Here is a 144,179-nt window from a genome sequence, read left to right as displayed (position 1 = left end):
GATGCTGACTTTCCGACGATGAATCTGAACGACATTCTAACTTTAGTTGCTCACCTCAGAGCACTACTAGAAAACAGACATTTAATGACGCGCACTGATTAATGATACGCACAAGGACGTGCCCTTAAAATAGTGTTATCTCTCCAAAAAATTTAAGGATTTACGTCATGCATTATTGCGTGCCCTTAATTTAGTGTCTCAAGAAAAAAAAAACACGGAGGGCACTTTATCTTAAATGCGCGTCGTCTGTACCTGTCGCTTTATAATTTTAATGAAACGCGCATTTAGTAGACGAGGGGGGAAACGAAATCCCCAAAATTTTGAAAACCCGCCTCGTTTTTCCTATCTTCTATCTATCTTTCATCCTTGCAATCCACTCTCCCCTCTCTCATACTCTCTCCTCTAGATCTCCCTTCATTCTCTACCTCCCGTCTCTCTGTAAACCCTAAGCCATCGCCACCTCCCTTCTCTCTAGCATGTGTTAGGGTTTTATTTTCTTTCAAGCTTCCGCTTCTCTCATTTTCTCTCAACCCAATACGTGCGAGGGTTCAGAATAACTGAGCGAATTCAAATAATCAATCTTCCATTTCAACTTCTTTCAACTCTGGATCATCGGGTATTTTTCAGATTCCTTTTCCGGTTTTGTTCACTTTCGAAATTGGAATGGGACCCGTTCTTTTCTACTTCAATACTCTCGATCTCAACCGACTTTTCTTCTTCCACTTTGTCTTCTTCTACTTCTTCTAACAATGGTGGTTCCTGCTCAGGGGTAACCTCGGCAATATGCAATTTAAAAGCCCTAAATAAGTCGAATTTTTAGGTATAGGGTTCTTTATCTGGAAGCACAAGGCCATATGCAATCGATTCAGCTAATCTGAGCTCACAGGTATAGGGTTCTCTATCAATCATCTGTCTTTTTTTCCCTTTACATTAATTACTTGAAATTCCACATTTACTAAATTACACGTCAGTTTTTTTACAGCGAGTGCAACCTTCTTCGTTCCTAATGACGTATTTCGTCTCCTTAAAATTGAAGTTGCAGGTTTGTGTCTTCTACATCCTGTCTTCGCACGATCTATGAATAGTTTGCCATTGTATTTCATCTTCATCTTCTTTATCATTGCATCATGTCTACTCTGCTTGCAATCCTTATTCTCTTTGATTGGCTAGGGTTACGAGCTCTTGAACTATGGAATTTGGGGTTACCTAATTTCAGCGTAATTGTTTGATATTTTGTATTTTTTATGTAAGGTAAATGGTAACATCATGGGTAGCTTCAAAATTTCGATTGAGAAATAAAGAAATTGAAGAGGAGTGATGGTTGCATCTTATTGTAATTCATTTGCAACTAAGGTATTAGTGGAAGATGAATCGATGGATTACTAAAAAGGTTTCTCAACTTGGAAACAAGACAAAATAATAGGAATATGTTACTGCCTTGGGTTTATCTTGGTATCTTAGTAAGTCTGTGGGCTTATGCTTGTGGTGTTGATTTCTGCAAGTATCTTGTTGTAGGGGCGGTAATGGTCAGTTTTTTCTGTTGCTAGTTTTGCCATTTTTAAGCATATTCCTTCCAGATTCTGCTTGGTGGGTGGGGGTTTAGTTCTTTTGTTTTCTTTTTGTTTATCCTTGTATTGTCCCTGTATTGCCTTTCACTCTGAGCTCATGGCTAGGGGTATGTTTTTTAAATGAAATTGTTCCCATGTTGCTCAAAAGAAAGTTGGTTTATGCATCTTACAGTGTTAAAAATTTAGTCTTTGCAAATGAGTTTTAAGCAATGAACATTTTCAAACTCATGTGCATCTCTTTCTCGTGTCATCTACGTGTATATGAGTAGGGTAACTCCATTTTTTCTTTTCAAACTTTTGACAACTTTCTCATCTATTGTTTGTTCCAAATTAATTAGTACCCTCATCTGATCCATGTGCAGCTGGAAAAAATATTTTGATTGAGAATAAGATGAGGTCAATAACAATAACAGGGAACTCGGTGATCTATCTAAATTGAAACAATAAAAAATAATGGATATGGAAAAATCACCTTCATCAACTTTGAACTATAATGGATATGGAAAAATTATCTTCAATCAAACTTCTAGAAGTAAATGCAGGCTATAGAGAATTCATATTTCTTTTAAATACAGGCTGATACACTAGAAGAATTGCATGGTAATATAATTAATGATAGGAGTCTAGTGATATGCAAACTCCAATAAGTCAGGGGAATGCATAGTTGTTCAAGGATTTAACTACTTTTGGTGTTTTTAAAGCTGAATATGCCACATTTTACTTCACAGGTATTTTCTTTCTATAATTTCCTGCTGTAATCCGGGATTAAAATGAGTGCATAAATAGATGCAGAAGCTCTTGATTTCTTGTTTCTGTTCCTTTATGCTTCTGAATATTGGCTACGAGAAGAATGCCAATATGATTTTTAAAATGTGTTGATCAGATGGTGAACATAGAATAAGATGAAAAGTCTAATGCATAATATCGTTTGAGGTCTGAAAGGGATGTTGTTCAAAGAGCACAAGCTGATGCACGTGAGCGGGCAACTATTGATGCAAAGGGAAGGGCAGAACGGGCAACTGGGGCATGTCAACGATATGAGGTCATTCCTTTGTCTCCAAAAAGTGGGTTAATTGAGTGGGTCCCTAATTGTGACAACCTTCACCAACTCATCTGAGAGTACATGGATACCCTCCACCCTCCACTTCAACGATATGAGGTCATTCCTCTGTAACATTCTAACTCATTTCCTACGTTTTTTAATCTTGATTCCATTTTTTTAATATAGGTTATTTACATGTGTTTTATTTTTTAAATGAACGACTGATATGCGGTGGAAAAAGTTACTATGGTGCCGTTCTATGTTGTGCCTGGAGGTAATAAAATTACAAAAGTCATTCTTACATAATCTTTTATCAAGTGAAAAAAAATCTTGATTTAATTTAATTAGTCAGTTCGGATGGGAAATACATTTTGTCTGGTGGAGAAGATGTTCTACATTTCCAGTAGGTAAATCCATAGAATAATGATGTTTAATTAAATTACTCAGGTTTGGCTGCATCTCTCTCCCTTTTGTGAGCATATTGATGACCCCCAAGTGCTTGTGGGCTATAGAACTTCCTCTTAAAGCTGTCAACAATGAACATTTCAATCTGTGTTGTGTTGACTTGAAGAGTGATATGTTAAGAAAACAAACTATTTTTAGGAAGCCTTGAAATGCATTCTGGTTTGACAAAAGTAGTTGTTGGTAAGTTTACACAATTACACCATTTATAATATTTTTCAATTTTGGTTAACTTCTGAATGAAGACTTTGACACAGGTCAACTATAGGACCTGGTGATCCCAGTTACAAACTTTCAAAAAGAAGACAAAGGATTGATGGTGTTGGCATGTGATGTTTTTGATCTTCCCATTCGGAAGGATATTATCCACCGTGTTGTAAGATGGCAGCTTGCAAAAAGACAACAAGTATTTTTTTCATGAATTTAGAAACTTACTTATTCTAGAATTTTATATCTTCCTCATTTGTCTTAACCAAAAATGTTAGAATCTCTCGTTTGTGAAAAAGACACGAATGCCCTCATCCTCACTGAATTGTTTTAGAAATACTCTTCAGTTTTATATAATATTGAGTTTCTGTTTATGGGCATTTTTGTAATTTGCTTTTTTTTATTTGATTTCAGCTCCCAAAAGTATTGGGACATAACATAGCAGAGAGGGTTTTGTTGGATGCTCATTGTAGTGGTATTGGGAAAAGCATAAAAGCTTTATATGGTTTTTAGTTTAATAAGAAGATTTTTTATTCATTTATTTTTAATGATTTTTACAGGTTATATCTAAAGATGAATCTATCAAAACCTCTAAAACTGCTGTTGATGTACAAAACTTCTCACGTCTACAAAAGGTACCCAAACGCTTTCTATCAATTAATTTAATCAGATCACTTATGTATGGTTTTCAGTTTTACACCACTTATGCAATTATTCTTGTAAAATTTTATTAACTATTTTAAGCAACTTATGTTCAAATTTTAAATATGTTGATTTGCAAGAATTATTACTTGCAACAATTGACATAGTGGATGCAAATTCAAAAACAGGGGGTTATTTGACGACTGAATATTTATTTTCAAACATCTTTTATCTCAGTCCTTGTGATATTGCAGAATGAAGATGTTATAGACTATGCATGTAACAACAACAAAATTCAGGTCAAAATTTAAACTTTTATAAAACTGTAATTGAGTATACTAAGTGGTAAATATCGTAACAAGGTTTTCATACATATAAAGAACACAAAAATCCGAGTTATAACGAAGAAGTTAGGACCATTCTAAGATTTCCGACAAAACCGACAACACCGATTAAACGAAACACGTGAATTTTCAATACAATAGTTTTTAGCCTTAAGTATCTAAATGAAAGTTGTAAATAACATTAAACCGTGATCGTACATAAAAAGAACGTACAAATCTGACTTCGTATGAGGAAGTTATGATTTTTCCAAGATCCGAATATAGCAGTAGATAGCTAAAAACTCGAAATAGAGCTCGAGAGACTTTTGACCGAAACAACCTAAATGAGAATCGAAGGTCTCAAAAATAGTAGCACAACGGCTAAAAGTCTGACGAAAACGAACATCGGATGAAGAAGTTATGGAATTTTAACGGACTTTTCGTGTCCCGGCCTGTTAAAAATAAATAATTAAAAATAAAGTCAAAATTTTCCGATGAAGTCTAAACGAGAGTTGTAGATCATATTTTTAGCTACGCGTGCATATAAAGAACGTCGAAAACGGAGCTCGTACGCGAAAGTTATGGATTTTACAAGTTCAAGGCCCGAAATCCGAGGCTGTCAGGCTTGCCACGACGTGGCACAAGCTTGCCGCGACCCAACAAGTGACTGAGGGTGTCCAATCAATGGAAGAGGATAAGTTTGACTCCCCACGACGTGGCCATCACTTGCCACGACGTGGCACACCCCAAAAATGCCCCTATAAATAGATTTCAAGGGCTCCGAGTTCCATTGCTCAGTTCCCTTCTTTCTCGCGCCGAAACTCTGCGTTTATGCCCCCGAGACCCTCTCAAAGCCCCGGTTTTCACCTTCAAGTCCCGAAGGAAGGTTTTTTGTTCCCGAGATTCCCGAGAATCCCGAGATTTTCCCCCATTTTCAACTCTTCCTGTGGAAGTTCTGCTCGATTCTTCTCTCGGCTACTTCAAATCAACCACTTCAATCAAGTGAGTTCATACCCCTATAAACTACACTTTCAAATGTTTTGTAAATGCTTTTATACACTTTTAAGAGGGGGGGGGGGAATACAAGTAAACACACGACTAAAATCGTGTGAAACATCGATCTTTTGCTATACTTTTCATACTGTTGTTTAAACTATCTTATGAAGTTATTATCATGCAAAATACCTCACAACACAACTTTACCCTCTTGGGATACAATATGTTTTACAAATAGAAATATGTTTTATTTATACGTTTGCATACTACATCATATCAAGGGTAACCATTTCAACTATAACATGATGCTTTTACAAGAAAACTCAACACATCATCACGTCTTTGTAACACGGTAGAAAAGGAAATCATTTCATACAAACGATTTTTCATCATATTACTCGTGAAATCGTTGTTAGCAATCATGTGCTGTCATATGGCTTTGTTTGTACGAAACGAAAGTCCCCACCTATAACTAGAGTCTCTTGGAGGGAGAGCGTGACAAGTGTGTATAGATCTATACGGGGCTGATAACTCCGCACCTGACTGTTAGCTACAGTCCGTCATTAGGGGTGACAAATGTCAACATTAGGTACTGTGTCTAGTATGGTTATGAGGAACTCACAACATGCGGAAACAATGACTCATGCACGTAGTAATACTTAACTCAATCATGCTTGGGGGGTAATAACTATATTCTAGGGTATTATCGGCATGATCAAAACTCAGGTTAAAACACTTCCACAACTAGTTTTACTTAACAATAAGACTGCACTTCACTTTTAGGAAAATAAGGGATTTTCCTGGTTCAAATACATTCATTTTGTACAATAACGATTTACAACATCATTCTTTTGAGCATGTCATAGTTTCTTATAGCTTACGGTCTTGGTCATTTGAGACTGCATTTCACTTTTAGGAAAATAAGGGATTTTCCTGGTTCAAATACATTCATTTTGTATAATAACGATTTACAACATCATTCTTTTGAGCATGTAATAGTTTCTTATAGCTTACGGTCTTGGTCATTTGAGACCACATTTCACTTTTAGGAAAATAAGGGATTTTCCTGGTTCAAATACATATAGTACATACAACAATCTTTCAAACTCATTTCATACATCTAATAGAAAATAAGGGATTTTCTGGAAAACATACACGCACTTTCGAATGGCATACATTTTCTCAAAACACCACTTATGAACTCACCAACTTAAATGTTGACACTTTTTCTTTGAAATAACTTGTATTCTCAGGAAACCGCTAGACCAGGTAGCAACTACTTTTGAAGACTAACGCGCTGACGTTAGTAACATATTTTGGATCACCATATTGTATTTGATTTCTTTTGCAAACATGTAACATATACAATCATGTAAACTTTTCAAATATATTTATATTATGGTGGTGTGTACTTTCTTTACTATTCAATTGTTATGATATTTGACATGACGTCTTCCGCCCCTGAACGTTTCCGCCGTTCTGGTTTGGGGGTGTGACAATGCACTGAAGAAGAGGGATGTGAAACTTGTGCCATGTGGACTAGATTTTGGACGCCCAAGGTATCTATTTATTATTTTTTTAAAAAAAAAATTTGATGAATATATTTGTGTCTAAAAGAATTTGTATTATTTTTTTGAAGGTTTGTTCGATTTAGAGAATGTACATTTTACCGCTCTTTGGAAAAGCCAAGACGTTTCTACCCTCATGTCCATAACATGGATGGTTTTTTTGTTGCAAAGGTATCACATTACTTTTATTGATTTTTTTATTATTGCATCATTGAAAGTATGATAAAACCTAATTGGATTATTTGATATTATAGTCGAAGAAAATGAGTAATTCAAAGGGAGTTTCTGCAGCTTTTGAATACTAGGATATTTGTGTCTAGGATTGAACTGCACATGCACTCTTCTGGTAGAATTTACTAGAATTATATGTACAATATATAACAGTCTCCCATTTGGTAATGAATTGTTGCTTCCAAAACAAAAAAAACTATCATAACATGTCAAAATCAATTGCTAAAGCAACCATGTGTAAGTTTTACTTGCAAACACAGTTTATTAGACCACAAGAGTAAGCTTCAAATTGATCATAAAGTTGAGTAATATATAGCAGTCTCCCATTTGACTTTTTTTAGATTCTTTATGATTTGTATTTAGTTTAATCTTCTATCCAAACCAAATTATCCTTGAAAGGAGTTATTAATGATCATCATTTTTGGCGCATCTTGTGAAATTGTTCATAGCTGGGTTGTTAATGTTCCTGTTTGTTTTCATTTATGCAGGTAACAATATTGTTGAAAGAAATTATGAATCAGATGTTAATGGTTACAAGTTTAACACTCGAGTCCATACGATTAGATGTTAATGGTAACAAGTTTAACACATGTGTCTTTGTTATACATACAGATTAAATGCAATGGATTGTATTTTTTGTATATGGTATTTTATTTTATATTATGCAATGGATTGTATTTTTTGTATATGGTATTTTATTTCTATTAGATTAAATGCAAATTTAATTTATAAATTAATAAATATATAAATATAATTTAAAAAAAAAAATTAAAATTACGATACGCAAAAATGTGTGTCGTCTTCATTTATGACATGGCCTTTCTTGACTGGGGCTTCCTTGATACGCATTGCGTGTCATAAACACGCGTGTCGTAAGGTTACGACACGCAAATGTGTGTCGTCTTCCTTTATGACAGGGCCTTCCTTGATACGCATTGGGTGTCATAACCGCGCGTCGTAAATGCATGTCATAAATGCGCGTCGTAAATGCGTGTCGTCTCTCTTTATGACAGGGCCTTCCTTGACGCGCATTTGCGCGTCGTCTGAGCGTTTTACGACGCGCAATGAGCGTCGTAAAAGACCTTTTTTCTAGTAGTGGAGGACTTCAAAATGATGATATCAACATGGGTGCGTATCATGCAGCTCTGAACTTCCTCAAAGACTATGTCGTGGAATGTAGTCGATGTGACTATGAGCTAGCTCATCTATTCGGAACTGAGAACTTTTTGGCCAATATAGAGTACGTGCTTTTGGAAACTGAACTGTTAGCTGAAGGCCCTATTGATGATCCGATTCTAGGGTTTGTGTACAAAACAAAGAAGAAAAACAAAAAGGACTTTTTCCAAGTCCTTGATAAACGCTTGGTTCCTCCAAAAGATCTCAAGAAGTTCATCAGCCGTGCGACCAAGTCTGAAGCTCCGGAGCATGTCAAAGCGAAGTTTGTGAGTCAGTTGTCCTGGTACATTGAAGTCCTAGAATGGTTGTTCAGATCCTACACATTCATCAAGGAAGAAGTTATCTAAGCTGACTTGATTGCTAAGTTCACTTATGGGGAGATTGTGGAACCTGAAAGTGAACCTCTAGCAATTCGAAATCCATTTGTCAATTCTGAAATCAAGCTAGTTCTGAAATGAAGTGTACCCCGGAATTCTTTTGTGTCCAAATCTAAAGTCAAGATGGTGAAGTGAAGATATAGTGAAGGGATTTCGGAATGGATGTTTATGTCCGAAATGTTTGTTGTTCCGAGATCAAGGTTTTGTCTCTTTGCATTAATTGTAATTGTCTTTTACTTGATTTAACTAGTCATAGGACTTTATCTTTAGTCAACTTGGATATTCAGAGTGTCAGATGTACCTCTTTTATCCAGTCCTTTGATTGTAATTGGTTAGTACTATGTTTCATGTACTTCTATTTATAAGAGCATTCAATGTTAAATCAATGACAAATCACTTTCACTCACTTTTAGTTATATTCAAGTTACTTCATCTTTCTGAATATTCTTTCAAACATTCTTCTTGTTCTTCATTTATTAACTTTACTTTGAGCTTTATTCTCATTCTTCATTTATGGATTGATCACTTGTTGAATACTTTAACTCAGACTTGACTGGTCTATCCAGACTTAACTGGAACATTTATTAGCAAGTAGACATTGATCTTAAGCATTCACTCAAGGTTTGGGTTTTCAAACCTTGTCCCTGCGAATTAGATCGTTCTTGTTCTCACAATGTTAACTTTGACTTTGACTTTGACCATTGGCCAGAGTTGACCCTCAAAGGGGTTATGAGTATGAAAGGGTAATCAAAGGAGATGTTTATGTGTAGGAGTTGGAGAGGTGTTGACCCCAGAGCCGAGGACAGTTCAGCTATTACACGGCATTTGAGGTGAGTTACCTTCCAATAGTAGTGGGTCGAATGCACCAATACTAGCCCACTAGTAAGAGTTATAGTAGATATGATTGTCATTGTGATAATTATCTGGTATGTCACTATTTTTTATATTTTATGTGCTTGTATGCTATGGTATTATGTGATAGTGGTAGGAGGGGTAGGATAGGCCCCAATACCGGTCGAAAGGACCGAAGGGGTATGCCAACACCCTGATAAGCTAAGCAGCATATGAATTATGTGTTTATGAGCTCGAATGTTATATGGTAGAAGTAGGGGGTGGAATAGTCCCCGATATCGGTTGAAAGGACTGAAGGGGTAAGCCAGCACCCTAATATGCTAGGCGAGGTACCGGTCGAAAGGACTGAAAGGGTAGGCCAGAAACCTAATATGCTAGGCAAGTTTCTGGTTGCAAGAGACCGAAGGGGTAGGCCAACACCATGATATGCTAGGCAGTTACCGGTTGAAAGCGACCGCAGGGGTAGTTCAGTACCCAAACATGTTAGACAGTATGATTATTGTATGGCATGTGGTATGATGGGGGAACTCACTAAGCTTTGTGCTTATAATCTTCAGTTTTTGTTTCAGGTCCTTCTTCTTCGAAGGGAAAGAGCCGACACGATAATAGCGCATTACACCATGATTTTCCGCACTATGATGTTGTTGGGTTTTGTACTCTGATACTATTATATTATGACATGTTTTGTGACATATGACTTATGGGCTTTTTATGATATGAGATAACTTCATGATGTTTTCAATAATCTGTTTTAAGAATTATTAAATTAAAAATGAAATTTTTGGTCTTAAAATTTGGGATGTTACACAAGAGGAGGAGAGAAAATAGATCAAAAGAACAACCATTTCTACTAGCAAATCTCTCTTTATAGTTTATATACATAACAATATGTTATAAAGTCAAGGCTAGTAAATTCAAGGGTATGATCTTTCTTACAAGCATGTAATGAAGGAAAAACAAACACAACATTCCCCCATCTCCCATAGAAACCGACAACCATTAGGAGGGGATGGGAGGGAAAGTGTGTTTCTCACTTAATCATCTAACTAGTTAGTTACAAGTGCAAAGTGCCCATTTAATTTGCACACAATATATTAGCCATGTTTAAGGCCCATGCTAAGCACGACCCTTGAAGTGTATTTTTGGTAACTCTTGAAAAAACCATAAAATCAAGTGAGAAACAATCCCCAAAACAAATTAAAATGATTTTTTTTTTATAATTTATAAGGTTAAATATAACAAATAGCAATGTAATTTTTCCATATTGTTTCTATCGATTGAAAAAAAATGTAACAACAATGCTATTATTAGTAAACAAATATAAGTGCATTGCAATTATGCGTTAAAAGAATAAAGTACGTCCATAATGGTACAAAGGGTAAAGTACGTTGCTATTTTTTGGAATTTACATATATATGTTACCACAATAAAAATTGCATATAGCAATTTCAATATGTGGATATTTTGGTAGAATTTTCGACGCACAATGTTCGTACATTTAAGCATGAAAGTAGGTTGATATTATTGACATATCAATGAAAGTCAGTTGTATGAGGTTACATCTTCGTTTTAAATAGCAAGGAAGAACGATCACAAACTTGGTAATTTCTTACAAGGTCCAAACCCATTGAAACAAACTTAATTTCCCTGAATCATAGACCAAAACCTTTATCGTAAGATATGCTTGTCAATGGTTGCTGATCGAAGAATAGGGTTCCAATCGCTACCAATTTTTGATCTAGGAGTAGGTAGTGGATTTCTACTCCATGATTTTAGCAAATGAGAAGTCAAAGATATAGAGTGTCATCCCACCACATGGGTTGGGTTTTACTTATAATTAGTTATCTCATAAATATGGTGCTCATCTTCTGGCCTTTGGTGATAAAAGAAAGGGTAAATGGCACAAAAAACACTCTTTTTACACAGAAATTTGATTTTGACACCGTGTTTTTTTGTGTCAATTTTGACACTGTGTTTTCCAATTTGTTACAATTCTGACTACTTGACCGGTTAACCAGGTTACATGCTGACGTGGCATGATGATGTGTCGGTTTTGATGACGTGGCATGCTTATATGATATGCTGCCGTGTCAAAGTTGATTTTTTTTTCTCACAAAAAACACTAGGTTTTCATTTTTTTTTCCGATTTTGACACTAAGTTTAATTTTTTCTTTCAATTTTGACACTATGTTTTTTTGTTCCAAATCGAACATCATTTTTTCCAATTTTGTTCAATGTTGACAATTTTCTATTTGAAACAGTATAAATATTTTTTAAATATATTTAAACCGTATAAATATGTTTTTTTTTCATTTAAAAACAATAGTTTTGTATAAATACTTTTTTTTTACACTCAAACCGTATTTTTATGTATAAATATGTATTAGTTATATAAAAATTGTATTTTATATTAAATATGCAACTTTAAAATGTGTTTGGAGGTTTGGAGGCGTGTAGTCGATCAAAACTCGGATATCAAGTTTGCAACCCATCAAATTTTTACATCTTATTAGAAGCTTATGGTTAGTTTGATTCTCATGATATAACTAATGCTTTGAATGTAAGAAAAAAAACACCTTGTATTTAAATAAAAATGTGGTTTTTAAACGAAAAGAATATGTTTATACGGTTTAAAATGTAATAAAAAAAATATATTTATACGCTTTCAAATGGAAAATAGACAAAATTGAACAAAATTTGATAAATGATGTTCGATTGGAACAAAAAAAACATAATGTCAAAATTGAAATAAAAAATTGAACTTAGTGTCAAAATCGAAAAAAAGTGAAAACTTAGTGTTTTTTGTGGAAAAAAAATTCAATTTTGACACATCAGCATATCATGTCCGCATGCCACGTCATCAAAACTGACACGTCATCATGCCACGTCAGCATGTAACCTGGTTAACCGGTTAGAATTGTAACAAATTGGAAAACACAGTGTCAAAATTGACACAAAAAAAAACACGGTGTCAAAATCGAATTTATGTATAAAAAGAGTGTTTTTTGTGCCATTTACCCTAAAAGAAAATCAATGATTATAACATAGGAAAAGAAATAAATCAAAGAAATATAAATAATTCCTCAGATGTTTGTATGTTTAAAAATATAAACTTAAAAGAAAATGGATATATAAAAAGCATACACAAAAACTCAAACAATAACTAAAGGGAAAATTTCTCACTTGGAAACATGGATATTAAAGAATGTCGATTTGATAATTAAAATATTATTTTCTTCTTCCCATAAATTTTATAACGTTATTTCTTCTAAGTGAGTCGTTATAACCATACTATATAATGACAATTTCGCCTGTCATGGTGTTTATGGACGCAAACGGAATAAGGTAAGGTTTTCATCACCCTAGACTGGTTTAGTCTAGCTGTAGCGAACAACTCATGTGTGGGGTGTGTTATCCCCATATAGATTTATACACAAACCCCCGCTCTCCCTCCAAGAGATTCCGGTTATAACTACAAGCTACGATCTTACACTCAATAGGTGTTAACCGACACGTCTAACTAGATCCTTAATCAAATTTACATGAATAGAAACATATAAGGTACATTCCAGTCCCAATGAACATGTAAGTGAACAACTAAGGCTCACTAAGCATGTAAATCATTTCTAGGCTCATGAGGAATGAGATTATATATCCCAGGCCCAATATGTATGTAAAAAGAACAACTAAGGCCCATTTCACATGTATATTATTTACAGGCCCAGTAAGTATGCAAGGAGTATCGAATGTCTGTCGAGCATGTAAATGGGTCAACAAAGCCCAATAAACATGTAAAGAGAATACACGACCTATCAAGCATATAAATGGCTCACTATGGCCCAATAAACATGAGAATGACATAATTAGCCCGTTTGCTATTATATTGCTTGTTTTAGCTCAATTATATACCAAAACGACATAAAAGGCCCACTTTTTGTAAAAATGACATTCTTGGCCCATTAAGCCGAAAAGTTACAGTTAAGGCACATTTTTGGTAAAAATAACATTTTAGGCCCCCTTTAAGAACAAAACTTGCATTTAAAGCTAGTTTTTGTAAAAATAACATTTTAACTCCTTTTGTCAAAATATCATTTTTGGCTTGATTTTTATGAAAATGTGTATTCTTGGCCCATTTGTAAATAATTTTATCTTTTTGGACCAAGTTCTAACAAATTCATATTTTTAGTTTTTCTTAGCAAAAATTTACATTTTTGTCACAACTATGTTGAAAATGACACTTAAGTCCACGAAATCCCAAAAAGTTACAATTTTGGCCTAAGGCCGTGAGAAGCCCAAATAAAGCCCAATTATGAAATTGTTTTACATTTTTAGTCCTTATAGGGTCACAAATGCCGTAACTAATCATGTTTAGCAAAATTGTGACAACCCAAGTTGTTCCGTTACATTTCCCCGTTACTATTAACGGAATATTCCAGTTATAAAAGTTCCGTTAATTAGAGGTCATCAATTTAATAAACATTTCATTTGTTTTTATTTAATAGGCTGTTAAGTCGTGATAAAAGGGAATAAAAACACATAACACACATTTCCATTTATTTGGAAAGTGTTAAGTTTTATTATTACGACCACTAAATCGGGTGCGACCAAAAGCCCCGTCTGACGGCAGTATCGGGTAGAATTCCACTGAGCTCCAACTCCCACCCATATAAAAGGGGAGTAAACTCCATTTGGAGCTTTTCCACCCTCTCTCTCTATACTCTCTCTCTAGACTCGTTTTTGCCCCGAATCCGCAACCAAACGCTTCCAAATTGTAAGTCCGCTTACCCTAGCCTATTCTCGACATATTGATTCATGTTTATAGCTTAGAAATCGAACCTAGAAGCTGTTGAAAAGGAGTTTACGGCCTAAGCTCCTCCTTAGGCCATAAACACCTTAAAAGAGGCCAAAATAACCCCCAAAAGTCCCTATAGGCTTGGAAATAAAATAAGAGAATTGCCTAGGAGTGTTTAAGCATTTAATCACATGGATTTAGGGGATAAAAGAGAGTTTACGGCCCAGGCATATGCCAAGGCCGTAAACACCTCTTAAACATGTCTAAAAGCCCCAAAAGCACTCCCAAACCACCCTTAGGCTTCATACATAATTTAGGGACTTGGTATTTTGGGTTTAGATCATTTAAACACAAGGAAATATGGGGTAACATGGAGTTTACAGCCCAAGCAAGTGCCTAGGCCGTAAACTCCCCAAAACATGCCCAAATGTTGGTTTTTACCCCCCAAATGGCCTTAGACTATTTTTATAAAATGCTAGGAATGATTTAAGGGCTTAAAACTTCATTAAATCAATGATATGAGACTTTACAGCCGTAAACTCCATTAGGAGTTGTCCCTAGGCCGTAAACTCCTATAAGATGCCCTTAGAAGCCTTAAACCCACTCATGCCTTTTTGGAAATGTACTTAGAAAAATCCAATGAACAAGCTAGAAGCTTTAAACACACTAGAACCCCTCACCATGAGTTTACGGCCGTAAACTCATGGTGAGATGTCCCTGGGCCGTAAACATGGTATTGGGAGTTTACTCTCGGAGAGTAAACTCCATTCCTAAGCCACACACACCTTTAGACGCTACCCGGGACACCCAAACACTTATCCAAAGTGTTTTCCGCTCCTTTGAGCGCGTATATTTGTTTAATTAGTATTAAATATACTAATTATATGTGAACATATGTTAAATAGGTCATTGTGTGTGTTTGAGTCCTTGCGTGACACCGAACGCCCAAACGGCACCTTCGTCGGACCTACTTACACCAGGTGAGTTCATACCCCTGAATGAACCTTTTAAATGTTTTTACATGTTTTATAGGGGGGAATACAAGTCAAACATGCCAGTTATCATATCAATCACATGTGATTGATAACCCGCATGCACAAGATTTTACCACACTTTACACTATTTTACCGAGTAGGATGCTATGATGGTTTTCAAAAAGGTTTTCATTTGTTTCAAAACTCTTACTTACACTGTTTTATCTAAATTCATTTTAAACTGGTTTATGAAAGATTTCCAAAGGTTTTCAAACATATTTTACAAAAGAATACAAATTGTGATTTTCCCCGAGTATAAAGGTTTTTCATCAAAGTTCACTTTCACGGCATATGCTTTTACTTGTTAGTTACTGCTGCTTCGCTTTCATGTATTTTAAACTCCTACTCGATAACGCCTTCACTTCGTGATGCGTTTATACCTATTATTTTCTCTATTTCACTTATACTTGTTAGACGCTTTTACTTCACCAGTTGTCGTTTCCACTTCGTGATACACTTATACTTGGTACACTTATACTTCACGATTCGATTATCTCACTCTGTACGCTTATACTTCACGACTCGGATATTCTACTGTACGCTTATACTTCACGACTCGGATATTCTACTGTACGCTTATACTTCACGACTCGGATATTCTACTGTACGCTTATACTTCACGACTCGGATATTTCACTGTACGCTTATACTTCACAAGTCGGTTATTACACTTATACTTCACGATATGATTCCACTTAATACAAACTCAAGCGTAGTTAGATGTATGTCTGTGCTTGTATAGATGCATATAAATAATGATTGAAGGACTTAGGAAGGCTTGTCCGCCCTATTTCCTTTTCTTCGTTGAGATGTGGTCTGGTGGGATCGGATGTCCATCCGAAGGTCGTTTGATTCATTAGTTATATATTATGTACATAAGCATAGACATATGGGTTTACTTCAATCAGTTCAGTTAAGAGTCTCTACCTCTAGTCTACACTTACATTAGAAACCCACTATTTGGAAGTCTCTACCCACTATTTGGGATGCATCTTCAGGACACGACCTTCTCCGTCGTCTAGTTGGTAACTAGAATCTCCTGTAGGGAGAGCAGACATTGTGTGTATAGATCTATACGGGATTGACAACCCCGCACCCAGACTGCTAGCTACAGTCCCGGCCTACCAAGCCAACGGGTGACAAATGTCATATTTTAGACGCTCGTAGGGCGTCTGGTACTCTAGTCAGTATGGTTACGAGTATCCCGGGTTACCTTATAATTCATTGGCTTTAAGGTAACGGTATTTCGCCGACAATTTACACTGTATGCTGGTAATTCACTTTCAGAGTCACACTGTTTTGACCTTTCAAGATGTATCTTTCATTTGATACTGTTGGGGTCTGTCTTCTCTGTTTTGACCTTACAAGACGTATCTTTCATTTGATACTGTCTGGGGTCTGTTTTCTCTGTTGAGCTTACAAGACGTATCTTTCATTTGATACTATCTGGGGTCTATTATTCATTGTTTTAGACCTTACCAGTTGTACCTTTCATTTGGTACCTTCTGGGGTCTGAGTCTCTATTTGTTAGATTGAACCAGGTGTGTCGTTAGTTCGATACTCTCCTAGAGTCTATGATTCCTTGCCTTAGTCAGCAGTCCTCACTGCTGAGGCATATGTTATTCCCTGATGCCGTTTGCTTTCCTTAATAATCAAATTCAATATTTTGATAATGATATCAATTTAGGGAAAATGACTTTTTACCACATAACACTGACCAGTCTTGGTAGAAGGCTGCTTTATTAAAGAAAATATAGGATTTTCTGGAAAGAACTCTAATACACAGTAAACACTTAAACTACTACTTTATAAAGTTATTTGAATAAATGTCACTAAATGCTTATGAACTCACCAGCATTTGTAAAAATGCTGATACTCGCTTTTCAAATAACTTGTATTCTCAGGTCAGCAATTAGACAGGTACACCCCGGAGCTGTTGATGAAGATGGCTTAGTACCTTGCTGTACTTTATATATATTTGCTTGTATTACTTTGATACTCTGTAATGTAACCATGTAAAATTATTACTATTAATGCAATGTTTTGTTGTACTTTGATTACTATAATGCATGTGTTGTGATACTTAACATGACGTCATCCACCCTAGAATGTTTCCGCCGTTCCGGTTTTGGGGTGTGACAAAAATAATCCTTTTTCAACCCCTAGTAACCGTGAGTTACATAATATACCCATTTTTGGTCATTTTGTCACTTTTGGCCCTCTTATGTAATTTTTCTTAGTTTTATGTAACTTGTATGTATTTTAAAACCATTTCTTGGTAAGATAAGTTGAAAAGAGTGTGAGGTTCTACAAATAGCATTATCTTTTAGTAGATCTTTAAGTTCATGGTGTTTAAAACACATAATCACATATATAACATGAAAAACACACAAAATCATGAATACACACATAGATCCACAAAAAACAACTTGTATTCTCCCCCAAAACATAGTAACAACCAAAAATAGGGGGCATGAACTCACTTTGGGTTGTTGTTTTCGGTCTTGGATGAAGATTGAGAAGAGATCTCGGCCCTAGAAGCTTCTTGAGTGGAGTTTGTCGAACTTAAGATGGATCTAGAGCATAGAACACGAAATGATGTGGGTTAAGAAGGGATTTCTAGAATAACTTGAATAAAAGGTTATAACGTTTCATAATAACTAACCAAGGACGAATGAGTTTTGATGGAGGGTTCTTGATGCCCCTAAAAGATCTCGAAATTTGAAGGATGAAGGAGAGGAGTTCTTGGAGATATGAAGTTACTAGAATTGTGAGTGGAAGTAGTGGTGGGAGTCCTTGACCAAGAGTAGAAGAAGAGGGATGGAAGAGGGAGGTGACAAGATTGTTGCATGAGAATATGAGATTTCCTTGATACATGAGGGATAAAATGCCTAGATAACCTCTAGTCCATAGTGAGGGGTCAAGTTTTGATTTAAATTAATCTTTTTTTTTGTATGGGTCGAGAATGAGGGAAGGGAAAAGAGAAGGATATGTTTGGGCCATTCTTGGAGATGTTCAAAATTATAAGCCCAAAAATGAAGGTTCTCGGCCCATTGGGCCGCTCTTATGGGTTTACGGCCCAAGAATAATAGGAAAATGGGTTTACGGCCCAATGTTCCTCCTTCACGACCTCCTGCTAAGCCTCCCGAATCCGCTCCAATAGCGGAGTCACCATTGTCATCCGCATGCAGATACCCCTGATCGGCGCCGCCTTTCGGCTAAGCGCATCGGCCACCACATTGGCCTTACTCGGGCGATAAAGGATCTCGCAATCGTAACCCTTTACCACATCCATCCACCGACGCTGCCTCATGTTTAGATTCGGCCGATCCATGAGGTACCTCAAACTCTTATGGTCCGTGTAAATGGTACAACGAACCCCATAGAGGTAATAACGCCAAATATTAAGGGCGAACACAACAACCCCCAGCTCCAAGTCATGCGTTGGGTAATTCGCCTCGTGAGGCTTCAGCTGCCTCAACGTGTAGGCGATGACATTCCCTCTCTACATCAACACCGCGCCCAAACCTGAGATGGATGCATCGCAGTACACAACAAAATCCTCCATGCCCTCTGGTAGGGCTAAGATTGGCGCCTCGCACAATCTCTGTCTCAGTGCCTCGAACGCTGCCTGTTGCTCAGGCCCCTAATGAAAGACCACGACCTTCCTTGTTAGCCTGGTCAACGGTACCACTATCTTGGAGAAATCCTGGATGAATCTCCAATAATAGCCTGCTAATCCCAGGAAACTTCGAATCTCAGATGGAGACTTCGGAACCTCCCATCTTATAACGGCCTCCACCTTGGCCGGGTCTACCGAAATCCCATTCTGGTTGACAAGGTGCCCAAGAAACTACACCTCGCGCAACCAAAACTCACATTTAGAGAACTTGGCATACAAGCTTTCCCTCCTCAAAGTCTCCAGCACCTCCCGTAGGTGCTCCTCGTGCTCCTCTTTCGTCTTGGAATAAACCAAGATATTATCGATAAACACTATCACTGATCGGTCTAACATCGGTCTACACACGCGATTCATGAGGTCCATGAACGTGGCAGGAGCATTGGTGAGCCCGAAGGGCATCACCACAAACTCGTAGTGGCCATAGCGCGTCCGAAACGCAGTCTTCTGCACATCCTCCTCCTTGACCCTCATCTGATGATATCCTGAATGCAGATCAATCTTGGAGAACCAAGATGCTCCCTGTAGCTGGTCAAAGAGGTCATCAATCCTCGAGAGTGGGTAATGGTTCTTCACCGTTACCTTATTCAGCTCCCTATAGTCTATACACATACAATGCGACCCGTCCTTCTTCTTCACAAAAAGAATCGGGGCTCCCCAAGGCAAACTACTTGGCCTGATAAATCCCTTGTCTAGCAGCTCCTGCAGCTGCGTAGATAACTCTTGCATCTCGGGAGGAGCCAACCGATAGGGTGCATTGGCTATCGGAGCCGCACCAGGGACTAGGTTGATCCTGAACTCCACCTAGCGCTCCGAAGGTATCCCAGGCAGCTCCTCGGGTATACGTCCGCGAACTCTCGTACTACGGGCACCTTGCCCACTGTCGCTCTACCCGCCTCCCGAGTATCCATAACATACGCGACACAAGCTGCGCAACCCCGCTGGAGGTAACGCCTAGCTCTCGCTGCTGAACATAGGGCTGGTCCTCGCTGTGGCTTCTCGCCCTGAACCACCAGCTCTCCCCCACTTGGGGTCCTGATCCGCACCAACTGCTGCTCACAGTTGATCACTGCCCTATTGAGGCTTAACCAGTCCATACCGATCATAACCTTGTTCCCCTGCAAAGGTATGGGAACCAGATCCACTAGATACCACTCCTCAAATAACCTCATCACACAATCTCGAAACACCGTCGATGCTCGCACCGAACGGTCATCCGCAATCTCTACGTGTAGTGGGAAATCCAACATGCCTGAAGACTCGGAAAATCGCTTGCTGAGCGCAAGAGAAAAAAATTATTGGGTAGCGCCCGAATCAAACAATACCTGAACTAGGATACCGTTCACATGGAACGATCCTAAACAAAGCACATACATAACATATCAAAATCACAGCAGCATATCATAATATCATAAATAAGAAGTCACACCCGTCACCACATCGGGTGCAACACGTGCCTCCTCGGTAGTCAACTGGAATGCCCGGATCCTCACCACTGGAGCCTCTGCCTTGCCCTGCCGGCCACCAGTGATGCGCAGGGTCGCTGGAGCTGGCGCCTTCACCGGAGCTGATGCTGCTGTCAACTGGGGGCAATTGGCCTTCTTGTGGCCCCTCTGGTTGCAGTGGAAACACAACAACTCAGACATATGAATAACCGATGCAGGGGCAGTACAATCCCTGCTGAAATGCCCCGTCTTGCCGCACTTGTAGCAGCCCGACGATCCCAGTCTACACGCTCCCTCATGTGGCCTGCTGCATTTCCTACATCGGCCCGGTCTTGACTGGCCTTTCGGCCTACCATCCGATCCCTTGGGCTTCTTCCCTAAAGCCCCAATCGACTACCCCTCCTATATTTTCCTCTTCCAGACATGCTCCAGATCAATCTCCCTCTCCCTGGCAATCATAGAAGGTAGGGCAAGCTAAAAAACTAACATGCTCCTGAATGTCGGCTTGCAGCATGTCATGATAGCGGGTTCTCCTCATATCCCCGTCTCCCGCATACTGGGGCACCAGCAATGCCCTCTCCCGGAACTTGGCAGTGATCTCTGCCACAGTCTTCGTCGTCTGCCTCATATCTAAAAAATCCCTGGCCAGCTGCTGAAGCTCGACAGTCGACGCAAAATCTGCCCTGCACCTGGTCACAAAGTCCGACCAGGTTATAGCCTCAACAGCTGAGGCTCCTAATGAGTCACTGACGGACTCCCACCAATCTCTAGCTCGGTCTCGTAAACATCCTGCTGCATATCTCACCTTCAACCCCACAGGGCAGAAGCTGGTCAGCTGTGCGGACTCAATGTCCGCAATCCATCGTCTGGCAGCAATGGGGTCCTTAGCCTCATGGAAATCCAACACACCACAGCCCCTGAAGTCCTTAAAGGACAGTGTGCGAAATCCTGACAGGCCAGATGCCATGTCACTCCTGAACGCCCTGAGGCGGTCCTCCATCAGCTCAACTATCCCTTCCTTGATCGACCCGAAAATGATGGGGTCGACTCAAGGATGCCTCTGGTGATCTCTGACACGATGAACTCGTGTAGCCTCTCATCTGCTGGCTCGGAACCTGATCCCGAACCCGATCCCTCTCCAGAACTGCCAACTGTTGGCCTCTGACGTAGTACCACCATTCTGCAATACATATAGACAACTATTAGTGATACTGATACCTCTAAAGGGATCACATCTATCACAAGTTCCCTGGTCTTGCCTCAGCTCTCCTTAGTTCGGGTACGGATCCTATGCTTTTAGTAGTTCGGGCCCATACTACCTTCCACATCTATCCATACCTTCATCAAGGACAGATTTGACTCCACCAGATCCCTTTCACCACTGCTGATCCTCTACTATTCCCATTCTAGGCTTGCCCTACGGAAAATCTTTGACTCCACCCAAACCGGTCCTCAGCTGCTGAAGGTCTCCTTGTAATGCCAATTAGCCATTACCTGAATACCATCACATGTGATGAGGCTCAGATAATCCTTCGAGTAACATACTCGTCCCTACAACGGTTAGACTCAAACAAGAGCTGCGCAATAGGGCCAAATCCAACACTCTGAGATTATTCGACCCTGATCACTTGTAATGCGACGTATGCACCCAATGACTAACTCCCATCACTCAGAGTCCCACCAAGCACAAAGCAAGCAACATTCGGACACAGGAAAACTACTCAAGTAAATCTGTCCTCATAATGAGAAGTTGAACTAGCATATAATGCTAAGCTCATACTACCAGGCATAACCTAAATAGGCTATCCTACTACTGTCTACTCAATACTAGCATGCAATTCTCATAAGCCGAAGCACATAAATCAGGCACATCATTTCTAGATCGTTAGTCCTATTCTAGCATGCTGTTCTACTGAATCTGATAAACATAGAATAACATTGTATGGGTACTTTGGGGAATACTTACTTGAGCTCGGCCGGTCGCGCTCATCACACACTTCGTTCTTTCTCAAAACTATTTACTTAACTTTTAGAAAACATTTCCTTTTTCAAAATCTTTTTAATCCCTCGATTTGAGTTCAGACACCCCCGAGGGTGTGTCCGAATCCCTCAAACCAGGGCTCTGATACCAATTTGTAACAACCCAAAAATACATGCCAAAAATTTCATTTAAATTAAGTGGTTTGTAAAACATTTGTAGTAAAACATCATCCGTTCATATCATTTCATAAAAAATATCTCGTGTCTGAAAACCTAAAACATGAAAATAATAATAATGTCAGAGTACAATCCCAGAACATCTCATAAATACGGAAAACCAATGTGTGTGTATGATGTGCCACTACCGCGCCAACTCCATCCCATTCGCTGAACAGGTACCTGAAACCAAAACTGAAAACTGTAAGCACGAAGCTTAGTGAGTTCCCCCATCGTACCACATACCATACAATCATATCACATACATACTGCCAGGCCATTCTGGGGTGCCGACCTACCCGGTATGGCCATTCTAGGGTGCCGACCTACCCGTACGGCCATTCTGGGGTGCCGACCTACCCATGCGGCCATTCTGGGGTGCCGTCCTTCCTGTGTCAAGCCATTCTGGGGCGCTGACCTACCCATGTCGAGCCATTTTGGGGTGCTGACCACCCTTCGTCCTAACAACCGAACCTCGGGGACTATTTCACCCCCTACTATTACTATCACATATAACACAACATAAACATATTATCAGACATATCTGGGGTGCTTGAACTACCCTTCGGTCCTAACAACCGAACTCGGGGACTCGTCCCCTCTTACTACCTCTATCACATATAACATAACAAGCCAACATGCAAACATATCATCACATACTATCAGCCATATTTGGGGTGTATTGTAGTGACAAAGAAGATGGTTTGGCATGCAGAATTAAAGTTTGCACAATTAAACATGGTGATTTGGGTTTTTAAGAGATATATTGAATGTATATGGTGTTACACAAAAAGGATCTAGATCTAGACTACATAAATAACACACACTTACACACTCACTTTTACATCTCTCAAGCACACCTCTACAAGTGGTATGAACCCACTATTTATAGAGGTGTTTACATGTCTCTTTCTCACTCTAACAAACAAATGGGTCTAAAGGCTAAAGCACCACATGCAAGTGGGTTTTACAAAAGTCAAACATTTACAAAGTCATGAATGAATAACTTTGCACCCCAACATCTGACTACCCTTCGGTCCTAACAACCGAACTCTACTACTATCACATACAACATATCATACTAGCATATAACGTATCAGGTAGTAGCAATCCTAGATGATATCACAAAGACAATCATCTATCATACGAACCCTACTGGTGGGCCGGCATTGTGGCCGTAGACCCACCGCTACTGGAAGGTAACTCACCTCGTAGTAGCTGTTGAACTGTGCGGGAATCCTCTGACTGCTGCCGCTGCTACTCCGGAAATCCTCCGGCTATAATTCCCACAAAACACTTAGTCAGAAATTGGCATCTCCTCTTAGGGTAAAATGACCATTTTACCCCTGACCAAAGTCAAAGTCAAAGTCAACTTCTAGTTGACCTGACTCGCCGAGTTGGCTCACCAACTCGCCGAGTCCCTATCCTTCCATTAGACCTCATACCCGTCTCTACTCTTCGAGTTGGGAAATGACTCGACAAGTTTTCCTTCTAAATGAACATCGACTGAATCCTCATCCAACTCGCCGAGTTGTATGAACAACTCGTCGAGTTCATCATCAACTGATACTCATGTCCTGCCCTTGACTCGCCAAGTTATATGAACTCGTCGAGTTACTATTCATCCGATGAACACGTTCTGTCCTCGACTCACCGAGTTGATGAACAACTCGTCGAGTTCTATGAAGATTTCCTTGGACTTTCCGAGTCCGTTCATGCACTCGCCGAGTACCATGAATTTCCAGAACAATTTGCAAACATGGTTGACCACCAAAAATGGCTTATAAAAGCCCTAAATCACACCAAAGAGGGATCTAGCAAATGAATGAGCAAGGTTCAGACTTTATACCTTCTGTAGACTGCAAATGGTGAACCAAACTCGAATCCTTCAGTCTCCTCTTGATCCTTCTATGCTCTTCCTTCTTCCTTGAGGTCAAAACTCATAAGAATCACTCAAAAGCCTTGGATTTTCTCAAAAACGGCTAGGGTTTGCTATGAGAAGTGTTTGGGAGCATAAAAGGGGAATGGAGGTTGCATAAGGTCGTTTAAATAGGGTGCAAACCCCTGGATTAGGGTTTTTGTCCGACAGCGGCTACTCGCCGAGTCCGCAACTTAAACTCCGCGTCTCATCCCACTTCTACTCGGCGAGTCAGTCCTTCGACTCACCGAGTCCAAGGCTAAAAATGCACAAATAAATGAAGATTTAATAACAGAATACGTACCAAGAACCAGGTGCTACAAAAATACCAGCATGTTAAGTAGTACTTCCTTTTATTTTAATAAAAAGAAGGGGTTGACTTTTGAGGTCAAATGGTTAATATTTCTAATTTGTGTTTCATCTTCATATTGAAATGGTAGAAGTTTCTGTTATAATTCATTGGACTTCATATGAAATTTTATACTGGGATTTTTGGGATTAAGACATATCACAAGATTTATACATATTTTTGAAGCATACAAAGAATGTATTTACCCTCACACTTTTAAGGTTATAGATGTTATTTGTTTGCATAATGATTTGATGTACAGTATGCCTATAAATTTTTAAAAAATCATACCAATTTTATGAACGATACAACTTGTTACAACATTCATACGTATTTTGATCTAAACCATTTATTTTATGTTAAAAGTCAAATTATGACATTTTTAGTATCACTCACTTTTTATATGCATCTCTTTCCGATCAATTAAATATGTTTTCATTTTGACCTAAATAAAGGTAAATATAACAAGAGAAAAAAAATAACCTTGTAATAAGTTTCAACTTTTGTAGCCTATTAACAATTCACTCCTTTACTCAAATGTCATAAAAAATTAGTTATATAACTGACTTATAAGAACAATTAGATCAAACATTAACATACTAGATTGAAAAACTTTTTTGTTTCAGGAGGATAAAACTACCAAAAATGGGTTTAGGTAAGGATGCACATACTCGAGCTTGAATAGATGATTTGTGGGTGAAATCTAAGAGATAGCAATTTACATTCCTTAGTTTGTGTACTATAGCATCCTACTTTAATTCTTTTTTCCTTTATAATATTCTATGACGTTATTACACTTTTGGACAGTGTTTTATTTAGAAAAGCCAAAGGAAATACCAAAATATCCCCTCGTGGACCGTGATAATCACGACACTCAAAAAATACATAGTATATATATAACGTTGTACAAAAGAATAAGGGAACTATCACAATCATACCACAAGCAATTTGGGACAAGTAATGCATTTGAATGAAATGAAAAGAAGCTACTTGTTTGTTTGTTTAAGATATAAATTGGGTGAAAATTTCATTCTACCACGAGGATGAAATGCATTGTTTATAAAATAGAAACTAAAATCAAAATCTTTGCTGAAATCGTCCCTATGGTTTGGTTAAATTTGCGTGTTTGGTCCCTAACTTTTGTTTTGCACTCGGACCGTCCCTATTTTTTTTATTTGGTTGCATTTTTCGTCCCTCATAGACATGAAAAGACTATATTACCCTTGGTCATTTCTTTTTTGATTTCTTTTCGATTTTTTTATTATTAACCTTTTAAATATTATTATTAAAAATAAAAAATATGGGTCCCTCCCCTCATTATCTATTTCCTTTACCTTGTCATCACCCATCTCCCTCATCCGATTCCTGTCTTCTCATTTCTCACTGGAAGCCACAGCCACCAACAAAGCATCACCAGAAAACTACCTAGAAACGTCACTGGAAGACACCAAGAAACCACCGACCTGCATCATCAATCCCTTATCTCCATCTTTCCGCCCCCATCTGCTCCATCCTCGCTCTTCCTTCTTCGCCGTCTACCTGAATAGATGAAGCATCGTGTCCGCTAAAATCCTCCAACCACCACTATCCTTTTCGGAGTGTTGTTCCCATTTAACCCCATTCTTTTGGAAAGCCATATTTGATATCAAGGATTTCATCAGTTTTTTCTTCCATTTTCGTTTTCAGATTAGGTTTTGCTTTTGGGTTTTGATTCCATATCTGGATTTCATTTCAGTTTAGGTTTTAATTTTGGGATATTGGTATTTGACTTTGGGTAGGTTTTTGAATTCATAATTTGATCTTGCTATGGTTTTGATTTCTATGTTTAGGTTTTGATTTCTATATTCAAGTTTGATTTTCAGGATTTGATGTTGGGGTGTGAATTAATAAAATGGATTATGTGGTCTGTATTAGAGCAAAAATAGTTGGATGCTAGTGATGTTGGAATCACTTGGTGGTGGTTACTAGTGGTGGATGGTGGCTTTCAGTGGCCGGTGGTGGTTTTCAGTGGCCTATGGTGGTTTTCGGTGGCTTATGGTGGTTGTGGTGCAAGTGGGAGGGACGATTTCAGTAATTATTTTTCGTTAATCTCTAAATATTATTAAAAGAGAAACCTTCTGACCTCATCTTAAATTATTTGGACCCTTGATTGTATTTCAATCTTATTTTTTCCACCCTTAGATCAAATTGTTGACATCATCTTCTCCATATGGAATGTATTTAATTCCAATAAATGCTTTCCAATCGTCAAACAATAACTTACATTCGTTGAAATGGAATGTATTTAATTCCAATAAAAGCTTTCAATATTTTAAATTTGAATTACAAGTTATCAAGATTTTAATATGGTCAATTTTAAAAGCATATTACTAACAAACCATTTTTAAAAGCATATTACTAACAAACCATTTCAATCAAGGCATTAATATCAACCATTAATATAAATCAATCTATTTTTATTTGGAATTATTAATACCAAAAAATAATATTCAAATTATCACATAAATATACGATTCATCCTTGAATCCACGGCTCACATTTATTTTCAATCGTTTCTTTTCTTGAAACCTTCTCCTACAACATCATTTTTATTGCTTATAACTTCCATCATCACTCTCTACTTCAAACATTCGCTCCTGTGCACTAGAAGGTGAGTACCTTCTTTCGCTTTTTATATTTTTTTTATATTTTTTTGTTCCTATATCAAATATATGTATTCATATATTTCGATTTCTTTGTCACAAATTACATGAAATCAGTTAACTACTTTTCTGGAACTTTTCAAATAAATAGGAAAAGATATTACGTACCTTTAACAAAACAGAAATTAACTATCATGGGAACTGATATTAATTATGAAAATGTTACTTTTATATATTAGAGATAATTATGATTTTTTTTTTAATTTTTATGTCAGAAGAAATCCGGTTAATTTTGACATGATTTTAAAATATCAATTGAAATTATTATGTTTTTGTATATCATACCAACCTACTTTTTTTATCTTTATATAGTAACAATAAAATTTATAATTTTACACAACAAATATACATATTTCGAATTTTGTAATATTATTATACCTTACAAAATACAACTCCCTCCAAAATAATTTTCGCTAGTATTTTCATTCCTAATTTCACCAAATTTAAATTTGTATTTTCTTTATATAAAATATTTTAATGATCCTGATTTTTTTCTCCAAAAGTATATCAAGTATTTACGTATTAAATAATGCTGCCCCATTATAATTATTACTTTCCACAAATATATTCGTTTAATGAGTAATCTGATTTAATGAATGAAGTAAATGTTAATTAAAACAATATATATATTCCATAATTATTACATGGGTTTATTAAAAAAAATTAATATCAAGGTGTAAACATTAAACATTTTTAAAATGAAATTTCATAATACATACAAACGACGATGTTGTACCATGAAATATAAAATTGAATAGGTTGAAAAAAACTATTAAGACAGTCCATCTTGAATAACATAGTGATGAAAAATTATAAAGTAAGATAAAAATTATAAGATATTAGGAGATTTGTCAAAAGTACAATTAGTAAAAACGTTAAGGTTATTAGAAAAAAATAAAACCGTTAATATTAGTAAAAATACAATATATAAACTAAATTATCATAATAGTAATGAAATGTCATTATTTGATATTTCATATAATTGATAGATATATCTCATTACATTGATGATATACTAAAATTATTCAAAGTTGCACCAAAACTAATGCAAAGTTTTTACGAACACCAAATAAATAAGAACAAACATAAAAACTAGTACTACTTATATTCGTAATAAATTTAAAATAAGTCAATCATGATTTAGAAAAAAGAATCTCCATTGATAATATACTAAAATTAAATCCGTATAATATTTAATATTCTATAAATTGTATTATATGACTTTATTTAAATAAATGATATAGTTGTCAACATTTAATACGGTGGAAAAAACGGTATATTGGTTGTCAAGATATGTTTAAATTAGGTAACCTTATTATGGAATGAACTTATAATTAAAATGATTAAAATTATCTAAAAATATTATAACTATATGAGACGAGGAAGGTCATTTAACTAATAAAACAAAAATTGTTGTTCACAAACAGGTCCTTCAATGATTATAGATATTTATGGTTTTCAATGTATTTTCTTCACATTTCAATAATACCACTAACCATATATATATATATATATATATATATATATATATATATATATATATATATATATATATATATATATATAGGGTTAAGTTATATTGTTCTAACTATCTATTGTATTGATTCTGGACCAATCATTTTAGTTATTTTAAAAAAGTAATTAATGAATATTAGAATATATATATATATATATATATATATATATATATATATATAGATATATATATATATATATATATATATATATATATATATATATATATATATATATATATATATATATATAGGGTTAAGTTATATTGTTCTAACTATCTATTGTATTGATTCTGGACCAATCATTTTAGTTATTTTAAAAAAGTAATTAATGAATATTAGATGTTAAAGATATAATGAACATTAATTAGAACTTCAGCATTTAATATGCATTAATTACTTTCTTAAAATAACTAAAATGATTGGTCCAGAATTAATTCTACAAACGAACAATAGATAGGAAAAACATTTGAACCTAACTCTTTCTCTCTCTCTCTCTCTCTCTCTCTATATATATATATATATATATATATATATATATATATATATATATATATATATATATATATATAGACGTATTTTTTTTTTATTTTTTTTAGTTAATTCAAGTTTCAAAAATAATATTTGAAAAAAGAATTTTTGGATTTTTCTATTTATTTTGCATTTTAAAATTATTTTTAGATTTGGTCTCACGGTCTCATAAAATTAGAATGGTCTCAAATGAACCTGAATATATATATATATATATATATATATATATATATATATATATATATATATATATATATATATAATAGAAAGAAAAAGTATATTTTTTATTTATAAACTGAATCGGAGTAGTGACCTCACGATGTATCTCTTGTGCCCACTTAGGTCCGCCCATATATACAGTCCCATCGTCTTCCACCCATTTTCGTGCGACTCAAATTTCATCAAGTAATCTCACTTGGTTATTAACTAATTTTGTCCACAAGTCTATTCATGGCAAACATATCATAATTTTTATTTTATTTTATTTATTTATTTATTTATCTTTTATAGTAATATAGTGAGAACCACGTTTGGTGTGTTGTCTATTTTAATGTGGTTGTGTACCAGAGTGAAAACCATGTTTTGTCTATTTTAATGTCGTATACATGCGGTCTTTTAATGCCCTATGCATATTTTGTTACCACAAAGAAGTGGCTAAGAGGCAATCGAATAAACATCATCATGGAACAAAAATGTTCTACAATTTACATGAAAATTTTCAATTGTTAAAAAAAGTTTAATTTTTCAATTTTCAATTCATCTTAGAACTGAAGCATAAAAACTTATACATGATATTTTCTTTTGAAAGACAGTATTGAAAAACTTACTTCATTTGATGAAAAATACTTCATTTAATTTTCATTGAAGATATTATACAAACGGAAGTTTAAAATCCATAATAAAAAATAATTTCGTTCGCCAAAACATTACTTTGAAGTTCGAATATTTTTTCAAAAATATATATTGTTACACAAATAATTCTTGATGAAAAGGGCTCGTTCTCATTAATGACATATATATACATCATATATACAATTAAGGGCTAATACAATAGCCTACTTACAATGGCCTAAATACAATATATGACAAACATCCCCCACAGTTTGAACGGGTGTAGAAGACAGGATGTTCAAACTGGACCGAAATTCAAGAAACAAAGGCGTAGGCAGACCCTTGGTGAATATATCCGCGTACTGAGAGGACGAGGGAATGTGTAGAACCCGAATCTGACCAGTGGCAACTTGGTCTCTAACAAATTGAATGTCAATCTCAATGTGTTTGATGCGTTGGTGTTGAACCGGATTACTCGTCATATAGACAACACTAACATTATCATAGTAAACAATCGTAGCTTTATCAGGAGGGCAATCTAGCTCACGAAGAAGATTTCGAATCCAAGAAGTCTCGGCAAGCGCATTGGCAACAACACGACATCCGCCACCCCAATCCGCATCAGAGTATGATATTAGGCGCTGATTAGACGAGGCATACAATTGAAGACCATAAGAAACCGTACCACGAAGGTACCGTAAGATGCGTTTTAGAGCATTAAAATGAGACTCACGGGGATCGTGCCTAAACAGACAAACTTGCTGCACCGCATATGTGATGTCAGGTCTAGTAAAGGTGAGGAACTGCAAGGCACCAGAAAGACTGCGATATAAAGTAGGATCAGAAACAGGAGGACTAGTGTCACCAAGTTTAGAAGCAGTGTCTGCCGGGGTCTTAGCAGGCTTACAGTTGAGCATGTGTGCTTTTTCTAAAATATCCATGGAATATTTTTGTTGAGACAAAAAGATGCCAACTTGATCATGTGAGGCTGATATACCAAGAAAGTAGTTTAGATCCCCCAAATCAGTCATAGAGAATTCCCCTGATAAAGTAGAGATGATCATGTGTAAGAGCTCAGTAGATGATGTAGTAAGAACAATATCATCCACATAAAGTAAAAGATAGGTAGTTTGAGATCCTTGTCTGTAATTGAAAAGAGATGAGTCGCAACGACTGTGGACAAAACCGAACTGAAGAATATACTGAACAAATCTATGAAACCATACACGGGGAGCCTGCTTAAGACCATACAGAGACCGCTGAAGTAAACAAACATGATTCGGATAACGCGAGTCCCGAAAACCTGGAGGTTGATGCATGTACACGGTTTCTTGTAAGTGATCGTGTAGAAAGGCGTTTTTCACATCTAACTATCGAATAGGCCAGCTTTGAGAAACTACAAGGGATAGCACAGTGCAAATGGTAGCCGGTTTAACAACCGGACTAAAGGTCTGATCACAATCAATGCCAAGTCTCTGAGTCTTGCCATTTGCAATTAAACGTGCCTTGTACCGGGATAATGAACCAGCTGCATGTAGTTTCTTTTTAAATAGTCGAATACATTTAGTTACATTAGCATCTGGGGGGCGCAGAACTAGTTTCCATGTTCCGTTTAAAATAAGTGCATTAAATTCCTCTGTCATGGTAGTATGCCAGTTAGGGTCAGAAAACGCTTGAGTGTAAGATTTGGGTAGCAGAGAAGTCTAGCTTGCATGAAGATTTAACCGAGTAACCGGTTTGACAATACCATGGTGAGAACGTATGGCCATGGGATGATGAGACGTGGAAGGAGGGAGGTGTTGGCTGTTGGGTTTTGGTATACTACAACATCCTATGGTGCACATACAACCCTAAATACCTTGGATCTATGTTTTCACTAATTATGCATGCAAATGGTTTCCAAGTTATTAATCTTACAACTAGCATGCATTTAACATAAAAATATAATATACTAGTTAGCATGACATACCTTTTGATGGAGCTTGAATTCGTGGTGTATTTGGCCTTAAAGAGCTTAACCCCAATAGTGTGGAAGCCTCAAATGGAATCACAACACACCATGGACAAAGGATGAACTTGAGAGAGAATTCCATTCACACAAAAGACACCATGAACTCTAAAAAGATAAAAGTGGCGATTTTGGGCAATGAAGTATCTATTTATATGTGGGATTTCTAGGGTCATGGATATAACCCAAATCCATACCCATGGGTTTTATGATCCATGGTTCATGTGGCCCAACTCTTTATGTATCCATACATAAAGTTGGTCCAACATGGATCATAAGCCCAACACATATAAATATAACTAATTATCATAATTAGTCCCCATAGATTTAATTAGTCTCTTTCGACCACTAAATTAATTCCAAATTAATTGTTGATCAATACTAATTAAAACATATGATTTAATAGTAATATATTATTACTTATAATATATTAATAAACCATAAATAACCTTCTCTCAAAAGTCCATCCTAACAAATTATCCTGATGATATGCAACCCAAATGGACCAGGCTACTCTCGGGTCGAATACATACCAATAATAGTTATGGGCTTAGACACCTAATCAAACAGTCTCCCACTTGGATATGTCTAAAACTATTATTCAAGTATGACTCCAAGATCCCGACTAGCAATCGTAGCTCTTAAAGCCGCTGTCAAACTCTGAACAAATCAAATGACATGTCCATTAGATAAGGGATCATATATTCCTCCATTCTAGATATCATATGGACTGAGACATGGATTATAATCATTCTTTCTATCCATTTATTGTTTCCCGATTTCCGATTTATGACGACTGATTAATTGAACAAATCAAATCAGTCTAGGCCCGACTGAGCACTTACGTTTTTCACCACCAAATCATCGAGGGGCCCACATATATCGTTTTTATCCTAAAGGTAAAAGGAATGGACAAACTTCGACTCATATGGCTTGTTCTACTACTTGTTGAATCATACACAAAGGCACATTTTATAACATCGAGTTACCAATGCGTTTTCGTGCAATCAATGTATAACCAACTCATAGTAACAACTCATATCTCTAGGTTTCATGAATATAAGATATTATCGTCTCATGATCACTCGTGATAAAATCCATGAAGTGATTCCAATGAGCGCGGGTTGAATCCAATACTCAGAACTTATGAGCACTCATGAGTGTTGTAGCCCTTTGTGCAACATCTTAGACCTCTACAAGCCAACCCGTGACAATCTTAATTCATATCTACTTCCAACATATGACCGACTGTGGATGGTTTGAATAACTTAGTCATCTAGAACAATGACCTAGTTTATTCTGGAAGTCAAAACATGCAAAATGAAACACAAGAATAATTGAATCGAATATGGTATCAAAACCTATGAACATAAATAAAACACCTTTTATTTATCACCATATGATTACACATTATTCATTGTATACTGTTTCAGCTATCAACTTTATTCTTGAATTTAAAACAATAGTTGACCCATGCTTCAAGCATGTACACTATGTTTTCTAAACACTAGTCATGCCATAGACCAAGTATGCATACTATGTTTGTCTCTGATCTTTACTTTGTGAAATAGATCAATTGAACATAACTCCAATGATCCTTTTTTCATAGTCCCAAATCCTTATTGCAAATGCAAGAATTCCAAATTCATGCCATTTACTGAAATTTGTTAGATTCTAAACTTATATGCATTGATCATCTTGTAATGATTATGCATAAAGTCAGAAAGACTTGACAACAAACATTACAGAGCATTCCAAAGGAGATCAACTCCTTTGAAACATCCTTCTTGCATTAAGTTTCCTAATCTTACACAGATTGAATAATTTCTAACTTTGAAATATTTCCATATTCCATTTTGACTATCACTTCTGAACAAGAGTTGCCTCCTTACAAATTATGTCAATATGGTCCTTCCAGAATTATCACTATACTTCCAATTGTCCTTGAGCAACCAATCTTTGGTAAACCTTAGATTGTCCATGACAATTGTTTCACATTCTTCCAGAATTATCACTATATTTCCATTTCTATTTGCCAAGTTCTCATAATTCAGATTATGAAAAGGGATGCCGTAATAATAATCGAATTTTAGAATGCAAATAATGGACCCATATATTAGAATTTTCTTATGTTGAGCCATTCCAACATAACATTCATATATATACTTGACTAAATACGATTAAAACCTCAATCTAAGCTTTTAAATTTGAGATGAAGTATAATTTCATCTCCCTTAATTATAGCAAAACAACTTTTTCCCAATTGAAACCTTTTGTTTTCTATAATTAACATTGCTAACTTGCAACCTTTATCATAATTATCATGCTCCCATTAACATGATGATTATTAGCATAACACTTATACTCCCACTAGCTTTAACATGTACTCAGAAATCAACTGAACTTCTAGAAAAAACAATACTTTATTGACTTTCTTACCAAAGTTTAGATTTCTGATACTAGATTGCTTTGATAAAAATTTATCAATATCATACACCTTATCTTAGATAGCTCACAGGTGTGTCTAAACAATTTCAGAAATATGAAAAGGGATGCTGTAATCATAGTCTCAATTGTTTAGACCTTTGCCACTTCTCACAAGTCCATGTTAGTGTGCCAGTTAACCACACAGCTCCACTAATGACTTTGAGAATGCAAATATCACAATTGCTATCTACTTCAAATCTACTTGGTGGAAGTGTTTCCTCACCATCATTTTCATGAATCGGAGAGAAACCTTATGACCCTTAGATTTAATGGTGTATGTGTTCTTATCCATGTGAATTGTTAAAACCATAGTCATAAGACAAGGATAATGACAAATCCAAACTCATATGGACTGAACTCAATCTTAATTTCTTGCCACCTGGCAGCTCAAGGGCCTGCCATTGCTTCCAAGTTGTTGTGCAACCAACTGAGAACTCTAAGAGCTCATATGTAAATCCAACTTTAACTGGAATGGGCACAAAATATGTCAACATGATAGGTTATAAACCTCAAGTCGTGTGCTAGTGAAGAACTTCAGGTTTTATTCTTGATTAGTTCTTGAGACTTTCAAGACCTTTAAGACTCCCACTGTCCTCTTGACATATAAGACTTTCTTGTCAGATATTCAAGAGATAGTGTGGATTCTAATCAAGACAAACACTTCACACAACTGGCCTTAGTTGGTCTTTGTTTTATCCAAAACATCACAACTTACCAATTTTAAATGTACAAGAGTAGATAACTTTTACTCTTACATTTGATAAGTGTTTTAAACCTTCTTTAAGACATGTCACTCAAGTTACAATCTTAGAGTATAACTCTAAGAACTGTTTTTGGAACGAAGTATGAATCATCTTCTTGATTTAACCACTTCAACAATTCATAACTCCTCTTCTTAACTATCAGAATGCACTTAGAGGATGAATTGTGATAAGGTCTCAAAATCATTAAGATGGTCTTAAAACATGATACTAAAGTACTCTCCCATCTTTTCAGATTTGAGAAACTTTTATCTTTCTGCCTAAATTGATTCTTCTTATTCGCTCTGCCATACATTGGAGCCTTTTCCAATGTCTCAGAATTACACTTAAGCTTGTAAGTATAACCATATTTATTGAGCTATAGTAAATTATGACGAATAGTCTTATCGATCTTTTGTGGTGGACTCTAACCAGTGCACAAGAATGTGTACCCGACCCCTTAGTCCTTCACGTGACTCACACATCCATGTGAACAAGTAGTTAGTCTTAATTTTTCCAATGCTCGAAAGTTCTCATTCATCATGCTATACAACTTGCATGATTCCAAGTTTCTATCCAACTGAAACTTGGGTGATGAGAATCTTTCCTTATTTGGTAAATTTAGACACTACCACAAATGAAAGAATCAAATTCATATTTCCACTCTTACTCTTAACGGAATCTTATAAGCAACACATATTTTCACAAATGCCATTGTAAGGATATTTTAAAATAAATAAAATCAAAATATTTACCTTTTATTTAAAACTTTGCAGAAAAACTTATCCTTACAATCCATATGAAAAATTGTTATCTATTCCTAAGCAAAATATCATAACTCCTAAGAAGTAGCTCAAGAATCCGATCTTCAAACTATGCGATAGAAATCCATCTACGCGATCAGATTCAGCATATTCTTTCTTTAAGTTTCTTCACTTTTCTTTGATTCTTAAAACATCAACATGTGACCCAGTCACATCATGTATCAAGAATCTCAGAATAGAAACTTAGCAGAGTTAGATAGTGGAATTTACCTGAAGTAGAGTCAAACTTATTGACTTTAACATCCTTAGGTAAATTTGGTAGCTTCGCAACCAATGACCCTTTCTTGCGCAATATAACTTCGGTTCAAGTGTTATAAGATCATAGAGTTGCATCTAAGAGTTGTCTGGCTTTGCTTTAGAGTTTACGGCCCAAGGACCAACTCTCCATGAGTTTACGGCCGTAAAACCATAGTGACTTGTACCAATTCGATGTTTAAGGTCCTTAGCTCAAAGGGAAGGTGTTCTTGGCCAAGTTCCAAGCATTAGAAAGGAGTTTAGGGCATCTTTGCACCCACTATTAGAGTTTACGGCCAAGGGAGATTGCCTTGGCCGTAAAGTCCCTTGATTGTTTGATTCTTGATGTTTTCAAGCCCCTAACTCATTATACTAACTTATAAACATGTAATGAGGGTAAGGACTTACAGTTTGAAGGCTAAGGAGGGGATTTTTCAGCCCAAAACATGCAAGTGTTCTCGAGGATCTTGAAGATCTAGAACAAAGATGGAATTTGTGGGTGGATTCAAAGGTGAACCAAGTAGAAAGGATGTGATCAACACAAAGATGGAAGAGTTTGCTTACATATATGAAGATTGGAAGAGAAACTTGAAGATCCTTGGGAAAGAATTTCGAATTCTCTAGCTTAAAATGTGAAGAATGAATGGAAAATGATCAAAAGTCATATATATACAAGGGGTTCACGGCCACTTGTAGTTTACGGCCGTAAAATCAAGTGCCTGGCCGTGAACTCCTCTTTTGATGGTCTAATGCTTGTTTGACAGGTTACCAGTTCAACTGACACACTCATTCATTGAATCCTTTGATTTATTAAAGCTTAGATTGCTCAAACGGGCACCAAAAGTGCTAAAAGTTAGTAGAAGCAAGTTTGACTAGATTGAAATGTAGGGTTTGTATAGGATAGAAATTTCGGGTTGTCACATCATCCCCCCGCCCCCCCCCCCCCCCGTTAGAGGGAATTTCGTCCTGAAATTAGAGTTTAAGCAATAAAGTAGTTACAATTAACTAAGCGAAAAGATGCTGATATTTCAATTCCATTTGATCCTCACGCTCCCAAGTGAATTCAGGTCCTCACTTGGCGTTCCAGCGAACCTTCATGATTAGGATACGGCTTTGCTTCATTTTCGTGACCTCACGGTCCATGATCTCTACAGGTTCTTCCACGAAGTTGAGGCTCTAGTTGATCTCGATCTCGTTGAGTGGAATTACAAGAGTCTCGTAGGATAGACACTTTTTCAAGTTCGAGACGTGGAAAGTGGAATGTACGTTACTAAGTTCGCGGGGTAGGTTGAGTTTGTAAGCTACATGGCCGATTCTAGCAAGAATCTCGAAAGGCCCTATGTATCTTGGATTTACCTTTCCACGCTTTCCGAAGTGTATCAAGCCCTTCCAAGGTAGACTTTCAAAAGAATGCAGTCTCCCACTGGAATTCCAAAGGTTTCCTTCATTTGTCTGTGTAGCTTTTCTGTCGGTTTATAGAGGCTTTCAATCGTTCCCAAATCTGAACGATATTCTCTATCATTTCCCGAATGATCTCCGGACCTGTGAGAGCGCTGTCAGGAACTCATCCTTTAGCTAGTTGTGTGTCACCCACCTAAGCCCAGCACAGAGGGGATCTGCACTTCCGGCCATAGAGGGCTTCAAATGGAGCAACCTTTATGCTCGTGTGGTAGCTATTGTTATAGGAGAACTCGACAAGGGGCAAATGAGTATCCCATGCCTTCCCAAATTCGATCACACAGACTCGCAACATATCCTCCAAGGTTTGGATAGTTCTCTCACTTTGTCCGTCGGTTTGTGGATGGTAGGTTGTGCTCATGTCCAGCCTCGTTCCAAGTGAACTTTGAAGCGACTGCCAGAACCTTGAAATGAATCTACTATCTCTATTGGAGATAATGGATATAGGAACACCATGCAGTCGTACGATTTCCCTAATGTAAGTTCTTGTAAGCTTCTCCATCTTGTCAGTTTCTTTGATGGGCAGGAAGTGTGCAAATTTGGTCAATGTATCGACGATGACCCAAATGGTATAAAGTCTACCCGATGTCTTGGGCAACTTGGTTATGAAGTCCATTGTGATCTGCTCCCATTTCCACTCCAATATCTTTGGTTGTCATAATAACCCTGAGGGCTTTTGGTATTCGAACTTGTACTTGGCGCAAGTAAGGTATTTACTTACGAAGGTAGCAATATCTGCTTTCATGTTTGGCCACCAATATAACTTTTTAAGATCCAAATACATTTTATCTGAACCCGGGTGGACGGAATATCGAGTGTTGTGCGCTTTCGTCATGACCAAGTCTCTGAAGCCACCGTGTTTTGGTGTACTGATCCGGTCCATGAGATACAATGCTACACCACCCTTTACTTCCAAGTTCTTATCCATTCCTCGTAGGGATTCGCCCGCCACATTTTTAGGTTTCAGGGCTTCAAGCTGAGCCTCCTTGTGTGGACAGATGCGAATGGATAGTCATAGTCAATGACTTGACTTTTCGGCAAAAATATTCTTTCTGACTTAGGGTGTCTGCTACTACGTTGGCTTTAACCGGATGATAACGAATGTCACATTCGTAGTCATTGAGTAGCTCGACCCACCGTCGTTGTCTCATATTGAGCTCCTTCTGGTTGAATATGTGTTGTAGGCTTTTGTGGTCTATAGAGATAGTGATTTTTGTACCATACATGTAGTGTCTCTAGATCTTCAGAGCAAACACGACTGCTCCTAACTCAAGATGGTGTGTGGTGTAGTTGACCACGTGTGTCTTCAGCTGTCTTGAGGCATAGGCGATGACCTTACCTCGTTGCATCAAAACACAACCGAGCGCTTGATTGGATGCATCGCAATAAACCACAAAGTCTTCTATTCCTTCTGGGAAGGATAGTATCGGAGCGGTGCATAAGGCTCGTTTTAGCGTTTGGAACTCCTTATCTTGTTTCTCTCCCTAGTCAAAGGCCACGCCTTTCTGGGTCAATGTCGTAAGAGGTTTCGCAATTATAGAGAAGTTCTGAATGAACCTGCGGTAGTAACCAGCGAGGCCTAGAAATTGACGAATTTGGGTAGGCATCTTCGGTGCTGACCAGTTCTCAATGGATTTAATTATGGAAGGGTCCACATGGATTCGATCTTCACTAACCACATGTCCTAAGAATTCGACCCTTCGGATCCAAAATTCGCATTAAGAGAACTTTGTGTAGAGTTTCTCTGTTCGTAGGGTTCTAGGACTTGTCGCAGATGATCACTATGTTCCTCCTTACTTCGAGAGTAGATAAGTATGTCATTGATGAAGACGATGACGAAATGATCCAAGTAAGGACGGCATACCCGATTCATTAAGTCCATAAACCCTGCGGGCGTGTTGGTCAATCCGAATGGCATCACTATGAACTTGTAGTGTCCATAACGAGTTTGGAAGGCTGTCTTCGGAACATCCTCCTCTAACACTCGCAAATGGTGATACTCGGACCTCAAATCAGTTTTTGAAAAGTAATTTGCCCCTTGCAGTTGGTCAAACAAATCGTCTATGCGAGGTAGAGGGTAACGATTTTTAACCGTTAGCTTATTGAGCTCCCTGTAGTCGATGCACATACGAAACGATCCGTCTTTCTTCTTGACTAACAAGACCAGGGCTCTACAGGGTGAGAAGCTTGGACAAATAAAGCCCTTGCTGAGCAGTTCGTTAAGTTGGCCGGAGAGTTTCGACATCTGAGCTGGTGCTAGGCGATAGGGGGATTTGGCTACTGGGGTAGATCCTTGAACTAAGTCGATTCTGAACTTGACTTGTTGTGGCAGAGGTAATCCCGGTAGTTCTTCTGGAAAGATGTCGGGAAATTCGCATACTACTGGAATGTTCTTCAGGTCTTTGGTTTCTTGGCTCGTATCAACAACGTGTGGAAGGAATGCACGATATTCCTTACGCACGTATTTCTGAGCTTGAATACTCGAGATGATACAAAGATTCATGCTGGGTTTATCGCCATAGAGTACTAGGATTTCGCCAGACGGCATATTAAGGCGAATAGCCTTTTCATAACACATGATGTCGACACGATGCAGACTCAACCAATCTATGCCGATAATGACGTCGAAACTTTTTATTAAGACCGACATGAGGTCGATTGTAAATGAATGGTTATCTAAAGTTAGAGTGCATCCTATGTATATACTACTAGTACTCTCAGTCTTTCCGTTAGCCATTTCTACAGTGAACGGTTCTTTAAGTGTTCATGATTTTTGCATAATTAATTGAGCAAATTTTTTGTTCACAAAACTCCTCTCCGCTCCACTATCAAATAGAATGCATGCATAAGAGTTATTGAGGAGAAACGTACCAGTGACCACTGTGGGGTCGGAAACTACTTCTTTGTGGCCTATGGCCAAAACTCTGCCTACTCCATCAGCATTCCCTGCCTTCGGGCAATTCCTCTTGTAGTGGCCCACCTCGCCACAACCATAGCAAGCCAGGCCCACACCAGCGTCAGGGACTTGGTTGATTGGCTTTGCTGGGGATCTGCAAAAGTGAATAATGTGTCCCTTTTTGTTGCAGTTGGAGCACTGCAAATCCCGGCAGGGTCCATTGTGGTCGAAGTTTCATTTGTTGCACTTTGGCAAGCTTCCAGAGTACTACTTTAACGGAGCAATAGCGACAGGTGCTATCGCGGCATGAACCGCCACAACCTGCTTCTTTTTGGCAACTTTTTGTTTCTTCTTGTCATCCCATAACCTCCGCTTTTTGTCAGCGGCTTTGGAAGGTTCAGAGATGGCTTGGGTTGTTGTTGATGACGGGGTACGTACCCCATGGTGAATTTGTCACACCCCAAAACCGGAACGACGGAAACGTTCGGGGGTGGAGGACGTCATGTCAAGTATCACGAGATATGTATATGGTAAGCAAGTAATGAACAACCATTTCATTTGGAAAGAAAGTGTTTACAATGTATGTGTTCACAAAACATAGAAGTCATAAACAAATAACAAAACAAGACTTGAAGCTATAATGCTCCACCTTCTGAAGTCCCAGCACGAGCACCTGTCTAATAGTCTCCTGAGAATACAAGTTATTTGAAAGAGTTGATCAGCAATTAAGCTGGTGAGTTCATAAGATTTTCGTGATGTGAGTAAGCTGTAAAAATGTGGTTTAAAATGTATATGTAAAGTACTGTAAGCTGTAAGGTGTTGTTTTGTAAAGTTTGCCTGTTCCTCTAGAAAATCATATATTTCCTACTTAAAATGGGAGTTGAGTAAAATGACACTACAAGCCTTTCTATGCGTAATAAGTGGGTACAAGTTATATATACTTGGAGTAAACAAACAATCGATTATGCGCATCTGCCCTCAACCTACAACCCGACGGGGTACAGTAAGTAAGGCGGATAACACATATTCCATTGGTTATTAGATCGTTGTCATATATAACCTTGGGGTATTCACTTGTTACTCATGGAGTTATTTGTAATGGTTCCTTTATGTCTAATGGAGAGTTCTTTTTAAGAAAATCTATATTTCTTATAATAAAATATTGACTATGGTGATTACTTTTATAATAGCTTTGTTTATACTGCTATATATAATTTGGTATTGGGTAGATAATAGATTGGGTGACCTCGGTGTAAACCCACATCCAACAGGAACAGGACATACAGCGAAGAACAAACATCCTATTAGCTGTCGGATATTAGTCTTATATATAAACATGGTGTATAAACTAAGGTATTATAGAGTTAACTCACTTAAAGTCTTTAAAACTGTACTGGCTTAATAAAATTGATTAAGCCCTTAACTGGGAAATCAATAGTTTTGTATATCCAAAAGTACTGACTTTGAAACGAAAGTTTTGTACTAGAAAAACTGTGCGTTGACTCTGTGTCCTATGACCTGATCCATACCTGTTACCCTTATGATGACTTAATGTATACTAAGCATAAATATATATAGATTCAGGTAGATAATAGATTGGGTGACCTCGGTGTAAGCCTACATCCAACGGGAACAAGACGTGCAACGATGAACACACATCCTATTAGCTGTCGGCATCTACTTAACATATATGTATCCTATAGTGTATACATTACGAAATCATATGGTTAGCATCATGGTCCTAACTTTTAAAAGTAGCCTTATACGAAGACTCGATTGTTTTGAAAGCAGTCTTCTACCAAGACCCTACTGTTTTGAAAGCAGTCTTCTACCAAGACTCTACTGTTCCTTTGTCAACTGTAAAGTACATTCTCCCTAGTTTATAACCTATCTCGATTAGAGAATAGATCAACCTTCAAGTGTTACCGACACTTTATGAAAGTAATGGGAGAAATCAGTACCCTGATGTCGTTTATAATGACATACGGAGGTACTATCAACCTAAAAACATATGTGTGTTTTATTACGGTCATAATGTGAAAGCTAGAACCCCTACTAACCCGCTCTCATGTATGGAGATTGAGGGAACCAAACGCGACCCGAGCATATCCATGCAAGCCGTGTAATTCACCTTATAGTTAGATGCTGTCTGCGTGTTGTCATGCTATAGCAAATTTACTTGTTTGTTATGTTCTGTTCTGGTATTGTTTGATTCTCTTTACTGTTTGTTCTGTTCTGTTCTGTTCTGGGTGTGCTTCATTGTACTAGAAGTAATGAATAGCATTCTCCTAAACTATACCTATAATAGTTTACTAATTTTCTAATTGGACTGATACTGAAAAGACTCATTTATCTACAAAGTTATGCTTATACTTTAAAAGTGGAGTTTTGTATAACTATAAAGTAACATAACCTTTAGAAGAGTTTTGAAGTGTTTTAACAACTTATAAATAACATAAGTAACATTTTGAAAGAATGTTTAACAACAAATAATTACACAATTATCATTGTGTTCAACTTGTATTCCCCCCTTAAAACAATTAAAATAGTTAAAAGATTCATTACGGGGTATGAACTCACCTGATGTGGGTGATTCAAACGGGTATACGCGTACGGATGAGAAGTTCCACGAATGAAGTTCCGAGACACAATAAGTCCTAAATGACATTTAAGGACACATATTGACATAAATATAGTGGTTACAACAACTATATGAAAGGAAACACCTTCCGGGACTAGGAAACACCTTACGGGACTAGGAAACACCTTCCGGGACTAGGAAACACCTTAACCAAGTGTTGGAATCACATGTGATTCAACCTAGGAGGGCATAAAGGCACTTAAATGAGTTTACTACCATGAGTTCACGGCCCAAGGGAGTTTACGGACGTAAACTCATGGTTACTCATGGGTTATTGCAAGTTTGAAGTCTAGGGGTGATTTAGGGACATTAGCTTTAACCTAGGATGAGAAAGACCACATCTTTTGGCACTTTTGGGGTGTTTACGACCCAAATGAGTTTACAACCATAAACTCATGGCCAAATATTCTTATGAGGGTCCTAAAGGTCATAAAGAAGCATTCTAAATTCATGCCTAAGCCCTTGGAAGTGTTTGTGGCATCAAAACACCTCTATTTTGAGTTTACAGCCCATGGACCATTTGGTCATGTGTTTGCGGCCGTAAACACTTATGGAAGATGATATTTTGGTTCTTTTGGGTCCTAAACACATCTAGGTAAAGTTCTTTGCTTTTCTCTTGGGTTATGGAAGGCATTTAGGGCATTTTGGCACCCTAAAATGGAGTTCACGGCCCAAGAACTTCCTTGGCCGTGAACTCACTTTTGGTCCTTGATTTTAATTGATTTTGATGCCTAAACATGTCAAGGTTTGTCCCATGTTTGGTTTCCAAGGTCTAGGGGTCATTGGGCAAACTTTGGCCCTTGAAATGGAGTTTACTCCCCAAGGTGTTCTTGGGCGGTAAACTCACAGATCTTGGTGTTTTCCTATGATTTCTAGTGTATTAAGCATATATAAAGCTTTAAAACAACACTAGATAGAAGTACTCACGTTCCGGAACAAAAGTCCGAAGATCCTTGAGAGAGAATTTGGCTTTTCTCTAGTTGGAATTGTAACTAATGAATAATTTGGTTCAGAATCCTATATATAGTCCTGGGATTTTTTTGGCAGAAAATATTTTATTCCCGGAAAGAACTCTAATATCATAGAGTTTTGGAATAACAGAGTTGCACAAGACCCAAGTGCAACCTCTCTCCTGATATCTCCTTAAGTGTAAATCCTGAGTTGCTCAAACTTATCCCAAAAGTTTGAAAGTTAGCAGAAATAGATTTGGCTTCTATTGAATTGGAAATTTTTAGGTTGTCACAAAATTAGTCGTTGTGCCAATCGCTTGGCAACATCAGAAGTAGAGGGGTTTGAGGATAAGACATTTCCATAAAATGGAGGAACCAGCCCCCAGATGTACCTCTTGATTTTATTTCCCTCCGTAGGAACCATGTTGGGACAGAGGGCCACCAGCTCACTGAATCTAGCGGTATAGGAAACTATGTCGGAGCCCTTCATGGTTAGGCTCCATAGTTCTTGTTCTAACTTTTGGATATCGCCCCTCGGGCAGTATTCCTCAATCATGAGGTCTTTCAGAGTTTCCCAGCCCATATCATTTTCCACTATTAGGGTTAGTGACTTGAAATGGCTATTCCACCATGTCAGGGCTTTTTCTTCGAAGGTGCAAGCAGCAAACTTGATCTTGCTCCATGATGAGCAGGAGCAGATTTCGAAGATCGACTTCGTCTTTTCGAACCATTGCGAGAGGGCAATGACTCCGCCAGTCCCTTTAAAGGACTTTGGCTTGCAGTTGGTGAAGTCCTTGTAAGAGCACTCTCTCGAGCTCACGAGGATTTCATCTTGTGTAAAATTTACAGGCGTTCCACCTCCGATGGCACCAGTAGAATGATATTGAGCCATGGCCGTTGCCATAGCCACAGCTACTGCAACATTTAGAGCTGCCAAGTCGATTTGTGGAGGAGGTGGTGGTATTGGAGTTGGAATAATCGGAGGATTACGCCTAGTCGACTTTCGAGGAGGCATCTTTCAACTATAAGTTTAAAAAGATGAACATCATAGTAAGAATCAATTGTAAGCATAGTGAGAGTGATCCATGGGCTAAATTACCATAGTCCAACAGTTGAATGAGTGTATGTTTTGAAATAGAGACACAATAGAAGTGTAGAGAGACACAAGAGTACAACTTTTCCAACAGGTTAGATATCTTCCAATATTACTGGTATTATTGATGTAACAAGTTCGGGAAAAATGACCTAGAGGTAGGTCTTACATCAAACCAAGGCGGGAAAATTTTGACAGAGTACGGCATAATCAAGACTTACTAGATCCAAAGTCTTTACAAAATAGGAAATTAAACTAGAATTTCCACATAACTAAGTTATATCCAGAAAAGAGAGTTAATTAGGCTCTATCTACGATGGGAACCACTAGAATGAGTCCTTGACTCTGACATACGGTGCTCCATGTCTCTCATGTGCCTTTCAGACACTTCCTAACGAGCTCGAAGTTCTCTGACTTCAACTTGGGATGCAGCTAGCTGTTGTTGTAGAGCTTCATTGGTTCTCCTTAACCTTTCCATAGCTGTTTCGAGATGGCGAATACGGACCATGTTAACACCAGAGTTGGCGTCAATTTCCATGACTTGGTCGATAGCTGCCCGACCTTTCTCGTCATTCCGAGCAATCCTACGGACTATGATGGGCAGGACTCAGTTAGCTAAGCCACCCTTGCTTAGGTTGTAAAAGCTTCTGTCTCCATTGAAGGGTAAAGGCTGACCCTGCTCATCACTCCAGCGATTCAAGTTTGTCGCCCACAAGGGCGTGGGACCTTGAAATGCTGGTCGGGGGTTGAGATTTGGGGATTGACCCACTTGGGGTAGGTTGTTGACTTATGGATTGGAGTTGGAACTATAAGAAAAGCCTTTTGCGAGGTGATCATCCAAAGGGATTGGATGGTCATCTTCCGGCTCATAATCAAGCCATCCAACATTGCCTTGATTTGGGAAGTACGGGTCGCCAGGAGGATGGAATCTAACCATGATATCTACGCGAGAAAAGGGATATAAGAATCTTATATAAATAGACGTACTACTTAAGATAATTATAATATGATCTTTATCAGTTACTTCAATACTTGCATAGCGCATACCAGTTATATGTATTCAATAAAAGATAGACCTTCGAATAAGTGACTGTAACTCTAAACCCACAACCAAACAAGGAACAGGGAGTAAAGCAAAGATCACAGATTCTAAGTCTATGACATCCTAGTTACATATAGCCTTGGCGTATCCACTTACCAACTATTGACCTACCAATAAAGACCTTTTTATTCCTCAGATAAGAATTATTGTAACACAAAATACTCCTATAGTATTTTAGAGTTATGTTTTGTTCTAATGTTATCATTGTAGTAGTGTTGGTAAGTTTTTAGACTTGTTGCCATATCACATCCATTCTTGGGCATTTGCTAATCACTTCTCGGACCAACATAGTTGATCAGGCTATGCTACTCCCAGAACTGACCATACATCCTCGAGCCTACTTGTGATATTCAACAATCGTAATACATTCGTTCCGTCCTAGTGACACTGATTTTAGTATGAATGCAGGTATGTATACTTAGTTAAATATTTTATTATTTAAAAGTATAAACTCTTGGTCAGAGTATTTTAATCCCATTGTGTTTATAGTTATATATCTTTTATGGGTTGATATACTCAATTCACTATAAACAATGCTTTGATACCAATCTGTCACAGCCCAAACCCGGAACGGCGGAAACGTTTTGGGGCGGAGGACGTCATGTACAGTATCACAACACAGAAATATAGTAAACAAGAAAACAACATCATCTATTGCATTAATAATGTATTTTAATACAAGTGTGTTCTGTACATTTTATAAAACATCAAAATATAAATCAAAATAAAAGACGAGTCTTGAAAGTGCTCCATCTTCTCAAAAGCTGGCCTCGGTACCTGTCTATTGATGACCTCAGAATACAGGTTATTTTGAAAGAGTTTGTCAAAATTAAAGTTGGTGAGTTCATAAGAATTTTAGTGTCATTGTTTGTATGAAAAATGTCGTAAGTGTTTGAATGTATGAATTTGTAGATGTTTGTATCTTCTAGAAAATCCTATATTTTCTACTAGAAGTAGCCTTCTACCAAGGCATCAAGTGTACTGTGTGTTTGTTCATTGTAAGAGTGAGTATTCCTCCCAAAGGTGACTATCATTAATAAAATATATTTTGTACATTATTATTTATGTGAAGACCACAAGGTAAATGTAATGGAGAAAATAGTGAAGTACTATAGTATTATATTATAGTAACTACTACTGTACTAACTACCTTAAACCAATTGTTAATTAAGGTATAATGTGATATAATTGTAACCATACTTGATCGAGCTAGTAAAACATGATGCACGAAGACGTCGAAATGGTAAGACATTCATCACCCGAAGACCTGCAGGTCCCACTATAGTTAGCAGCAAGGTGTAGGACGGTCAGTCCAGTGTAGATCTATACATGAATTCACGCTCTCCCTTCAGAAGACTCTGGTTACAAGACGAGCCATAACAGATGCCATGCCCCGAAGTAGTGCCTCACACTTATGTTATAGTGTGTATGTATTGTATGTACTAGTGTAGTGTATGTCCACCCTGATTCTCATCATAGTATGTTTTGTTGTATATTATATAGTGTGTATGAATAGTATGTACTCTCTGTATAGTGTATAGTATGTATCGACTCATGTATGAACTGGCTATTTGTATGTTTCATTGTACTAGAAATTAGTAAGTAGTATATCCCTAAACTATACCTATTATAGTTTACTAGAACTGTTGTTTGAATGACTTAGAAAGCTTATATACCTTTGCTACCCAAAGGTGTTGGAACTGAAGTAAAAGATTTACATCCACACATATATACATAATATATAACTAAGGATCAAACGACATCCGGACAAACAACCGAGTACTCTAAGTCCATAACCAAACAAGGAACAAGAATTAAAGTGAGTTATCAGTCCTAAGTCCTTCAAACCTTACTTATATAACTATATATGTACTAGACATGGTTTTGACAGTATATAAGTTTAAATAATTGAAAATGAAGTTTTGGTAATTAAGAACAAGTTTTATAAAGGGTTTAACATGAAAAAAGGGTTTCATAATCATTTTGAAGTAGTTCTGTTGACAAAACAGTTAAAAGTATAGTAAATCCACATGTTTGATAGTTATAAATCACACGTGATTGATATTATAACTAAAGTGATTCAACTTGTATTCCCCCCATAAAAGCATTTAAAAACATTTAAAAGGTTAGTTAAGGGGTATGAACTCACCTGTAGTGAGTGGTTTGGATGAAAGTGTTGGACAAGGTGCTAGGTGTCAAGTGAAGACTTGAACACACACACTGATCCTATTTAACATATAAGACACATATATGTATCTAATTAGTGATTATAACACTAATTAAGCAAGTAAAGACACCCTAAAACATGGAAAACACTTTGGTTCAAGTGTTCTAAGATCATAGGGTTGCATCTAAGGGTTGTATGGCGTTGCTTTAGAGTTTACGGCCCAAGGATCAACTCTCCATGAGTTTACGACTTAGGGTTTGCGACCCTTATGGGTTTACGGCCGTAAACCCATGGTGACTTGTACCAATTCAATTTTTAAGGTCCTTAGCTCAAAGGGAAGGTGTTCTAGTCCATGTTCCAAGCATTAGAAAGGAGTTTAGGGCGTCTTTGCACCTACTATTAGAGTTTACGGCCAAGGGAGATTGCCTAGGCTGTAAACTCCCTTGGTTGTTTGATTCTTGATGTTTTCAAGCCCCAACTTATTATACTAACTTATAAACATGTAATGAGGTTAAGGATTTACAGTTTGAAGGCTAAGAAGGGGAGTTTTTGGCCCAAAACACACAAGTGTTCTTGAGGATCTTGATGATCTAGAACAAAGATGGAATTTGTGGGTGGATTCAAAGGTGAACCAAGTAGAAAGGATGTAATCCACACAAAGATGGAAGAGTTTGCTTACATATTTGAAGATTGGAAGAGAAACCTGAAAATCCTTGGGAGAGAATTTCGAATTCTCTAGCTTAAAATGTGAAGAATGATTGGAAAATGACCAAAAGTCATATATATACAAGTGGTTCATGGCCACTTGGAGTTTATGGCTGTAAACCCATGTGCCGGGTTGTGAACTCCTCTTTTGATGGTCTAATGCTTGTTTGACAGGTTACAAGTTCAACTGACACACTCATTCACTTAATCCTTTGACGTATTAAAGCTCAGAATGCTCAAACGGACACCAAAAGTACTAAAAGTTAGCAGAAGCAAGTTTGACTAGATTGAAATGTAGGGTTTGTATAATATAGAAATTTCAGGTTGTCACAATTTACTCCTGTGCCTTCACTTTTTGGAATGATCCTTGTGATTTGTCTCATCCTTCCAATATGATCTCCTTGTCTTCGTTTCAACTCTTCACTCACTATCACCATTCCTTTTCCTTTGCCTGATATATATTGAATAACTTGCTTCTATGGTTGTTGGCCTCCAATAACAATTCCTTTTGTGGCTTGAAGTTTATTCCTATTGAAATAAAAAATGTTCAAAACAGTAATTGTTCTAGTGAAAATAGAAGATAAGACTTTTTCCCACAACTATTGATTGAATTTGTTTCTCCTAAATTCTCAAACCACATCCAGATCCTAATCTTGATCCTCACCCTGACCTACTACCCTTTTTTCTCCCTAGAAAAAGAAGATCCAAGTTGGAAAGAGGGGCAAGCTAAACCCACGATACATCATGTCATTCGAGATTCTTGCCCGGATTGGTCCGATAACATATAAGTTGCAGCTCCCGCAGAGCTCAACAACGTACACCCGTGTTCCACGTGTTGAATCTAAAAAAGTGTCTATCAGATAAAACCCTCATCATTTCCTTGGATGAGATTGAGATAAACGAGAATCTCCAGTTCGTCGAACAACCGGTGGAGATAATCGACAGGGAAGTGAAGCATACAAAACAAAGTCGCATTCCGACTATGAAGGTTCGATGGGATGCCAAGCGCACACATGAATTCACATCGGAACGAGGAGACCAAATGATGCAAAAATACCCTCTCCTTTTCTAGCTCTTAGGATCGACTTTCAAAAGAATTTTGGGACGAAATTCCCTCTAACGGGGGATGATATCACAACTAGCATTTTTGGCTAGGAAATTTTGTCTTCGTGTAATCAACTCTTGTATAACTTGTAATCTAAGTTGATGTTACGTACAATGTTCATTCGAAAAACAATCATTTGAATCAAAACTCACTCGTGAAGTCCAAAACCTAATTCAATTCAGTTCACACACTTAATTGTCGGTTCGTAACCCTAATATCCTGATTCAAACTCAGAACAGATTTAGATCCTCTTATTGGGCCTAATGGGCCGAAAACCCATTATGCTCACTCTTTTTGAGTCGTAAACCCATAGGAGGGTCCAATGGGTTGAAAACTTCCATATTAGGGCCTTATAATTTCGAGAATATCCAATACTACCCAAACACCTCAATTTTATATGGTGGTTGTCCATGGTAATTGCATCACATATATGCAAGTCAAGATCTCTAATCCTCCATACAAAGACCACTCACTCATTCCTCCTTCTCTCTTCTTAATTTCGGCCTAAGGCCATTTCTTCTCAAAACTTCATTCCACACTAAACTTCCTTTCAAAAACTTCAAGAAATCTACCCATTTCCTTTTGCAAATTTCGTGGCTTGGTGGGAAACTTCAAGAGTTATATATATATATATATATATATATATATATATATATATATATGTAAAAAAAGGAAAAGATAATAAGGGTTAGTGTTGACACCTCAATATTATATGGTGGTTATCCATGGTAATTGCATCACATATATCCATGTCAAGATCTCTAATCCTCCATACAAAGACCACTCACTCTTTCCTCCTTCTATCTTCTAAATTTCGGCCTAAGGCCATTTCTTCTCAAAACTTTATTTCACACTAAACTTCCTCTCAAAAACTTCAAGAAATCTACTCATTTTCTCTTGCAAATTTCGTGGCTTGGTGGGAAAATTCAAGAGTTATGAACCAAGCATTATCATTTTGGTAAGTGTTTATCTAAAATCAAGTTAATCCAACCCATCTTAAGCTAAATCATTCCTCATACACACATGTTTTCGTGATTATTCTCTTAGAACACCAAAACTACACAAATCTCATCAAGAACTCAAGCTATATTCAAAGGTTCTTCTTCTTCATATATATCTCAAAAACCTCAAGGTGAGCTTCATACATCCATATCTTTTGTATTTTTCATGTTTTCGGGGGGAGGAAACAAGTCAAATCTCATTTAACCGTTGGATATTTTCATGTACCATTATGTTATGTGTTTAACTTTTGGATCTTTACTTGAACATGAAGTTTATCACTTAGATCTTTGTAAAAACCATGAGAAAAGTATGTGTTGTCATATATATAACATATAACTTGCAGATCTGGGATTATACACTCAAAATAGCAAAAATAAGTGTTGTGTTCAAACATGTATAACCTAAACTCAAAAATCAGCTTTTAACGGAAACACTTTGGTCTAACTACAGACTGTTTTGACTACCTTAATGATAATATTTTTTCAAAAATGTTTCACATGCAAAAGGTTTAGGATTATACCTTTAAAATGACTACTCTCACGCATTCATATGGTTTTCCGACAATTTTTGGCGATTTTTACAAAACTTCCTATCATTTTCGGAATGATTTCAGAATAGTCTGTGATGATGAACATTTTCACACTGGTTTGAGGCCATTAAAAATTATAATAAAAATTATGAAGCAAATAGAGTCATTTTTCAAACTCTCAGAGTTTACGGATCGAAATTTTGACTTACGATGATTTTTCTATAATTTTTCTAAAAACAGGGCAAAAACAAGAAATTATTTTTATCATGCTAAAAGCTCTTATACATGTGTTAGATGCAAGTTTTTATAACTTATATATACGTTTAAAACATCTGTACATGTTAACTTATATGTACTTAATATATATATATATATATATATATATATATATATGTTTGCATCCTTATTTGTCCTGGAAATAATATACATGTTTAGTGGGATTTAGTGTTCTTTTACATGCTTTGTGGGCCTTAGTGTCCTTTTTTATGTTTAGTGGGCCTTAGTGTCCTTTTATATGTTTAGTGGGCCTTAGTGTCCTTTTACATGCTTAGTGGGCCTCAGTGTCCTATTGCATGTTTAGTGAGTCTTAGTGTTCTTTTACATGTTTAGTGGGCCTTAATTGTCCTTTTACATGTATATTAGGCCCAGGATATACATTCTCATTCCATTTGAGCTTGGAAATAATATACACGTGTAGTGGGCCTTAGTTTCCACTTACATGTTTGTTGGGCCTGTAATATACCTTATATGTTTTTCTTTCATTTTCCGCGTAAATTCGATTAAGGATCTAGTGAGATGTGTTGGTTGACACCTATTGAGTGTACAATCGTAGCCTGTAGTTATGACAAGAGTCTATTGGAGAGAGAGCGGGGTTTTGTGTATAGATCTATACGTGGATGAAATTCCATACCTGAGTTGTTTGCTACAGTTAGACTAGGCCAGTCTAGGGTGACGAAAACCTTACCTTATTCCATCGTTGTCCGGAAAACACCATGACAGGCGAAATTGTCATTATCTAGTATGGTTATAACGGCTCACTTAGAGGAATTAACGTTATAAAATTTATGGGAAACCATTCTCTTTTCTTTTTGGATTAAATGGTAACCTATACGTGTTGGTACTCAACCTTAGGGGTTGAGATACCAACATTCTCTTACACAGACAACATCAGGTTGTCTGGGATCATTCTCTTTCTATTTTCACAAATATTAATATACATGCATTAATATAAGACCAGAGATAAATATTTCAAACCAGTTTTTTGTAGAAAATATCCGATTTTCTGGGAATATTCGCTTCACTTTTACAAGCAAAAGATAACCTTGGACAGACATGCAAATATTAATAGTTTTAGAACGAAACTTACCAATTATATAATATAGAAATATGAGATTTCTGAAAGCACTATGAGAACTAATTTAAACAAGTACAAAAAACCTATTTTATACAAAAATGCTTATGAACTCACCAACTTTTTAGTTGACGCTTTTCAAAACGACTTGTATTCTCACGGATCCAGTAACAGGTAATAGGCTCGGCTACGAGATCAAGTGGTGCGACTTCAAGAAATTTTACTTTCTTACTTTTGTGTAACTGATGAACAAGGTCAATATGTAAACTATGTAAGTGTGTATTTCCAATGTATGATGTTTGGTTCCTAATGTTTCATTCATATTCAATTATTATGATACTGTACATGAAGTTATCCGCCCCGGACGCTTCCGTCGTCCCGGTTCGGGGGTGTGACAAAGGAGAATTGGAAGACTGAGTGGAATATAGGGCATATTCCTTTGTTTGTTAGAGATAGTAGGGGGTTGGTGACATAGTGTGGTAGGGTTTGGGTTCCGGCATTAGGTAGGGCGTGGCTGGCAATTATAGAGGAGGCACATAGATCAAAATTATCTATCCACCCGGGGGCTATAAAGATGTACCAAAATTTGAGGTTGACTTGCTGATGGCCCTCTATGAAAATCAAAGTTACATGGTTTGTTGAGAGGTGTTTGACTTGTAGAAAGGTCAAAGCCGAATATCAGAGACCTCACAGCAAGGTCCAGCCATTAGCCATCCCCATGTGGAAGTGAGAGGAGATCACTATGGATTTTATCATCAAATTGTCCACGAAGGCGCGGGGTCTTGACTCTATTTCGGTCATTGTGGACAGGTTGAACATGAGTACACATTTTATCGCGATAGCCGATTGTATATCCCCTGAAAAGTTAGCAGATATCTATGTTCGGGAGATGGTAGTCAGGTACGGCGTGCCGATATGTAACAGCCCGAAGTTCGTACATCAATTGTAACCCTTTTCGTAACCCTTTTGTGTTAATCCATTCGTCGTTTTCTTTTCGTTTCCGTTTACGTCATTTAATTAAGTCATTTATTTGAAATTATTATTATGACTTAATGGGTGTCCCAATGCATTTAGAACTTATTTTAACACTCCATATTAGCAATCGGAAATTTTTTAGAATCAACCATATCGGGTTACGGCAACTTGATCGGGGGCGACCAAAAGCCACGTCTAACGTCGGTATCGGGTAAAATTCCACCGTGTCCAAATCTTAATCACTATTTAAAGTGATCTAAGCTTTTGCTCTCTCTCACTACTCTCTCTCTAACCTCTCTCCTCAATCCAAATTCAAGGTCCAAAACATTGAATTAAGGCTCCAAATCTTTGAGGTAACTTCCCTAACTTATTGTTCAACCTCTTAGGCCTTCAAATTTGTGTTTAAACATTGAAAAAGGACCATCATCATGAGTTTACGGCCCTGGAGCATGCTTGGGCCGTAAACTCAAGTAAAATGGGTTTTTATGCCTTAAAACCCCTTCAAACCAATTTTGGGACTTAGATACGACTATATGGCTTACCATTCTGGACATAGAACACCCTAAGCATGATTTTTGAGGAGTAAACATGAGTTTACTGCCCATGAACATGCTTGGGCCGTAAACTCATCATTCATGGAGAGTAAACTCCAAATCAAGTGTTTAAAAGCCATATTAACACACCTTTAGCCTTGGAATAAATCCTAGAACCCACCAAAATTAGTTTGGGGACCTTAAACATGATAATTACCTTCCATTTGAGTGTTTACGGCCATGACTCCCCAAGAATAAGTTCCAGGGCCGTAAACTCCTTTACCTAGGTCAAATGGTGCCCAAAATTCATCCCAAGGCTTGGAAAAATAGTTTGAATCACATATGATTGTCCTAGCATCACCAAATAAATTAAGGATTGAGTATGGGGGAGTTTACGGCCATAAACTCCATGTTTACTTCTGTAAACTCCAATAAATGGTCCTTAAGTGAATTCAATCCATTCCAAGGCCCTAGATTTAATCCTAGCTAATTTTCCCAAGTGTTATCATGCCATTTAGCACCATAAAACCTTCAACCATGAGTTCACGGCCGTGAACTCATGTGTGTGTAGTGTATAGGGCCGTAAACTCCATAAGGAGTTTACTCTTGAAGAGTAAACTCATTTCTTAAGTCCCACGCGTCCGTAGATGTCACCCGGGTCACTCCAAACACTTGATTTGAAGTGTTTTCGCTCATTGGAGTGTATTATCATATCTAATTAGTGGCTTAAAATATAATTAGATACATTTGGATATTATTTCATATTACATAGGAACCTCATGTGTTATCAAGCCCCGAACCAACACTTAGCATTTAAATCGTCGCATTTTCTCCTCTGGTGAGTTCATACCCCTACCCTTTTTCACTGTTTTTCACTGTTTTTAGGGGGGAATACAAACAAAGTACAAGGGATACTTGTACTCAAAACTTGTTTTACATGCGTTGTGTTTCATATTTCATGTGCTTTTAACACTGATAATCGCAACAGATAACCGTTTGAACATGCAGAACACGTAAACATATTATTTGCGAAATGGGTTATAAACTGATATGTTTTATAATTTCACAAATGTTTTTCCACATTATATAAGTTAAAAGCATGACATCTGAACTTTGAATATAAAATTTAGTACACTGTTTTTTTCCTCGGTAACACTCCACAGAGATACGTGAGTGGAGGATTATCATATTATTACTAGTAAATTTGTTAATCCTATATAATTGGAGACACGTCCTTGGTGAACACTCCACAAAGATATGCGAGTGGAGGACCGCACCCGTAACCAGAATCTCTTAGATAGGGAGCGTGAATTGAGTGTATAGATCTATGCGGGGCTGACTATCCCACACCTGGCTGCTAGCTACAACAGAACCGAAAAGGTTCAATGGTGACGAAAGTCATAAGGTGATGTGGACTACTTATTGCCATATCTAGTCTATCGTATGGTTATGGAACTCGCAATTTGGATAACAGAGATTTATTAAATAGTAATAATAAATAAAGTAATTAAATTACTTTGTACAAATTAGTTTTATATACGTGTTAAAACTAATACATTTCACAAGGACAACCGGGTTTTCAGTATCCATCTTTCACATTTGACAACCAACATTCAGGAAAAGATGGGATTTTCCTAGGGAAAACATTTGTACATAACTAGAAACGTTATTCATTATTACTATTAAGTAAATATCTGTTATCCTAATTGCGAGTTCCATAACCATACGGTGGACTAGATATGGCAATAAGTAGTCCACATCACCTTATGACTTTCGTCAACCATGAACCATTTCGGTTCGGCTGTAGCTAGCAACCAGGTGTGGGGTAGTCAGCCCCGTATAGATCTATACACTCAAGTCACGCTCCATATATAAGAGATTCTGGTTACAGATGCGGTCCTCCACTCGCGTATCTCTGTGGAGTGTTCACTGAGGACGTGTTTCCAATTATATAGGATTAACAAATTTACTAGTAATAATACAATAATCCTCCACTTGCGTATCTCTGTGAAGTGTTACCGAGGACAAAAACAATGTACTAAATTTTATATTCAAAGTTCAGATGTCATGCTTTTAACTGATATAATGTCGAAAAACATTTGTGAAACTATAAAACATAACAGTTTATAACCCATTTCACAAATAATATGTTTACGTGTTCTGGATGTTCAAACGGTTATTTGTTATAACAATCAGTGTTAAAAGCATATGATATATGAAACACACACATGTAAAACAAGTTTTGAGTACAAGTATCCCTTGTACTTTTCTTGTATCCCCCCCCTGAAATCAATGAAAACAGTGAAAAGGGTAGGGGTATGAACTCACCAGACGAGAAAATGTGACGTTTTGGATGCTAAGTGTTGGTTCGGGGCTTGATAACGCGCGAGGTTCTTATGTAATATGAAATAATATCCAAATGTATCTAATTAGATTTTAACCCACTAATTAGATAGGATAATACACTCCAATGAGCAAAAACACTTCAAAACAAGTGTTTGGAGTGCCCCGAGTGACGTCTATGGACGTGTGGGACTTGGGAAATGAGTTTACTCTTCAAGAGTAAACTCCTTATGGAGTTTTCGGCCCTAAGACCATAACCACATGAGTTCACGGCCGTGAACTCATGGTTGGTAGGTTTTATGTTGCTAAATGGCAAGATAACACTTGGGAAAATTAGCTAGGATTAAATCTAGGGCCTTGGAATGGATTAAACTCACTTAAGGACCATTTGTTGGAGTTTACGGCAGTAAACATGGAGTTGATGGTCGTAAACTCCCCCATACTCAATCCTTAATTTATTTGGAGCTGCTAGGACAATCACATGTGATTCAAACAATTTTTACAAGCCTTAAAATGAGTTTAGGGCACCATTTGACCTATGATAATGAGTTTACGTCACTGGAACCATTTCTTGGGGGGTTATGGCCGTAAACACTCAAATGAAGGGATTTAATCATGTTTAACGCCCCTAAATTGATTGTGGTTGGTTCTAGGATTTATTCCAAGGCTAATGGTGTGTTTAAATGGATTTTAAACACTTGATTTTGAGTTTACTCTCCATGAATGATGAGTTTACGGCCCAAGCATGTTCTTGGGCAGTAAACTCATGTTTACTCCTCAAAAATTATGGTTAGGGTGTTCTAAGTCCAGAACGGTAATCCATATAGTCGTATCTAAGTCCCAAAAGGTTTGAAGGGGTTTTAACACATAAAAACCCATTTTACTTGAGTTTACGGCCCAAGCATGCTCCAGGGCTCTACACTTAGAACACCCTAACCATGATTTTTGAGGAGTAAACATGAGTTTACTTCCCAAGAACATGCTTGGGCCGTAAACTCATCATTCATGGAGAGTAAACTCCAAATCAAGTGTTTAAAAGCCATATTAACACACCTTTAGCCTTGGAATAAATCCTAGAACCCACCAAAATTAGTTTGGGGACCTTAAACATGATAAATACCTTCCATTTGAGTGTTTACAGCCATGACTCCCCAAGAATAAGTTCTAGGGCCGTAAACTCCTTTACCTAGGTCAAATGGTGCCCAAAATTCATCCCAAGGCTTGGAAAAATAGTTTGAATCACATGTGATTGTCCTAGCATCACCAAATAAATTAAGGACTGATTATGGGGGACTTTACGGCCGTAAACTCCATGTTTACTGCCGTAAACTCCAATAAATGGTCCTTAAGTGAATTCAATCCATTCCAAGGCCCTAGATTTAATCCTAGCTAATTTTTCTAAGTGTTATCATGCCATTTAGCACTCTAAAACCTTCAACCATGAGTTCACGGCCGTGAAATCATGTGTGTTTAGTGTATAGGGCCGTAAACTCCATAAGGAGTTTACTCTTGAAGATTAAACTCATTTCCTAAGTCCCACACGTCCGTAGATGTCACCCGGGTCACTCCAAACACTTGATTTGAAGTGTTTTTGCTCATTGGAGTGTATTATCATATCTAATTAGTGGCTTAAAATCTAATTAGATACATTTGGATATTATTTCATATTAGATAGGAACCTCGCGTGTTATCAAGCGCCGAACCAACACTTAGCATTCAGATCGTCGCGTTTTCTCGTCTGGTGAGTTCATACCCCTACCCTTTTGCACTGTTTTCACTGTTTTCAGTGGGGGAATACAAGAAAAGTACAAGGTATACTTGTACTCAAAACTTGTTTTACATGTGTGTGTGTCATATCTCATATGCTTTTAACACTGATAGTCATGACAGATAACCGTTTGAATATGCAGAACACGTGAACATATTATTTGTGAAATATGTTATAAAATGTTGTATTTTATATTTTCACAAATGGTTTTTCACATTATATCAGTTAAAAGCATGACATTTGAACCTTTAACATAAATTTTAGTACACTGTTTTGTCCTCGGTAATACTCCACAGAGATACGCGAGTGGAGGATTATTGTATTATTACTAGTAAATTTGTTAATCCTATATAATTGGAGACACGTCCTCGGTGAACACTCCACAGAGATACGTGAGTGGAGGACCGCATCTGTAACCAGAATCTCTTAGATAGGAGCGTGACTTGAGTGTATAGATCTATACGGGGCTGACTACCCCGCACCTGGCTACTAGCTACAGCCGGACCGAAATGGTTCAATGGTGACGAAAGTCAAAAGGTGATGTGGACTACTTATTGCCATATCTAGTCTATTGTATGGTTGTAGAACTCGCAATTAGGATAACAGAGATTTACATAATAGTAATAATGGATAAAGTAATTAATTTACTTTGTATATATTAGTTTTATATATGTGTTAAAACTAATACATTTCACAAGGATGACCAGGTTTTCAGTATACATCTTTCACATTTGGTAACCAACATTTAGGAAAATATGAGATTTTCCTAGGGAACATGTGTACATAATCAGTAACGTGTAACAAACCAGATAACTAAACGTTACATTTCACAAGGGTAAACATGTTTTCAGTGTACATCTTTTACATTACATTTCGGGGATTCAATAACCAACTTTTAAGAAAATATGGGATTTTCTTGGTGTGTAACATTTTCAGAAACAGAAAGGAAACCGTACATTTTCAGAAAACAAAACCGCTTATGAACACACCAACGTTATGCTGATTTTCAAACTGCTTGTATTCTCAGGTCCGCATTAGACAGGTACCCGATGATTCCTTTTGGCGAGGACGGAGTGCGCAGAAGGCTCGTCTCACTTTTGTTTATATATATATATATATATATATATATATATATATATATATATACTATGTATCACACTTGTACAACTTTACTTTATAAACAAATGTAAACTTTTATATATGTAATGTAATGGTTGTTTGCTTTACTTACTATGTGTATTGGATTTGATACTCAACGTGGGGTCAACCCCGGAAATGTTTCCGCCTTCGGTTTTTGGGGTGTGACAGATTGGTATCAGAGCCCTTGTTTATAGTGAATGAAGTATACCAAACCTTACATGGTATAAAACTATAAACACTAAAGGGCCTAAGTGCTCTGAACTAAAAGTATGCTTCAAAATATAAGTATTTTCAAAAGTATACAAGTATACCGAACCGTCGAGATCCGTAACTACAAGTAGAACAAAACATAAGTAAATGGGTGTTGTGTACTGTGGTTAAACCTGGGCAGTTATGTAGTCGTGTCTAGGATCAATATAGCCTAGCCAACTATATTCATTCGAGACACGACCAACATGTGCTTGGGAGTGACTGTGGTATGCGGCATGCCTAAAACTTACCCTAATACCACAAACATCGAGCCAGTGTCATAGCGAATCATGAAATACTATGGGAGTATTTCTCGAGCCAATACTTTGTTGAAATCCTCGTTCACGCATAGATCCTTGATCATTCCGTTAGCGATAGTTTACCTGCATTGATAACTCTTTCCAGCTTTATCGCTTATTCGGAATATATATCTGTCATATCTCTCGATTCGATTCAGAGGACTTATGATCCTCTCTTTCTTGATCTTATTAGATCAAGATGCATCCAAGAAAGAGACCTAACTCAAAGACCAACAACCCTCCGCCACCACTTCCTCCTGAAATTGACCCCGTGGTACTTCAGGCAGCTGTTACCGCTGCGGTGGCAGCTGCTATGTCTCAATTGAACACCGGTGGTTCGGGAGGTGGTACTCAAACTCAGAACAAAGAAAGCAGTCAGGGACACCGAAAAGAGGGTTCCTATAAAGACTTCATGAACGCAAAACCTACAACCTTTGATGGCACTGGAGGTGTCATTTCCCTTTCCCGATGGTTCGAGAAAATCGAATCCATCTTTGAAATCTGTGCTTGTTCGGAATCCGATAAAATAAAGTTCGCAACCTGTACCTTCATTGATAAAGCTCTGACTTGGTGGAACGGCCGAGTCAAATCCCTGACCCTACCCGTAGCCAATGCCATGGGTTGGGAAGCCATGAAAGAACTCCTCATAGCTGAGTACTGCCCTCGGGGTGAAATGCAGAAATTAGAGCACGAGCTCTGGAACATAAAGATGAAAGGTTCCGATGTTGCTTCATACACTTCTAGATTCGATGATCTTGCACTCCTCTGCCCGGGATTGGTTAGTCCTGAAAGTAAGAAGACAGAGAGGTTCATTTGGGGGCAGACCCAGCCAACCAAGGGAAATGTCTTAGCTGCACGGCCGGATACGTATGACAGCGCCAAGAGTTTAGCCCAAACCCTAGTTTACCACAATGATGATATTGAAGAGGCAACTACCACTCCTGAACCGACTAAGAGGAGTGGTGAGAAAAGGAAGTTCTGGAAGAAGAAGAAGGGTCAATCTTCCCAAGGATCCTCAAAGAAATAGCAGAATGTAACAGTCCATGCTGCTACTACCCCCGTTGTTGCTGCTTCTGTTGTGGGATCTACAACTCAAACTCCTACTAGCAGGTATGCTGGTAATCTTCCCCTGTGTGACAAGTGCAAATACCACCATAACCCTGGCCCCTGTCATGAGCTGTCAGGTACCAACTGTAGTAAGAAGGGGCACACGGTCCGATTCTGCAAGGCACCTGCCCAATCTGCAAATCAATCTTCTGGAGCAGGCATTGGTCAACCCTGCTATAATTATGGAGAGGTCGGGCACTTCAAGAGGAACTACCCCAAGAAGACTACAGCCGATAACACTGGAAGAGTCCTAGCCATGGGATGGGAGGAGGCAGTCGCCGATCCCACCGTTGTTTCGGGTACGTTCGTTCTAGACAACTCATATGCTAGTATTCTTTTCGATTCGGGTGCTGAAAGAATCTTTGTTAGTCATGCATTCAAACATAATCTTAAATCTAATCCCCAACCATTAACTGAAACGTTTACCATCGAGATGGCTAACGGTGAGAAAGGGAGCGCCAGCGATGTGTTCATAGGTTGTACCCTTACCCTGAACGATCATTCGTTTCCCATCGATCTTATGCCGGTTTCCATAAATAGCTTTGATGTCATCATTGGCATTGATTGGTTGAGTCCCAATCATGCTGATATCCTCTATTTCGAAAAATCCATTCGTGTCAACCTTCCTTCGGATCAGACTCTCATTATCTATGGCGAAAAACTCAGCTCCAACCTTCGCATCATTTCCTGCATCAAAGCTCAGAAACTCTTGCGAAAGGAATGCCAAGCATTCCTAGCCCATGTAATCAATGAGAAACAGGAAGTTAAAGACCTCGCGAGCATCCCCGAAGTTTGTAACTTTCCTGATGTGTTTCCCGAAGAGCTTCCAGGAATTCCTCCCGAACGTCAGGTCGAATTCTGCATTGACCTAATTCCTGGAGCTACCCCCGTAGCGAAATCTCCGTATCACTTAGCTCCAGCAGAAATGCAGGAGTTATCCAGCCAACTCAATGAGTTGCTCAGTAAAGGATTCATTAGATCAGGTTCCTCACCCTGGGGAGCTCCGGTATTGTTCGTTAAGAAGAAAGATGGATCCTTCCGGATGTGTATCGACTACCGTGAGCTGAACAAGTTGACCGTCAAAAACCGATATCCCCTTCCGCGAATAGATGACCTCTTCGATCAACTCCAGGGAGCCAGTTACTTCTCCAAGATAGAAGTTCGGTCAGGGTACCATCAGCTACGAGTTCATGAGAGTGATGTTTCCAAAACAGCTTTCAGGACTCGGTATGGACACTACGAGATCGTAGTGATGCCCTTTGGTCTAACCAACGCACCGGCAGTATTCATGGACCTAATGAACCGGGTGTGTTGCCCTTTTCTGGACAAGTTTGTCATCGTTTTCATTGACGACATCCTTGTCTACTCCAAAAGCGAAGAAGACCACAAACAACACTTGAGGTCGGTGGTTGAAACCCTCAGATCCGAGAAGCTGTACGCGAAATTTTCCAAGTGTGAATTCTGGATTCGGAAGGTAACCTTCCTCGGTCATGTGGTAAGCGAGGAGGGTATTCACATGGATTCGTCCAAGATTAAAGCGATAGAGAATTGGTTGGCACCGAAGACACCCACAAAAATTCGTCAATTCTTGGGTCTCGCCGGCTACTATCGGAGATTCATCCAGAATTTTTCCAGGATCGCCAAACCTTTAACCACTCTGACACAGAAAGGTGTACCCTTTTGTTGGAGTGAGAAACAAGAAACCGCGTTCCAAACGTTAAAGCAAGCCTTGTGCAGTGCGCCTGTTCTTTCCCTACCCGAAGGGACAGAGGACTTCGTTGTCTATTGCGATGCGTCTAATCAAGGCTTAGGCTGTGTGCTTATGCAAAGAGGAAAAGTAATTGGTTATGCCTCAAGACAACTGAAAGCACACAAGGTTAACTATACCACACATGACTTAGAGTTAGGAGCCGTAGTCTTTGCATTGAAGATTTGGAGACATTACCTCTACGGAACCAAGTGTACGATCTTCACAGACCATAAGAGCCTGCAACACATTCTTGATCAGAAAGACTTGAACAAGAGGCAACGGCGATGGGTAGAACTACTCAGTGATTATGAGTGTGAAATCCTTTACCATCCCGGCAAGGCCAATGTGGTAGCAGATGCCCTTAGCCGAAAGGTGAGTTCAATCCGAAAAGTGAAGACCCTGACAATGACCGTCCATTCCCACTTATCCATGCAAATCCGAGAAACCCAATTGGAAGCCCTAAAACCTGAGAACGTGTCAAGCGAATCCTTGAGGGGAATGGATGAGAAACTTGAGATCAGAGGTGACGGAGTATACTATTTCATGGACCGAATCTGGATTCCAAAGTTCGGAGGATTCAGGAAGATTGTCATGGAGGAAGCACACAAGACTAGATACTATGTTCACCCAGGTTCGGATAAGATGTACCTGGATCTCAAGAAACAATATTAGTGGCCCAACATGAAAGCCGAGATCGCTACATTCGTGGGCAAGTGCTTAACTTGCGCCAAAGTGAAAGTTGAGTACCAGAAACCCTCGGGTCTGCTCCAGCAACCCGAGATACCCGAATGGAAATGGGAGATGATTACCATGGATTTCATCACCAAGTTACCCAAGTGTCCGAGTGGGTACGACACCATTTGGGTAATTGTCGATCGTTTGACAAATTCCGCCCATTTCTTTCCTATCAAAGAATCATTCAGGATGGAAAGACTCGCGCAAACTTACATCCAAGAGGTAGTCCGACTGCACGGTGTACCTGCGTCCATTATCTCTTATCGAGATAGCAGGTTTACCTCCAGATTTTGGCAGACTCTCCAGAAGGCTCTTGGAACCAAACTAGAGATGAGTACGGCGTATCATCCTCAGACCGATGGACAGAGTGAGAGAACTATCCAAACCCTAGAAGACATGCTTAGAGCATGTGTAATCGATTTCGGAAATTCGTGGGACATGCATCTACCCTTGATCGAGTTCTCGTACAACAATAGTTACCACACCAGTATCAAGGCTGCTCCGTTTGAAGCCCTTTACGGTCGCAAGTGCAGATCCCCTCTGTGCTGGGCCGAGGTAGGGGACACGTAGCTAGCCAAGAGTTGAGTCCCCGACAGTGCTCTCACTGGTCCTAAAATCATCCGCGAAACCACCGAGAAAATTATCCAAATCCGGGAACGATTCAAAGCTTCACGAGATCGCCAAAAGACCGTGTCCTGTTGAAGGTCTCACCCTGGAAAGGCATGGTACGCTCCGAAAAGCATGGGAAACTTAATCCGAGGTACATTGGACCCTTCGAGATCCTCGCCAGGGTCGGTCCGGTAGCCTATAAACTTCGATTACCTCACGAAGTCATTAACATCCATCCCGTCTTCCATCTTTCAAATCTCAAGAAGTTCTTATCCGATAAAACCCTAGTGATTCCTTTAGACGAGATCGAGATCAATGAAAACCTCAACTTCGTGGAAGAACCGATCGAAATCATGGATGGAGAGGTCAAACGTACAAAGCAAAGCCGCATCCCGATAGTGAAGGTTCGCTGGAATGCCAAGCGGGGGCCGGAGTTCACTCGGGAGCGTGAAGACTCGATGAAACAGGAGTACGCACATCTCTTTCTAGATCCATGATTTGTATCTTAATTCTGAATTTCGGGACGAAATTCCCTTTAACAGGGGGATAATGTAACAACCCGAAGTTCGTACATCAATTGTAACCCTTTTCGTAACCCTTTTGTGTTAATCCATTCGCCGTTTTCTTTTCGTTTCCGTTTACGTCATTTAAGTAAGTACTTAATTTGAAATTATTATTATGACTTAATGGGCGTCCCAATGCATTTAGAAATTATTTTAACACCCAATATTAGTTATCGGAAAATTTTTAGAATCAACCATATCGGGTTACGACAACTTGATCGGGGGCGACCAAAAGCCACGTCTAACGTTGGTATCGGGTAAAATTCCACCGTCTCCAAATCTTAATCACTATTTAAATTGATCTAAGCTTCCATTAGAAGCTTTTTCTCTCTCTCACCACTCTCTCTCTAACCTCTCTCCTCAATCCAAATTCAAGGTCCAAAACATTGAATTAAGGCTCCAAATCTTTGAGGTAACTTCCCTAACTTGTTGTTCAACCTCTTAGGCCTTCAAATTCATGTTTAAACATTGAAAAAGGACCATCATTATTAGTTTACGGCCCTGGAGCATGCTTGGGCCGTAAACTCAAGTAAAATGGGTTTTTATGCCTTAAAACCCCTTCAAACCAATTTTGAGACTTAGATACGACTATATGGCTTACCATTCTGGACATAGAACACCCTAACCATGATTTTTGAGGAGTAAACATGAGTTTAATGCCCATGAACATGCTTGGGTCGTAAACTCATCATTCATGGAGAGTAAACTCCAAATCAAGTGTTTAAAAGCCATATTAACACACCTTTAGCCTTGGAATAAATCCTAGAACCCACCAAAATTAGTTTGGGGACCTTAAACATGATAAATACCTTCCATTTGAGTGTTTACGGCCATGACTCCCAAAGAATAAGTTCTAGGGCTGTAAACTCCTTTACCTAGGTCAAATGGTGCCCAAAATTCATCCCAAGGCTTGGAAAAATAGTTTGAATCACATATGATTGTCCTAGCATCACCAAATAAATTAAGGATTGAGTATGGGGGAGTTTACGGCCGTAAACTCCATGTTTACTTCCGTAAACTCCAATAAATGGTCCTTAAGTGAATTCAATCCATTCCATGGCCCTAGATTTAATCCTAGCTAATTTTCCCAAGTGTTATCATGCGATTTAGCACCATAAAACCTTCAACCATGAGTTTATGGCCATGAACTCATGTGTGTATAGTGTATAGCTCTGTAAACTCCATAAGGAGTTTACTCTTGAAGAGTAAACTCATTTCCTAAGTCCCACACGTCCGTAGATGTCACCCGGGTCACTCCAAACACTTGATTTGAAGTGTTTTCGCTCATTGGCGTGTATTATCATATCTAATTAGTGGCTTAAAATCTAATTAGATACATTTGGATATTATTTCATATTACATAGGAACCTCGCGTGTTATCAAGCCCCGAACCATCACTTAGCATTCACATCGTCGTGTTTTCTTGTCTGGTGAATTCATAACCCTACCTTTTTCTATTGTTTTCACTGTTTTCAGGGGGGGGGGGATACAAGCAAAGTACAAGGGATACTTGTACTCAAAACTTGTTTGACATGTGTGTGTGTGTCATATCTCATATGCTTTTAACACTGATAGTCATGACAGATAACCGTTTGAACATACAGAACACGTAAACATATTATTTGTGAAATATGTTATAAAATGTTGTATTTTATATTTTCACAAATGGTTTTTCACATTATATCAGTTAAAAGCATGACATTTGAACCTTTAACATAAAGTTTAGTACACTGTTTTGTCCTCGGTATCACTCCACAGAGATACGCGAGTGGAGGATTATTGTATTATTACTAGTAAATTTGTTAATCCTATATAATTGGAGACACGTCCTCGGTGAACACTCCATAGAGATACGCGAGTGGCGGACCGCATCTATAACCAGAATCTCTTAGATAGGGAGCGTGGCTTGAGTGTATAGATCTATACGGGGCTGACTACCCCGCACCTGGCTGCTAGCTACAGCCGAACCAAAATGGTTCAAGGGTGAAGAAAGTCATAAGGTGATGTGGACTACTTATTGGCATATCTAGTCTATTGTATGGTTATAGAACTCGCAATTAGGATAACAGAGATTTACTTAATAGTAATAATGGATAAAGTAATTAATTTACTTTGTATATATTAGTTTTATATATGTGTTAAAACTAATACATTTCACAAGGATGACCAGGTTTTCAGTATACATCTTTCACATTTGGTAACCAACATTTAGGAAAATATGGGATTTTCCAGGGGAACATGTGTACATAATCAGTAACGTGTAACAAACCAGATAACTAAATGTTACATTTCACAAGGGTAAACATGTTTTCAGTGTACATCTTTTACATTACATTTCGGGGATTCAATAACCAACTTTTAAGAAAATATGGGATTTTCTTGGTGTGTAACATTTTCAGAAATAGAAAGGAAACCGTACATTTTCATAAAAAAACCGCTTATGAACACACCAGCGTTATGCTGATTTTCAAACTGCTTGTATTCTTAAGTCCGCATTAGACAGGTACCCCGATGATTCCTTTTGGCGAAGTCGGAGTGCGCAGAAGGCTCGTCTCACTTTTGTTTATATATATACTATGTATCACACTTGTACAACTTTACTTTATAAACAAATGTAAACTTTTATATATGTAATGTAATGGTTGTTTGCTTTACTTACTATGTGCATTGGATTTGATACTCAACGTGGGGTCAACCCCGGAAATGTTTCCGCCTTCGGTTTTCGAGGTGTGACACGATATATGTGGTCTCAGACCGCAATGTTTATTTCACATCCAGGTTTTGGAGGAAGTTGCATGAGGAGTTGGGTACTTAATTGCATTATAGTACAACATACCACCCCAGACTGACGGTCAGAGCGAGTGGACCATCCAGACACTCGAGGATTTGCTTCGTGCTTGTTTGCTAGATTTTGGATGTAGTTGGGATATTTATCTTCCACTGGCAGAGTTCTCCTACAACAAAAGTTACCATGCTTCTATTGATTGATCACCATTCGAGATATCGTATGGAAGGAGGAGTAGGACCCTGGTTTGTTGGGGAGAGGTCAGACATCGGGTAATGGGGGCACCGAGGTGGTGCTTAAGACCACTGAGTTGATTCAGCAGGTTCGCGACAGACTGCTGGTCATGTAGAGTCATCAGAAGAGTTATGCTGGCTGACACCATTCAGATATCGAGTTTCAGGTGGGAGACTTTGTGTTGCTAAAGGTGTCACGTTGGGAAGGTGTCATCCAATTTCGGAAGAGAGGCTAACTGGGTGTCCGATTTATTGGTCCATTCAAGATTTCTACTCGTGTTGGCAGGGTTGCATACAGGTTGAATCTTCCTGATGTGCTCAGTCAGATCCATAACACTTTCCTTGTATTTAAGTTGCAGAAATGTGTAGCCGATGATTCTGTAGTGATCTCGTTAGATGATATTCAGGTGGATGAGCGCCTGAATTATGTGGAAAAGCACATTACTGTACGTAATAAGGTGGCTAATATGGTGAAGGTGCAATTGCAGCACTGAAAGGCTCTGAATGGACGTGGAAGCCGGAGGGCGAGATGAGCGAGCACTACCCAGATTTTTTTTGCGGCAGTAGAATTTAAAGACAAAGTCTAACTCAAGCGGGGGAGATTTGTAACAATCGGATTCAGGTATTTTACCTTTTAGCCCTTGGGATAATAATGTTGGGCTTAATTGTATCGATTCAAATGTATGTGTTGGTATAGGTTTATTATACCAAGTTGGGCCTGTCCGTTCTCGTATTTTTGTTTTAATAGTCTAGCCTGTACATAGAATGCATGCATTCATTATTAGGGTTAATGCTTGTAAAACCGTAGTTGTCTTTGTAAGCTTTCACATAGAAGTTCAAGTTGAACTCATCTAAATTTACTAATCTAAGCATCCGACACACGTTTGATTTTTATTATTCTTGTCATTAATTCACATATTCATTATAGAATTTGTCGATCTATTTATTGTTCCCACAATTGGTATCTGGGCAGGAGATATTGTAGTTAATTTGTTATTCTTCCATCAAATTTCGCTTGGGTTTTACGTTCAACATAGATTTGTTCTTGTTGTCTCAATCGTCTCGATCGATTGCTTATTCCTGATGTAGATCGCAAGTTCTACCCTTGAACTCGATTCACATGTTACACATATGGTTCTATTTTTTGTTAGTTTCTCTGAGTTCTCGATAAGATGGACAACGAAGATCTACACAATCTTTCGTTTAATCTCTCAAGCAATATTGGATCCACGAAAAGGATTCCATTCCTCTTTCCTCAATACTATGAAGTCTGGGTGTTGCACTTTGAAGACTTTGTTCTAGGGATCTAATAACAAGGATCCATGGTATGAGATTCGATAACGGAGGAAACATTCTCATATTTTGGTACAAGTCAGAAGACCAAAACATTGGATGAATAAAATAAAATCCTTCTTCAACATATGGACGTTGCACAAGATGAAAAGGATAGGTTTATGGCTAATATAAAGGCTATGAGGATTATTCGATTCGCTCTTCCTCCAGATACATTTCTTCTCGTGAGCACATGTGATTCTGCAAAAGAAATATGGAATAGGCTAGTGGAACTCTATTCGAATGATGTTGATCTTGAACACTCTATGCAAACATTGCTGCTATTGGAATTTGGAGCTTTTGTACAAAAATCCAATGACAACCTAGATCAGACATTTAATTGGTTTAATCATCTATTAAGCCATATGATGAAAAATAATCTCAAGCATCAAATCATTGAATAAAAGGTCATGTTAATGAATGGTCTCTGATCTAAATGGAACGCTGTTATTTCTTCAGTCAAGGCACGTGAACAGTTCAAAAGCTACACCTTAGCCAAACTAGTGGGAATTCTAAGATCTCTCGAAGATGAAATGATAAAGGATGTGAAGATTTTTTCAAGTATGGGATCCCTAGCATTGGTTTTGAAGGGAAAGAAGGTTGCTGAAGAAGATTCCGAATCAGATATTTTGGAAAGCGAAATTTCAAAAGATGAGTATGCTCTTATGGTGTCTAATCCGAAAAAGTTCTTTAAGAAGAACTATTCTAGATTCAGAAACACAAAAAAGCATGGTAGCTATAGTTCAGAGAAGACCAGAGATGAAACTTTCAAGAACTCGAGTAATGAAGACGAGAATAAGGAAAATAAACAGTTGGGCAATTCAGGGTATGATTGCAACTACTGTCATGTCAAGAATTGTTTTGCTAAAGAGTGTATGTTGAGGGAAAGAAATGAGAAGGAAGAATTTGAGAAAGATAAAGCCTGCTATCTTCAGAAGATAGAAGGGCTAAGGAAAAAGAAAGTGTCGAATTCAAAGCCGATGTTGATTGTACAAGAAGGCGGTGACGATGAGGGAATAGTTGAGGTATGGTCTATAGACTCTGAGGATGAAGAAGTCAGGAAACCCACATATGGAGGGTGCTTTGTCGCTAAGTCATAGTTGTTGAGTTATGAATGTAGATGTGTGATGGTTCATAACGGAGCCTCAGAAAATAGGGGATATGCTATTGATGGTGGTTGACCTTCTGAAAGCTGTTTTGCTGCAAAACCATTGTGGAGCAGGTTAAAGAACGTGAACATGTGGTCGATAAGGTACATTCTATACTCGAATCTCTTAATATTCCTATCTCTCGGTATGATTCAGAACTAGACAATTTAATATTTACTGTTTCTAATTACAATGATAGTTTAAACAAACTCGTCTAAGTAATAAGAATATGACTGATCAACTGAACAAGGAAAAATTTATAAGTGAAGATACGAGATAAAAAATAGAGGCTTTGGAGTTAGATCTTATTAGATCAAATGATTATGTTATTTACCTTAAGAGAGATACTCCTACACTTATGAAACAAAGAAATATATTCTGTTTAATTGCTAAGCATTTATATTTCAATATAACCCAATTGCATTTGGATTGTGAAATAGGGAAAGGATTGCACAAAATGATTTTAACCTTTATTGAGTTGAAGAGGATGAAATCAATGCTGAGTGTTAGAAGTGTGAATGTATTGTTTCTTCCAATGAGGTGTCTCATTCCTATCGTGTTGAACTAGAGAAAATAGAAGAATAAATTAAGTCCAAAGAATACAAAATGATGTTGAAAATTATTTTGACTGAAAGGGATAAGGAAGAAATAAAATCAAATTCCATACAGAAGTATGACTTATTATGCAAGAAGTTGAATTCGGAAAATATTCTTGAACTTGAGAAAATTTCTGATATGGATGAAAGCGAAATGAGTAAGATTTCTATAGAGGATGAAGTTGACTGTACAACTTTTGTACAAAATTTTGAAGAAACCAAAAGAAAATTAATTTCTTAAAACTCAGTTGAATCTGTAAGAATTTCTGAAAATAAAAGTTCAAAGGTTATAAATGAAAAATCAATGGTTTTTCCAAAGGTTCAAACAGTACCAAGTGAGGTGTTCGTAACGAAAGGACTGGATGAAACTGTTACTTCAGAATTACCATCCCTAGTTAGTGATGATAATGCTCATGGATGTAATGAATACTTATGGTCCGACCCAATAGACAATGCAAATGTGACAAAGGATCTTTTTGAAATGACATTGTAAAACCAAAGGGAAATACGTTTCGCAATCACTGAATCGTATTGACTCTCACTACGATCAGGCTGGACCCAGTGGTACGAAAGATGTTCCCAGTGAAATGTCTTCAGAAGAGCAGGAAACCCTTATCAGGAAAGAGAAAGCAAAAGCTGACATTCACAAATCAGCTGAAGAATTGATCGCTAAGAAAAGAATATTGAATGCTAGATATAGGAAAAACCTGAAAGAAAGAAAGCGTTTTTTTGAAAAATAAAAATTCAAATAAAAGTTCTATTAATTCAGAAAGAGTTTCAAATTAAAATACGAATTCTTCTCCAATTCCGAAACCACAAGGAAAACCTTTTTCAAAACCTCATATTTCAGAATCAAAGGCTTCAAAACCAATTGAACAACCAAAAACAAGTTTTTCTCCTAAAACTCAATCTTCAAAATCTCTCAATACATCAAAAGATGTTAAGGGCAAAGGTAAAATTGTTTCGGAACCAAAGATAACTCTCGAGGAACACGAAGCAAATTTAAAAAAGGAGGAAATAACATTTACGAAAAAGATTGCTAAGACACACAAATAATTTATTCAACGAAAAATAACTCCAATTGAAATTAATCTTTGTGATAATAAAGTAGAAGTTTTCAAATCATAAAAGGGAAGAATTGTGTTTTGACAAAAAGATCCTTTTGTTTTTGATAGAAATAAAACCTTTCCTGTACAAAGGAAATCCTCACAAGGACCCAAGATGGTTTGGGTTCCTAAATCTCTCTAATTCTTGTAGGTTATGTGTGACGAGGAGTACGATTCTGAATGGTATATCGACAACGTCTGTTCACGTAAGATGACAGAAAGAAGGGAAAAGTAGAGATAGTATATCTCACTATCTGATGGTGGTATAGTAAAGTATGGAAATAATGTTACTAGGGAAATCCAAGGTTATGGAATGATTACAAATGGCGAATTCTCCATTTAAAAGGTAGCCTACGTTGAAGGACTACAACGCAATTTGATAAGTGTCTCGCAATTAGTTGTAGGTACTAGTCTGAAAGTAACATTCGATGATGAAGGTTTGGAGATTATTAAAAAGAAAACAAAGGCGGTGCTTCTGAAGTCTAAAAGAAAAGGAGACATGTATCCACTTGACTTCAATTCGATTAAAGGAAAACCGACCATTTTCTTGCTTATGAAAGCAACTTCTGATGATTGTTGGTTATGGCATAGAAAGCTTTCCCATCTGAACATTAAGGATATTAATAAGCTAGTGATTGCTGATTTGGTTCATGGTCTACCTCTTCTGAAGTTTGAGAAAGAACATCTGTGCACTGCTTGTGAACTCGGAAAGCAAAGCAGAAAAAGTCACTCTTCAATAATTAACAAAAATATTATTGAAACACTTGAATTGATGCATATTGATTTATGTGGACCATCTGTTATTGAAAGAATTGGTGGTAACAAGTACATTCTAGTAATTCTAGATGATTTTTCTAGATTTACGTGGGTTTTTTTCTTAAGCATAAATCCGAAGCAATGCAGAATATAATAGGCTTCATCAAGCATGTCGAGCTTTAACTATGAAAGCCTGTTCGGTAAATACGTAGTGACAACTGTTCGGAATTCAAAAAACCAAGTGTTTTAAGAATTCGTGACTGGAAAAGGAATTGCTGACAATTTGTCATCACCCTACGCTCCACAGCAGAATGGTGTCATTGAAAGGAAAAACCGCTCTCTCTACGAAGTGCAAGGATGATGTTATCATTTGTGAATTTTCCACTCTACTTCTGGGCTGACGCTATTGTAACTGCTTGTTTCACACATAACCGATCTTTTATAAACAAAAGATTCTTAATCACAAAAGATGAGATTCTGAATAATATAAAACCTAATGTTAATTTCTTTCATGAATTTGGTTCCAGGTATTTCATATTCAATTCCAAAGAGCATAGGAACAAATTCGATGTGAAAGCAAAAGAAGGAATAATTTTAGGGTATGCTCTTACTTCGAAGGCATATAGAGTTCCAAAAAAGAATTCCTAAAAGATCAAGGAAACCTATTATGTCACCTTTAATGATAATTATCTAAAGAAGTATCAGAAAGCTTATTGTCTGTCTAAGGAAATCTTTTCGTCAACACCGTCTTAGACGATTCCTCTTATGAATTAGTATTTGGAATTCATGAATTTGTTTGATTAGCCCGAACAAGTCATTTCTACAGAATCAAAAGATCTTGGAACAGCCACAGATCATTGATGATGTTGCCAAAGATCATGGAACAAAGCCACCAATTTTGAAGGATTCTGAAATTCTGTCACAACCACAACATGATGCTCCATTCCACAAGGGAGGGTTCCACTTCAACCTCCTCAATCGGTACACATGTTCAGGGTAAGAATTATGATCTAGGATTCAACAATGATAATCCACTTAGGGAATGATTCCACTCCGAATATAGAGTCCCATGCAGATTTCCAGGGGAGGATTCGATTCTGAATGATGATTCTGATGTATAATCGGAATTTAAGGATGTTGTTCTAGAAATCAGTCTAGCATATGATCTGTGACAACCCGAAATTTTCCATCCTGTTTAGTCTAACACTTCATTGAAAGTCACACTTATTACTACTATCATTTAGCACAAATTGGAGTTTATTTGAGCGTTCTGAGCCTTGTACACTTCAGGGATAAGTTTCGGGGTTTATCTGCTGAAGTTATAGCTCAAAGAACAAGTCTAAAACCTCTTTATAAGGAGTTCACGACCACCGCATGGGAGTTTACGGCCGTAAACTCCATGTTGGCTGTAAACTCCTCCTATATGAGGAGGTCTTGGCCATTAGTTCATTCATATCTTTCCCTTGGCTGAAATACTCTCAAGTATCATCCTGATCTTCGTCCCCGATCTTCAAAACTCGTAAGTTTCTTTCCCTAACTAGTTGATATATTACATGAACTAGTGATCTTACATGATTTCATCCGTGAAATCATTCCATTTGTGTAGATCTTCAAGTTTCACCAAGAACACCAAGAACACACACTAGTGTTCTTGGCCAAAACCGACCATTCAAGCTCCTAGATCATAAGTACTCTTGTTCTAAGTTGTTGTACACTAGGTTTAACATGTTGAGAGCTTAGAAATCACAAAGAAACATTAGATCAAATGAGTTTATGGCCAAGACATGTTCTTGGGCCGTAAACCCCTATAAGTGTGGCAAATTGCACCCTAGTCCCTTACCAAGCCTTGGAACTTATTCTAGAACCATACCCCATTAAACTAGGGACTTCAAGCAACGAAATGGTACTTCCCACCATGAGTTTACGACCGTAAAACTCATGGGGAAGTGGTACCCAAGTCGTAAACACAAGTTAAGGTCATTCTTGGACCTTAAACTCACCTAGCCTCTTATTTAAGCCTTGGAGCACTTAACCACTTAAGACAACATACCTTTAGGCCTCAAATGTAGACCCATTAGAGAGTTTACGGCTAGGAGTAAACTCCATTGGGAGGTAAACTCCATTAAGTATGGTCCATTGACCATAAACTCACTTACAATGCCTTGCAATCCTTTGTTGCAACCCAATGGCCTCCTAACACTTTGACCAAAGTGTTTTCCTCACATTAGGGTGTTTATACTTGTCTAATTAGTCTTATAATCACTAGTTTTATAAATACATATGTCTTTATAAATGTTTATAAATGATTTTATGGGGGGGGGGGATACAAGTTGAATCATGCTAGTTAGTACATCAATCACTTGTGATTAATAACTAGCATGCAAATGGATTTACTACACTTTTAGCTGTTTTACCAAACAAATTACTTCAAATGGCTTTCTTAAACATTTTTACATGTTAAAACTCTTTATCAAAATGTCTTACATACTGTATGTTTCCTTTCAACTGTGTTACAATTGTGTTTCAAACAATGGTTTTTCTTATACTTAAAACTGTCTTATCAAACAAACTGCTTTCAAATCGTTTTACAAACTTACATCAAGTTATCATTTCTTAGTTATTAAACTTTTCAAAGGTTTTACAAAACTTCTTTTATACTTTTATATTGTCAAATGCATGACTATATATGTATAGTTATATAAGTAATGTTTAAAGGACTTAGGACGGCTAGCTCGCTTTATTTCCTTTTCCTCATTGGGATGTGGCCTTAGGGCATCGGTTATTCGTCTGAATGACGTCTAAATATTAGTTATATATATATATATATATATATATATATATATATCATGTATACATATATAGACATAAAAGTTCCAACAGTTAGTTTAGTACCTTTGGGTAGCAAAGGCATACTTCGGTTATACACGTACATTACTAGTAACTATAATAGGTATAGTTAGGAGATACTACTTACTATTCCAAGTACAAGGAATCGCACAAGGGTCAGTTCATTCATGAGTCTATACTAATATATTACATATTATATGAAGAGATACTATTACATACTATTACATAGATACTATTTCATAGATACAATACACGATAACATAAGAGAACACACAATAAAGAGAAACAGGGAGGAGGATACAATACACGATAACAGAACAAACATAATAAGGTGCTATAGCATGGAACAATTACAAGATCTAACTATACCAATGAATCACTAACGCATTGTTCTAAACAAAAGGTGATAGTTATATTGGGTATACATGATCATATAATCTTAATGTGGATGTTCACGGATTGCAATCATTGCATAGGTTGTGTTTGGTTCCTAGAATCTCTTGACATGGGAGCGTTTAGTATGGGATCTAGCCATCACATTATACCTTAATACTCAATTAAGGCAATTAGTACAATAGTAGTCACTTTATACAATACTACAGTACTACATTAATTTACACTTTACATTTATTTGGTGATTGCTTCAATTAAACATTAATGTACAAACTATATTTTGATAATGATAGTTACACTTGGGAAAATTACACGTTTTTACAAGAAACAAGTATACAAAGCAGTCGGGTCTTGGTAGGTGGCTACTTTCAAAAACAGTTGGGTCTTGGTAGAAGACTAATTTCAAAATACTTGGGTCTTGGTAGAAGACTACTTTCAAAATAGTTGGGTCTTGGTAGAAGGCTACTTTCAAAACAGTTGGGTCTTAGTAGAAAACTAGTTTCAAAATAGTGGAGTCTTGGTAGAAGACTACCTTTTTATACTAGTAGGAAATATGGGATTTTCTAGGGCGTTCAGACTTATACAAACTTTTCTTCAAAAATTTTACAAGTCTTTTCTTTACAGCTTACAAATCAAAGACACATAAACACTTATGAATTCACCAGCTTTATTGTTGATACTCGCATTCAAAATAACCTGTATTCTCAAGTCACAAATAGACAGGTACGACGGCCAGGTTTTGTGAAGACAGAGCCATCAAGACTCGTCTCTTATTTTGATAATTCATTATGTTGTTTATTACTATGAAAGAACACACTTGTAATTAAAATTATACTATTAATGCAATGGATGATGTTGTTGCTTGTTTACTACTTTGCATTATTGTGATACTTTACATGACAACCTCCGACCCAGAACGTTTCCGCCGTTCTCGGTTTTGAGGTGTGACATGATCCAAACTATACACCTATATCAAATTGAACTAAAGATAATCACAAAATTGAAGTTTTTGGAGATTCATCTTTAGGCGTTCTTACCAGAGCTCAACAAAAAGACAAACAAACTGCATTATTCTCCAAAATGGAATTTTGCATGTTTAACTCCTTTATTTCCAAGATAGAGCCTAAAACTATGAAGATTGATCTTGATCATTCAGATTGGGTGCAAGCTATGCAAGAAAAACTCAATGAATTTGAGTGTAGTAAAGTTTTTTGATTTATTCCGACTCCGAAGGATGCATCTATGGTAGGATTAATATGGGTATTTCAGAATAAGCTTAACAAGGAAGGCAATGTGATTCGAAACAAGGCTCAATTGGTTGTGAAAGGATATTGCCAAGAGAAGGGAATACAATATGAAGAAACATTTACACCGGTTGCATGGCTTGAATATGTTCAGATTTTCCTTTCTTATTCAGCTTAAAAAAATTTCGTAGTCTATCAAATGGATGTGAAATGTGCATTTTGAAAGGTGAACTAGAGGAAACAGTCTATGTTGAACTGCTATAGGTTTGGTGAATGAAAAATATCCAAATCATTGTTATATTTTGGATAAGGTTGTGTATAGTCTAAAATAAGCACCTCGTGCATGGTATGAAACCCTAACTCGATTTCTGAAACAATCCAAATTTAAACAACATTCGGTCGACCTAACCTTCTTTCGCAAGAAAGATGGTGATCATCTAATGATCGTCAAAATTTACGTTGATAATATCATTTTCGGATCTACAAATCCTGGATTAACAGCTGAATTCTAAAAACTGTTGGAAACTAAATTTGAGATGAGCTCAATAGGTCCTATTAACTTTTTCCTTGGTTTAAATATTAGACAGAGTTCAGAGGGCATTTTCATCAACCAAGAAGTCTACACTACGACTTTGCTTGTGAATTTTGGAATGGTGGGTGACTCAAAGGTCCAGGTTCCAATGGCATTCAAAACGAAGCTCACTCCATCCATATATTATGTTTGTTGTTTGCTATTATGCCAGGTTTTAGGCGAATCCATGTGAACCTCATATGACTGCTGTGAAGAATATTCTTCGATACCTTAAAAGAACGGCATCTGTAACACCCGTGTTTCTAGGCTACTCATTAATGATGATGTAACAGTCTAGGTTAACCTTGTTAACTCGTTTTGAAATAATAAAAATATATTATTTGAGAATTATGTGTTTTATGCTTAATTGTGTGACTTTAATGAATTAATGATAAAAATAAGCATTAAAATAAAATATTAGATAAACCCAATATCTATGAAGGAAATTATGGTAATCGTTACAAAGATTCTGGATATATAAAGAATATTGAAATCCAAAACGAAGAAGTTATGACCTGTCGAAGTTTCCTAACAGAACCGGTATGACACTGCGTGATGTAAATAGTGAATTTACGATAGAACGATTTTTAGCCTTAGTGATCTAAGCGAAAGTCATAGACTTCGTTAAAACGAGAGCGTGCATAAAAAGAACGCCCAAATCCGACTTCATATGAGGAAGTTATGATTTTTCTAAGTTTCGACTTAGCAGTATACAACCCAAAACTCGAAATTTAGATCAAGTGATTTTTAGCCAAAACAATCTAAATAAGAATTGAATATCTTGTTGATATTAGTGCAACGATAGAATGACAGACGGAAACAGATGTCAGATGAAGAAGTTATGAATTTTTAATGGACTTTTTTTTGTCCCGACCTATTAAAAATATAACTTTAAAAATAAATCAAAATTAGCCAACTGAGTCTAAACAAAAGTTGTAGAGCATAGTCTCACCTACGTGTGGATATGAAGAACGTCAAAAACGGAGCTCGTATGCAAAAGATATGAATTTTTGAAGTTTTAAAATAAAATAATAAAAAATTTGAAGCTTATCCGAAGGGAATGCCCCGCGTAGAAGGAACGCCATGTGTTTGTATGCTCGGTCAGGAGAAGTCGACGTCGCCTCAGCCAACTTCGGACACGCCCCCACACACCCCCACTCCTACGCGTCACGTACGAGGTAACGCACTCCGTTGCTCCGAGGAGCGCCCTGCGTAGCCGAGGCCAACCGATGTTGTTTGATAAAATTTTAATTTCTCCTCCCTTTTCTTTGTTTCTACTTGCAAGAAATACCCCCAAAGTTCCGGTATCATCCTGACACCCGAAGCATGTCCCGAAGCCCCGAAGATCCCGAGAAAAAGAGATTTTGAGCCGAAACTCTGCCTGCGAGAAGCCTAGTTTTTAGAGAAAACATCCGAGTTTCATCGAAGAATATTACTTTAAGTGCCGTAGTGCTGTCCGATCGTTATTTTATCATGTGAGTGTGTAGTCATTTTCTTCTAACACATAGATATGAATTATTCTCTATAGAAACGTGCTATGCGTTTATATATTATCTGTTACTTGGAATTACTATTGAATGAATACTTTATACAGGTTTTAAGTTGTATATGAATGTGTGTGTATATATATATATATATATATATATATATATATATATAATCTACAAATATGTTGGGTAGAATGTGGGTAGATAGTTGATGTGTGATGAAATAAAATGATGAGAGGCCTCAATGTTGGTGTTGATCTAGTCATCTAGCGGAGTATGGATGACGACTACGGACTCCTTCTAGACAGTCTAGTGGAACGCTGGCAGGTTCAAAACCTGTAGGTGGTTGTGAACGCTTTGTTTATCGGTGTACTCTATCCCCCTCATAGTTGCCTTTAGGACGTTTATTGTTGAGGAACCCCCTTTGCAGTAGTGTCCATCCAAATGGTGATCCTTAGGCTAGGTCCCTTTTGATAGTTGTTTTAGGGACGTAAAGTGAGGATAACGGGAACGGGTAATCGGGTTATTGTTGATTGATGAAATTAATGTAATTATTTATAATGGGTTGATTTCCCTATATGCTCACCAGGCTCCCAAGCTTGACCCACTCAGTTTTCTTTGTATTACTGGTAGTGGCACCAAAGCATAAGTTGGATGTTTTTTCAAGATATTTTGGATTATAGGCCAGTAGTTGTAAATAACTCTTGTAAGGTCTATTTTGAACTATTTATGCTTTTTGTCTGTATTGGAACATGACATCCCGAGATTTTGTTATCTACAGAAAATACATTTCTTTAAGAAATGCTTGATAACATTTTATCATATTTTGTTTTGGGAACAAATTCCGTAACTCTTTTAATCAATGGATTACTTTGATTTATTTTAAAAAGAATAAATTAAACCAGTCTTTTCTAGCCGTGAAATTGGGGATGTCACAGTTGGTATCAGAGCATTAGTTTAAGTGAACTAGGAATTTGTAGGATTTCTAAACTTAAACTTAGAATGCTAAGTGAAGATTTTGAGATAAGTGTCTGTTATATTTTAGACATGAGCACTAGTTTATTTTAGAAAAGATGAATAAAATGCTTTTATGTGCTAAATGTTATATGTTTTCCATATATGATATATTTGTTTAGATCTGCGGTTTGTTGCCAACCGGATCTGGAGACCATATGTGTTTAGGTTTCTAAGTGTATGATGACAATATTAGAACTAACATATAAACGTTTCAGAGTTATATGGATGATTTAAATATCTATCGTGAATGAGGATCTAAATTCACCTTAATCAGTGTATAGATCAAAAATGGTAAGGACCAGAAGTGGCGTTGGAAACGCAAATAAAAATAGGAATCAACCACCTATAATTGAGCAAGCACCTGTTGTAGCAGCAACACCTGAGCCAATGCCAAAGGCTGGTGTACAGGCGATGATTCAAACAATGTTGGATCGTCAAACGGAGGAAACTAGACATCTACCTCAGCAGAATCGTGAAGAACTTTCAATGCCGATTGAACAACCCGAATTGAATGAAGGGTAGTCGGAAGGAGGAAACTTCAGTGGGGTTGTTGGTCAAGCCAACCCAATGATTATTTGGCAAATCAACAAGGATGGAGGAAATGATGGACATGGGTGCAAGTACAAGGATTTCATGGCATCCAAACCACCATATCTATCCGGAAGCCCGACGTCGGTGGAAGTTATAAACTGGATCTCCGAATTGGAGACAATGTTCGAGAGTTGCAAATGCAGCAACTGACAAAAGACTGCTCCTGCAATCCCTTTGTTAAAATCTGGAATATTGACTTGGTGGAAGCTATTAGCCGATTCGATGCCCAGGGGAGAAGCTAGCAAGATGTCTTTGGAAGACTTTGTGGTGCAAATGAAATTGCAATACTGCTCTGAGCAGGACCTTTTGGAAATCAATAATGAGTTTCAGAATATGAAGAAGGGAAGAATGAGTGTTACTGAATACGTTGCTAGTTTTATGGAAAAGATGAAGCTTATTCCATATTTAGTCAACAAGTTCGCCCACGGATTACCAGTGGACTTTGGTCCAATGGTTAAGCAAGCAACAACTTTTAAAGCCATCATCTGGACTGCTAAGAATGTTGAGACCCAGATAGGGGAGAAGGGTCTGGGGAGGACAGATGTTGGTGAGAAAAGGAAGTTCGACGAACCTTCGAGGTCCAACAACAAAAAGGGTAAATTCTCGAAGTCTAGTTCGAGAGGAGGAGGAGACGAAGCAAAATAGTCCGGCTAATGCAAGAAGAAGCATCATGGCAAATGTGACGGGGAAGTCACATGTTTTAAATGTGGAACGCCAGGGCACTATGCAAATGAGTGCACCATCACCAAGAAAGTCTGCTATGGGTGTGGTGAGGAGCGACACATCTCAAGAGCTGTCTGAAAAAGAAAGATGCAACAAAACCCAACATTCCACCAAAACCGAAGGCGAGAGCCTTTCAAATGACACTTGAAGATGCGAAAGATGAAGCTGATGTCACTTTAGGTACCTTTCTCGTAAACAAATTGCCTTCCCAAATTTTATTTGATTATGGAGCCAACTACTCCTTTATTTCCCATGAATTTGGTAGAAAACTAGCTTTGCCGGTCGATAGACTTGAGAATTCTTTATTAGTTGAAGTTGCTAGTGGCAAGTTTGTACCTATTTGCCATCGTATGAAAAAAATCTTAATTGATTTGAATGGGAATATGTTCCACCAGGAATTATTGCCTATAGAGCTAAATGGGTTCGACATCGTGCTAGGAATAGATTGGCTTAGCGTTAATGATGCCGAAATATTGTGTAGGAAGAAGATAGTAAAAGTAAACCCGCCAGAGAAAGAGTCATTTATGGTGTATGGGGACAAATGTAGAGTAAAATTTGGGATTATTTCTCTAATGAAAGCCAAAAAAAATTTCGCTAAAGGATGTACATGATATTTAGCATTCGTGATTAATGCAAATAAGGAGAAAAATGAGATGCTGAGCATTCCTGTGGTGTGTGATTATCCGGAAGTATTTCTCAAAGATCTTCCTGGATTACCGCCTGATCAACAAGTAGAATTTTGTATCGACTTGTTACCAGTAACGACACCAATAGCAAAAGCACCTTACCGAATAACGCTAATGGAGATGAAGGAGCTGATGATGCAACTTCAGGAGTTATTGGACCAATGTTTCATTAGACCTAGTTCATCACCCTGGGGAGCTCCGATGTTATTCGTAAAGAAAAAGGACGGGAGTATGAGGATGTGCATTGATTACAGAGAGCTGAATAAGGCAACGATAAAGAATAGATATTCGTTGCCAATGATTGATGACCAGTTCGATCAACTACAAGGTTCAAGCTATTTTTCAAAGATCGAACTAAGGTAAGGATATCATCAGCTGAAGGTGAGAGAGAAGGATATCGAGAAGATTGCATTCAGAACACGATATGGACACTATGAGTTTTTGGTTATGTTATTTGGACTAACCAATGCTCCAGCAACATTCATGGATTTAATGAACAGGGTTTTTAAACCGTTTCATGATAAATCTGTGATAGTGTTCATAGATGACATTATGATTTACTTGAAAAGCCAAGAGGAGCATGACAAACACTTGCAAGAAGTGTTGGAAGTCTTGAAGAAGGAGAAGCTATATGTAAAGTTCTCCAAATGTGATTTTTGGATTCGAGAAGTCCAATTCATGGGCCACGTAGTCAACCAAAAAGGGATAATGGTTGACCCAACAAATATTGAAACCGTGATGAAGTGGGAACAACCGAAAAGCCCCTCGGAGATCTGAAGCTTTTTGGGATTAGTCGGATATTACAGAAGGTTTATTCAAGGCTTTTCTTCGATCGCTACTCCATTAACCGCTTTGACCCACAAAGAAGCTACTTATACTTGGAGTGATAAGCACAAAGAAGCATTCGAGTTCCTAAAGAAGAAGCTATGTGAAGAATTTATTTACCCGACAGAGTTAAGGACTTCGCTGTCGATAGCGATACGTCTGGGGTTGAGTTGGGTTGTGTTTTGACCCAGAGAGAAAAGGTGATAGCATATGCGTCTCGACAGCTGAAAGAGCTTGAAAATAATTACCCCACTCATGACTTAGAGTTGGCAGCTGTAGTATTTGTTCTAAAGATATGGAGGCATTACCTTTATGGCACGAAATGCAAACTTTTCACTGATCATAAGAGTCTAAAATATCTCTTTAATAAAAAAGAATTGAATATGAGGCAAAGACGTTGGCTAGAGTTACTTAAGGACTACGACCATAAGATACTTTACCACCCCAGTAAAGCCAATATTGTTGCTGATGCTCTCAGTCGGAAAGTCAATCTTGAAAGAAAAATGCCAAGATTATTGAGAATATAAGTTGTCTCGACAATTGTGGAGAGTATAAAGAAAGCTCAAGAAGAAGCTTCTGAGAAGAATGACCGAAAAGGGAGAACGTTTCGGTAAAACGTTAGTGTTCGGTATAAACAGTCACGAACATAAGGTATTCTATGATCAAATTTGGGTGCCTAGGTTAGGAGGAATAAGAGATCTTCTGATGGAAGAAGCTCACAAAACCATATACTCAATTCATCCTTGCAGCACTGTGACCGACGATGAAGCTTGATATTGCAAAGTATGTGGTCGAGTGTGTGACCAGTGCAAGAGTTAAGGCACAACATTAGAAACCATATGGGAGTTTAGAACCTTTGCATGTACCTATGGGTAAATGGGAAAACATTGCTATGGATTTTGTCACTAAAATGCCCAGAACAAAGAACGATCACGACGTGATTTGGGTGGTCGTTGATCGCTTCACTAAGAGTGCACACTTCATAGCAGCCAATGAGAAATGGTCTATGCATAAGCTTGCAAATTCTTACGTGAAGGAAACTGTGAGCCTTCACGGTGTTCCATTAGCAATTGTATCAGATCGTAACAGCCGTTTCACCTCAAGGTATTGGAGAAGTCTACAAGAGGAATTGAGTACCATGTTGTGTTTGAGTACATCTTACTATCCACAGACTGATGGTCAGAGCGAACGAACGATACAAACACTTGAAGATATGCTGAGAGCATGTACCCTGGAATTCCAAGGTAACTGGGATGAACATTTACCTTTGGTAGAATTTTCCTACAATAATAGTTCCCACCCGAGCATTAAGATGGCACCTTATCAAGGTCTGTACGGACAGAAGTGTCGTACGTTGTCTTATTGGCTTGAGTATGGGGAAAAACAATTTATGGGACCCGAGATAGACCATTAGACTACTGCAAAGCTAAAAATAATTATGGACAAAATGTTAGCGGCTCAGGATCGTCAAAAGAGCTATGCTAATAAAAATCGAAGACCGATGACATTTGAAGTTAGCGATTCGGTTTTGCTTAAAGTCTCGCCATGGAAGGGACTTATAAGATTTGGTAAAAGGGGAAATTTAAGTTCAAGATTTATTGGACCGTTTAAAGTTCTTCAGAGGATTGGGAACCAAGCTTACAAGCTAGAACTACTAGAAGAACTGGATGCTATTCATAACACTTTCCATGTGTATTATTTGAGGAAGTTCACGGGAGAAGTTCTCGACATAATTCCAATTTCTGAGTAAAGGATTGATGAAAAAAAAGGTTAATTAAAGAACTAAAAGCAATCGTTCACCGTAAGACTAAGAAGTTACGATGCAAGATGGTCGAATTAGTTTTTGTCCATTGGAAACATACGAATGGGCCAAATCTCACTTGGGAAACGGAGAGTAACATGATGAGTCGCTATTCGCATTTGTTTGTTGATATGTGATTCCGGGGAAGGAATCATCCTAAGAGGGAGAGAATTGTGACAACCGTATTTCTAGGCTAGGCATTATTGATGATGTAACCGTCTAGGTTAACCTTTGTAACTCGTTTTGAAATAATAAAAGTGTATTATTTGAGTATTATGTGTTTGATGTTTAATTGTGTGACTTAAATAAATTAAGGATAAAAATAAGCGTTAAAATAAAATATTAGATAAACCCAATATCTATGAAAGAAGTTGTAGTGGTCCTGACAAGGATTCCGGATGTATATAGAATACCGAAATCCGAGCTATAATGAAGAAGTTATGACCTGCCGAAGTTTCGCGACAGAACCGGTATGACACTGTGTGACGTAAAATTTATGATACAATGATTTTTAGCCTTAGTGATCTAAATGAAAGTCATAGATTTCGTTAAACTGAGAGCGTGCATCAAAAGAACGCCCAAATCTGACTTCATATGAGGAAGTTATGATTTTTCTAAGTTTCGACTTAGCAGTATGCAGCCCAAAACTTGAAATTTAGATCGAGTGATTTTTAGTCGAAACAATCTAAACAAGAATTGAAGATCTCGTTGAAAATATTACATTAAAAATAAATAAAATTTAGCCGACGGAGTCTAAACGAAAGTTGTAGAGCATCCTACGTGTATAAAGAATGTCAAAAACGGGGCTCATATGAAAAAAGATATGAATTTTTGAAGTTTTTAAGTAAAAATAAATAAAAAATTTGAAGCTTATCCGAAGGGAACGCCCCGCGTAGAACGAGCGCCCTGCGTTCGTATGCTTGGTCAGGAGAAGGCCACGTCGCCTCAGCCAACTTTGGCCACGCACCCCCTGCTCCTACGCACCGCATATGAGGGAACACACTGTGCACCCGGAACGCGCTACGTCCCTCCGAGGAACGCCCTGCGTAGCCGAGGCCAGTCTCACCCTATAAATAGGATGTGAGGCCAACCGATGTTATTTTCTAAAGTTTTCATTTCTCGTCCCTTTTCTTTCTTTCTTTCTACTTGCAAGATGTACCCCTGAAGTCCCGGTATCACCCCGACACCCTCATCAAGTCCCGAAGCCCCGAAGATCCCGAGAAAAAGAGTTTTCGAGGTACAACTCTACCCGCACGAAGCCCGACTTTCAGAGAAAACATCTCGGTTTCATTGAAGAATATTACTTTAAGAGTCATAGTGTTGTCTGATCATCGTCTTATCACATGAGTGTGTAGTCATTTTCTTCTAACACATAGATATGAATTATTCTCTATAAAATATGTGTTATGTGTTTATATATTATCTGTTATTTGGAATGAGTATTGAATGAATATTTTATACAAGTTTTAAGCTTTATGTGAATATATATATATATATATATATATATATATATATATATATATATATATATATATATATGTACACGCAAATATTTTGGGTAGAGCGTGGGTAGATAGTTGATGTGTGATGAAATAAAATGATGAGAGACCTTGATGTTATTGTTGATCTAGTCATCTAGTGGAGTATGGATGATGAACGCGGACTCCTTCTAGACAGTCTAGTGGAATGCTTGCAGGTTCGTAACTTGTAGGTGTTTGTGAACGATGTGTTCACCGAGGTACTCTATCCCCCTCATGGTTGCCTTTAGGACATTTATTGTTGAGGAACCCCCTTTGCAGTAGTGTCTATCCCGGTGATGATCCTTACACTAGGTCCCTTGTGATAGTTGTTTTAGGGGCGTAAACTGAGGATAACGGGAACATATAGTCGGTTATTGTTGATTGATGAAATTAATATAAGAGTAAATTACTGAAATCGTCCCTATCATTTGGTCAAAATTGCACGTTTGGTCCCTAACTTTTCTTTGCACTCGGATCGTCCCTGTGGTTTGATTTTGTTGCGTTTTTTTCCCTTACATACATAAAGTTGGGGACCAAATGTGCAATTTTGACCAAACCATAGGAACGAAAAACGCAACAAAATCAAGCCACAGGGACGATCCAAGTGCAAAAAAAAAGTTAGGGACCAAACGTGCAATTTTAACCAAACCATAAGGATTATTTTAGTAATTTACTCTTAATATAATTATTTATTATGGGTTGAAATCCCTATATGTTCACCAGGCTCCCAAGCCCGACCCACTCACTTTTCTTTGTATTACAGGTAGTGGCACCAGAGCATAAGTTGGATGTCTTATCAAGATATTTTGGATTATAGGCCAGTAGTTGTAACTAACTGTTGTAAGGTCTATTTTGAACTGTTTATGATTTTGGTCTGTATCAGAATATGACACCCCGAGATTTTGTTATATAATGAAAATACATTTCTATAAGAACCGATTGGTAAATTTTTATCATATTTTGTTTTGGGAAAAAAATTCCGCAACTCTTTTAATGAATGGAATACTCTAATTTTATTTTAAAAAGCATAAATTAAACCGGTCTTTTATGGCTGTGAAATTGGGGATGTCACAACATCTCTCAGAATCTGGTATCCTTCTAACTCTGGATTTTTTGTGCAACCATATTCCGATGTTGATCTTGGTGGATGCGGTCTTGATCGTAAAAGTACAACCGGAGGATGTTAGTTTTTGGATGGCAAACTGGTCAGTTGGCAATCTAAGTAGCAAACATGTGTCTCCTTACCAACTACTAAAGCTGAGTATATCGCAGTTGCATTGTGCACTTCTCAAGTACTATGGATTTGAAGTCAGCTTAGAGATTACAAGATAAATTTGAAGACGATTCCTTTATACTGTGATTCAGAAAGCGACAATTCGGATATGCCATAATATAGTGCAACACTCTAAGACGAAACATATTGTACTGAGATGTCACTTCAATAAGGATTACGTTAAAGATAAAAACATCGAAATATACTTTGTTCGCTCGTCTGATCAACTAGCTGATAACTTTACGAAAGCCTTACCTGAACCAACCTTTAAATAGACTCTACAAGGCTTAGGAATGATCAAAGTGGACTCAATTCTGAAACCCCTTTCGTAATCAGAAATTACTATTTCATGTTCCAAAATGTTCCGAGCTTCAGAATGATTCGAAATGTACTATTCATCAAGAGTTTTGGAATGAGTTGTATCCTTTGTTCACTAAATGTCCTCCGATTGATTCGAAGCTTCAGAATGGTTCGGAAGATACTGTTCATTTATGTTTCTGAATTTTAATTTTTGTTTTTATTTCTTTTTCATAAAATCCAAAAAATTTAAAAAAATATATTTTCTTTATATTTGTTTTTATAGCTTTTTCATAAAATTCAAAATCTCTAAAATATTTTTACTATTTCTATTATATTTCTTTAGAAAACCAAAAATCACAAAAATATTTTCTTACATTCTGTTTTTCATTTGTTTTCAGAAAATCCAAAAATTACAAAAATATATTCTTATTTCTATTTTATCGGTTTCATAAAATCATAAACTTCAAAAATATTTTTCTTTCTCTATTTAGTTTTAATTTATTATTTTCAGATTTCGTTCATGTCTCAGGTACATATTCTTGTTACCTCAATTCAGAACGATGGGTCAGGTAAAAAATTTCGAATCTATGTACTAGCTAAGTGTCCCTAGAGGCATTCTGCTGCATGTTGACCCAAGCCTCATAGACTCTATGTTTGCAGCGTTAATAAAGGTTTCATTTCGATTGTTTCTTCCTAATTAGGCAATCTTTTCACATAAGTCATCGAGCTACCTTACTCTTCTCATACTGAGTTAAGAGTTGACTTCTTAGTCATTCGTTTATAGTAGAGGTACACCTTCTTTGGAACCCACCTATATTTTCTCCATCTTCTTTCATTTTCGTAATCATAAACCTTGAGACTCTTAGAAATTACCACTGAGGTTTATGATTACACCAAATCTGTGTTTATGATATTTAAATCGTTATCACCATGATTTAAGTGAAACCCAAAATCCGAAATCTATCTCTGAATTGACGATGTACAATTAATATGTTCTAGATATTTTCACCAATGCATTGACGATTACAACCTTTTTGGTTTGTACCACTACGAGTATGAAATCTCATGTCAATTTTCTTTTGACATCACATAATCCCTCAAATTTAATTTGTTTTATTTTTTTTCTTCGGCACACCCTTGCACAAAAATCTTTATGATTTTTCAACGTCTGGTTCTATTCCTTGTTGATTATTGTTATTCAAAATTCAAGTTATGGATGATTGGCTGGTTATTCCATATGAATCAAAACTGAAAAGGCGGTTTATTGGAGATAAGGATTCAAAATTAGGTGCGTTGTTTTCAAATTACTGACATCACGGTTACATGTCGTCTGACACATATATCAGTCACGCTTTTCTAGGCTACTTTTCTGGGATATGGGAACGTCAAGCACCGATTTTCTCTCACCATTCATGACGTATATAAGGCTTTTCGTGATAGGTTTTGAGCATTCTAACACTTCCTAAGTGTACATGCAACCTTAATAACCTTGGATCTATGTTTGTCTAATTATCATGCAAAGTTGAATTCCAAGGTTATATTCCTATCTAGCATACATGGGGAACAATTTTAACTTGAATCATAGATAGAATAACTTACCTTGTTGTTGCTTGTGTTCCTTGAAACCTTGTGAGCCTAGCACCCCAAGTGTGATGCCTCAAATGCTTCACACAACACCAAATGCTCTTGGAAAGACTCTTGAGATAACACACACTTCTCAAAATCGGCCAAGCCCTCTAGTTTCTTAGTGTAGCCGATTTTGGTGGAGAATATGCTTCTTATATAGTGTTGACACATCTAGGGTTACACCATGTAAACCCTAATGTGTCATGACTCTTCATTTCCATGACCCATGGGTTTGTAACTCCCATGGAGCATCCATGGGTAGAACCCAACTTGATAATCCATGGAGCCTCTTAGCCCACTATACAAGATATGGATGATTTACATAATCAACCCATATATTTAATTAGTTATCCTTTGATCACTTAATTAATTCCAAATTAATTCTTTGATCAACTAATCAAATAATATTATTAATATATTAGAACTTATAATATATTAATAATCTCCAAGTGTTATTTCTCTCATTTAGTCTATCCAATTACATGGTGCCATGCAACCCAAATGGACCATGCCGGGTCGGGTCAAGTACACACCTGAAATAGTTATGGACTTAGACACCTTATCCAACAGTCTCCCACTTGGATAAGTCTAATGACTATTTCTCTAGTACCTCAGGAACCGACCGGCAATCGTAGCTCTTTCAAGGTCTCTCGGAACTGAGAAGATGATGGTACGCCATTTAAGATAAGTGATCATATAATCCTCCATTCTAGATATCAGCCGGACAAATACATGGAACATTGTCTTGCTTATTGTCCAACATTTGTTTCCCGATTTCCGATTTGTTTGACATAGAACTTAATTGAACACATCAACTTAGTTCTGACCGGGCCTGGTACATGGGTCAAAACAAAATCATCGAGGGGCCCAAATATCAGCTTCTAATCCAAGAAGGAACAGATAAACTTCGACTCATATGTTTGTTCTACCACTCATTGAATTACACACAAAAGTACGTTTTATAACATCGAGTTACCAATGCGGTTTCGTATAGTCAATGCATAACCAACTTGTAAGTAACAAATCATATCTCTAGGTTTGAAGACTTATATGATATTACCGTCTCACGATCACTCGAGATAGAATTCCATGAAGTGATTCCAGTGAGCGTGGGTTGAGTCCAATGCTCAGAACTTATGAGCACTCATGATTTTTGTAGCCTTGTCCAAGACCTCTACAACCAAACATGACAGTCTTGATTCATATCTACTTCCAACATATGACCGACTGTGGAGGTTTGAATAATATGTTATACCAAACAAAATTATTCTGGAAGTCAAAACATGCAAAAGAAATATAGTAAACGATCGACAAGAGATAGCAACACTTTACTCATAAATAAAACACTTTTATTCATCATCAAATGTCAATTACACTTTACAAATTTCGAGATTATCTAACTACTAAATCTAATATCATCCTTTAGCCCTATGCTCCGAGTATGCTGAAGATGCTTAACCCGAGTCAGTCCCTTTGTGAGGGGATCTGCCGGATTCTCATCTGATGATACCCTCTTTGCCACGAGGTGTCCTTCTTCGATCCGATGTCTAATGAAATGGTATTTTCTGTCGATGTGTCTGGATCTCCCATGATCCCTTGGTTCCTTGGCTAAGGCAAAAGCACTTTCACTATCACAGAAAATTTCCATTGGCTCTTTAATAGCTGGTACAACTCCAAGGTCTCCAATGAAGTTCTTCAGCCATATCGCCTCCTTTGCTGCCTCGCTAGCTGCAATATACTCTGATTCACAAGTAGAATCTGCCACTGTCTCTTGCTTGGAACTCTTCCAAGAAATTGCTCCTCCGTTTAGGGTAAAGACCTAGCCCGACTGAGAGCGGAAATTATCCCTATCAGTCTGGAAGCTAGCATCACTATACCCTACAACTCTCAAGTCATCACTCCCACCGAGGGTAAGAACCAAGTCCTTAGTCTTCCGTAGGTACTTGAGGATATTCTTTACCGCAGTCCAGTGTGCCTTGCCAGGGTTCGCCTGATACCTGCTAACCATGCTCAAGGCAAAAGCTACATCGGGTCGAGTACACGTCATAGCATACATGATCGATCCTACAGCCGAAGCGTAAGGTGTTCGACTCGTTTCTGCTATCTCAGCCTCAGTGCTAGGGCATTGTGTCTTACTCAATCTGGTGTTACTCTGGATGGGTAACTCTCCTTTCTTGGAATCCTGCATGCTGAATCTCTTCAGCACCTTATCCAAGTAGGTACTCTGACTAAGTCCAATTAGTCTTTTACTCCGATCTCTCAAGATCCTTATCCCTAAAATATAGGTAGCTTGACCAAGGTCCTTCATAGCGAAACACTTCCCAAGCCAGGACTTTACTTCCTGCAGGGTTGGAATGTCGTTTCCTATGAGTAGTATGTCATCCACATACAATACCAAAAAGCTAACTATACTCCCACTAGCCTTGACATACACACAAGATTCATCTTCACTCCTAGAAAAGCCAAATTCCTTGACCTTTTCATCAAAGCAAAGATTCCATCTGCGAGGTGCTTGCTTCAATCCATAAATGGATTTCTCAAGCTTACACACTCTATTAGGGTACTCGTTGCTGACAAAACCCTCTGGCTGACTCATGTAAACATCTTCAGCCAACTTTCCATTAAGGAAAGCGGTTTTGACATCCATCTGCCATATTTCATAATCATGAAATGCAGCTATGGCTAACAGAACCCGAATAGACTTAATCTTGGCTACTGGAGAAAAGGTCTCATCATAATCCACTCCAGGAATTTGAGAGAAGCCCTTTGCAACCAGTCTAGCCTTATAAGTGTGTACTTTACCATCCATGTCGGTCTTCTTCTTGAAGACCCATTTGCACCCTACTGTCTTACGACCTGGTACATTTTCAACCAAGTTCCAAACTTGATTGTCATACATGGATTGTATTTCGCTATCCATAGCCTCTTTCCATTTAGCAGACTCGGGGCCTGCCATGGCTTCCTCGTAGCTGTTAGGGTCATCTTGACTTACTAGTGTCGCATCACTAATAAGTGTCTCACCTTCTGCAGTAATATGGAATCCATAGTAATGCTCAGGTGCACTCCTAACTCTCGTGGAACGTCTCAGAGGTACAGATTTGTCAATTGGCTCAACAGGAGTTTCCTCCTCAAGTTGAGGGCTAGAGTTTGAAGTTCCTTCACCGCTTGATTCTTGAATTTCTTCAAGATCAATTTGCCTCCCACTGTCTCCTTGGCTTATAAACTCTCTTTCTCGAAAGACTCCTCTTCTTGCTACAAAGACCACATTGTCACTAGGTCTGTAGAAGAGGTAACCAAAGGATCGCTGTGGGTAACCGATGAAAATACACCTCTCGCTTCGAGGTTCAAGCTTATCATGAGTCTCGCGTCTCACGAAAGCCTCGCAACCCCAAATCTTGATGTGGTCTAGTTTAGGTACTTTACCAGTCCACATCTCGTGAGGAGTTTTGGCAACTTTCTTTGTAGGGACTAGATTAAGAATATGGGCGGCAGTCTCTAAGGCATACCCCCAGAATGAGATTGGTAGCGTAGCTCGACTCATCATGGAACGAACCATATCTAACAAGGTTTGATTACGCCTCTCAGCCACACCATTCAACTGTGGTGTCCTGGGAGGTGTCAATTGTGAGACTATCCCACATTCCCTTAGATAGTCGAGGAACTCTGAACTAAGATACTCACCACCACGATTGGATCGAAGCATCTTAATGTTCCTGCCCAATTGATTCTCGACTTCCTGTTTAAATTCCTTAAACCTCTCGAAAGTCTCTGACTTATGCTTGATCAAGTAGACATATCCATATCTACTATAATCATCAGTAAAAGTCAAATAATAACGATTAGCATCCCTTGTGGCATGTTTGAATGGTCCACACACATCCGTGTGTATAAGGTCCAACAAACCTTCACCCCTCTCACACGAACCTGTGAAGGGTGACTTTGTCATTTTTCCAAGTAAGCTGATTCGCAACTATCATCTGACTTTAGGTCAAACGACTCCAAGACTCCATCCTTTTGGAGTTGGCCTATGCGTTTCTTGCTTATATGTCCAAGACGACAATGCCATAAAGATGCTTTATCCAAGTTATTATTAGTAGAATCAATACACAAAACATTATTTCCAAGTTATCTACAACAGATACAGCTTCATACACACCATCACAAGGTAATGCTTTAAAATAAAGAACATTATTAAAGAAAGCATCAATAGAATCGACTTCATTATTAAATGAAAAGGTAAACCCTTGTTTGTACAAAGCATGAAAGGAAATAATATTTCTTGCCATTCCTGGCGAGTAACAACATTTATTCAAATCTAAACTAAACCCACTACTTAGCGATAAAGTATAAACTCCAATCTTGGTAACAGGTATAGCTTTCCTATTCCCCATGATCAAGTTTATCCTTCCTTGCTCCACATCCTCACTTCTTATTAGTCCCTACAAGTCACTACAAATATGAATACCACACCCGGTATCAAGGACCCAAGAATTAGAATGGCGTGAGTTATTAGAAATGATAGTGTAAATACCTGCATGGTTGGGTTTAACTTTCCCATCCTTCACATCTTGCTGGTATTTTGGGCAGTTCCGCTTCCAATGAGATTTTTCATGGCAATAGAAGCATTCAACCTCTTTTGGGTCAGAAGAAGGAGTAATGAAACCTTTCTTGGTTCCACTTGAAGAAGAGCCATCAAGGGTCCGAACCTTGGTACCCTTAGAAGAGCTCTTTCTCTTCCTTCCTCGACTTTTCCCGATTGCCAAAACCGGAGTAGAGTTTTGAGTAGGGGTGATAGCAACCGACTTCCCCTTAAGACCTGATTCTGCGGTCTTGAGAAGTCCCTGAAGTTTGCTGAGGGTGACTTCTTCCTTGTTCATGTGATATGTCAAGCGGAATTGATCATAGCACGATGGTAAGGAATGCAAAATAATATCTATTGCAAGATCCTCCGGGAAGTTCACATTAAGCTTCAGCAAACGATCCACATACCTTTGCATTTTCTGCATGTGGCTCGTGACGGATTCCCCGTCCTTCATCATGGTTGTTATCATGGAGCAGATGATTTCATACCTCTCTTGTCGTGCACTTTGATGGTATCTTTCCATCAAATCTTGGTGCATTTCATAAGGGTAGAAATCCTCATAAGACTTTTGGAGTTCCGCTGTCATCGTGGCCATCATGATGCAAGCCACTTTCGTAGCATCCCTTTCATGTGCCCGAAATTCAGCGATCTCCTGAGGAGTTGCAGTGGACTCATCAATCTCCTTAAGCTCCTTGTCAAGGACATATTCTTTGTCCTCGTAGCGGGTAATCATCCTGATGTTTCTGATCCACTCATTGAAGTTGGATCCATCAAAGGTGACTTTCCCACACAAGTTCATAAGGGTAAAGGAGCCATTAGGATTAGAGCCAGAAGCATTGTTGAAAGACATCTGAAGAAAAGAGAACAAGATTAGTTTAGATATAAGAGAGTCCTTAATAAAACACCCAAATGTAATATTAAGGCTAGGATCCAATCACAATATAATATAACTTAGAAGAGGTATGCCGTAATCTAAGCTATATCATATTTGAAAGGTAGGTGAATGACGATTCACCAATTTCCACCACGAAAACCGCAATATTTTAGTATTAGGTTTTTGAATGGTTCTTAGAAATTCCTAGATTCTTTGAGATTCAATGAACTTTTCAAAGGCATGTTTCAATCTCGAGTGTGCCCTCCAAGTTTTGTGACTGGGATACCGAGGATCACAAAACGAGGTGTGAAGTAACCATGCAAATCACTTGGTACCCTTAAAGTTTATCACTCAATCGATGTGCCGGTTAACCACACACACTCCATCGATACTATAATAAACCCTAAGTCACCCTTTACCTACCTTGTTAAGTCCAAGTTAGTGTGCCGGTTAACCACACACGCTCCACCAACGACTTAATCAAAGTGTAAAGTGTAATTTCATGGAATAGCACCTTATTCACATTTTTCCTAAAGTAACTAAGATTGGGAATTTAATAAAACATTTAGTTACTTTATAATATTCATCATACTTTGAATGAGAATTAATAAGTCCTTGTCTTACCCGTTCGGCTAACGACCCTCCACCGATCAAGCAAGCGGTGGGTGAGAGTGGACACCCATTAAGTCACCATTTTATAGGCAACAACCTTATACCCACCTTATAGACCGGCTTCGTGAATGAGGCGTACTAGCGGTAAGACGACTTTGTTCTTATACATATATATATATATATATATATATATATATATATATATATATATATATATAATTATTAAATCATAATAATATAAGTATAAGGGTTGAATTATAACTTTTAAAATTCTAGGGGTTGGAACTAAAGTTTGAACTTAACTTTACTTGTTCCAAAACTTGAGGGCAAGTTTTGTAAACTTTCAAAACTTTTCATTTCTTGTAACTTATGAGTTTAATAGAGTAATAAAATGAGGACTTTTCATTTTTCCTAACTCTTGTGTTCTTTTAATGGTTTTTAATCCAAGAGACTTTTGGTTTTCTATAACTTGAGGACAAGTTATGGACTCCATTAAAACACATTATGATCATGAATTAATCTACCACATAGGTTACAAATAATTCCTATGATCATCTAAACATCATAAGAACAAGAATATGAATATTAACACTTTCAAGAATCAAAATCACATTTAATCTTTGTAATTTTGATAACTAGTTGTTGTAAATGAGTTAGAAAAGACATTACACCTTCTAAAACAAGTTTTCAAGTACCAAAACATTTTAGGGTAATGATTCTAATCCATTTCCAGCAACTCAAGTCGAAATTCTGCACTCTGTCGACCCTACTCGTCGAGTGCATAAACCTACTCGCCGAGTAGGTTGAAGATACACATGAACTCGACGAGTCCTCCCCATGGACTCGCCGAGTCCATCACACAAATAACAAACAAACAAGCCTATGCTCTGATACCACTGATAGGTTTTGAGCATTCTAACACTTCCTAAGTGTACATGCAACCTTAATAACGTTGGATCTATGTTTGTCTAATTATCATGCAAAGTTGAATTCCAAGGTTATATTCCTATCTAGCATACATGGGGAACAATTTTAACTTGAATCATAGATAGAATAAATTACCTTGTTGTTGCTTGTGTTCCTTGAAACCTTGTGAGCCTAGCACCCCAAGTGTGATGCCTCAAATGCTTCACACAACACCAAATGCTCTTGGAAAGACTCTTGAGATAACACACACTTCTCAAAATCGGCCAAGCCCTCTAGTTTCTTAGTGTAGCCGATTTTGGTGGAGAATATGCTTCTTATATAGTGTTGACACATCTAGGGTTACACCATGTAAACCCTAATGTGTCATGACTCTTCATTTCCATGACCCATGGGTTTGTAACTCCCATGGAGCATCCATGGGTAGAACCCAACTTGATAATCCATGGAGCCTCTTAGCCCACTATACAAGATATGGATGATTTACATAATCAACCCATATATTTAATTAGTTATCCTTTGATCACTTAATTAATTCCAAATTAATTCTTTGATCAACTAATCAAATAATATTATTAATATATTAGAACTTATAATATATTAATAATCTCCAAGTGTTATTTCTCTCATTTAGTCTATCCAATTACATGGTGCCATGCAACCCAAATGGACCATGCCGGGTCGGGTCAAGTACACACCTGAAATAGTTATGGACTTAGACACCTTATCCAACATTTTGATGGTTGATTTTCTCTCACCGCTAACTCTATTCTCAAAACCCTCCAAGGCAAAAACCCTTTTCTCTCTCTACTATTTATCGTCTTCCTCACTGAGACAATGGATGGATCAACTGAAACCACTTCCTTAGCCGATAAATCCACATCTATGATTATGCTGAATATGAAGCCAAGTTAGAATCTCATTATCGATCTTGAATCATCTCGTTACAATGAAGCCCTATGCCCATGCTTGAGTGCCTAAAGTACTCACCATTGTCTAAAGCCCTAACCATGGCAGACAACGTTCTTTTGGTCCATCTCTCTAAAGCCTATTATTCTACTAACTATAGTCCACATGATGGGGTCATTCACTTTGATGTAGCTTCTCACAAAACCTCGATTTATAAATCCCGTTTCTAAAGAATTTTAGGGCTTGCTACCACTGAAGGGCTCATGGATCCAGAATCAATTACTACTTCTGCACTCATCAAGATGTTTTTCCGGATGGGTTACAATGGGGATTTGTCATTATTGTCAAAATTTCGGATGAATTTTCTACCACCTATGTGGAACACGTTATTTACTCTTTTGTTCAGGGGTTTCTCTGAAAGAGTTGCTGGTTCTGACATGCCAAGTCACTTGTGCTACACAATTATCTATGGCCTCTACCATGGACTACATCTTGATTTTGGTTCTATTATGTGGACACATTTGATTCATAGCACGATTTCATCTATCCATCATACAGAGATGTCACGTGCTCGTTTTTGCTCAGTTATTGTCAAGCGTGTTCTTGATCACTACTAGGTCCCATTGTTGGAAGATTAGGTTATTGATGCTATTCCGATTCTACAAACTTCTTTGTTTATGATGTCTGATCCAACGAAATTCAGCTTTGTTGGTTCTATTCCTGTCATGATGTTGGAAAGGGTTCCTCAAAACAATACGATTGTGAATGAATAACGCAAACTGCCCTCATCTGGCGTTCGCCCCATCACAGAGGAATTCTGAAAGATTCTTGAAGAAGTTAACAAAACAAAGAGGGGTGGAAAACAAATAGTGAATGTTGTCATTTCGAAGTAGTCAAAACTTCGAAGAAGAAGACCAAGAAGGTCGCTCGCAAACTGAGGTCATCTTCTCCAGTCGGTCAGGAAGATTCAGAATCTAGAACCCATACTGATATTCAAGAGGATCTAGTTCAGAAGGAAGTATAAGACACTGCTGCTACTTCAGAACCACCAACATCCATAGGGATTCCTAAGGTATCCACTCTACTCACTTCTACTCTAATTTCTGATTTCTTTGAAATGAATTCTCCTCAATCAATTCTAATAACAACACAATTTTGATCACCATCGCTCCTTTACCACCATAGATTTTTGTTGGAGTTTCCTTTCTGCACACCCCTGTTCTATTCTCCACCAACATCCACACCAATTCCTAAGGTATCCACTCCACCCACTTCTTCTACTCCAATTTCTGATTTCTTTGAAATGAATTCTCCTCAATACACTCTAATAACAACACGATTTCGATCACCATCACTCCTTTACCACCATAGTTTTTCTGTTGGAGTTTCCTTTCTACAGATCCCTGTTCTATTCTCCACTCCACTCTTTACAGACTTAACCGCAACAATAACAGTCACTAGTGCACCTAAAGTTTCGGTCACCAAATCCGTTTCAGAGGAGGTACTTACTTCTGGCATTCACGTCAATGTATCTGATACGGGAGTTGATGTCGATATGGGTGTCACTCAGGATCAAGGCACTTCTACCACTTCACTTTTCCGTGATGACAATCAATATATTATTTTTGGGGATGATCAGAAGACTTTTCTAGATTTCAATTTCATCGCTTTCACCATCCATCAAAATAATGATGATGATGAAGCACCAATGACTCGTGGTCACTTCAAACAGTTAAACGCAAAGTTGGATTCGATTTTGAAGTCTTCCCAATCCTCATCCAATTATGATTTTATGATGAAGTTACACCGAGCCACGGTTAAGATGCTTATGAAGGAGAATGTGAAAGTTCCTGCTGAATAAACAAGGGTTATTCAAGCATTGGATAAAACCATTACTAAAACGACTAAAAAAGTCGAAAAACTACATGATGAAGTAACAAGGGTCATGGCTGACTTCCAAAGGTCTTCCGATGAAAATACTGAATCAGTCAATAAGGTTATTGCAGGTCTTTGCTCTACTCTGCAAGCTGAAAAGGAAGCTCTTTCTTGTGTCTGTTCTGAAATCCTAGTTGATAATTCTAGGCTCAATTCCTATGTTCTGATCAAGATTGAACAACTTCAAAAAGATCTTGCTATGGAGAACACTATCATGGATAAACTAGCTCAGAAAATTGAAAAAGCTAAGGTCGTTTCGGTTAAGTTGAACTACACCAAGAAGCGTTTGGACGATTTTGAATCCGAGAAGACTGTCATCAAGAGTTGTGTGTGACATCCATCAAAACTCAAGTCAGTACTCATCTAGAACCTCGTCATTTCCTTGTGTGCACTTAACTTGGCTCTAGAGTAACAAGTTGAACTAGGTCGCAACTTAATCGATCCCTTGGAACAAATAGGGTACCTTAGCTTGTGTTGAATGATTTATTTGATATGTTATTATACCAACTTGGTTGTAAAGTGTCAAAGTTTAGTCTTAACACGAAACACAAAACTATGTTTGGTATATCACAACTCAAGGGTAAGGTAATTACCGTAAATTCCTTTATTGGTCCATTTCATTGCTTAACAAGGTTTAGCATTCTAAGAAAATATGAATAAAGTTAAGTCATAATATGAACCAATTACAAGGTTGATACCAAGTCCAAGCGATTCATAATTTGAATTATGAAACAAAAATATATTCCAAGGATTTTCTAATCCTACATTCAAATCTTATGAACCCTTGTTGCATTTATTTGAGATATATAATTTAATTTCTATAAAAATTAAACCATAGGTTATCATTTATTTATTTATTTAATTCAAATATTATATAATTTATGAACTTATTTTTAAAAACAGATGCCTCATTAAAAACCAAGAATTAAACTCTTGGAAGTTTATGATAATACTTGAGTTTTTATACAAACTTAAAGCCTAGTTTTTAAAAATTAAAGAAAGGCTTTTATTGATTTATCCAATACTAAGAAAAATCTTATTCTCTCACCTGCCTACCATTCACAATTTGCCCATATGCCCTTCCCTCTTCCCTATGCCTTAAAACCTATGATTACAACTCATATGGACCATTTTCACACTCTAACTCTCTCTCACTCTTCAAGAAACCTTTCCTATTCCTAAACCCTCTCATACACCTTCGAAAATCCTCCATCCTCTGCCATAATTTCACATTCTTGAAGGTTATGAAGTGTTCTTGCTTCACTCAAAGTCAAAAATCAAGGTAAACAATACAACCCCTTCGTATGGTTTTACAACTTTATCTCTTCCTCTTCAGGATTCTTCTTTACTATTCGGATTCTACACCCTTCTATGGCTAGAGATCCTTGTTTTTGCTCTTGGTGTTTGTAGATTCTCACCATAATACATTGCATGTGTTTGCGATGCTGAAAATATGTGGTCAAACCCATGATAAGAGTGAAAAGAAGCATATTTGTTCATATGATTTAAAAAAAATCGAGTTTTACATCTTCTTCTTCATTTATTTTGTGTCCTTACATAAAAAAACCATTTAAACCATTTCTAGTACATCTTGGATTCTTATTCACTCCATGCATGTGCTAGAAATCAGATTTATGGTGCAATCCTAGTGTAAGATTCGGTGGTTCCAAGGAGTTCTTTATCACAAGAATGAAACACCCACATTGGGGCCTTGGATAAACCTAAATCTATGACTTGGTTTAATGAACACCAAAGTTTCTTGTTCCTCTATAAACTATAGTATATTATCCTTCATTTTCTACAAAAATGAGTATGCATGTTGTTTTTGTGAACATATGACCGAAAGTGGCACTTTAATAAAACCAAAGGTAACATGCATTATGTTAGAAACAATCATTCAGATTTGCATAACCTATCTCACTCATTTCTACACCAAATCATGCTATTTGTTTTCTGAGACCTAGCACATTGAGTTAGCTTTCGAACCCAAGTGGTCTCATTGTAAAAATATTAACAATTCGATTTTTGACGATTATTATAAAACAGATGTGCAAACAAAACTTTTTCTATGATCACTACTATTTCATTACATGATCAAGGACCTTAAAACCCACAATAAATTTGGAGAAGATTATTTTAGGAACTTAACACATTTTTCTCAGAAGGCTTAAAATTTCATGAACAAAAACATTATATAAGTTTGTACAAAAATTATTGAACTTCCAGCTACATTTGGAACTCATGCACTTGTTAGTGTTATATTTCTAAACTTGTTGGGGTTGAGTACCCCATTTAGCCCCAAAATAATTTTTATCCAAATTGTTTTATGTAAGGTAACGGTTTCAAGGGATGTTTTGTAAAACCCCACTTGCTGGAACATATTCTTTATTTTTCTAGATAAATAAGGATTTAATGGCCAACAATTCAAAATAAATACTTACAGATGAGATAAAAATCTGAAAAAATTATAGAACTGATTTATGTACAAAATATAGATGCCACCTAAATTTTCACATAATTTGTTCACTGTTTCGTATTTTATTCAAAAATTTCGTTCAATTAGTGCATGAATTTACAAAACCATGTCTTATAACTCAAATGCACAAACCAATATTTTTCCTAGATTTTCATGTACAAATTAATTTGTGAATTTTTGCAACTGTTTACTATTTACTTTGATTGTTTCTTATTATTTAGACTTAAATTGCAAATAAATAACAACCTTAGTTCAAAATTCTCAATAAAATTTCTAGACACTTATACCCTCTGTTCGAATCAGAATATAAATTTTTACAATTTTCGGAGTTCATTTTCATGCATTTATGGATTTTTGAACACGAGACACCGTGAATTCAATATTACCAATAATGAACCGAACAAACTTTGGGCACTTCACGACACCACTCGTAGGATAGATAGCTCTTAGATAACGGCTTAGTGAATTGTATCTCACTAGAAAATATTTGTTCCATAGGGCACTAGTAGAAATCGATCTTTACAACACCAACTGCGAATCTTGAATCACAAACTCCCCCTAGAGAGTATTTATAGCCCCCACATTACTGTTTTCATGTTTTAGGGTGGAAAGCATGGTATTTTCTTATGAACTGTTAGTACTATTTTATGAACTTGTTGAGCTTTGTTTTATTTACTTGTTGAATGCTATTTTGTGAAATTGTTGATACTTGTTTTACGAACTTAATGAACTTGGAACAATACTGTTTTATGAACATAATGAACTTGGAATGATATTTTTATGAACTTGATAGACTTGGAACAATACCCTTTTATGAACTTTCTGTTATGAACTTGTGCTATGAACTTTATGCTATGAACTCTTGATATGAACTTGTTATGAACTTTGTATGTTAAATCCCCGAGGATCGAATTGCAACATATTAACTCGTATTTCAAGTCGACGGTCTTCTGGATAACACTATTTATGGTTGACAGCACCCACTCACCCAAAAATGCGAGTGCGTATTTCTGTGAACGAACATGATGGAATGGGGCAAGAACGGTCGTTAGGCTTGGTTGTGAACGGAGTGCTTTGGCATTCAACACTCATTTTGAGTTAGAACTTTTATTGAACAAATCTATATGTTCTTACTGAAATGATGTAACTTTATAAAACTATGAACTCACCGATGATTTTATAATTGACCCTCATTTTTGCATACTTTTCATGAAACGGTCAGTGAGCCAGTTTAAGACGCCATAATGATTTATGTTTATTCCTCTTGTTATGTACTAGACTATGTAGTATGGAACTAAGGTGTAATATTGTTTCAAATACGATGTAAACATAAAAATGCTCAATGATTATGGTTGGTAATCCTATTTATGAAGTGTTATGAGACCTTAGTCTGTCACCCTTCATGTTTCCTCTTTAACGGGGTGTGACAGATTTGGAAAGCCTAAACTATAACCGACTAGTTAATAATCATACCATCTAGTATGACTAAATTGGGTAGTGCTCTACTGGACCCTAATTATACATAGCCTGATCACCTATGTATAACTAAGGAAGAGCAAGTGCAAGACCGGAATTGGTTATAGTAAGTGGTATGAACAACCTAGTATCTTCTTAGAAATTAAATAAAAATAGAAACCATTAGGCACACATAGCTACCAAGTTACATTAGGCTACTGAATTGCTTCTAAATGCTAGGATTCCTTATATACGATTTAGTAGGTCGAACTCTATGTCTTGTGCTCCCGGATCCGACGACGCATGAGCATACATTACCGGATGTCCATTAGTTTACTAATCTACTACATAGATAGAAAATGACCCACCTATGGGATTAGAGTCAGGAGAAGAGGTTAGTAATCAGTAACCTACCAGGAGACCTACGCACCATTCAACTGTTTCATCGACTCCTTAGGTCGACATCTTCATCATCTTACTCCGCATACCTTACTGACGAGCCAAGTTATATCACTAGTCTTCGTAGGATGTTATATGGATGGAACTCCAGTTGTCTTATAGTGTGTAACTAGTATAATAATAAGTATCTGCTAAATTTTGGAGCCGATTGAGATATATGGAATATAACGTAATCTATAAGATGAAAACACCTTGTAGGCTTCAGGAGCTAAATACAAAATATTTTCAAACGACACCCAAGGACATCTCTTATTTCCCCAAGCACTAACCTCAAGCCTTAAGGTCAGATCCCTTCCAACATTGTTTCCGTTTAAAGGCTGTAATGTGGAGGAAAATCCACCCATTACGACATAATTCAAGATCCGGAGGAGATATTACCTCTCGGGCGTCGTTATAGAGAACTACTTCACGATGGAAGGTACCACCATGGCATAGTCTTATTATCCCATTTCGGGGACGTATATGAACATAGCTTGACATGCATACGGCCACAATTAGAGCATGTATATGTTGGGTTTTGAGCACTATAACACTCCTATGTTGCACATACAACCATAAATGATTTGGATCTATGTTGTTTTTAATTATACGTGCAAATTTTAAATTTTCCAAAGCATTGTCCTTAGTTGCATACAAATTACCAAATGAATAATACATCTAGTTAGATGACTTAACTCTTAGAAGAAATTGTAGTTCTTGACCTTTGAAAGCTTGAGCACCTCAAGTGTGATGCCTCTAATGGTTCACAAACACCAATGTGCAAGAGGAGGCATGAGAGAATATATTACTAGCACAAAATCAACTTCACACTCTTAGAATGTATGGTCTAACAAGTGTAACAAGTGTTAGGGTTACACCTTGTAAACCCTAATGCTCCATGACCTTTCATATTCATATGATCCATGGGTTTAACCTCCATGAACTATCCATGGATTATATCATTGGGTTAGCCCATTTTCAAAATCATCAATCATTGGCCCACACTATAAGAATCATTGATTTACATAATCAATCCCCATGTATTTAATGAGTCTCTTTTTACCATAAAATTAATTCAAAATTAATTCTTGACCAATACTAATTAAATAATATGATTTCATATTAATATATTATACTTGTAATATATTAATAAATCATAAATAAACTTATTCTCAAAAGTCCATCCTATCAAATTGCACGAGTAAAGGCAACCCAAAAGGACCATGCTACAATTGGGTCAAGTACATCCCACTTATAGTTATGAGCTTAGACACCAAATTCAACAGTCTCCCACTTGGATAAGTCTAATAACTAGTACTGCCAATGTGACTTCAGGATCCGACTTAGCAATCGTAAGCTTTCAAAAGCCGCTGTCAAACTCTGACATAGTCAATGACGCGTCCTTCAGATAAGGGATCATATACTCCTCTGTTCTCTAGATATCTATGAGGACAAATACATGGAACATAGTCATACTTATTGTCCTGCAATTTGTTTCCCAATTTCCGATTTTTCTGACATAGAACATAATTGAACACATCAATTATGTTCTGACTGGGCCCGACACATAGTCAAAACAGAATCATTGAGGGGCCCAAGATATCGCTTTTAATCCTCTTAGGACGAAAGGAACAGATAAAATTCGACATTATGTGCTTGTAATAACTACTCATGAGATCATGCATAACGACGCGTTTTATAACATCAAGTTACTAATGTGTTTTCGTGCCATCAATGCACAACCAAATCGTAGTTAACAAATCATATATCTTGGTTTGAAGATTATATGATATTATCATCTCACAATTACTCATGATAAATTCCATGAAGTAATTCAGGTGAGCACGGGTTGAATCCAATCCTCACATCTTATTTAAGGAGAACTCATGAATGGTGTAGTAAACTCTTGCTATGTCTAACACCTTAGACAATCTACAAGCCAACTCATAACAGTCTTCTTTAATACTTACTTCCAACGTAGGATCGACTGTAGATGGTTTGAATAATTTAATTATTCTGGAAGTCAAAACATGCAAAGTGAAACAATAGTAAATAATTGGCACATGACAATAACATTACTTATAAATAAAACCCTTTTATTTAATCATCAAATGTCAATTACATTTTATCTATTTCTAGTTTCTATTTATCTAACCGCTAAAACTAATATTATCTGTTAGCCCACTGCCCCTTGCATGCTGCAAGTGCTTTACATTACTCAGTCCCTTTGTAAGGGGAGCTGTTGGGTTGTCCTCTGATGATATCCCCTTTACCACGAGGTGTGCTTCTTTTACTTGATGGTTATAAAGTGGTACTTTCTGTCAAAATGTATGGATCTACCATGATCTCTCGGTTCCTTGGTTAAGGCAACCACCCCTTCATAATTGCAAAATATATCCGTAGGCTCCTTTATGGATGGAATGACTCTAGGGTCTCCGATAAAGTTTTTCAACCATGTTGCCTCCTTTGATGCTTCACTGGCTGCTATGTACTTTGATTCACACGTTGAATCAACTATAGTTTCCTGCTTGGAACTATTGCATGTCATTGCTCCTCCATTCAGAGTAAACACCTAGCCCAACTGAGAGTGGAAATTATCTCGGTTGGTTTGAAAGCTTGTGTCACTATACCATGTCACTCTCAATTCATCACTCCCACCAAGGGTAAGGACCCGATACTTAGTCCTACGCAGGTACTTGAGAATGTTCTTAACCGCAGTCCAATGAGCTTTACCATGATTCCCTTGACATCTTCTGACCATGCTCAAAGCAAAGGCCACATCAGGGTGAGTGCAACTCATATCATACATGATCGAGCCAACTGCAGAAGCATATGGTATTCGACTCATCTCTGCTATCTTATCCTTTATACTCGGACTCTAAGTCTTACTCAGTTTGGTATTGTATTGGATAGGTAGGTGACTTTTCTTGGAATTCTCGATGCTGAAACGCTTCAACACCTTGTCTAATTAGCTACTTTGACTAACTCGTATTAGTCTTTTACTCCTATCTCTTAATATCCTTATACCTATAATATAAGCAGCTTCTCCGAGGTCCTTCATAGCGAAACACTTCCCAAGACAGGACTTAACCTCCTGCAAGGTTGGGATGTCGTTTCCTGTGAGTAGTATGTCATCTACATACAATACCAAAAATCTAACTATACTCCCACTAGCTTTGACATATACACATGACTCATCCTCGCTTCTCAAAAATCCAAACTCTTTCACTTTCTCATCAAAAGAAAGATTCCATCTGCGAGATGCTTATTTTAATGCATAAATGGGTTTCTCAAGCTTACACACTCTATTAGGGTTAGTGCTGGCAATTTTTGTATTCCTTTCATGAAAATGTGTCAGCCACGAATTTGACACGATACAATTACACGATGATAAATAAGCTTTATCTCAATTTTTAATATGTATTCGTGTCGTGTCGTGTCTGTCACAAATTCATGTCTTCGTGTCTAAAATTTGCAGGTCTAATTAGGGTACTTTGCATGGACAAAACTCTCTGGCTGACTCATGTAAATATCTTTAACCAACTTTCCATTAAGGAAAGCGGTTTTGACATCCATTTGCCATATTTCATAATCATGAAATGCAGCTATGGCTAGCATAACCATTATAGATTTTATCTTCACTACTGGTGAGAAGGGCTCATCATAGTTAACTCCATGATTTTGAGTAAAGCCCTTCACAACTAGTCGTGCATTATATGTGTGTACTTTCCCATCAATGTCGCTCTTCTTCTTGAAGATCCATTTGCACCCGACTGTCTTACGACCCGGTACATTGTCAACCAAGTTCCAAACTTGATTGTCATACATGGAATAAATCTTGCTTTCCATAGCCTCTTTCCATTTTGCAGATTCGGGGCCTGCCATGGTTTCCTTGTAGTTGTTAGGTTCATCCAGATATACCAGTGCTCTATCACTGATAAATGTATCACCTTCAGCTATTATATGAAAACTATATAATACGAAGTGAAAACTAACTCTACTGGAATGCCTCAGAGGTATGGAATCGTCAATAAGCTCAACCGGAGTTTCCTCCTCAATTTGAGTGCATGTGTTTGAGGTTCCTTCACCGCTTGAGTCTTGAAGCTCTTCAAGGTCAATTTGCCTCCCACTGTCCCTTTGGGATATGAGTTCTTTCTCACGAAAGACTCTTCTCCTCACGACGAAGATAACATTGTCACTCAGTCCACAGAAGAGATATCCAAAGGACTTATGTGGGTAGCTGAAGAAAAAAATACATCGCTCACTCCGAGGTTCGAGCTTGTCATGAGTCTTGCGTCTCACGAAAGCCTCGCAACCCCAAACTTTGGTGTGGTCTAACGAGAGAACCTTCCCTGTCCACATCTTGTAAGGTGTTTTGGAAACCTTGTTGGGCTAATAGTGTTGCGTCATGGGCTCGGTCCTTAGCCCAATTTTGGTTGCCGGTTTGGGCCTGTCCAACCGTGCATGTTTTGTACTAGGGTTTAGTATTTAAGATGCATGCATGCTGTCTTTTAAGGACATAGGCTTTTATTAATTTTCTTGATACAGTTTTTGTAAACCCTAGCTCGCCTCTACAGTGGAAGTTCTTCATCGAGCTCTACTGAGGCGTGAATATATTTGAATCATAAGCACAACATTGATTCTATTCTATGTTCATCACATTATTGTGTTTGTTTTTGTTTAATCTTTATCTTTTACCTGTGAAAGATCCAATCGATCTAAGTTTTATCCACAACAATTTGTATCAGAGTAGGAGACTGTGTAATTCATACACATCTCTTCTGTCGAAGAAGTTATTAGGGTTTTATTCCAACAACATTGGTTCTACGACAAGGATTCCGATCTTGTATACTCAAGATTATGAAGTTTGGACACAACACTTTGAAGATTATGTGATTGGATCGGAGGATAATGGGTACCTAATCTGGGAAGCTATGACTGTTGGCCCATTCGCTCACTCAAGCACCTTAAAAATTGTAAAAATCAGAAGGAGTACAATCAGCTTGTGAATGATGTAAAGGACATTCCTTAAGACGAGAAGGAAAAGTTTCAATGCAACATCAAGGCCTTGAGGATGATTAGGTTTGCTTTGCAGTCAGATACGTTCCGTTTGGTGTGTTCTTGTGCTACTTCTAAAGAGATATGGGACAGGTTAAAAGAATTGTATTCCACTGATGAAGATCTGGAACATTCAATTCAAACTCTTTTGCTTTCTGAATTTGGTGATTTCAAGCAGAAGCCCGAAGAGAAACTGGTTCAGGCTTTTGATCGCTTTAATCATCTCTTAAGTAAGATGATAAAGTATGGGATCGAAAGGAAGGTTATTGAACAGAAGGTTACTTTCATGAACGGTCTAAGATCTGAATGGATGGTTGTTCTATCCACTGTCAAAGCACATGAACAGTTCAAATTGTATTCTATGGCAAAATTGGTGGGAATTTTGAAATACCATGAAAGTGCACTATCTAAGGAAACGAGAGTGGTTTATAATTTGGGTTCGTTAGCCCTTGTTTTAAAGGAAAAAGCTCTGTTGATGAAGAAGAGGAATTGGATCTTGCCGATTACGATCTAACCGGTGAAGAGTATGCCCTGATGGTGTCTAATCCTAGAAAGTTCATTAAAAGAAAGTTCCCAGCCAATAAGAACTGAAACTGGCAGGGAAGTTACAGCACTGAAAAGCTTAAGGAGGAACCGAAGGTAGGGTCGGAATCAGAAGAGTCCAAGAAAGAAGTGAAAATTGGTGGAGACTCAGGATTTGATTGCCATTACTGTGGAGGCAAGAATCACTTCACCAAAGACTGTATGCTGAAAAAGATGGCAGAAAAGATAGATGATGATGATGAGGAAGCGAGCCTCTTGAGACGACTGGAGGAAATCAAGAAAAGAAAGTCAGCTACTAACAATAAAACTATGAATGCTTTGATTGTACAGGATACCGGCGAACGTGATGAATTCGGTGGTGTGGAAGTATGGTCCACAGATTCAGAGGATGAAGAAGTCAGAAAACCCACTCATGGGAAGGTGATGCTGGTGAAAGAAAAACCTGTTGTAGGAAGGTGTTTAATGGTGACCGAAGGTGTGTCTCAAATGAGAGGATATAGAACCAATGGTGGGATAAAAGGTGAGAAGGAGCGTGAGGACAGGTGTTTTACTGCTAAACCTGTTAGTGCACAGATCAACGAATGTGATGAGTTGATCAAGAAGGTACAAAATCTTATTGCTTCCCTAAATATACCTGTTACTAACTATGAAAAGTAATTAAATAACTTAAAATCAAAATTTTCAAGCATAAGTAGCAGTCTTATCCAAACCCGGGTCACAAATTCTAACCTAACTGATCAAATTAGCAGGATATCGTAGAAGAGTGAGGAAAGGAGGATGTGGATTGAGCAGGGAGAAAGAGCTGATTAGGTCTAAGGATGATTCTGTGACAACCCAAATTTACTGCCGTTACATAATCCCGTTTTCACTAACGGTATTCGTCGTTATATATAAAAATTTCCGTAATATTTGGAGTCATCAATAAATAAATATCTATTTATTTATATATTCTTGACATTATCATTTTAGTATAAGTAAATATGATTGTAAGTGTTAACCCCGTTTAACCACACAAAGTTATATTACTTTTAACCACTTCACCCGGGTAAAAAGTATTAACCATGTTAAACTTTAGCATCGGGTAGCCGTGTACCGGGTGCAATACCCGAGGCATATTTAAAGAAATTGGATGTCACACTACACCCTTTTACCACCCCAAACATACTCTCTCTCACTACTTTCTCTCTCTAGACCCGAACCCGACTCCAAAACCGCGAATTTCGGCTTCCAAACGTAAGAGTTTCTTCCCTAACTTGTTCTAAAACATGCATCAATGTGTTTATAGCTCAAAAATCGTGTGAATGAGTCATGATCAAGGATTTTACGGACTAAGAAGCTCCTTAGGCCGTAAACACCCTAAAGATGGTCAAAAGTCCCCATTTTTCTTCTTTTGAGCTTGGATACTAGTTAGGGGTTATACCTAGGAGCCTTTGATCATCAAAACCATAAGTTTTAGGGCACTAAAAAGGGTTTACGGCCCAAGCACATGCTTAGGCCATAAACACCCTTTTTCTATGTTAAAAGTCCCAAAAACCCTTCCAAAGCGTGTTTGGACTTAAGATGCAGCCTAAGGGACTTCCAATTCGAGTTTAGGCCAAGTAAAACACCATGTTTGAGCGGTAAACTAGAGTTTACGGCCCAAGCATATGCTTAGACCGTAAACTCCCCCAAACTTAGCCAAAATGATGGTTTAAGCCCCTAAACACCTTTATACCTTCACTAGAAATCAATAGAAATGGAATAAGGGCCTTAGCATCATGAAATGGGGAGTGAACAAGAGTTCACGGCCAAGCCATGGGGCTTACGGCCGTAAACTACCAAGGAGTGGCCTTTGGTCCGTAAACTCCAAGGGAGTGAACTCATGAGCTCTTTGTTACCCCCCTTTGACCTTGTAAAATACCCTAGAACCACCACCTCTTGCATATGAGACTAAATAGCCTTCAAAAATACCCCTCCCATGAGTTTACGGCCGTAAATTCATGGGGGATAAGGCCTCTCAACCGTAAACTCACTTAGGGTGGGTTTTAGGAGAGTAAACTCCAAAGTGAGGTCACACACTCCTTCCCTACAACTGATTGACCTTCTAGTACTCAACCATTAGGCCTTTAATCAAGCATGAATGTTTAAATCCTTTAAATAGAATATATGTCACTAATTACTTTCAAAACACTTATCCCACATGTTAATAGGGTTTTAAAGGGTGTACAATTCCTTAATTGACACCAAACGCTCAACCGACACTTTCACCCGATTTACCCGATTTACTCGGTTTCAGGTGAGTTCATACCCCTTTAATGAACCTTTCAAATGTTTTTATATGTTTTAGGGGGGGGGGGGATACAAGTCAATTATACATGTTCATGGAAATTAATCAGATGTGATTCATTATCCGTAGTTCAAATCACATGTGATTTACCATTGTGTTTTATAAAAGGATTTTCGTTTTCAAAACTATTTTGGATTAATAAACTATTTCCTAAATGTTCCTTTCTGACAAGATTTTTATTAAATAAATTCCTTATAAAATGTAACCACACTAATATATTTATATAAGTAAGACTTGAAGGACTTAGGACCGATAGCTCGCCTTATTTCCTGTTCTTGTTTGATTGTGGGCTTAGGGTAATCGTTATCCGTCCGACTGTCGTTGATTTCTTAGTTATATATCGTGTATATTAGTGTTGGATACGATTATTTTCATTTCATCCGATGCTTAAACCACTAAATTTACAAGAACCATACACACTAAGTTAACTATAATAGGTATAGTTAAGGCCACTACTACTCGCTATAGCTACTACTCTACACACTATAATACCCACTATTACGAGACTATACACTAGTAAGAGAACACACTACGAGTTATACAAAAGACTACTACACTATAATACAAGAGAAAGTACTAATCCGAAGATAACACACTAACTCACTATGAGATACTCTATTCGCTACGCACTACGCTCAGAGTTTTCCGCCAGGAGAACGACGCTACGTGTATAGATCTATACGGGGTAGACACTATTACTTCCCGACTGTTAACTTCAGTCCGAGCCGTGCAGGCCCAGGGATGCCGCTACTTCAATATACTATGCATGACCGAGAAGGTCATGGGGTCCACTAATATACACACTATTGGTAACATACTAGGAATACACTATAACCACACTAAAACACTAAACTAAAGGCTAAGTTAATATCCCGAAGTAAACATGTATTTAACACTAAAGAAAGTTTGCACCACTATTATTAACTTCAGGCATAAACTACCGTATGGCATTACTTGTTGGAAATTCACTATTATACTTTTACAATAAATGGTTTTCAAAGATGAAATTGACATGTTTCTTAAAGGTTTTCACTTACAATGTATTTCTGGAAAATATAGGATTTTCTACTACTTATGAATGTAAAATTGTAGCTTTTCATACTATCGGTTCTAATGCTTTTATACAAAAACTCACACTAAACTCTTATGAACTCACCAGCTTTATGCTGATATTCGTTTTCAAAATAACTTGTATCCTCAAGTCAAAGATAGACAGGTACAAGTACAACATTTTGGAGAAGGTGGAGCATACAAGATCCATCTCTTATTTTTGTATTACTTTTGGTGTTTGCTAAACATTACGAAACACACTTGTAATTAAACTCACTATGTAATGCAATGGTTGTATGTTTCTTGTTTTTACTATTATGCAATTGTGATGATACTGTACATGACGTCCTCCACCCCGAAACGTATTCTGCCGTTATCAGTTTTGGGGTGTGACAGATTGGTATCAGAGCATTGTTTATAGTGAATCAAGTATATCAACCTATAAATCATATACGAACTATAAACACTTCGGGACTAAAACACTCTGACCAAGAATATATACTGTTAAGTATCTAAAAGATTTAACTAAGTATATATATACACACATCACTATAAAACACAGAAGTCGGTATCACCCTAGAACAGAACAAAAGTATTAAGATTGTTGGATAGCACAATTGGGCTTAGAGACATATAGTCACATTTGGGGGGATGTAGCCGGATCAACTACGTTTTCCTTGGAGTGACTAGCATGTGCCTAAGCTTGGTTGTGGTGTTGCAACAAGTCTAAAAACTTACCAACACTACCACAATAACGTTACCATAAGAATAATATAGGAGTATTCTGTATCTCTAAAACACACGTATGTGATAACAAAAGGGTCGTTACTGGTAGGACAATAGTTGCTGAGTGGATACGCCACGTTTACATGTGACTAGGGCGCTATAGACTCAGCATCTGTAGCCTTTGCTTCATTCCCTGTTCTTGTTTGATTGGGGGTCTGAAGTTAGGGTTGCTTATTCAAAGGACTATCTTGCTTCGGCTACATGTAATCAGTATGGACTACGCAAGTATTGGGTCGACTAATAATGATTCATCTTATAAGTATGTTAGAGTAGTACATCTATTAACCTTTCCTTTCCCTTTTCTCACGTAGATAGCATGGATAGCTTCCACCATCCCGGTGATCCGTACTATCCAAACCAGGGCAATGGAGGATGGATCACGGAGGAGTCAGACGATGATCACCCGGTCCCTTTGGATGATCATCATGCTGAAGGCTTCTCGGATAGCTCGAGCTCCGAACCAGAAGTTAACAACCAACCTCCTGAAGCTCCAAACCCCAACCCCCGTCCGACATTTCAGGGTCCCACTCCTATGTGGGCCATATCCTTGCACCGATGGAGCGAGGAGCAGGGTCAACCCTTACCTTACAATGGAGACCGAAGCTTCTACAACATAAGCGAAGGGGGATCAGCAGATCGGTTTCTTCCCATTATGATCCGAAGAATTGCCAGGAATGTCGAGCAGGGTCAAGCTGCTATTGGTCGAGTTGTAGAAGTGGATGCCAACTCGAATCTCAACACTGTTCGCATCCGCCAACTCGAAGAAGCCATGAACAGGACAAGGAGGACCAACGAGGCTCTGCAGCATCAGCTGGCTGCATCCCGAGCCGAAGTTAGGGAACTCCAAGCACGCCAAAGGACTCATGATCGACACCTTCAAGAAGTTATGCGTCAACTAGCGGATCTGAGGGTTCGCCCAACAAGTAACCGTCGCCAATAAAAGACGTCTAGTTACCTCACCCTTTTGTCTAAAGGACGAGCCTTTCCTCTCTATGTTCCGTAGATCTCTTGTCTGTAAACATTCCTAGCTTAAAAATACTCTAACTAGACCTCTAAACTGCCAACATTTTCCTTATGGTTGTTGTAAGACCTACTGTTAGGTCAATTTTCATGAACTTGTGTTACATCATTAATACCAGTATATTGGCAGTTGATTACTCTATTGCTATGACTCTTATTCTGATCTTGGGTTATGTTGATTTAATCCATGAAACACTCTATTCATATTCGCAATAGACTCTTACTATTGCTATCATTTCTATGATCTTCCAGTGAAAGATGCATCCACGAAAGCGTCCAAACAGAGGAAGACCAGCAACTCAAACCCCTCCTCCACCACCTCCTCCTCCATAGTTCGACCCAGTGCTGTTCCAAACAGCGGTGACCGCGGTTGTGACATCAGCCATGGCCCAAATGAACTTTGGGGACGCGAGCGGTGGAAATTCTAGATTCGGTGAAGTCCATCAAAGAGTGAAGGGATGCACTTATAAGGATTTCATGAACTGTAAACCTACCTTCTTCGACGGTACTGGAGGAATTCTGGCACTATCCCAATGGTTCGAAAGAACCGAAGCTGTATTTGAAATGTGCTCTTGCCCCGAAGAGAGCAAAATCAAGTTCGCAACTGCTACCCTCAGTAACAGGGCCTTGACATGGTGGAACGGCCATGTCAGCGCACTCTCCCTGGTTACAGCCAATGCCATGGGCTGGGACACTCTAAAAGATCTCATGAGAGGAGAGTACTGCCCTAGGGGCGAAGTTTAGAAACTTAAGGAGGAACTCTAGAACCTCAAGATGAAAGTGACTGACATAACAACTTACACGGCCAGGTTCTGCGACTTGGCAGCTATGTGTCCCAACATGATCCCATCCGAAAGCAAAAAGATCGAACGATACATCTGGGGCCTAGTGCCCCCGTATCGAGGAAACGTTCTGGCCTCACGCCCTACCACCTTCGACAGCGCCAAGGAATTGGCCCAGAGTCTGATCAACCATGAAGTCTCTTCCACTCCAGCAACAACAACCCCCACTACCACTGCGCCACCCGATTCATCTGACAAAAAGAGGAAGCGATGGGATAAGAAGAAAGGCAAGAAAACTCAAACCTCCTCCAAGGACCAGCAGATCGTGCCGGTCCATGCTGCCACTACTCCATCCACTCTTGCACCACCAAAAGCTTATAGTGGGAATGTACCCAAATTTCCCAAATTCTCTTTCCACCACAACGGACCCTACCGTGAATTGCAGTGTTCCAACTGCGGCCGGAAGGGCCATACTGTCCGATTTTGCAAGGCCCCTCCCAAACCTATCTCACAAGTTCCCGGTTCGGGAGTGACCCCGACGTGTTATGGTTGCGGTGAAGCGGGTCATTTTAAGAAGAACTGTCCGTAGGCTACAAATGCTGGGGGAACTGGAAGGTTACTCGCTATCGGTCACAATGAAGCGGTAGCGGATCCCACAGTGGTCACGGGTACGTTTCTTCTCAACAACTCTTATGCCCGTGTCTTATTCGATAGTGGTGCAGAAAGAAGCTTCATAAATCAAAACTTTAAACACTTACTCAAACAAACCCCTCAACCACTAAAATAAACATTCGTCGTAGAAATGGCTAACGGGAAGACAAAAAGCTCTAACGAAATCTACATAGGTTGTACCCTCACGTTAGACGATCACCCATTTCTAATCGATCTTGTACCAGTCTGAATTAAAAATTTCGATGTCATTGTTGGAATGGACTGGTTGAGTCTTCATCGCGCCGATATCCTATGCTCCGACAAAGCCATTCGCCTGAATCTTCCAAATCACGAAACCCTATTGATCTACGGAGATAAACCCGGTACGAGCCTTCGTATCATCTCCAGTATTCAGGCTCAGAAATACTTGCGTAAGGAATATCGCGCCTTTCTTGCTCACGTTGTCGACACTATCCAGGAAACGAAGGATCCAAAAGACATTCCCGTTGCATGCGAATTCCTTGATGTTTTCCCAGAGGATCTTCCAGGTCTACCTCCAAAACGTAAAGTTGAGTTCAGAATCGACCTAGTCCCAGGTGCTACTCCCGTAGCTAAGTCGCCCTATCGTCTAGCGCCTGCCGAAATGCAAGAACTATCCGATCAACTCAACGAGCTGCTCAACAAGGGTTTTATAAGACCGAGCTTCTCACCTTGGGGAGCTCCATTCTTGTTCGTGAAGAAGAAGGATGGATCGTTTCGGATGTGCATCGATTATAGGGAGCTCAACAAACTCACAGTCAAAAATCGTTATCCTCTCCCTCGTATCGACGATCTATTCGACCAACTGCAAGGAGCAAGTTACTTCTCCAATATTGATCTAAGATCCGGTTATCACCAATTACGGGTGCTTGAGGAAGATGTCCCGAAGACAGCCTTCCGAACCCGTTACGGGCATTTTGAGTTCGTAGTGACGCCCTTTGGGCTGACTAATGCCCCCGCAGTATTCATAGACTTGATGAATAGGGTGTGTCGTCCATATCTAGATCAGTTCGTCATCGTCTTCATTGACGATATACTCGTCTACTCCTGAAGCGAGGAAGAACACAAGGATCACCTGTGACGAGTCCTGGAAACGCTGCGATCAGAGAAGTTATATGCGAATCTCTCTAAGTGCGAGTTTTGGATCCGAATAGTTGAATTCTTAGGACACGTGGTTAGTAAAGAAGGAATCCACGTGGACCCCTCCAAAATTAAAGCCATTGAGAACTGGTCAGCACCGAAGACGCCTACAGAAATTCGCCAATTTCTAGGCCTCGCTAGCTACTACCGCAGATTCATCCAAAACTTCTCTCGGATTGCGAAGCCTCTCACCATGTTGACACAGAAGGGTGTATCATTTGAATGGGAAGAAAAATAGGAGAAGGCATTCCAGACCCTGAAACGAGCTTTATGCACCGCACCGGTATTATCCCTTCCCGAAGGGACAGAGGATTTTGTTGTATACTGCGATGCATCAAATCAGGGGCTCGGTTGTGTCTTGATGCAACGAGGTAAGGTCATCGCCTATGCCTCAAGACAGCTAAAGACACATAAGGTGAACTACACTACTCACAACCTCGAGTTGGGAGTGGTTGTCTTCGCACTAAAAATCTGGAGACACTACCTGTATGGAACGAAGAGTGTGGTGTACATAGATCACAAAAGCCTCCAGCACATACTGAACCAGAAAGAGCTCAACATGAGACAACGCCGATGGGTCGAGCTGCTCAGCGATTACGACTGCGAAATCCGATACCACCCGGGGAAAGCCAACGTTGTAGCAGACGCCCTGAGTAGGAAAGAGTATTCTGGGCGAAGAACCAAGTCATTGACAATGACTATCCGTTCGCATCTATCAGTGCAGATCAGGGAGGCTCAGCTGGAAGCCTTAAAGCCTGAGAATGTGACAGGATAATCCCTGCGCGGAATGGATAAAAGTTTGGAGGTTAAGGGTGACAGAGCCTACTACTTTATGGACCGAATCTGGACTCCGCGCCATGGAGGTTTCAGAGACTTGGTTATGATGGAAGCACAAAACACTCGCTACTCCCTCCACCCAGGTTCGGATAAGATGTATCTGGATCTCAAAAAGCTATACTGGTGGCCTAACATGAAAGCGGAGATCGCTACCTTCGTGAGTAGGTGCCTTACTTGCGCGAAGGTCAAAGTCGAATAACAAAAGCCATCAGGACTCCTCCAACAACCGGAGATACCGGAATGGAAGTGGGAACGGATTACAATGGACTTTATAACCATGCTACCCAAGACAGCAGGTGGGTTGGATACCATTTGGGTCATCATAGACAGATTGACCAAGTCTGCGCACTTCCTACCCATCAAGGAAACGGACAAGATGGAGAAGCTCACAAGAACATACATAAAGGAAATATTGCGGCTACATGGCATCCCTATATCTATTATCTCGGACAGAGATAGTAGATTTACCTCTAGATTTTGGCAATCACTACAAAAAGCATTGGGGACGAAGCTGGACATGAGGACAGCCTACCATCCGCAGACTGATGGACAAAGTGAGAGGACGATCCAAACTTTAAAGGATATGCTGCGAGCTTGTGTGATCGACTTCGGTAAATCGTGGGATACACACTTACCCCTTGTGGAGTTTTCCTACAACAATAGTTATCATACGAGCATCAAGGCGGCTCCATTCGAAGCCCTCTACGGCCGGAGGTGCAGATCCCCTCTGTGCTGGGCTGAGGTGGGTGACACTCAGTTAGCTAAAGGACGAGTTCCTGATAGCGCTCTCACTGGTCCGGAGATCATTCGAGAAATGACCGAGAAGATTGTACAGATTCGTGAACGATTAAAAGCCGCCAGGGATCGACAGAAAAGCTACGCAGACAAACGGAGAAAACCCTTGGAATTCCAGGTGGGAGACCGAGTCCTTTTGAAGGTCTCGCCCTGGAAGGGCACGATACGCTTCGGAAAGCGTGGAAAGCTGAACCCGAGGTACATAGGACCTTTTGAGATCCTTGCTAGAATCGGCCCTGTAGCCTACAAACTCAACCTACCCCACGAGCTAAGTAGCATACATCCTACTTTCCATGTCTCAAACTTGAAGAAATGCCTGTCCGACGAGACTCTCGTGATTCCCCTCGACGAGATTGAGGTCAATGAGAGCCTCAACTTCGTGGAAGAGCCTGGAGAGATTATGGATCGGGAAGTAAAACGAACGAAACAAAGCCGCATCCCAATTGTGAAGGTTCGGTGGAACGCCAAGCGGGGACCGGAATTTACTTGGGAGCGCGAAGATCAAATGAAACTCAAATATCCCCATCTCTTCGCTTAGTAGTACTGTAATACTTATCTGTATGAATTCTAAACGTCTGGACGAAACTCCCCTAACGGGGGATGATGTGACAACCCAAATTTATTGCGGTTACATAATCCCGTTTTCACTAACGGTATTCGTCGTTATATATAAAAATTTCCGTAATATTTGGAGTCGTCAATAAATAAATATCTATTTATTTATATCTTCTTGACATTATCATTTTAGTATAATTAAATATGATTGTAAGTGTTAACCCCGTTTAACCACACAAAGTTATATTACTTTTAACCACTTCACCCGGGTAAAAAGTATTAACCCTATTAAACTTTAGCATCGGGTAGCCGTGTACCGGGTGCAATACCCGAGGCATATTTAAAGAAATTTGATGTCACACTACACCCTTTTACCACCCCAAACATACTCTCTCTCACTACTTTCTCTCTCTAGACCCGAACCCGACTCCAAAACCGCGAATTCCGGCTTCCAAACGTAAGAGTTTCTTCCCTAACTTGTTCTAAAACATGCATCAATGTGTTTATAGCTCAAAAATCGTGTGAATGAGTCATGATCAAGGAGTTTACGGACTAAGAAGCTCCTTAGGCCGTAAACACCCTAAAGATGGCTAAAAGTCCCCATTTTTCTTCTTTTGAGCTTGGATACTAGTTAGGGGATATACCTAGGAGCCTTTGATCATCAAAACCATAAGTTTTAGGGCACTAAAAAGGGTTTACGGCCCAAGCACATGCTTAGGCTGTAAACACCCTTTTTCCATGTTAAAAGTCCCAAAAACCCTTCCAAAGCATGTTTGGACTTAAGATGCACCTAGGGGACTTCCAATTCGAGTTTAGGCCAAGTAAAACACCATGTTTGAGGGGTAAACTAGAGTTTACGGCCCAAGCATATGCTTAGACCGTAAACTCCCCCAAACTTAGCCAAAATGATGGTTTAAACCCCTAAACACCTTTATACCTTCACTAGAAATCAATAGAAATGGAATAAGGGCCTTAGCATCATGAAATGGGGAGTGAACAAGAGTTCACGGCCAAGCCATGGGGCTTACGGCCGTAAACTACCAAGGAGTGGCCTTTGGTCCGTAAACTCCAAGGGAGTGAACTCATGAGCCCCTTGTTACCCCCTTTGCCCTTGTAAAATACCCTAGAACCACCACCTCTTGCATATGAGACTAAATAGCATTCAAAAATACCCCTCCCATGAGTTTACGGCCATAAACTCATGGGGGATAAGGCCTCCCAACCGTAAACTCACTTAGGGTGGGTTTTAGGAGAGTAAACTCCAATGTGAGGTCACACACTCCTTCCCTACAACTCATTGAACTTCTAGTACTCAACCATTAGGCCTTTAATCAAGAATGAATGTTTAAACGCTTTAAATAGAATATATGTCACTAATTACTTTCAAAACACTTATCCCACATGTTAATAGGGTCTTAAAGGGTGTACAATTCCTTAATTGACACCAAACGCTCAACCGACACTTTCACCCGATTTACCCAATTTACTCGGTTTTAGGTGAGTTCATACCCCTTTAATGAACCTTTCAAATATTTTTATATGTTTTAGGGGGGGGGGGATACAAGTCAATTATACATGTTCATGGAAATTAATCAGATGTGATTCACTATCCGTAGTTCAAATCACATGTGATTTACCACTATGTTTTATAAAAGGATTTTCGTTTTCAAAACTATTTTGGATTAATAAACTATTTCCTAAATGTTCCTTTCTGACAAGATTTTTATTAAATAAATTCCTTATAAAATGTAACCACACTAATATATTTATATAAGTAAGACTTGAAGGACTTAGGACCGATAGCTCGCCTTATTTCCTGTTCTTGTTTGATTGTGGGCTTAGGGTAGTTGTTATCCGTCCGACTGTCGTTGATTTTTTAGTTATATATCGTGTATATTAGTGTTGGATACGAGTATTTTCATTTCATCCGATGCTTAAACCACTAAATTTACATGAACCATACACACTAAGTTAACTATAATAGGTATAGTTAAGGCCACTACTACTCGCTATAGCTACTACTCTACACACTATAATACCCACTATTACGAGACTATACACTAGTAAGAGAACACACTACGAGTTATACAAAAGACTACTACACTATAATACAAGAGAAAGTACTAATCCGAAGATAACACACTAACTCACTATGAGATACTCTATTCGCTACGCACTACGCTCAGAGTTTTCCACCAGGAGAATGACGCTACGTGTATAGATCTATACATGGTAGACACTATTACTTCCCGACTGTTAACTTCAGTACGAGCCGTGCAGGCCCAGGGATGCCGCTACTTCAATATACTATGCATGACCGAGAAGGTCATGGGGTCCACTAATATACACACTATTGGTAACATACTAGGAATACACTATAACCACACTAAAACACTAAACTAAAGGCTAAGTTAATATCCCGAAGTAAACAAGTATTTAACACTAAAGAAAGTTTGCACCACTATTATTGACTTCAGGCATAAACTACCGTATGGCATTACTTGTTGGAAATTCACTATTAGACTTTTACAATAAATGGTTTTCAAAGATGAAATTGACATGTTTCTTAAAGGTTTTCACTTACAATGTATTTCTGGAAAATATAGGATTTTCTAGGATTTTCTACTACTTATGAATGTAAAATTGCAGCTTTTCATACTATCGGTTCTAATGCTTTTATACAAAAACTCACACTAAACTCTTATGAACTCACCAGCTTTATGCTGATATTCGTTTTCAAAATAACTTGTATCCTCAGGTCAAAGATAGACAGGTACAGGTGCAGCATTTTGGAGAAGGTGGAGCATACAAGATCCATCTCTTATTTTTGTATTACTTTTGGTGTTTGCTAAACATTACGAAACACACTTGTAGTTAAACTCACTATGTAATGCAATGGTTGTATGTTTCTTGTTTTTACTATTATGCAATTGCGATGATACTGTACATGACGTCCTCCACCCCGAAACGTATTCCGCCGTTATCGGTTTTGGGGTGTGACAGATTCGATTTATTTGTAAAGAGACAATCTTAAACTTTTAAAACAACGAAATGTGTTTTGTTTGATTGCTAAAAGAATTTATTTTAGAGTAAATTACATGAATGGTCCCTCTGGTTTGGGGTAATTTTCACGTTTGGTCCCGTAAGTTATTTTTTTAACTCGGAAGGTCACTAAAGTTTGTTTTTGTTGTGCACTTGGTCCCTGTCTTACCTAAATAGACTATTTTGCCATTGATTTTTTAGTTTATTTAAATAAACACACCCAACCCCACTTCTACCTCACCTTATCTTACCTACCCCACCTTATTTAAATAAATTAAAAAATCAAGGGCAAAATAATCTTTTTAGGTAAGACAGGGATCAAGCGTGCAACAAAAACAAACTGTAAGGACCTTCCGAGTTAAAAAAATAAGTTAGGGACCAAACATGAAAATTACCCCAAACCATAGGGACTATTCGTGTAATTTACACTTTATTTTAATATCACTCAGTTGCATCTTGATTGTGAAATAGGAAAGAAGATGCATCACATGATTTTACCTTTCCTTGAGTTAAAGGATGATGAAATCGATGCTGAGGCCTACAACTGTTAAAGCATTGTATCTTCTGACGAGGTCTCTCCTACATATACAATCGGTCTTGACAAAATTAAATCCTACACAAAGTCCAAAGACCACAAGGACATGCTCAAAAATCTATTAGATGAGAATGATAAACTGAAGTTCAGAACCAAAACTGTACAGAAATTTGACTCATTGAATGCCAAATTAAGTTCAGAAAATAAAATTGATGTTGAAAATTCATCTGAACTTAATGAGGATGATGATCTAAGTGAAATCTCTATAGAGGATCTGGTAGACGGTTCAGAATTTGTCAAAAGCGAACCTGAAACTCGCAAAAATCTGATTTCTGAAAATTCTGTTGAGTTCGCTTGCTCATCAACAGACAAGACCAAAATTCTCAAAGTAAAAGTTGTTGTGTATCAAAAGGTTCAAACCAATACAAATCAAGTCTACACGATTCTAGGTGTCACTCCACAACAAACCACAGAATTGACAGCTATGGTGGAAGAAGACAATTGCGACAACCCGTTGCGTTAATAAAATTCGTCGCTTTCGAATTGTTTCTGTTTTGTTATTAAATTAATTCATTAAATTGGGTCGTTTATTATGACTTAATGGGTGATCAAACATGATAATAACTCAAGAAAATATTCTAAATTAATAATTAGAGAATTTTTACTTTCGACCATATCGGGTTACGTCAACTTAATCGGGTGCGACCAAAAGCCTCGTCTAACGTCAGTATCGGGTAGATTTCCTCCGGGCCACAAACTCAAGCCTTATATAAAGGATGAGTGGACCTTCATTTAAAGCCTTTTGCCCCTCTCATAACTTTCTCTCACTACACTCTCTCTCTCTCTAAAATCCGATTTTGATCCAAAATCATCCAATTCAAGCCTCAAATCATTAAGGTAACTATCCTAACTCATAGATTAGCATCTTTAGCCTTCAAATTCGTGTTTAAACCATCCAAATGCACCAAAGACATGTGTTTACGGTCTAGGGACCTCCCAAAACCATGAACACCTCTAAAGAGGGTTTTGAAGCCCCAAAACCCCTCCAAATCACTTCTAGTGCTTAGTTAAGACATTTGGACTTGCAGGAATGGACTTAGAGCACCAAAATCTTACCATTCAGGGGTAAACTTGAGTTTACGGCCTAAGAATATGCTTGGACCGTAAACCTTCATTCATGGACCATAAACATCATTTAAGGTGTTAGTTTGCCCCTAAATATTTCCAACAAGCTTCCATGAGAGTATAGAACCTTATAATCCTTCAAGAAATGCACCAAAACATATACAAATGTAACAAACTTGAGTTTACGGCCCAAGAACATTCTTGGACCATAAGCACACCTCCTTAGACCATAAAATCCTCCAATGGGTGTTAAAGTGACTTTAACACCTTATATGGCTTGGAATTGGACCTAGAACTTTGTATGTTTAACCTACAACCACTAAAACCCATGAATCATGGAAAAAGATGAGTTTACGGTTGGAAACTCATGTGTTTATGGTAGTAAACTCCCAAGAACATCTACATAGACCGTAAACTACTTTTCCAAGGTCAATTCAAGTCCCAATCACTTCCTAAGCCATGGAATCAACCCTAGAACCTTCCTATGTGCATTATAATTTACCTAGGACCACCAAAACACCTTAAGACATGGCACATAAGAGTTTACATCTGTAAACTGATAGTTTACTACCATAAACTCCTCAAATGGTCTTTAGGATGTTCAAATCTCATTCAAATGCAGTGAAACCAAGCCTAGCATCACCCCTCATGAGTTATAAGGCTATTTAGCAACCAAGAACACCCCCAACATGATTTTATGTTCGTAAACTCATGGGGAGTGGGTCATTTGGACCGTAAACTCCTAAAGGAGTTTACTCTTGAAGAGTAAACTCCATATCCAAGCCATACTCGTCCATAGATGCTACCCGGGTCACTCCAAACACTTGAATTGAAATGTTTTCGCGTCTAGAAGTGTTTACTCTTATCTAATTAGTGGTATGAAGTCTAATTATATACAATTATGTATCATTTCATATTACATAGGAACCTCACGCGTTATCAAGCCCCGATCTGACACTTAGCATCCTAGACGACACGTTCCTCGACTGGTGAGTTCATACCCCTACACCTTTTTCCGTGTTTTTCAATGTTTTCAGGGGGGAAATACAAGCAAATTATAAATGTTTTCAAAACCTAAAACTAATGTATTTCTATAAATATCTGGCAAACTTTTAGACATCTTTACCCTTATGTATTATGCGGAGCATAAGGGATGTTTATTTGAATATAAATACATGGATTTCAATTACATTAAAGGAAACAATCAAATCAATCAAATTGTTATGGGAATAATTTGGGATCTTTAGTTCTTGCTTAAGGAGCACAGATTTATGTAAAGTTAATAGATAAACTATGTCTGATTCAGTTTATCTCTGTTTAATTTAGAGTATATTGCCGGATAATTCCATTGTATTAAACAGTTTTCACTGTATTATGTTTCAAAACGATTAGTATGTTTGATAACGTCTGAGAACCCCGTGAATAATTTAATACTAGCTTATGAGATTCGTAATTATTAAACCCTTTTTGGTTATCAGTAAATCCTCCCCGGAAGTGTAACCAGAGTCTCCTGGAGGGAGAGCATGAAATTTGTGAATAGATCTATTCGGGACTGACAATGCCACACCTAAATTGCTAGCTGTAGTTAGGTAGGCACGCCTGGGGTGACAAATTCTGGAAATCGTCTGACGTCTGACGAACGTCAAGGAGGTCTCGTTGTCGTATTAGCATGGTTACCCGACTCACAATACGTATTAATATAAGTTTATTAACGGCTTTTATTTTAAATCTACCTTTGATCTATAGATTTTATATCTAGTACGGGATGGTAATCCCATGGCTTTCAATCTATAGTTTTGGTTATATCTAGTACGGGATGGTAATACCATGGCTTTCAATCTATAGTTTTGGTTATATCTAGTACGGGATGGTATTCCCGTGGCTTTCAATCCATAGTTTTGGTTTTATCTAGTACGGGACGGTAATCCCATGGCTTTCAATCTATAGTTTTTGTGTATTAAAACTATCTTATAACTAGTATGGGATGGTATTCCCATGGTTTTCAATCAATATTTTTATATATTAAAAATATCTACTGTTGTACTAGATGGTAATTCCCAGTGGTTTTCAATAAATAGTTTTATGTATTAAACTATACACTGTTGTATTTAACGGAAATTCAGAACTTTAACTAAACTATCTTTATAAGAAAATTTGGGATTTTTTTGGATAACAACTTTTCAGAAAACTAAAGGAAACATGTTCATTTTCAAAAAACAAAACACTTATGAACTCACCAGCTTTATGTTGATTTTCAAACTGCTTGTATTCTCAGGTCCACATTAGACAGGTACCCAGCGATCCTTTTGGCGAAGACGAAGTATGTAGAAGACACATCTTTACGTTTGTTCATATGATATATATATATATATATATATATATATATATATATATATATATATATATATATGTATAACACATGTAAATCGTTGTTTTCAGACAATGTAAATGAATCTATGTAATGTAAAGTTTTGTGTTTACTATGCTTACTATGTACATTGGTTGTGATATTCATGACGTCCTCCACCCCGGAACGTTTCCTCCTTTGGTTTTGGGGTGTGACAGATTGGTATCCGATCCCTTGTTTATAGGGAACTAGTATACCAAACCTTACATGGTATAAGACTATAAACACTAAGGGGCCTAGTGCTGTCAACTAAAAGTATATTTTAAAATATAAGTATTTTCAAAAGTATACAAGTATACCTAACCATCGGAATTCGTAACTACAAGTAGAACAAAACATAAGTAAATGGGTGTTGTACGCTGCGGTTAAACCTGGGCAGTTATGTAGTCGTGTCTAGGATCAATATAGCATGGCCAACTATATTCATTGGAGACACAGCCAACATGTGCTTGGGAGTGACTGCGATATGCGGCATGCCTAAAACTTACCCAATACCCAAACAACGAGCCGTCGTCACAGCGAATCATGAAATACTATGGGAGTATTTCTCGAGCCAAATCCGTTATAGAAATCCTCATTCCAGCATTGCTCCTCAATCATTTCTTTAGCGATATTTATCTTCTTTGATAATTCTTTCCTGCTTTATCGCTTAATAGAATTCTATATCTGTCTTAATGAGATATCCCCTGTTCCATATCTCCTGATTCAATTCAGAGGACTTATGATCCTCTCTTTCCTGATCTTTTCAGATCAAGATGCCTCCAAGAAAGAGACCCAACTCAAAGAACAACAACAACCCTCCGCTACCACCTCCTCCCCAATTTGATCCTGTGATGTTCCAGGCAGCTGTTACTACCACAGTGGCAACCGCCATGTCTCAAATGAACCCCGGTGGTTCAGGAGGTGGTCCCCAGTCCCAAACTCAGGAAGGTAGCTAGGGACACCAAAAAATGTGTTCCTATAAAGATTTTATGTACGTGAAACCCACATCCTTCGATGGCACTGGAGGTGTCATTTCCCTAACCCAATGGTTCGAGAAAATCGAATCCATCTTTGAAATCTGTGCTTGTTCAGAATCTGATAAGGTGAAGTCCGCCGCTTCTACCTTCACCGATAAAGCCCTAACTTGGTGGAACGGCCGAGTCAAATCCCTAACCCTACTTGTAGCCAATGCCATGGGTTGGAAGGCCATGAAGGAACTTCTGCTTCCAAAGTACTGCCCTCGGGGCGAAATGTAGAAGCTAGAGCACGAACTCTCGAACCTAAAGATGAAGGGTTTCGATATCACCGCTTACGCTTCAAGATTCGATGACTTGGCGCTACTCTGTCCGGGAATGGTTACCCCGGAGAGTAAAAAGATTGAGATCTTCATCTGGGGGTTGACCTAGCCAACCAAAGGAAATGTCTTGGCTGCGAAGCCAGACACCTATGACAGCACCAAATGCCTAGCGAAAACTGTGATTGACCATAGCGATGACTTAGATGAAGCAGCCACTACTCCTGAGCCGACAGAGAGGAGTGGTGAGAAAAGAAAATATTGGAAGAAGAAGAAGAGTCAGCTTTCTCAGGAGTCCTTAAAGAAGCAGCAAACGGTGGCAATTTGCACTGCTACTGTCCATGCTGCTGTCTCTGCAGTCGGATCCACAACTCAGACTCCTACCAGTGGATATACCGGTACCTTTCCTTGGTGCAGCAAGTGTAACTATCATCACCGTACTCCCGGGCCATGCCGTGAACGTCTCTGCAACAACTGTGGCAAGAAGGTCACCTTGCTCGAAACTGCAACAAACCAGTCCAATCAATCGATCAATCATCCGGAGCAGGTGTCAATCAGGCCTGCTACGGTTGTGGCGAAGTAGGGAATTTCAAGAGAAATTGCCCCAAGGCAGCAACAATTGTCAACACTGGAAGAGTCCTAGCTATAGGACAACATGAGGCAGCCGCCAATCCCACCATTGCCACATGTATATTCTTCCTCGACAACCCTTATACTTGCAATCCTTTTCGATTATATTGGTGAAATAGAATTTGTTATCTATTCAATCAAACATCATCTTAACCTTAGTCATCCATTAGTAACCGAAATGTCTACCGTCGAGATGTCTAACAACGAGAAAGAGGACATTAGCGATAAATTCATAGGCTGCACCCTTACCTCGAACGATCATTCTTTTCCCGTCGACCTAATGCCAGTTTCCATAGAGAGCTTTGATGTTATCATTGGCATTGATTGGTTGAGTTCCAATCATGCGGATATCCTTTATTACGAAAAAGCCATCCATCTCAACCTTCCCTCTTGTCAGACTCTCACGATCTATGGCGATAAGTTTAGCTCAAATCTTCATATCATTTCCTGCATCAAAGCTCAAAAGGCTTCCCAGAAGGGAGTGCCATAAATTCTTAGCATATGTGACCATCGAGAAACAGGAAGTTGCATCCCCGAAGTCTGCAACTTTCCTGGTGTATTTTCCCGAAGAGCTTCTAGTAATTCCTCCCGAGTGTCAAGTGGAGTTTCACATCGACCTAATTCCTGGAGCTACCCTCGTAGCCAAGCCCCCGTATCGATTAACGCCAGCAGTAATGCAGGAGTTTTCCAGTCAGCTTAATGAGCTACTCAGCAAAGGATTCATCAGACCAAGTTCCTCACCCTGGGGAGTCTCGGTATTGTTGTGAAGAAGAAAGATGGATCCTTTTGGATGTGTATAGACTACCACAAGTTGAAAAGGTTGACCGTCAAAGATCGATATGCTCTTCCTCGAATAGATAATCTTTTCGACAAAATTTCATTCGAGGCCCTTTACGGTCGCAAGTGCAGATCCCCTCTGGGCTGGACCGAGGTAAGGGACACGCAGCTAGCCAAGAGCTAATTCCCCGATAGTGCCCTCACTGGTCCTGAAATCATCCGCGAAACCACTGAGAAAATCATCCAGATCCGAGATCGACTGAGAAGCTTCATGAGACAGACAGAAGTGTATGCCGATAAACTAAGAAAACCCTTAGAATTCTAGATTGGAAACTGTGTCCTGTTGAAAGTCTCGCCCTGGAAAGACATGGTACGCTTTGGAAGCGCAAAAAAACTTAACCCGAGGTACATATGACCTTTCGAGATCCTCGTTAAGATCGATTCCGTAACCTACAAACTCCGACTACCTTCAGAACTTAGCAACATCCATCTTGTATTCCATGTCTCTAATTCTTAAGAAGTCCCTACCCGATGAAACCCTAGTGATTCCTTTGATGAAACCGAGATCAACGAAAACCTGAACTTCATGAGAGAACCAATCGAAACCATAGATCGAGGGATTAAATGTATGAAATAAAACCGTATCCCGATAGTGAAGGTTTGCTGGAATGTCATGCAAGAAGCCGAGTTCATTTGGGAGCGTGAAGATCCGATAAAATAGAAGTATCCGCATCTCTTTCCAAATCCTTGAGTCATATCTAAAGTTTGAATTTCGAGACGAAATTCCCTCTAACGGGGGGATAATGTGACAACCCAAAATTCTTTCCGTCATTGTAACCCGTTCCGTTAATAAAATTCGTCGTTTTCGAATTCTTTCCGTTTCGTTATTAAATTAAGTCATTAAATTGGGTTGTTTATTATGGCTTAATGGGTGTTCAAACATGATAATAACTAAATAAAATATTCTAAATTAATAATTATAGAATTTTTAGTTTCGACCATATCGGGTTACGACAACTTAATCGGGTGCGACCAAAAGCCTCGTCTAACGTTAGTATCAGGTAGATTTCATCTGGGCCACAAACTCAAGCCTTATATAAAGGATGAGTGGACCTTCATTTAAAGCCTTTTGCCCCTCTCATCACTTTCTCTCACTACTCTCTATCTCTCTAAAATCCGATTTTGATCCAAAATCATCCAATTCAAGCCTCAAATCATTAATGTAACTATCCTAACTCATAGATTAGCATCTTTAGCCTTCAAATTCGTGTTTAAACCATCCAAATGCACCAAATACATGTGTTTATGGTCTAGGGACCTCCCAAAACCGTGAACACCTCTAAAGAGGGTTTTGAAGCCCCAAAACCCCTCCAAATCACTTCTAGTGCTTAGTTAAGACCTTTGGACTTGCAGGAATGGACTTAGAGAACCAAAATCTTACCATTTAGGGGGTAAACTTGAGTTTACGGCCTAAGAACATGCTTGGACCGTAAACCTTCATTCATGGACCATAAACATCATTTAAGGTGTTAGTTTGCCCCTAAATATTTGCAACAAGCTTCCATGAGAGTATAGAACCTTATAATCCTTCAAGAAATGCACCAAAACATATACAAATGTAAAAAACTTGAGTTTACAGCCCAAGAACATTCTTGGACTGTAAACACACCTCCTTAGACCATAAAATCCTCCAATGGGTGTTAAAATGCTTTTAACACCTTGTATGGATTGGAATTGGACCTAGAACTTTGTATGTTTAACCTACAACCACTAAAACCCATGACTCATGGAAAAACATGATTTTATGGTTGTAAACTCATGTGTTTATGGTAGTAAACTCCCAAGAACATCTACATAGACCGTAAACTATTTTCCAAGGTCAATTCAAGTCCCAATCACTTCCTAAGCCATGGAACCAACCCTAGAACCTTCCTATGTGCATTACAATTTACCTAGGACCAGCAAAAAACCTTAAGACATGGCACATAAGAGTTTACGGCTGTAAACTCATAGTTTACTTCCGTAAACTCCTCTAATGGTCCTTAGGATGTTCAAATCTCATTCAAATGCATTGAAACCAAGCCTAGCATCACCCCTCATGAGTTATAAGGCTATTTATCAACCAAGAACACCCCCACCATGATTTTATGGTTGTAAACTCATGGGGAGTGGGTCATTTGGACCGTAAACTCCTAAAGGAGTTTACTCTTTAGTAAACTCCATATCCAAGCCATACTCGTCCATAAATGCTACCCGGGTCACTCCAAACACTTGAATTGAAGTGTTTTCGCATCTAGTAGTGTTTACTATTATCTAATTAGTGGGTTGAAGTCTAATTAGATACAATTATGTATCATTTCATATTACATAGGAACCTCACGCGTTATCATGCCCCGATCTGACACTTAGCATCCTAGACGACACGTTCCTCGACTGGTGAGTTCATACCCCTACACCTTTTTCTGTGTTTTTCAATGTTTTCAGGGGGAATACAAGCAAATTATAAATGTTTTCAAGACCTAAAACTGATGTATTTCTATAAATATCTGGCAAACTTTTAGATATCTTTACCCTTATGTATTACGCGGAGCATAAGGGATGTTTATTTGAATAGTAATACATGGATTTCAATTACAGTAACGGAAACAATCAAATCAATCAAATTATTATGGGAATAATTTGGGATCTTTAGTTCTTGCTTAACGAGCACAGATTTATGTAAAGTTAATAGATAAACTATGTATGATTCATTTTATGTCCGTTTAATTTAGAGTATATTGCCGGATAATTCCATTGTATTTAACTATTTTCACTGTATTATGTTTCAAAACGATTAGTATGATTGATAACGTCTGAGAACCCCATGAATAGTTTAATACTAGCTTGTGAGATTCGTCATTATTAAAACCTTTTGGGTTATCAGTAAATCCTCCCCGAAAGTGTAACCAGAGTCTCCTGGAGGGAGAGCGTGGAATTTGTGAATAGATCTATTCGGGATTGACAATCCCACACCTAAACTGCTAGCTACAGTTAGGCGGGCACGCCTGGGGTGACAAATTCTAGAAATCGTCCAACGTCTGACGAACGTCAAGGAGGTCTCGGTGTCGTATTATCACGGTTACCCGACTCACAATACGTATTAATCTAAGTTTATTCATGAATTTTATTTTAAATATAACTTTGATCTGTAGATTTTATATCTAGTACGGGATGGTAATCCCATGGCTTTCAATCTATAGTTTTGGTTATATCTAGTACGGGATGGTAATCCTATGGCTTTCAATCTATCGTTTTTGTTATATCTAGTACGGGATGGTATTCCCATGGCTTTCAATCTATAGTTTTGGTTATATCTAGTACGGGACGGTAATCCCATGGCTTTCAATCTATAGTTTTTGTGTATTAAAACTATCTTATATCTAGTACGGGAGGGTATTCCCATGGTTTTCAATCAATATTTTTATATATTAAAAATATCTACTATTGTATTGGATTGTAATTTCTAGTGGTTTTCAATAAATAGTTTTATGTATTAAACTCTACACTGTTGTATTTAACGGAAATTCAGAACTGTAACTAAACTATCTTTATAAGAAAATATGGGATTTTCTTGGATAACAACTTTTCAGAAAACTAAAGGAAACATGTTCATTTTCAGAAAACAAAACACTTATGAACTCACCAGCTTTATGTTGATTTTCAAACTGCTTGTATTTCAGGTCCACATTAGACAGGTACCCAACGATCCTTTTGGCGAAGACGGAGTACGTAGAAGACACGTCTTTACGTTTGTTCATATGATATATATATATATATATATATATATATATGTATAACACATGTAAATCTTTGTTTTAAGACACTGTAAATGAATCTATGTAATGTAAAGTTTTGTATTCACTATGCTTACTATGTACATTGGTTGTGATATTCATGACGTCCTCCACCCCAGAACGTTTCCGCCTTTGGTTTCGGGGTGTGACAACAATGCAGCCGGATGAGACGAGTTCTTCTGGTCAGCACCAATAGACAACGTTGATGAAACGAAAGGCCTATCTCAGAAGACCTCATGGAGAGTGAAAGGTAGATATGTGCCAGAACCTCTAAATGAGCCTGCAAGATATGAGGTACCAAGCACAAGTGGCACCAAAACATCACTGGGCGAATCGGTGCAAACTACCAGTGAAAAATCTTCAACAAAGAGCGAAAACTGGGCTCGTACTTCAAAGAAAAAGGCTAACATCCACAAAAATCCAAAACAGGTGGTTGATCGAAAACACCAACGAAATCTGTGATACAAGAAGAATCTCTCATAATGAAAATAGTTTTGGAGGTCACAAAATCCTCACTATGTCAGGAACAAAAGGATGCAAAAGTCTAAAGAGGAATCCAAGAACCGAAAGGGTAGTTTCAGTCCCTCGACTGAAAGGAACTGAAAGGGTCACTTCGGTCCCATGAATGAAAGGAACCGAAAGGAGAGTTTCGGTCCTCAACCTAATACCAACCGTAAGAGCGGTTTTGGTCCTCAATCCAATACAAACCGAAAGAGCGGTTTCGGTCCTCAACCCAATATCAATCGAAAGAGCGGTTTTGGTCCGCAACCATACAAGTTCAATCAGACGAATAGAAGACCCAACGTCACTTCTAAACCCAACTTTTCTAATTCTAATTTTGCCTCCTCAAAATATTTAAAGGGAAAAGGAAAGCTCTATCCAGAAGATGACAGAAGTCCAAAAGAGACACGAAAGAATGCTGATGTAAAAATCTCAAAACCTACGTCCAATGAACCTAAACTAACCAAAATTAAAGTTTTCACTACAAAAAGAAATGATGAAACAACTTTAGTTAAACGTACTTATTTGGTTGATATCTCTCTTACTATTCCCTATCCTGTAAAAGGCTCACAAGGACCCAAGAAACTTTGGGTTCCTAAATCTGCTTAATATTTTGCAGGTAATTAGTGACGAGCAGTTTGACGAAGAATGGTATATTGACAGTGGCTGCTCACGTCACATGACATGAAGGAAGGAAGAACTGAGGGAGTTTAGGTCTCTCAAGGATGGTGGTATTGTGAAGTACGACAACAACTCATTTGGTACTATCAAAGGCTATAGAATGATCACTAATGGCGATTTCTCTATAAGAAAGGTGGCTTATTTTGAAGGGCTCCAACACAACCTTATCAGCGTATCACAGCTGGTAGTTGGCACCAGATTGGAGGCATCGTTTGATGATGAAGGCTCAAAAATTTTCAAGAAGAAGTCAAATAACATTCTGCTGAAATCGAAGCGAAAAGGGGAAATGTACCCTTTAGACCTCAACCTAATTCGAGGTAAGCTAGCATTCTATTTACTCACGAAGGCCCACTCTGATGAAAGTTGGTTATGGCATCGAATACTCTCTCATCTTAATTTCAAGGATATCAACAAGCTGGTTTTAGGAGATCATGTTCGAGGTCTTCCAATTCTTAAATTCGATAAATATCACCTATGCGCAACCTGTGAAATGGGAAAGCTGAGTAGACAAAGGCATGCCTCTATTATCAATACAAAGGTGATAGAACCATTGGAGCTTTTGCACATCGATCTGTGTGGTCCTTCTTCCATTGAAGGCATTGGTGGTAACAAGTACATTTTGGTCATAGTGGACGATTTCTCACGATTCACTTGGGTATTCTTCTTGAAGCAAAAATCTGAGATACTCCAAAGCTCAAGCTCTTCATAAAATAGATAGAAATTCAACCGAGGAAAGTTGTTCGTAACGTAAGAAGTGACAACGGCTTGGAATTCAAGAACAAAGATTTCGAAGAGTTTCTTGCTGAGAAAGGAACGACACATAATTTCTCAGCTCGCTATACTCCACAACAGAATGGTATTGTTGAAAGGCGAAACCGGTCTTTGTGTGAAGCGGCTCGAATGATGTTATGCTTCGCATCATTACCTTTATATTTCTGGGCTGATGCAATCGCTGCTGCTTGTTACACTCAGAACATATCATATCTTAACAAGCGATTTTCTATCACTCCCTACGAAATCTTGAACAATCGCAAACCAAATTTGAAATTCTTCCATGTGTTTGGTTCAAGATGCTTCATCTTCAACTCTACAGAGAATCGAAAGAAGTTTGATGCTAAGGCAGATGAAGGAATATTCTTAGGTTACTTCCTGAATTCTAAGGCATATAGAGTTTTAAACAAGCGCTCTAAGAAGATTGAAGAAACATACTATGTCACTTTTGATGATAGTTATGTTAAAAGGATGAAGACAACTGAAGGTGCCACACAGGAAATCTTTCCAAAGACTTGTCAAGTTACAACCTCTATTTCAAATCTTTTCGAGCAATATATGCTTCTTTTTGACGAGCCTCTGACAGTAATTGATTCTGAATCAACAGCGAACGACAACAAGGTTGATTGTCTAAGGCAAATCATCGATGATGTTGCTCAAAAGATGGCTAATAATCCATTTAAAGCAACCGAGAGGCCAGATTAAAGCAAACCTTCGAATGACCATCCTAATGTCCAGGGGGAGGGTCCGTTACTACAACACGATCAAGGTTCATCATTCCAGGGGGAGAATCTATCGTCACAATCATCAAGCTTCTCTGAGAATCCAGATTTTGAACCAGCGTCATCGTTCGAGGGGAAGAACACCAATGTCAATGATGATGACATGCTATCTGAAATGGAAGAAGAAATCAATGCAGAATTGGATCCCTCTTGTGATTCAAATTACCCGCCACTTATTAAATGGACAAAAGATCATCCTCAAAGTCGAATTCTTGGCGAATCTTCTGAAAAAGTCTTAACTCGATCTCAGATCAAAGCGAAACAAGTTGCACTCTTTTCTCAAGTGGAATTTTGTATGTTCAACTCCTTTGTTTACAAAGTTTAACCGAAGACTGTTAATTCAACACTTCATCACCCTGACTGGGTGCAAGCCATGCAAGATGAGTTGAATGAATTTGAAAGAAATAAAGTATGGCGTCTTATTCCAACTCCAAAGGATGCTTCAGTTGTAGTTCTCAAATGGGTATTCAGAAACAAGATGGATAAGGAAGGGAACGTGATTCGTAACAAAGCTCAGTTTGTTGTGAAAGGTTACTGTCAGGAAGAAGGTATCGACTATGAAGAAACCTTCGCTCTCGTTGCAAGATTAGAGTCCGTTCGAATCTTTCTTGCCTACGCTGCACACAAAAACTTTGAATTCTATCAGATGGACGTCAAGCGTGCCTTTCTCAGCGGAGAACATGAAGAAACTGTGTACGTTGAGCAACCGCCAGGCTTTGTGAACGAGAAGTATCCAAATCATTGCTACATACTTGATAAAGTGGTATATAGCCTGAAACAGGCTCCCAGAGCATGGTATGAAACTCTAACTCGGTTCTTAAAAATGTCTAAATTCAAACAAGGTTCGGTTGACCCAACCTTCTTTCGAAAGAGAGAAGGTAACCACCTTATGATAGTCCAAATTTATGTTGATGACGTCATCTTTGGCTTCACGAATCCCAGCTTAACAGTTGAATTCAGAAAGTTGATGGAAACTAAATTTGAGATGAGCTCAATGGGTCCAATTAACTTTTTCCTTGGTTTAAACATTAGACAGGGACCTGAAGGCATATTTATTAATCAGGAGGCATACACCAAGACATTATTGGCCAAATTTGGTATGACGGGGGGCTCCAAAGTTAAGGTTCCAATGGCTTTTGGGATAAAGCTTTCGCCCTCATTGGAGAAGTCGGCCGCTGACATGACGCTCTACCGTCAAATGATTAGGTCTCTAATGTATCTCACAGCCAGTAGACCTGACATCATGTTTTCAGTTTGTTACTGTGCCAGATTCCAATCTAACCCACGAGAACCTCAGTTGCAAGCCGTGAAAAACATCTTTCGCTATCTGAAGCGAACCTCATCTCTCGGTCTGTGGTATCCCGCCAACTCAGGATTTTTTGTTCAAGCGTTCTTAGACGCTGATCTAGGTGGTTGTGGATTAGATTGTAAAAGCACTACTGGAGGATGCCAATTTATAGATGGTAAATTGGTAAGCTGGCAATCGAAGAAACAAACTTGTGTTTCTCTCTCTACTGCAGAAGCTGAATACATCGCTGCAGCGTCATGCACATCTCAAGTTGTATGGATACAAAGTCAGCTAAGAGATTATGGGATGAACATGAAGAAAATCCCACTATATTGCAACTTTGAAAGTGCAATTAGGATTTGTAATAACCCAGTGCAACACTCAAAGACCAAACATATAGCATTGAGGTATCACTTTATCAAGGATCATGTGGAAGATGGCAACGTAGAAATTCACTTTGTAAGGACAACTGATCAATTGGCAGATATATTCACTAAGGCTTTACTTGAAGCTAGCTTCAAGAAGATTTTGCAATACCCAGGAATGATGGAAGCTGAATCAGTACCAAAATTGCCTTCGCTTCTATAAAGGTAAGAAGCACAATAAAGTGAACCGAAATGAACCGAGCGTTCGGTCTATTTCAGGTGAAGCTCGACCAAGAACCGAATTGAACCAAGCGTTCGGTCTATTTCGGGTTCGGTCTTTCTGAACTTGTTCGCTTCTTTTTCTTCTCAATGCATTTTGATTGTATTATTATGTACATTTTTTTAATACTTCTTTTTATATTCATAAAATTCAAAAATATTTTTCCATTTTGTTCAATTAAATATTTTTCACAAAATACAAAAATATTTTTCATTTTAATCAATTTTTTTAAGTGTTATTCTCAATGATGAAGATCCAGAAGGTATGATTTCTTTTTTACACACATTCTATACGTCCCTAGAAGCATGCTGCTGTATGTTGACTAAAGCCTCGAAAGATTTTGAGTGAAGCCTTAATAACATGATATATACAAATCATGTTTTCCTAAGCTAGGCTGCAATATTCACTCTAATCATGAGCTACCTTACTCTACTCACATTGAGCTTAGAGTTTTCTGCTTAGTCCTTCTTTCATCGCAGAGGTACATCTGTTTCTTATACCACCTCCATCATTTTTCTCCATTATATTTCGTTTCACCAATATAACCCTTGAGACTCTCAGCATTTACCACTGAGGTTTATGGTTATACGAAATCTGTGTTAATGATCTTAGTTTCGTGCCACTATGTACTAAGTGAAATCCATCATTCAACACCATTATTGAATTGACGATCAATGATCGCTATGTTCCAAATTTTAAAAGAAATCTCTTTTTATTGTGAGTGATTCTTCTGAAAATTTCTATTACCAATAATTTTTTCTTCCCCAAGGATCTAGTTAATTTTTTTTTTGAGATTTCTCTCCTATCCAACAGTCAATACATATCTTTCCTACCTACTTGTTCAACAGATCACATTGATCTCACAAGTACTTCGTTCAGTTTCGGTCTTATATCAAGTATCGAAATCATGAATTGAAGCGAAAGCCACCCGTTATAAGCTTTAATTTAAAAGATGCCTTTCAATACTTCTTAACAAGTACTTGATCGTTATTTAATGGGAAACCAAACAAGCTCTTTAAAGTCTCTCTTGACTTCGAAGGAAGAGATGTGTGCCCAGAATCAACTGCTTTATGTCATTTTTAGACATCACAAGTTATCCCAAAATGTTTGCTTTATTTCTTTATCTTTTACACTCCTTGCACGAAATTTTTTAATTTTCCAAAATCTGGTTCTATTAATGGTGATTTACTTGTTTCAGCTTCGTTTCATCCAGTATTTCAATGCTTGATAAAGTTAATAACCAATCACGGTTCATGTGGAATATGGAGTGTCGATTGGGATAAAGTTAAGGGTGACTCAGCAGCTATCCAATCGTCTTGACGATTTGAAAAAGCGATTCTTATGGAATGGCTTGAAAAAAGAAAACGACCTTTCTCTTTCCTGCGTCATCATCGAGTATGACAACTGTGCATCCATCAAGTTAGGCGCTCTTTTTGAAATAATCTAAGATATCAGTCGGATTTTTCCTCTCCTCCTGTACGTATAAAAGGTTTTGGACGCTGATCTTTATCCTTTTATCACTCACAAAAATCTCTCAAAGAACAAAGGCGATTTATCTCACTGTTCATCATATTCTCCAAGCTTCTACAATGACAGATTCTTCTTCAGTTCATGATACCTCTATTCACCAAACCCTTCTCACCATCAAACCTCAACAAAACTTGATCATCGATCTTACTCCCTTCATCTATGAACCCTACATGCTCTATGTCATCGAGTGCCTTAAATACTCGCCTCTCGCCGACGCTCTGACCAAAGTTGAAGTCGTTCCCATGTCCTGCCTCTCACTCATCTACTCCACTGCCTATTACGACAAAACTGCTAAAAGGATTCACTTTGAAATCCACAACGAGAAGACTTCTATCTCCAATCACTACTTCTGTGCCCTAATTGGTCTCTCTCAAGAACCAAACTTGGTTAACCCTAATTCGATCGCTACTGGTCAGCTCTTCTCAATGTTCTATCAAATGGGGTATACTGAAACCCAACCACCATCACCAAGTTCAAGAAGTCTTGCCTTCCTCCTCAATGGAATGGCATTTTCACTCTGCTATTCAATGGACTCTCTAAGCGAAGCGCCGGCTCAGATGGAGCAAGCAAGTCATTTTAGACTGTGGTTTATGGTATGTACCATGGGATAGATTTGGATTATGGAACCATTATCTGGCAACAACTGGTTCAAAGCTTGGTCTCTTCGTCAAGACACTTAGAGATCTCCTGTGGGAGATATTGGTCTATTATCACTAAGTGGGAAATGGATCTTCTTCACGTTCCAATCATGGCGAAATCTCTTCTCTCCTCCATCGCCACTTTTCACACAACCAAGATTATTGTTATAGATCCCACTAAGTTCTCCTTCATTGGAGCAGCAAGTAATGTCTTGCAACAATATAGGAAGATTCCTTCCTCGGGTCCACAGGAGCTTACACCAGCCATGGTTCGCTCCATTGACGACGCTGACAAATCAGCGAAGAGGGGAAAGAAAGCTGACACTTACAAGGAGATGCAGGTTACTAAACCAACCAAGGGGCAAACCCTTAAGAAGTGAAAGTCAGATAAAGCTGCTCCATCACAACCTCAACCGAAGAAGCAGAGAAAGCCCGCTAGGAGACTCATACTCCAATCTTCAAGTGATTCGGACTCAGAGTATGTTCCTCCCAAAAATAAATCTGCTCCTCCTTCAGAATCTGAGAGCGAAAGCTCTGATGATGAGGCTTCGGATCGTGGTGATACCCCGCCTCGTTCCCCTACCCCAGAAATTCCAGTTCGCTCCCAACCTCCTTCTCCTCCACCTGTTAGTATCCCACTAACCATCCCTCCAATATTTCCTATCCCCACCTCTCAACCATCCACCACTATTCCCATCCCTACTCCAATATTCACAGACACTACCACCACTACTACTACTATAGGGGCTCATTCTACAGCTCCCACCCGACCCGTTACAACCGAACCACCGGTAACAACCGAACCTCCTACCACTACAAAACCATTATCTCCTACACCTTCTACTGACACCACCCCAGTTCTAGGCGGTGAGGACTTGGAATTTGATTCCACCTATTTTAGTCCTTACCGTGTACAGAGTGATGATGATGATGATGATGAGCCTATCACCAAGCATCATCTCAAAGAAGTCAATGACAAACTCGATCAAATTTCTTTCCTCCTCTTCCTCTAGGGCTTACTCAGATGCTGCTCTCAAGGCATTGTTCTCCTCTGTTGTCAAAGAACATAATGCCTCCCTTACTACTGCAGCTAAGGCTATAAATGCCTCCACTTCCCAATGCCAGAAAGCCTCCCTCGCTGTTGAGGCTTCCACCAAGGAGTGCAAAGAACCGACCATAAAAGTCGATAAACTAATTTCTGAGGCTCACTTATTTTTAGACTCATTGCAGGCGGCTGCTCAGAAGAATTCTCAAATTGTTAATACTTCGGTGGATAATCTTCAACGTTCTCTTCAAACTAAACAGTCCAACCTTGAAGCTGCACGCCAAGCAATCGAAGCTGCCAACAAAACTCTGCATGCTAATGTTAATGATTGCTTGACCCAACTGGAGGCAGAGTTGGCTGTAGAGAATCATATCATGGATGAGCTTGACAGAAGAACCTCTCAGCTGAAGATGTAGAATCTCAAGCTTCGTACTGGCACTGCTGAGCTCCATGATGTCAAATCTGAGAGAGAGGTTATACGAAGTTCTGCTGGCGATGTCCACTCTATTTTACTTCATCTCCTTGAAGCCCATGATCCCATCATCACCATTACTATCCGACGGCACTTGGCTGAAGAACTCAGGCCAGCCTTGGACATCCTTAGTCGTATTGAGGGTGTTCCAGTGACTGGTGTCCAGCCGAAACATGGGGGAGAGAAGGCAAAAACTCAACCTCCTCCTGCACCGAAACCATCTACTGAACCGAAGGGTAGTGAAGCTTCAGTTAGTAATAAAGACAAGAAGAAGAAGAAAATTGGGGAGGATGACACTGATAATGAAGATGATGTCTATGTTGAAAATCCCGAAAAGCCTTTTCAGAAGACAAAATCTTCTGATAAAGAGCTAGCAGAAAAGTTCAAGAAACAACAAGCTGAGCTTGAGCAAAAGCAAAAGGAAAAGGAGCTCCTAGAAAATAAGAAGTCTATTTTTCCTGAATAGACTCTTGATTCGCTTCAACGGTGTTCCATTGATGAGCCAAGCACACTTAAGCTTGAGCCTGTGATGTCGTTTGGGCTTGATAACTCCAAGGATGCACAGTTTGACATGCCGATCACGCGAAAGGCATTCATCTTTCATTGCTTCAACTTAATTGTTGCCATCCCGTCTCCAGACCCGAAGGTGGATAGGGATCTGTTGGAGTTCTACCTAGAGTTCGCTCAACCCTAGTACTTGACCTGGAGTTCGAAGAAAATTATGACTGTCAAGGTTCTGAAGCCCTACTCAGCAGGGAAGTTTGTTAATGTGAAATTCAAGGTGACTCTAGGCTCTGAAGGCTCGGCTCACAACTTCACCCTTGCTGATCTACCGAACCTCAATCCCCACAACTGGATACTCTTCAACAATATCTTATTGTCAAATCCATAGGAATATCAGCCGATCATTGACCATGTTAAGCGAATGCTTGTGTTCTACATTCACGAGGTAGCAAAGATGGACCAGGAAATTGCCTCTACCATTCACAAGCGAACCACGATCAAAACTATGGGCAGAGCAGGAAATGTTAACACAATGGTCAAGGGAAAGATTGATTCAAAGTACCACATTGTCATGTTCATCAGAGGCGAAGGACATAAATGTCTGTTCGCTCTTTTTGACAAACACCTCTTCTCAACTGCTTGCTTGGAGCACATATTGGTGATTATTCAGAGGTGTGATCAAAACAATGCAGCCGACAAGAAGATGTTTACTGATATGCTGAGATGGTACATTCAATTTCGGCAGACTCTTCTTGTTATTATCCCTCGATTGTTCAAAGTGGTCAAGGCTGTGAAGCCAACTCAAAGAAAGTGATCTCTTGCCTCATTTGACGCAAAGGGGGAGATTTTTGGGCTAACAGTGTTGCGTCCTGGGCTCGGTCCTTAGCCCAGTTTTGGTTGCCGGTTTGGGCCTGTCCAACCATGCATGTTTTGTACTAGGGTTTAGTATTTAAGCTGCACGCATGCAGTCTTTTAAGGACATAAGCTTTTATTAATTTTCTTGATTCAATTTTTGTAAACCCTAGCTCACCTCTACAGTGGAAGTTCTTCATCGAGCTCTGCTGAGGCGTGACTATATTTGAATCATAAGCACAACATTGATTCCATTATGTGTTCATCACATTATTGTGTTTATTTTTGTTTAATCTTTATGTTTTACCTGTGAAAGATCTAATCGATCTAAGTTTTATTCACAACAAACCTTTTTGGTAGGGACTAGATTAAGGATATGGGCGACAGTCTCTAAGCCATA

This window comes from Lactuca serriola, chromosome 4, assembly GCF_051521515.1.
Source record: "Lactuca serriola cultivar US96UC23 chromosome 4, Lser_US96UC23_V15, whole genome shotgun sequence".
NCBI classification, from domain to species: domain Eukaryota; kingdom Viridiplantae; phylum Streptophyta; class Magnoliopsida; order Asterales; family Asteraceae; genus Lactuca; species Lactuca serriola.
This window is presented reverse-complemented; position numbering follows the sequence as displayed.